Source organism: Pagrus pagrus (genome assembly GCF_965226575.1).
Source record: "Pagrus pagrus genome assembly, chromosome: 10".
Taxonomy (NCBI): Eukaryota; Metazoa; Chordata; class Actinopteri; order Spariformes; family Sparidae; genus Pagrus; species Pagrus pagrus.
Window position 1 is genome coordinate 22,085,973 of NC_140194.1, and position 115,878 is coordinate 22,201,850.

The 115,878-nt window shown below is 39.3% G+C and overlaps 8 protein-coding genes and 1 long non-coding RNA gene across 15 annotated transcripts; 7 read left to right on the top strand and 2 right to left on the bottom strand.

The window, feature by feature from the left end:
* The first annotated feature begins 11,291 nt into the window (after positions 1 to 11,291).
* On the top strand, positions 11,292 to 20,227 carry LOC311263459 (acyl-coenzyme A thioesterase 5-like). Of its 3 annotated transcripts, none has more exons than XM_084363530.1 (11): positions 11,292 to 11,359; positions 13,048 to 13,249; positions 13,370 to 13,469; positions 13,563 to 13,753; positions 13,990 to 14,159; positions 14,831 to 14,950; positions 15,910 to 15,992; positions 16,083 to 16,176; positions 17,021 to 17,101; positions 18,561 to 18,702; positions 18,788 to 20,227. In XM_084363530.1, exons 2-11 carry the CDS (start codon positions 13,054 to 13,056, stop codon positions 18,922 to 18,924), a joined length of 1,314 nt encoding a protein of 437 aa, XP_084219656.1. In that variant the 5' UTR covers positions 11,292 to 11,359; positions 13,048 to 13,053; the 3' UTR covers positions 18,925 to 20,227. The 3 variants fall into 3 exon arrangements, with proteins under 3 accessions (XP_084219656.1, XP_084219658.1, XP_084219657.1); XM_084363531.1 differs by having other exon boundaries at positions 11,348 to 11,459; XM_084363532.1 differs by lacking the exon at positions 18,788 to 20,227 and having other exon boundaries at positions 18,533 to 18,696.
* A 1,798-nt stretch (positions 20,228 to 22,025) lies between these two features.
* Positions 22,026 to 25,714, top strand: LOC311263229 (acyl-coenzyme A thioesterase 5-like; the record flags this gene model as incomplete). The annotated part of the gene is made up of 7 exons (XM_084363152.1): positions 22,026 to 22,221; positions 22,342 to 22,441; positions 22,535 to 22,725; positions 23,043 to 23,212; positions 24,058 to 24,177; positions 25,413 to 25,495; positions 25,582 to 25,714. The coding sequence occupies 7 exons, from the start codon at positions 22,026 to 22,028 to the stop codon at positions 25,712 to 25,714; spliced, it is 993 nt and encodes a 330-aa protein (XP_084219278.1).
* A 398-nt stretch (positions 25,715 to 26,112) lies between these two features.
* LOC311263230 (uncharacterized protein) lies at positions 26,113 to 48,563 on the top strand (the record flags this gene model as incomplete). The annotated part of the gene is made up of 21 exons (XM_084363153.1): positions 26,113 to 26,161; positions 33,606 to 33,807; positions 33,933 to 34,032; positions 34,126 to 34,316; positions 34,740 to 34,909; positions 36,018 to 36,137; positions 37,959 to 38,041; positions 38,129 to 38,222; positions 38,599 to 38,679; positions 40,291 to 40,432; positions 40,519 to 40,638; positions 43,041 to 43,241; positions 43,360 to 43,459; positions 43,553 to 43,743; positions 44,245 to 44,414; positions 45,488 to 45,607; positions 46,240 to 46,322; positions 46,410 to 46,503; positions 46,867 to 46,947; positions 48,200 to 48,341; positions 48,427 to 48,563. The coding sequence occupies exons 1-21, from the start codon at positions 26,156 to 26,158 to the stop codon at positions 48,561 to 48,563; spliced, it is 2,628 nt and encodes an 875-aa protein (XP_084219279.1). The 5' UTR covers positions 26,113 to 26,155.
* Positions 48,564 to 50,540: 1,977 nt separating this feature from the next.
* On the top strand, positions 50,541 to 61,768 carry LOC311263300 (acyl-coenzyme A thioesterase 5-like). Its single transcript, XM_084363262.1, has 11 exons — positions 50,541 to 50,700; positions 53,322 to 53,522; positions 53,650 to 53,749; positions 53,843 to 54,033; positions 54,531 to 54,700; positions 56,496 to 56,615; positions 57,637 to 57,719; positions 57,806 to 57,899; positions 58,120 to 58,200; positions 60,050 to 60,191; positions 60,278 to 61,768. The coding sequence occupies exons 2-11, from the start codon at positions 53,327 to 53,329 to the stop codon at positions 60,412 to 60,414; spliced, it is 1,314 nt and encodes a 437-aa protein (XP_084219388.1). The 5' UTR covers positions 50,541 to 50,700; positions 53,322 to 53,326; the 3' UTR covers positions 60,415 to 61,768.
* Positions 61,769 to 74,185: 12,417 nt separating this feature from the next.
* On the top strand, positions 74,186 to 78,970 carry LOC311263231 (peroxisomal succinyl-coenzyme A thioesterase-like; the record flags this gene model as incomplete). Its single annotated transcript, XM_084363154.1, has 10 exons — positions 74,186 to 74,381; positions 74,471 to 74,570; positions 74,660 to 74,850; positions 75,105 to 75,274; positions 77,058 to 77,177; positions 77,829 to 77,911; positions 78,083 to 78,176; positions 78,295 to 78,375; positions 78,575 to 78,716; positions 78,852 to 78,970. The coding sequence occupies 10 exons, from the start codon at positions 74,186 to 74,188 to the stop codon at positions 78,968 to 78,970; spliced, it is 1,296 nt and encodes a 431-aa protein (XP_084219280.1).
* Positions 78,971 to 81,070: 2,100 nt separating this feature from the next.
* Positions 81,071 to 88,576, top strand: LOC311263576 (acyl-coenzyme A thioesterase 1-like). Its single transcript, XM_084363760.1, has 11 exons — positions 81,071 to 81,149; positions 82,717 to 82,918; positions 83,048 to 83,147; positions 83,232 to 83,422; positions 83,975 to 84,144; positions 84,868 to 84,987; positions 85,708 to 85,790; positions 85,912 to 86,005; positions 87,097 to 87,177; positions 87,347 to 87,488; positions 87,617 to 88,576. The coding sequence occupies exons 2-11, from the start codon at positions 82,723 to 82,725 to the stop codon at positions 87,739 to 87,741; spliced, it is 1,302 nt and encodes a 433-aa protein (XP_084219886.1). The 5' UTR covers positions 81,071 to 81,149; positions 82,717 to 82,722; the 3' UTR covers positions 87,742 to 88,576.
* A 1,969-nt stretch (positions 88,577 to 90,545) lies between these two features.
* LOC311263321 (protein pop-1-like) lies at positions 90,546 to 95,844 on the bottom strand. Of its 5 annotated transcripts, XM_084363294.1 has the most exons (11): positions 95,564 to 95,844; positions 95,345 to 95,439; positions 93,990 to 94,256; positions 93,649 to 93,735; positions 93,162 to 93,229; positions 92,844 to 92,933; positions 92,410 to 92,566; positions 92,126 to 92,233; positions 91,963 to 92,002; positions 91,432 to 91,564; positions 90,546 to 91,334 (listed from the first exon to the last, which is right to left on the bottom strand). In XM_084363294.1, the coding sequence occupies exons 3-10, from the start codon at positions 94,221 to 94,223 to the stop codon at positions 91,440 to 91,442; spliced, it is 909 nt and encodes a 302-aa protein (XP_084219420.1). In that variant the 5' UTR covers positions 94,224 to 94,256; positions 95,345 to 95,439; positions 95,564 to 95,844; the 3' UTR covers positions 90,546 to 91,334; positions 91,432 to 91,439. The 5 variants fall into 5 exon arrangements, 4 of the variants coding, with proteins under 4 accessions (XP_084219420.1, XP_084219419.1, XP_084219418.1 ...); XM_084363293.1 differs by lacking the exon at positions 95,345 to 95,439 and having other exon boundaries at positions 95,564 to 95,843; XM_084363292.1 differs by lacking the exons at positions 95,345 to 95,439; positions 95,564 to 95,844 and having other exon boundaries at positions 91,432 to 91,561; positions 93,990 to 95,337.
* Positions 95,845 to 99,039: 3,195 nt separating this feature from the next.
* On the bottom strand, positions 99,040 to 99,882 carry LOC311263613. Its single transcript, XR_014623371.1, has 2 exons — positions 99,630 to 99,882; positions 99,040 to 99,097 (listed from the first exon to the last, which is right to left on the bottom strand). It is a non-coding gene; the product is annotated as an uncharacterized lncRNA (long non-coding RNA).
* A 1,572-nt stretch (positions 99,883 to 101,454) lies between these two features.
* On the top strand, positions 101,455 to 113,281 carry dkk3b (dickkopf WNT signaling pathway inhibitor 3b). Its single transcript, XM_084363541.1, has 7 exons — positions 101,455 to 101,743; positions 104,160 to 104,285; positions 104,969 to 105,049; positions 109,609 to 109,701; positions 111,050 to 111,194; positions 112,733 to 112,883; positions 113,046 to 113,281. Exons 1-7 carry the CDS (start codon positions 101,549 to 101,551, stop codon positions 113,068 to 113,070), a joined length of 816 nt encoding a protein of 271 aa, XP_084219667.1. The 5' UTR covers positions 101,455 to 101,548; the 3' UTR covers positions 113,071 to 113,281.
* The last annotated feature ends 2,597 nt before the right edge of the window (positions 113,282 to 115,878 follow it).

Genomic DNA, 115,878 nt, shown 5'->3' on the forward strand with positions numbered 1-115,878 from the left:
TGATTTTGGACATTGTTTGTTCAGACAATCTGGTGCGAAAATATTTCCAAAGAGATTCTGAAAACATGAGGTGATCCTGAGTTCAACAACATTCAGATTTTTCTGAAAGAGTAGAAAGATGTAGAAGGAGTGGGGGTTAAACTAGCGTGCAGTGCTGCTGGGTGTAACTGTGTGTTATGTGTCTTATCTTGTTTGTCTTGTTTGTTTACTGATCTTATGTCACTGTTTGTTTAAATTGTGACCTGCCAAGTGACTGTGGATAAAAATGAGCTTCATGATAACTCTCATTTAATGATAACATGTATGTTTAATATTGTACGTACAGTCTTAGTTAATTACAAATGAAATTAAAAAAAATAATAATTGTAACTTAACCTCAACAACGTTATGTTTGCCGTCTGTCCTGCTAGCTGATGTTGGATCGCTGATAGCTCAGTGTCTGTCTACTGTCAGCTTCAGTTGTTAGCAACACTGCTAGTCTTTAGTCACCCTACAGATTTATGGAAAATCAGCCTTCGCTTTAGATTCTTGTTTTCGTAATAATTTTATTGGAAACAAACAGTGGAAAGCCCAATTTTTTATTAGTTGAATTATGTTGTCAGTATTTAGTTGTATTTCCTGTATTTGATTGTATTTCCTGTATTTAGTTGTATTTTCTATATTTGATCGTTGACACATGTTGCAACTCATTTGAATGTCAGTAATGGTGACATTGCCACGAGTTTGTTTTAAACTTCTATGGATCTTTTGACGGACTGGGCTGTCAAATTCCTCCAACTCAGAATTCTACATGAACATCCACTGATTGTTATTTTTCCGATATGACATGAGCAGAGCGTGAGTCTTGATAATACTATGAAGTGACCATAAATCATGTAAGTTTACAGCCTCAAAACAGGAAGTGTGAGCTTAATGTCTGGCTTTTCCTTTACTATTTCAGACTTTCCAAGCTGACAAACATCAGAGATGAGAACTGTCCGATGGGCTGGCAAAAGGCGAGCATACAGTATATTTGTTTGAACTGCAAGTCGAGGTCAGGGAGGTGACGCTCGCTTTATGATCTCTGTGTTTACATGTGGTGTGTTTCATCCAACCAGCACTGCAGAGGAACTAGGTCAGTCTAAATACAGCCTACTAACACACACACACACACACACACACACAGTGTATAATTGACTGCAATGTTTTGGGAGAATTTAAGTTTTTAACGAGTGAAGCAAATTTACATGCTCAAACTGTCTTAACAGCTCTTCTGTTCAGGTGATTCTAATATGTCTTGGGTTAAACAAACCCCTTTTACAAAACTCCAAAGAATCAAAGCAAACTAGAGCCTCCAATCTGCCACACACACACACACACACACACACACACACACACACACAGACTGGTGGTCTGAAGTGGTGATGATGTGTTGTTGCCGTGGTTCCACTGACCCCGGGGCGGCCCTTGATTGTTACCCTGACATCTCAGGCATTCAGTCAAACTTGACCTCTCTCTGCTCTTACTATGAAACAAGAACCATTTAAAATATCATCAATCATTCCTTCAACTAACTCTGAAAATACCAGAAATCCCCTAGTTTGTTTGTTGTTAAGTTATTTTTAAAAGACAAACACCAGACCCTTTAAAAAAATCATCTTCATTTGAAAAGTTCTTTATTTACAAATTAAGTGAATACAAAATATATCGACTTTCCTTTTAATTCACCCACTAATTTAAAAAGTGACAACTCAAATTATAACTGTTTTATGTCTTTTAGATGTGAACATAGAGGCTCCCAAAAACCAAAAAGCCCTTAAAATAATGTAATACCCCGGGCCCTTACTGTAATAACCAGTAGATTTTAAGGGCTACGCGACATTTCCCTTAATGCACATATTAAATGGAGAACTCTGTTCTGTGTTTTGTCTATATAAAATAGATTTATATATTCAGTTTCTTGTTGCAGATTATCCAAGTGATTGAAGAGGTTGAAGGTTAAAATAACCTTAAAAATGACCAAAGAGCATGAAAGCCATCCCTGAATATTCAGATTTTTTTTTCTCCATAAAATGTGCAGACAGTCTATAAATGTATTCATGAATTACCATCCAAAAATCCCATTAAAGATACTTAATTATTACTCTTATCATCATCATTAGACAATTTTGAGTTAGAAGACAGAACATTAAAGGATTCAGTTTCAAGGAAATACAATGAAATGTATTTAAACAAAATAATTACCTCTGCTGTGGTAGTGTGTTTAATTGGGGTTAATAGTGCTAACATGTTAGCAGGAAGTCATCCAGTAAGGCGGCTGCTGACCTTTGACCTCTACAGAGCTGCTTTTAGAAAAACAGAACTCTCTTTAACCCTTTTTAACACTGAGAGGCTGCAACGTTCCTGTTTGATTTTCCCCAAGTCAAATTTTTAGTTTCTTTTATTTGTTCTTAAAAGTTAATTAAATAAGTTGATATCTGCAGACAAGCTGCCATCTCCAGCTCTCTCCTTAGAACCTTTAAGTTTTATATAACGATAGCTGATTTTCTCTGTACATACATGAATTAGACTAAAAGGGGTTCATCCATCAGGAGATACAACCCAACCCCCACCAACGTCTCCTCTTTACTGCCTTCAACACAAAGACGAGTGCTGTCTCCTGATCACCAGCATGCAGAGTTCAGACCTTCAGTTCGTAAAAGGCCGACTCTCTCAGTGGGGAAAAAGAGCCTTTTTATAGACTGCTGAGTGAGGCAACATGAAGTTGGTCTTCTTTAAACAAATGTGGCATTAAGGAGGTTTCAGTGGTGTGTGCGTGTGTGTACGTGTGTGTGTTGAGAATGATCATCGCTTACAGCAGTAAAAGTCTGTTGCTCTGTTTTGCTGTTGGTGCTGGTGTTGGTGTAGGAGAGGTGGTAAAACATTACAGTTTTACATTTTTCTTCTGGACTTTTTAAATGTTATCGGATTGGATGAATCAAACTCTGATTGAGAAGTCATTTTGCAGAGTTTGTTATCCACCATTTCACAGCCACTTCTGTCACATTGTAAGATTATAGAAAAACTTTTTATGGGGGGCTAGCGTGTGGCCACTATGTCAGCTTGGCCTACTACTAAGATATTTGAAGTTGAGTGGATGCCAAGACACAGCCAGCACATTAATTAATGTGCAGTTACTCGAGAAGTTTTGCTGCCACTGCATATCCATTTTTGCCGGTTATAGAAAAAAATTGATGAAAACTTGGCCTCAGTAAAAAAAAAAAAATAAAACAATAATTTTCTCATGGTAAGTCATGATTATGTGTCATAATTATGTGATAAACAGTCATAAATAAGAGATAAAATGTGGAAATAATGAAGAAAAAAGTTCATACATTCACAACATGAGAAGAAAGTCAATTATGGGATTAAAGTTGAAATTATGAGATAAAAGCTAGAATTATGAAATACAAAGTCATAATTATACGATAGAAAATCATAATTCTGAGATAAGGCAAAAACTCATAATAATAAGTTTTAAAAAGTCAAAATTATTAGATAAATGTTGAGTTTTTAATCTTCTAATTATGTTTATTATCTCATTATTATGATTTACCATGGGAATATAGAGTCCCTCATTAATCCCTCACTCTCTCCTATTCTTTCTTTCTTTCTTTCTTTCTTTCTCTATTCTCTGTTTTTCCCTTTTTTATTTTTATTTTCTCTCTCATAGAATTGTTATTTCAGCTACAGCAATTCAACCACTCAGGACCTCCTCTGTGCCGGCTGCTGTGTGTGTGTGTGTGTGTGTGTGTGTGTCTGTGTGTGTGTGTCTGTGTGTATTTGGACTCTGTCCTTGGTCCACCTTTATGCTGCTTCAGCGTCATCGAGCGCTCCCATTGGTCTTAAAGAGAAACACGCACACACGGTTTACAGACATTAAAATACATCAGTGCAAAAATCACATATGTTCTCTCCCCCCCTCTGTTATTTGTCCTTCTTCTGACATAATAATGTATCTATGATGCTAATATGGTTACATTTTTGTATATTTACAAACCAAACTATTTAAATCTCAGTGGTTGGAGTGCCTACATTTCTTAAATCTTAAACCAAGTGAAGTGAATAAAAAGAGGTGAAAAGAGAGAGCGAGAAGGAAGGAGAGACAAAAGCTGGAGTCCTCAGAGCCAGACGAACCTGCTGACCTCTCCACTGAAGCAAAAAGACACGGCCCTCCTTCTGCCCCTGGCTGACAGGACAGGAAGTGCATGTGATGACTGCAGCATCTTAATGATGTTAGATGGATACGGAAGTGAGAGTCTCCACCCTCCACTACAGCATCTTCATCACCAAGAAGATTATTTTGGCCCAACTCTCCTTAACATTGTGAGTGTTAGGGATGGTTCAATCAGATTAAGTTGAGTTCAACTAAAATTTCAACAAGACATCACAGATAATTACATTGAGAGGATCACTTAAAGGGATTCATTTGGGTCATCTCACCAATGGTTTCTGTCACCTATTGTTGGCACGAGTTTTTGTATGTTCCCCTATGAAAGAGCCATTTTAAAATGCTATAAAAATAAAGATTATTATATGGCTTTAATGTTTATGTTTATGTTGCTTTTCCTTCTGCAAGTTGATTTAAATAGAAATAAAAAGAAATCAATGACTATCTACCTACATTTTGTGCAGGAATGACTTGGGATAAAACAGGCAAAAGTTCTAATGAAATAGATGTTTACATTTTACAATTTCATGCTTTATTCAAATTCCAGTCAAAACACACGGACAGCCTCTGTCCTGACGGTAACAGGTGTCCCCCTCCTTTGTGTCTCTTTGTCGTGAATGGGACCCCCCGCCCCTCCCCTAACCTCCACATCACCCCGCCCTCCCTCTGTCAGAATAAGCAGACAATGATGTGTGACTCCCATGAATATTAAATGTCTGAATATATTTTGAACCAGCTGAAGATTTCAGTCTGCTTCCCTTAACCAGTCTCGGTAGTCAGTGATTTATGTGTGTGTGTGTGTGTGTGTGTGTGTGTGTGTGTGTGTGTGTGTGTGTGTGGACAGCCGGAGGAGGCGTGGCTCGACACATTTCTCACCATGCCGGAGACAGCTGATCTTTGACCTCTTAACTCGTCTCAATATGTTTTTTCACATTGAGTTGTTATTAGCAGGATTAGCGTCGTGGCTTCCGGGGTGCTGCTGGGCGCTGAGGTTCATTCATCATCAGAGCGTGTTGTGTTTAAAGACAGATTGCAGAAATAAAGCAGGATGATCCCAATTAGGCACGGCACATTTATCTCTGTTATTGTGGCACGTCTGGTTAGTAGGAATGAAGAGTAAAAACACGGTTTGAGTTTCTTCTTTCTCTCAGCTGTTTGTTTTCTTTCTCTCAGCTGTTTGTTGTATGTATCTTTCAAAACAGTAAATTCTCCCGTTGCAGGAAATGTTGCAGCAGGGCTCAGGGTTAGAAGCTGAAATGTTGTACTGCTGTGTTCAGGCTGCAGGTCCAATACATGTAGGGAATTTGACAAATTGTTTTCATTTGACTGCTTTCTGGATAATTTAGCAAATGAAAAGACAAAGGATGGTGAAAATTTGGTGGGACATCGGGCTGTAGTTCAATATATAACATCATATTTGAAAACTCATTAGCTTCTGTTAGCATTCAACAACTTCCTAGCTGTAAAGTTACGTTACTGTTTGATTACATCTAGTGTGTTTTATTTCCTATCGAATCATGTAACAGTACCAAACTGTGACGTTAGCTAGGAAGTGTTTGAATGCTAACGTAACTGTTGTTGTACCACTTCTTGGCTAACGTTACTGTAGGAAAGGCATAAATTAACTTGCTTGATGTTGCTGGCAAAGCAACACAATAGAGTGGTGCAGTGATGACGTATTTTTGTAGGCTAACCCAGATGTGAGCATCCCCCTGGTTCCCTCGACAAAAAGCCTTTGAGATTTTTGAATTGGATTTTTGAATATTGCCAAAAATAATCTCACTTGTTAGCAACCATCGTTTTTAAGGCACGTTAAATTGTAGGACATTTAATTATATATTTTATGTCCTAGAACAAAGCCTGTAAATCTCTTAAGCCTGTAGTAACCACAGACCTTATTTAAGGTATATAACTTAAAATAAGTTCAAAAAGCTCATAAACTTTGAGAGGAGTGACCTGGATGTGTACAAATGCTAAGAGATTTCAGGGTTTTAGGACTACAGACTACACCACACTATTGAATGGAACTTAATAATGAATAATAAAAAAAAAACCATAATAATTGACAGCCTGGATCTTCATCATCTTTAGTATAAAAATTCACTTGATTAAAAAAAATGCACACAACACAAGAATTTGCGTTTGTCTTAATAACTGTCCAAGTACATGTCATCCCAAGTCTGATGTTTTCACATAACAAAGCTTGTTTATAGTGTCAATAATGATGTCTGACACTGCAGTCTGGAAGTGTGTGATATATATATTTTTTGGAACCAGATATCTACATGATTTTTCTTTTTTAAGTTATATCAAGTGTTCCTGTTAAGAAACTGAGAAGCTGAGGTGCCACAAGACTGAAGAATCAGAAGAACCAGAGGAACCTGAATGCATGTTATGTGTATATGTTTTGGCCCTAAGTCAGAGGGCCCCCAGGGGACAGATGGATGTTTTGGTGCTGATTGACAACCAGACGACGACACTTTGTTGTTGTGTGCTCAGTTGGGCAAAAACCACCCCTCCCCAACGCCACCATTCTATTCAGAGGTCAAAGGTCAGAGGGTGTGTGTGTTGACTCAAACAATTCAGAAATATATAATCTGTACAGATGTATTATTCCATTCATTTATTTCCTGTTATTTATGTCACTAAACATTATTTGTATTCATTTCTGGTGTCTAATGGATTTATTACTCACTCTTTTATTGCAAGATTATTCAATCAGTCACCAGTAAGAGGAGTTGTTACCCTGATAATAACTAATATATAAGTAATATATGAAATATGAGTGATATAAGATCTAATTAACTGTGACTAACTATAAGACACATTATTAATAAATAATAAATCTGTTTAGTTAGTGTTTTTAATTAGTTGAGGTGTCTGTATGAAGATCATTATAAGAAGTCTCCTGGTGCCAGTGTTTGGCAGCTATATCATTTTTGTAAATAAAATGTTGTACCTTGTACAATGTACCTTTTATACATAATGAAATACTGTACTCAGCTGAAAACCAGGTTCAGCTTTCTGGACCAGGACAATACACTTCTCATCCACAAGCCCTCTGGACAGCTGGACCAACAGCTTCACAATACACTGCTTCATGTCCATCCTGAACTGAACACACATAAAATGCGCACACTCTACTCTGAAGAGCTCCTGAAGTCAGTTTGAGTTTAGCTACAGCAGCCTGAACAGCTGACTGAGTTGTAGAAAGATGGTCGGTACCAAACCAGAATCTGGCCAAAGATGAGCTGCTGCAACATTGTGGAGGATCAAAGAAAAAGGAAGAGGCAATTTAGCTGTGAGACGAGAAAACACTGACTGCCAAACAGTCCAATGTAATAACAAACTCCCTTAAAAAATCACTGAATTCTGTGAGTTGGTGAGTTTGGGGAAACGTGATGAACTGAAATGAGATCTATGACATACTCTAAGTACTGTATCTGTCTCCTCTTGTAAATACGGCAAATGTAAGAAAGGAATTGTCTAATTAATATCAGATAATTCCTTTCTTTGTGTCATTTTGTCCCAGCATGTTGCAGTACTCATGTGTAGACAGATAGACAGATAAATAATGTACCTTGCTAACTGCTACTGAGCCACACAGATGACTGGCCTCAATTTTATTAATTTAAAAAAAAAGTTTATTATTGAGTTTCATTCCCAACTCATCAAGTACTGATGCATTAGGATCGTCGCCGACCCATCTCACAATCCCAGAGTAGTTGACGAGTTGGGAATGAGACTCAAAAATCAACTTTTCCTAGTAATAGGACCTAACATATAGTGTCTTATCAAACGAACTTGTTGGCACAAGTTCACCTGCTGAACATCAAATCCTCTCAATTTAAAAAGAAACTTTAAAAAACGTTAACAGGACATTATTCAGCAGAGTTGTATTCATTATGTTTACCTGTTCATATATAAATGTATCAAGTTGTTCAGAATAATAAAGTTATGTTTACAACTGTCCTTCCTCTGCTGTGTCCTTACAGGAAATCAGTTTCTGCTTTAACTGAGCACATTCTGAACAACATAACCAGAAAGGAGTAAGTGAACTTACCATGGTACAATTATTAAACGAATCCAGTTGGCTTCAAAATGATCCAAAGGGAGAGTGAAGACGACAAGTACTGGTGTTAAGAGACACTATTATGTTTAAAAGTGGAAGGATGTCTTCAAACACACAAGAAATATCAGAGATATCTTGAGCTAATCTGAAGTGAGGAGTGGTTTTTGGTCCTCAAGGTGACTAATGGTCACTTTGAGAGCACCAATTCAACAAGCTCAATCAGGTGTGCAAGATATGGGGAAAAAACTGATATTGCAATTATTTTGACAGATATTATAATTGCAATATGACTCACAATTAGTGGTAATGAACATTTTTGCATCACAGTTTTCTTTTTCACAGGAAAAACTATTAAAGTCCTGGTGATGTAGCATTAGCTGCGGTCTGTACATGCGCAGACTGCCCAAAGTTTATCTCACAAACTAGGACAAACTAAGATAAACATGTTGAATCTGATGGTACATCAAACAGACATCTGTGTTTGTGTTCGTAGGGGAATGTTTGATTGGTGTGCCATGAAGACAAACATACCTAAAACCAACTAAAACATATATTAATCTTCTCAGAAGGCCTGAATATCAACTCAACGTGCTTAAAATATCTTAATTTCATGCCCCAATTTCCCTTAAATGTATTCAAAATTTTAATCTTAACATTTAAATCATGTTTTGTTAAAAATACATAGATAATATCAATGATAATCTCAATCTCAATTATACATATAAGGGCTGTCCCACAATCCCAAACCACACACACACATATATCTGTGTGCATCTCTGTTTAAAGTGTCATCTGCACAAAATTACCAAGAAATAAGATAAACCAACACTGGTGGAAAAAATATCATATCAAAGTACTGAGTCTACCTGTACAAGGTAAAAATGAAGGTAAATACAAGTTCATTTGAGTTAAACAAGTACTTGAAATCATTCTGTGTGAATTATTCCAGTCTAATGGTGCATTAAACTTAATAGCATTTATTCATACCTTTAATTATGCTTAAACACTTACTGTACAAGCTGACTGGGAACAGCTTCAGACCTCACAGCTGTCTCCTTCAGGTTTGGTGAACTGACACTTTCATAGTTTATTATTCTCACTTCACTGGGTGGAGTTTCAGTCTCCTCACAAGGCACCATCATCACTCTGTCATAGAGTAACTGAGAATCCAGATTTACTCTGATGTGTTTAAAGAAGCAGCTCCTCACTGGATCCTGTATGGACGATAAGTATTGGTGCACTGACCTCTCCAGGGTGGAAGGTGTGAGTATGTTGATCTTCTGAACACACCTCACATCACAGCTGAATGTGCTCAGGTGCAGTCAGTTGAACTTGTAAAGTGAGTGTAGGATTTTTAAACTGCGTGAAGTCTAAAACACATTTAGCCAAGACTCACTTGGTGAATCTGCTTCTTATCTGAAAAGAATCTCCTCATCAATTTAAAATCCTTTATATTGTTTTACTGTTAATTTAACCCTCAAAGAGTAAGACAATCGTCTGAGGCTAAAAATAGCTCTCGATTTGAAATGTTTTATACGTTTTGAACCTCTAATCCTATCCACATACTTTACAAACTCATGTAAAGTGGAGTTTCTCAACTTGTCAGTCGTATCACGCATGTTTTGTTTGGACATTCAGGGGCTCTGTAGTTAACGTGATTACTAGGGATGTAACGATACTATAAACTCACGATACTATAAACTCATGATAAATAGTCCACCATACGTTAACAAGATTTTTTATTATTACCTCATTAATATTGTAAATATTATAATTCTGAGTTTGAATTTCTTCTCCAAAACAATATAGTGCCCTTTTAAATAGCTGTTGCATAAAAATTACAATAATCAAAATTAAGAATACATTTTTTTTTTACCCAAATGAAGAACTGAACAAAACTGAATATCTTTACTTGTTTTCACTTTGTTGCAACCAGATTTTGATTCTGTGTCTTATTAGTTTGATCACATTTAGAAGTTAGTTTGTCCCGCGTAAATACTGGAGTACTGCAAATCTGTTTAAATACAGCTTCAGAGCTAAAAAAAGAGGGACTGTTTCAGTTTTCTTGAAACTTTTTATGAAGAAGTTATAAGTCAAAGACTTTACATTATGTTCAGTGGTTTTATGTCTTAGGTACATCTGTGTGATGCCTAAAGAGACTGTTTGACATTGGGTTCAGAGAACAGCTGGTAATGGCTTGGTTTGTTGCAGACTGGACGACTTCATCTTGTTCTCTCTGTCTGCACAAAGTTTTAATTTTAAAAATTAATGAGACTTTCACTTCCTGAACCTCTAATTCTCCATAATTGTTATTTGTTGCTTTGGTTACAGATGGGACAGTGAAGTTGCACCATGGTTTTTGCCGCCTTCCCAGTTTGAAGGTGAACCGACTTCTCTCATGTGACCAGCGTTCGAATACAACAGCACAGTTAGCAGGTGACTATTCCCCATCCGCTCCATCATTTCTTTCATCTGGAAACAGTAAGGAAAAATATTGATTTCATAATTGTAGGGACTCACTTAAATAAATAAATAAATAAATAATGACATAATCAGTCTTAAAAAGCTCATGAACTATTTCACAAATTGTTGGTTGATTTAGACTAACACCTGCCTCATGTTTAAGATCTTACATGTGTAGAATTGTCAGCATTGAACCTCTACAACATTAAGAGTCTCATGATGGACAGTTAAAAGAGAAAAGTATTAATATCGGTGTAGTATTACTGGAGATATTTTCTATTTTATTTCATGCATTTTTCCTCTCTTTGACTTGATGCCTACATTACCCATGATGCCACTCGGCGGCTGATGGGTGTGTAATGTAGCTCAGGAGAGTTATGAGCAGGCAACAGACGAAACAAAAGCGTATTTCTTTCTAACTACACACACAGATATTTGTATTTTCAAACGTGTAGCCTCCATTCAAAACAGAGCAATGCAAAATAAAAAAAAATGTCCCAAGTTGTTTTGTTTCAGTTGGAACGACGGACACAGTTTTGAGCATCTGTGACTCGGCGGCGCCATCTTGTGTCCAGTCCCGTTGATGTTGCAGTGGGAGGAGACTGAAGCTCTGTCCGGAAAGGTTGAACGGTGAAGTAAGGATCAGCTGTCGATCATTGTGCCCTGTCAAAGTGTGATTCACTCTTTGTTTTCAGACTCTGGGCAGACTACGAACCTAAGGACAACACCTCTGAGGTCTGTTCTCACCCTCGCATACAAGTATAGCTGAGAAATGGTGTCAGCTAGATCGTTTAACAACTGCTGTGCAACTTGGTGCGAATGAATGAAACGTGTTTGTGCACTTTGAGCTCATTCACAGCTGAGTGGTATGTAACCAAGTACATTCACTCAAGTAGGCTATTGTAGCCTACATAAGTACAGTTTTGAGGTACTATTTGAGGTAGTATTTTCATTTTACGCTGGGCTACTTCACTCAGAGACAAAGATTGTACTTTTACTTCTTACTACTTGCAGATTATATATCAATTTCCTATCAATGCATGGCACTCAGTAGATAGCATACCTCAGTCAAGGTCCAAGAGTCCCCTTAACCTAATCTAATACAAACTTAAAAAGCCCTGTATCACTCTAAATTTTAAACCACCCATAACTAGATCCAAGATCCACATCAACTTGTACTCACCCATAGAAACCAGCCACCTAAACATGCCTGTTTTTTCATCAAGATCCATGCATTATTCTCTGAGATATTCACAAAAATGTCAGAAAACATATTTCGCAGTGTTAAAGAGAGTGAGAAAAACTTCCTGTATATATATATAATTGACTCCTTGGTGGTGCCAATTATAATACATAAGTGATGGAATGTAACCAACTACAATTTACTCACACTTTAGGTACTTTGCTTCAGTATTATTAATAATTATTAATATTGCTTAATACTTTCACTCCACCCCCTTTATTTAACTTTACCTACAGTTACTTTGCAAATTCAGATTATTCAGCGCTGACTGCTTATTACACATGACATCAGATAGTGTTGTGGACACTGAGAACACTGAGTGGTGACCACTAAGGATGCTGCATCAGAGCCAAAGTACTGCATTTTAAAATGTATTTACTTCATCTGCAGTCAGACACAACAAACACCGATATCGGTCATTGGACCGATGATGAATGAAGAATATTATCCCAGATAATCAGTCAGAATTAAGAACAGTTGGTCTGCCAGACCGATTATCAGTCTACCCCTAATCGATATACACATTTAATTGTGCCACTTTGTCCAAATAGTACATGTTGTTATTTCTTACTTTTGCTGAAGTCAGAATCTCAATGCAGGACCTTTACTTGTGATGCACTATTTTTACAGAGTTGTATTGCTGTTTTATTGGAATAAATTGGAAATCCTTCCTCCACCAATGTATAAAAGCCAGTGACAGCTTCACACTCCACAAAACCACACTTCTTGCAGCTGCAGTGGGATAGTTTAGGTCTTTTGATGTTGGTTGTATGAGGTACTTATCCCTCGTCAGTGTTTTACCTGCAGTCGATGACTGTCAGCTCTCCCTCTGTGTGGAAAGGCAGTGTGAAGCATCGGCAGTAAGCAGGGCATTGTACTGCTGTAAACTGAACCAGCGGCAAGATGAATTTTAGCCACCTAAAGTGCCATCTAAAAAAAATATATCCGTTTAAGTGTACGCTATGTTTTGAACATTTTTGGGGCTTTTCATTGCCTTCAAACAGCCTTTTTCATCAGGAAATAGATGAGGTTGGTGTTCACACACAGATAATAAAATAAATATTTTATCTGTCTGCTCAGTTTACGATGGACAGGAAGCAGTGTATTGTGAAGCTGTTGGTCCAGCCGTCCAGGGGGCTCGTGGATGAGAAGTTTATCATCCTGGTCCAGAATGCCCCACCTGGTTTCCAGCTGACCGTCCACGCCCTCCACAAGTGTGAAGATGGACACAGCTGGGAGGCTTTTGGTCACTACATCAGCAACACCATTGGGACTGTGAACGGTACACGGTTGAAAGCCCAGACTTGGAAAATTCAGTAATATTGATGTAGAATTGTTTGCAGGTATTGAAATATGAGGAACAATGAACATCAACTAAGGAATAATTTTCATGCCTTTGCAGTTTCAGAGGATCCCAGTCTGGGTGGGACATATTCTGGGGTTGAACAGATGGGTCTACTGTGGAGCCTCAGACCAGTTCCAGGCAGCAAACCTGGGCTCAGGTAGGCCAACAAGGATGGAGCAATTCAGACCATGACAATCAATACAGAATCAGTTATTGGTATCAGAGCTGACTCTTTCCCATCATCCCTAAGGTTAAGGAAGACGAATGTCCAGACTCCCATGGAGGTCACAATCTCAGTGTACCAGGGTCACCAGACTGAGGGCTTCATGGATCAGATGCCACTGGCCGGTGTGGTGGTGGAGCGCTGGTATATGGCGCCCGGTGTCAGAAGGATCCCAATCACAGAGGACGGACTCAGTGCGACCCTCTTTCTGCCCCCAGGTAGGACCACAGGAGAGTCTGGAGTATATCTGTGCAATATATCAATATTATCTCAATATCTTTATGGACGTTATTTTTTTATTTAACAGACTGTTCTACTTGCTAGCCTGAAGATGTTAGTATATTATTTTAAGGCTGAATTGCCCAGCCCTAGTCTGGAGGAAGGAGGAACCTCAGAAATATAAGTTTAGGTAATAAAAGTTGTGTAAACTGTGAACTATGTTTGTTGTCTGAAGGACCGGGACCTTTCCCCGGCCTCTTGGATCTGTGGGGTGGTGGAGGGCAGTTGGTGGAGTACCGTGCGTCTCTGCTGGCCTCTCACGGCGTCGCCTCCCTGGCCCTCGACTACCTGACAGCTAAAAACACCAAGGAGACTGGGAAGATGGTGGACCTCCAGTACTTTGAGGTAAACTATATCAGCATCTACAGAAAATTACAAATAAATCTAATCCTAATTTAGGATACCCCAACATAACTCAAGGATTTTGTAAAAACCTTGATATTATGGCCACGAGGAGTAGCAGAACTCCACAACAAACTGACACCAAACTTATCACCTTACTAAGGAGTTGAGCTAACTTCCTACTTGCAACCGCAGGAGAGATAAAATTGGGCGATGTTGGTTTTGATTCAATTTCAGCGTTGGATTAAACCAGTTGATATATAGCATGTTGTATGTGATCAAACCATATCATGGTGTGTGTGTTAGTCTCTGTTGCCCATTGTCTAATAAAGTAGTGTTTGTGTTTTTTTCTGCTCATTTGGAAGATAAGTAACACAGAGGTCACACACTCAGGGTCACAGCTCCACTCAGCCGTAACTCATTCATAGAGTGGAGGAACAGTTGTGTAGGCAGCTGGGGTGATAAGTTGAGCCATTAATATGAAATCATCCTTCTGGTGTCAAACTCTGTACAAACATCATTCTACACAGTGAAGCGCTAACATTCATTTGAAGAAACAAGCAGAAAAACATATTTTTGACTGGATTTTTTTTTTTTTTCTTATATCAAAAAATGTTCAAAGCCTGTCCTCTGTGTTACAGCTGTTTGTTGTCTGACATGTCTTTGTGATGCAGAAGGCCTATAAAGTCCTGGAGCAGCATCCTCAGGTCCACGGCAGCAGGATTGGCATGTTGGGTCTGTCCTTCGGCACCAGTATAACCTTCAACATGGCTGTTTACTCCCAAGTTATGAAAGTAAGACAACTATTGCTTAAAGTTACTTTCATCAATCAATCTCTTATCTGCTTCTCTAGGTCTGTTTGATAGCTAGTTTTTATGTCTATTTTGCAAGTGTTTGATGTGTGTCTTTCCCCAAAAGCCTAACCAGGGACAAGGACTACAAATTACAAATCTACTACAAATCTAAACATGTACCCAAGGAGGAGAAAAACACACAGTGATCATTTTTTTCCCTGGGACATACACTGTTTTTCGAGCAGAAATGTGACGAAGAGTCGGTAGGACAGACAGGACGACAGACAGGATGACAGACACTTCTCCACGTATAACTGCGTTATTTTTGTCCTCGTGTGTTGCCAAAGACACTACCAGTTACTACGTTACTGTTTGGTCAGGTAACGTTGCTTTGTGGCACATTACTTTTTATTTTGTTGAGTGAAGGATCTGTTTAGTTATCAGACTGTGAACACCATCAGCTCCGCACCTCCTGCTTATCCATTCACACAGACGCCGACTCACCTCTGCAGCGTCTCTGATACTACCTCTGCATCAGAGCCACAGTGAAATTTCACCCCTCTCCGCATCTGAAACTTTCACACAGAGGAGGATGCAGAGAAGCTGTGCATGATCCCTGCACTCAAAGGGCAGGGTGAATGGGGCTACTGACTCTGTTATGATGTTTCCCTCTGACAAAGCTCAGGCTAGACAGACGTGGTCAGAGCAAGCATCTCGTCCATTTTCTTGGTTACCAATGTGACCTGTGAAGATTTCTTCCTCATCAAAAATAGGATTGGTTGCCTGAAGAACAGTGATGACAGCAGCGCTTTTCTTCAGTTCAGATAGTTGAGATGTTTTCAACTAAAAGAGACATACATTTTATAAATGTATTCCTTCTTTGTCATTTTGGTTCACTCACTTACAACCTGTAATTTAAGTGTGTGTGTGTGTGTGTGTGTGTGTGTGTGGTCTCTCAGCTCAGGTGTGCGGTGTGCATTAGTGGGAGTCATGTGCAGCCAGTCAATGGATCTGTGGAGGAAATGCTGAAGAACTTATACAGGTAAGTTGACAAGCCGTTTGTTACTTGTTACTGATTTTCCTGTTGCCCAGAGGGAAGATGGAGATTGAAAAAATTCCTTTGTCCAATCAGAAACCCTGACAGAGCTCGTGTCAGTGAGGAGAACGAGATCATCAGTCGAGATATGCTGCTGCCGATCCCCACCGAACTCACACACAAAGTGGATGTGAGTACCATGTCGGCTCCCGGTGACAGTTTATAATACCAAACATGGCAGGTGAAGAAAAAAAGAGGCGAAGAGAGCTACCTCATTTAAAGAAAGGAGTCGTGCAAATGTGGTGGATGTAGAGAGGAGGGAGGGCACACTTCAAATTTTTTTTAAATGCAAGATCAAAATAATTTATTAAACACTTTATAGAACAATAAATCTGTGTTTAAAGTAACATTCTGTAACTTTTTCACCTTAGAATAACAACTTATGTTGGCCCAACATAACAGAATAATGACATGGTACTGTGTCTTGTAATAGGGTAAATGTGTCTGTGTCACTTGTTTCTGCACCATGTAACATGTGAGTGAGAGGGTAGGAAGCACGTCTTCAACACATAACGTAATGAGTTTTGTTTGTAGTTAGCACCTACATTACATCTGACAAACTGTTACAGGCCTAGGATTTGTATTTACGACAGTGGTGTTGCACTCAGAAACTGTGAGGGGTGCCACAAAATGCCGATTTCTACATAAATCGGCATTTTGTAGAAACATTTCTACATAACATACTTTAATGTTCTTTGAATCAGAACCGTTTTCTGTCAGTCATCTTAGTTAAAAGGTTTGCATTCTGTGGATTTATTCAATTAGAGACTAAAAAGCAATGTGGATGAATTAATGTTCTTTCATTTGCTGCTAAATCTACAATTTTTTTTTTATTTGTGGACAGATTTCCCTCTGCAGCTATGTGATATATCTCAAAAATCCACAGATAAATTATTCCACAGGTGATGCATAAATATTTGAAGCTGCAGCTGGTGATAAAAGTTGAAATGTCTCTGCTGTTTGTCTCTGAGCAGATGGGACGACTCAAGTGTCCTCTGTTGGTGGTTGTAGGTGAGGACGATCAGAGCTGGCCCGTCACTGAGTCTGCAATGGATGTGAGTTTACTGACGTGACAGTATCATATGTGGATCACAAGTTTTGTACAAAGGTGTAAATTGCAGGATTAAACTTGAGAAAAAACAAATAGATAGTAATAAAAACAAGCTAATTATATGAATAAAAAGATGACTATACAGCATGTAAATGAACAAAACGTTTCTTGAACTAACCCTTTTTTGCTGTAAACACTGTTCAGAGATCAACAGAGGATTCAGCGTCGAAACGTTTGAAAAATAGGCGTATCGGATATCCTTTTATAGCTTTGAAAATATGCCTGGACTGATACAATTACTTTACTAGGGACTACTGTTTCTGACTGGGGAATGAATAAGTAGATAATGCATTACTATGCCTGCCATTTGCAATAGAGGTTGACCAATATGCTTTTTTCAGGGCCGATACCGATAGAAATCAAGGAGACTGAAAACTGATATTAGGGACCCATATTCAAATTGTGTCACAATTTCAAACAACCAGTGATGAAATAAACCTAAAGTACAATTTACTCAAGTACTGTTCTTAAGTATAATTTTCAGGTTCTTTGCTTGAGTATTTCCATTATCTGCTACTTTATACCTCCTCCCCACTACATCTATTTGATAAATTTCTTGTTTTGAGGTATCCAATCATGTTCAGTCATCATCAACACTTCAAGTCACGTGCACAAGATGTCTTTTGGTGGAAATTGAGAATAAATGTAATAAACCTGGCGAAACTAGTGGTGGAAGAAGTATTCAGATCACCACACTGTGAAAATAAACAAGTAAAAGTCCAACTTTGAAACCCTTAGTAAAAGTATGCAAGTAAGCTATTATCAGCCATATGTACGTAAAGTAACAAAAGTAAAAGTACTCCTCAAAAAGAAGGTTGAAGGAGAAGAATGTTCCCTGTCAGTGTTTTACAAATATATCTGATGTTTTAAGATGAATATTACTGCTGCATTAATATGTGTGTTGCATTTTACTGGTGTAGATGTTTAAGGTTGAGCTCATTTTAACTACTTTATCCACTGTTGGTTTGTTCCATTACCATGTTTCAAAAAGTAAACTCATGAAGTGTAAATAGATTTTCTCGAGATCTTATATATTTCATTGGTGGCCTACATTTTTAATCCATAGCAAAGTTGTTTTAAATTAGTTAGCTCATTAGCTTCTAGAGCTTCAAGAGGTTAAGAGTCATGTATTTTTCTCACATCTCTGACTTCTGACTGTCAGACTCAGAGGATGTTCTCCAGATTAAGGACAGGTTTGAAAGGTGTCTTTGAATATCTCAGAGTAATTTAAGTCTTGGGTCTTGAAATTTAGTGTCTGCTGAAAGACTTCTTACAGTTCAGAGATGACAACAACAGTACCAAAGACACATGTACATTTACAGGTCATATCCAAGGAGTGCAAATAAAAAAACTGAAACCTTCCTACAAATATTAGATTAGGTTTTTTTCCTTTCTTTTTCCAGATGAAGGAAATGATGGAGCGGGCAGGGAATAGCCACCTGCTGACCGTCGTGTCATATCCGGACGCCGGTCACCTGATTGAACCTCCGTACACGCCGCACGCCAGAGCCAGTTCATTCAGAAATTTGGCGACACAAGAGAAGCGTAGGTTCAACTTGAGACTAGAAACCAAAATCAGGACTTCAGACTTGGGTTTGACGGCTGTTTCTGATTCCTGTTTTCTTTGCAGTGATGGTTCTGTGGGGCGGAGAGACAGTGGCACACTCTCGCGCTCAGGAAGACGCTTGGAGGAAATTGCTGGTCTTTCTTAAGGAGAATCTATACAGTGGCAGAAACCCTGGTGTAACTTTATTTTCCCACCTATAACCAAAGCAACAACTAATGGAGAGAGTATCAGAGGTTCAGGAAAAATGGGCAAAGAGGTGGAGAGTGCTGGAGCTGAAGCAAGTTTAGTCAGTTAAACAGGCCTACCTAGGTGGAAGCTACCAAACTAGCTAAGGCTAACACCTCAGGTAATTTGTGTAAGTTTAACCATAGGATAATTTGTGTTTATTGAAGCTGCTTTTATGAATTTGACCGCAGGTGTATTTGATCAAAACGGGTTAGATGAAGATAGAAGATAGCTAGCAACAACCAGCATGAAGGGTGTGTGTATCTGTGTTTGTGTTCAGTTTGTTCTCTGACCAAAGTCAGCATTCACCAGATAACCTGCTTCTTTCTGTTATCCTGCAGGCTGACACACCCTGAACGCACTAGTGCCTTGTGCCATACAGTACACCATAGACCATTCAAATAGGGCCATTATACTCATTATCGACAGTTTAAAAACAAATGACCAAAATCAATACAGCAGAACCAGAGATTTCACCTTTTTATACCATGTATTCTTCTTCCTTTTTAAAATCAGGTGCCTTCATTTCCCAAAATGCAACATAGCCACTGAGTGACATCACTAGAGGCAATTTATCAGATTACAAGCAGCTTCCTTGGGCGCCACAAAAGGCGTTATTCTACTTTTTTCACCGGTAAACACACTTTAATGTGTTAAGTTGGTGGAGTTACCCTTTAAACAGTCCAGCATCAGATCTTATAGACCCAATCACAATGTTTGTTCACAATAACTTCCGGGTAGAAAAGCCCTGCATCAAGCATTAACTTACATACAATTTAACAGTCTTCCTTCATCCAAGTCTATACATCTAATTAGTCTAAAAGGCTTGTTTGATGATTTCATCTCTCATTATTAACAAAACACTATCAAAAATGTTTGGTTGGAGACCAGATTTACCTGTTGGGCCACAGACTAAAGAAAATGACTAAAACTAGCAGTTAGTCCAAGTTGTCTCTCGCAAAGCAACACAATGCATGAAATAATGAAAGCAGAAACGTCAGATAAGTTGGACCACCGTGTTTTACTATATATCTTTACACGTTACAGTTATGGCTGAAAATGACAACAGAAAAAAACAAGTTTGCTGATTTCACATGAAGTATCTCTGTAATGCAAATGAACTGACAGTTTTCTACTCAGAGGGTGTGTGTGGTCGTCTAGAGACGTGACACGTTGCTGTAATTTAGGCAATATCAGAATCATATAATCTGTACAGATTTATTATTCCACTGATTGGTTTCCTGTTATTTATGTCATTAAACAATGTTTGTGTTCATTCCTGGTGTCTGATTGATTTATTACTCACTCTTTTATTGCAAGATTTTTCAATCAGTTAGCAGTAAGATGTGTTGTTACCCTGATAATAACTAAAACATAATATTATAAGATCCAATTAACTAAATAAATCATCATAAATTATCATCATCATAAATAATAAATCTTTTAATGATAGGAAGACAAGGTTTCTATCAGAAAAATGTTTTCATATTTTTCAAATGAGCAAAATTTCAAAATGCCTTTTGACTACAGCTGACTATATAAATGCAATGATTGTCCACTGCTTAGGGTAAATTTATGTAGTTTTGAAGGACGTTACTTTTTTGTAGTTACATGAAGCAACACGTACAACACTTAAACCCATTCTCTCTGTGTAACAGCAGACTCTCAATGTGTTTGACAGAAAATCTGATACTTAACATCACTGCAGCATTCTTGACAAATTCAACATCTTTAGTTGGGAAAATCCACAAATTACACCAACACCTGCCTCATGTTTCAGATCCTACATGTCTAGAATCCTCCACATTGAACCTCTACAACATTTAGGGTCTCACGGTGGACTGTTAAAAGAGAAAAGTATTAAAATCAGTGCACTATGTCATCTATTTTATTTCCATGTCTTCGTCTTCACTGTCATAACCTGACACCTACATTACCCATGATGCAACTCGGCTGCTGAACGTTCGATGGGCGGGTAAAAGTAGCTTCGTTCTACAAGGAGACACGAGCAGACAACAGACGACACGAAAGCGTTTCTTTCTTACTAAACACCCAGATAATTTTATTTTTAACTTGTAGTCTTCAGTCACATCAGTGCAGATCTGCGTGGCTCTTAAAGAGCTAAAAAAAATAAAAAATAATATCTGTGACTCGGCGGCGCCATCTTGTGTCCAGTCCCGTTGATGTTGCAGTGGGAGGAGCTCTGTCAGGAAAGGCTGAACTTGAAGCTGTCGGTCAGTGTGCACTGTCTCACAGGTCGATTCACAACTTTACACCTGGGCATACAGTAAGTATAGCTGAGGAATGGCTCTAAGCTAGATACTTTAACAACTGTTGTATAGTTTGAGCTCATTGAGATTGAGAATGTTTTTGAAACCTCAACCAATAGTTAGACCAGTGGTATAATTAAAACTATAAACTATGGTATCAAAGAAACTGGATTCATGTCACTTAGTTTCAGTGCAACAACATGTGATAGTATCCTGGTTTGATTGGGACTAACTGCTGGTGGCAGAATAAAGTTTTATTAGTACTCACTTTCTTTCCAGCAGCATGAAGGCTGCAACCTTCAACTTCAGTAACTTATAAAAACAGATAATCCAGCAATAATCACTTTACTCAGCAGATAGCCAGTTAGGTGGAGTAGGTAGGGTTTGAACTTTGCATTCACGCATGGGTTAGTGTGTATAAAATGTAAATATGTTATACAAGAGGGGTTAGGATTAAATAAATGTATACTTCTTCCAACTCCTTTTTGGACATGTCAGTGCTTGTTAGTGCAATATTACTTTGTAACATGCTTTTCATTTTATTCTCCTTATTTGTTGAACTAATTTCACTTTTTGTTTTGTTTTGTTTTCACATGTCTGAAATAAATTTGCATTCATTCAATCAAATCCTGGATTACAGTAAATGACATGTTAGGGAAATTATTGGTACAACTGAACTCAGTAATGTAACCCAGTGGTTCTCATTGTTTTCTGAGTTGCGACCCCCCAGAAAAATCAGGTTGATGTTCACAGACAAACACATTTGATGCTGTCATGAAATATTTTATCTGTCTGCTCAGTTTACGATGGACAAGAAACAGTGTATTGTGAAGCTGTTGGTCCAGCCGTCCAGGGGGCTCGTGGATGAGAAGTTTATCATCCTGGTCCAGAATGCCCCACCTGGTTTCCAGCTGACCGTCCATGCCCTCCACAAGTGTGAAGATGGACACAGCTGGGAGGCTTTTGGTCACTACATCAGCAACACCATTGGGACTGTGAACGGTACACTGTTGAAAGCCCAGACTTGGAAAATTCAGGAATATTAATGTGGAATTTTTGCAGGTATTGAAACACTGAGGAACAGTGAACATCAACTAAGGAATAATTTTCATGCCTTTGCAGTTTCAGAGGATCCCAGTCTGGGTGGGACATATTCTGGGGTTGAACAGATGGGTCTACTGTGGAGCCTCAGACCAGTTCCAGGCAGCAAACCTGGGCTCAGGTAGGCCAACAAGGATGGAGCAATTCAGACCATGACAATCAATACACAATCAGTTATTGGTATTAGAGCTGACTCTTTCCCATCATCCCTAAGGTTAAGAAAGACGAATGTCCAGATTCCCATGGAGGTCACAATCTCAGTGTACCAGGGTCACCAGACTGAGGGCTTCATGGATCAGGTGTCGCTGGCTGGTGTGGTGGTGGAGCGCTGGTACATGGCGCCCGGTGTCAGAAGGATCCCAATCACAGAGGACGGACTCAGTGCGACCCTCTTCCTGCCCCCAGGTAGGACCACAGGAGAGTCTGGAGTATATCTGTGCAATATATCAATATTATCTCAATATCTTTATGGACGTTATTTTTTTGTGTTAGATTCTAGGTATCTTGATATCATGTGTTGTGTTGTCTTTTCCTGGTTTTAAAGGCTGCATTACAGTAAAGGGATTTCATTTTCTGCAATTAACAGACTGTTCTGTTAGCCTGAAGATGTTAGTATATTATTTTAAGCCCGAATTGCCCAGCCCTAGTCTGGAGGAAGGAGGAACCTCAGAAATATAAGTTAAGGTAATAAAAGTTGTGTGAACTGTGTTTGTTGTCTGAAGGACCGGGACCTTTCCCTGGCCTCTTGGATCTGTGGGGTGGTGGAGGGCAGTTGGTGGAGTACCGTGCGTCTCTGCTGGCCTCTCACGGCATCGCCTCCCTGGCCCTCGACTACCTGACAGCTAAAATCACCAAGGAGACTGGGAAGATGGTGGACCTCCAGTACTTTGAGGTAAACTATATCAGCACCTACAGAAAATTACAAATAAATCGAATCCTAATTTAGGATACCCCAACATAACTCAAGGATTTTGTAAAAACCTTGATATTATGACCACGAGGAGTAGCAGAACTCCACAACAAACTGACACCAAACTTATCACCTTACTAAGTAGTTGAGCTAACTGTTCCTTCTCTTCCTACTTGCAACCGCAGGAGAGATAAAATTGGGCGATGTTGGTTTTGATTCAATTTCAGTGTTGGATTAAACCAGTTGATATATAGCATGTTGTATGTGATCAAACCATATCATGGTGTGTGTGTTAGTCTCTGTTGCCCATTGTCTAATAAAGTAGTGTTTGTGTTTTTTCTGCTCATTTGGAAGATAAGTAACACAGAGGTCACACACTCAGGGTCACAGCTCCACTCAGCCGTAACTCATTCATAGAGTGGAGGAACAGTTGTGTAGGCAGCTGGGGTGATAAGGTGAGCCATTAATATGAAATCATCCTTCTGGTACTAAGTAGTTACTAAGTTACTAAGTAGTTGAGCTAACTGTTCCTTCTCTTCCTACTTGCAACCACAGTCATTTCTGATTCTGATTTCAGATTTTCACTAAGCTCAGAGAAAATTTACACTTCAGCAATAAATATGAAATCATCCTTCTGGTGTCAGACTCTGTACAAACATCATTCTACACAGTGAAGCGCTAACATTCAATTGAAGGAACAAGCAGAAAAACATATTTTTGACTGGAGAGGGGATTTAAAAATTGTATTTTTTCTTATATCAAAAAATGTTCAAAGCCTGGCCTCTGTGTTACAGCTGTTTGTTGTCTGACATGTCTTTGTGATGCAGAAGGCCTATAAAGTCCTGAAGCAGCATCCTCAGGTCCACGGCAGCAGGATCGGCATGTTGGGTCTGTCCTTCGGCACCAGTATAACCCTCAAAATGGCTGTTTACTCCCAAGTTATGAAAGTAAGACAACTATTGCTGAAAGTTACTTTCATCATCTTTAAGTCGCTAAACATAGCTCTACTTCTTTATAAGGCTAGTTGAAGCTAACAGGCCCTGGTCCAACCAGAAAAGTGACTCAACAAAATTCACTTTCACATCCTCAGTTGATAGTTGGTGCTAGAAGCTTGTTGACCGTAATTACCTGTAGGTTTGTGCAGTGGCTACTGTACAACTACGCAAATATATTCATACATATACATACATACACCAATACATACATATATGTACATATCCTACATATACCTACATATTTATATATATATATATGTATATATACACACATACTGTATACACCTGTACACATTCAACCTTAAACCACTATTAATCTTACTATTCTTAATTTAGTGTATCTACTTTGGCATGTAAACAAAGCATTCAATAATACACACATGGAGTAAGGGCATTCAGAGACTCACTACTATGTAACCAATAACCACGTGCTAGCTAGCAGGTACAAAGTCTGGCAAAGCACGCTAACTAGTCAACCACTACAACAGTATTAAATTAACTGATAACATAAATGATAGGACTTACAGGTCTCACGGATGCATGCACACGATTGTAATGTCTAATGTAGTCTCTGGATGGAAAACATCTGTCTCTTTTCTCTTTACTCTCCGCTCTCTTCTGTCATTCTGCACTCATGTGCGGGCCCGCTTCCTGTGTCCAGTGCACACCCACTCCAGGTGTCCAGCGCGCCCGCTCTAAATCTCCACAGCACACCTTCAGTAAAACATCGCTGATGTCCAGCCTTTTGTACACTGACTGTGTTACTCATTTTTGTCCACAGGGGGTGGCTCTGTTATTATGTTTCTGTCTGATAAAGCTCAGGTTAGAAAGAGATGGTCAGAACAAGCTTCTCATCCATTTTCTTGGTTACCAAAGTGACTTGTGAAGATTCCTGCCCCATCAAATAGTTATGACACATTTAGTTCAGATAGTTCAGACATTTTCAACTTAAAAGGCTTGGTGCAGTCCAATAGGTGAATATATATATATATATATATATATACATATGTGTGTACAGCATGTGTGTGTTTTCACTTATTGGATCTTGTTTGTACATTCAAAAGAATTCTGATCAGGTTTCTGCCTCAGATGATTCTGTGTAAAACTGTAAAACTTTTACATATTTTAAGTGTACGTGTGTGTGTGTGTGTGTGTGTGTGTGTGTGTGTGTGTGTTTGTGATATCAGCTCAGGTGTGCAGTGTGCATTAGTGGGAGTCATGTGCAGCCAGTTGATGGATCTGTGGAGGAAATGCTGAAGAACTTTAACCTGTAAGTTCACAAGCTGTTTGATTCTTGTGAGTGATTTTCCTGTTGCCCAAAGGGAAGATGCAGAAAAATAACTTTTGTCCAATCAGAAACGCTGACAAGACTCGTATCAGTGAGGAGAACGAGTTCATCTGGCGAGATGTGCCGCTGCCGATCCCCACCGACGTCGCTTTCAAAGTGGACGTGAGTATCGCCAGCCAGAATGTGTCCTCCTTGAGTTAGTTTTTCAGTTCTGTAAATGCATTTTTGGTCTGAAAAGCTGTCATATATATAAATCTTTATATTGAAGGGGGCACTAAATTGCACAAAATGCCAATTTCTTCATAATGTTGCTTTATTGTTGTAATGTTGTCAGTTGTCCTAGTTAACAGGTTGTTTGCATTCTGTGAAATTATTCAATTAGAGACTCAACAGCGATGTGGATGATTTTATATTGTAAAAAATGTATTTGTGTATATATTGTCCTCTGTAGCAATGTTACACATCATTTACCAAGATAAATGATTGCACAGTCGATGTCTGGTGATGCATAAATATTTAAAGCTGCAGCTGGTGATATAAACTGAAATACTTCTTGTCTCTGAGCATATGGGACAACTCAAGTGTCCTCTGTTGGTGGTTGTAGGTGAGGACGATCAGAACTGGCCCGCCTCCGAGTCTGCAATGGATGTGAGTTTCCTGACGTGACAGTATCACATGTAGATAACAGGCTTTGTCCAAAGCTGTAAATTGCAGGATTAAACTTTATTGAAACTAGCAGAAAACTGAATAGTTACTAAAAAATAAGTCAATAAAAAATAAGATAATTATATAAATAGAGAGCACTACACAGTATGTAAATGAACCAAAACTCATTTTTGTAGTTACATTTACCTAGAAATTCATCAAAAATGTGCACAAGCACAGCAAACAAAGGGATTTGTGATAGTGAAGAGAACAAACTGGTGTTGCAACCGTTTCTGTACAATGTCAACCAAATTACGGCAGGCCTGTTTAAATTCAAAAAAAGTTATCTTAATATATTTCTATTTCTTTTAAACTCTCGGTGGCAAGAATATGGCTGTATAATATGTTTGTATACAGCTAGAAGCACCCAATATTTGGTATTGATAAACTAGTCCTATTATTTGTTTACATTGTGGCTCAGCAATGATTCATTTGGAGTCATTTTGCAATCACTGATGGAACAGTAAGCCTACTATGCTGTATACACTGTTTGGAGATCACCAGAGGATTGAGCATTGAACAGTTTGAAAGAAATGCGTATTGGATATCCTTTATGGCTTCGACAAGTTGCTTCAACTTAGATACAATTACATTACAAGATGCAGTTTCCGACTGAGGAATGAGTGAGTAGATCATGCTTTCTTCTTCTATTTGGACCTTTCAGGTTAAAGTAAAAATTTACATTTAGAAACAATTAAATTTTGCATTCCTATCATTCTGAAACTGGTCTTGATATGAGCCCCAGCTGTCATCCATCTGTCCTGTAGCGAACAGCTTGCTGATGGTACAGTATATTAAATGAGGACCCAAGTGCAGACACACAGCATCGATCCCCGAGTGCGGCGTAACATGAAGGAGAAAGCTCCATGTTACATCGGGGATCGGGGATCGACGCATCTCGACTGGCAGGACGGCTAAGCTAACGCGAGTTGTTCAAAAACCTTCTTTTTAGCAAACTTTGTGTACACAAACGATGTTCTTAATGCTCGTGTTCATGTGTAGAGACCCTGGTGATGCTACGAGCAAAGTTTCATGTTGTGTCGAGTCTTCTTAGTGTTTTAAAAATAGCGATTTTGATGCTACAGAAAAGTTCCCCCTGCACCTCCATTGTAAATGAGTTTGACCTGGAAACGAAACTGCGGTGAATCTTAAAAGTGGCTTTTTCGTCTTAATTATGCTTTTACACAAAGGTTTGACTCGTGTTCATTCACAAAATAAGCCGAGGTTGCATTTTGGCAACAGTTACACATGAACATACCGGTAGCCTACCTACACACACACAGCCAAACAAGACAAAAACAACTTTTTTTCTTTTTTAAACACCGAATATACCGACATGAGCAAAATGACGTTGGTTATCGTCGTAAATTTCGGTATCGGTAAATTTTCGGTTTACCGCCCAGGCCTAACCAGAAACCAAAACTAGGAACATACCAAAACGTGAGACACGAGGAGTCACTGGAGGAGACACTGGGGAAGAGGCCAGGAGGCAACAGGGGGAAAGACAGACCAAGACAGAGGATGACGGGCAAAGACGGACACAGGCTAACACAGGCTAGGTCGGGCGCAGTAGGTAGGGCACGGAACCAGGAACGGGAAATCAAAGGACAAAGACGGAGTAACACAGATTACGGACCAAGACGGCGGGAAACGAAAACGATCTGACAAAGACATGAGGGAGAACAAAGGGTATATACACAGACACACTAATGACGGGACGAGGAACAGGTGGAGTGAGGAGGGACACGGACAGGTGAGGGAATGAATTGCTATTTTGCTCATTTTGAGGTATCTAATCATGTTCAGTTGTCATCAACACCTCAAGTCAGGTGCAGAAGCTTTAATGTCTTTTGGTGGAAATCAAGAATAAATGTAATAAACCTGGTGAAACTGGAGGTAGAAGAAGTTTTCAGATCACCACACTGAAAATACTCCACTACAAGTAAAAGTCCAACATTGAAACCCTTCATAAAAGTATACAGGTAGGCTGTTATCAGCAAAATGTACTTAAAGTATCAAAAGTAAAAGTTGTCATCGGACAGAAAAATGCTCTCTGTCAGTGTTTTACTGATATATCTCATGATTGGACTGATATTACTGCTGCATTAATATGTGTGTCGCATTTTACTGGTGTAGATGTTTAAGGTCGAGCTCATTTTAACTACTTTATTCACTGTTGGTTTGTTCCATTACCATGTTTCAAAAAGTATACTCATGTATTTCATTGGTGGCCTACATTTTGAATGCATATGTAGCGGCATTGTACTCTCTCTCATTGCGTTGTGTATTTTCACAGAAGAAAAAGACCGTCACAGTTGGCAATCTTGCCGTTTATTGCCGACATACAGTGCTCCTGGCAGAAGAATTGACAGTACAGTCAGTTTCGGTTTCCTCACACACACACATACACTTCTGAAAAATGTGAAATGAAAAGAAAGTGCAGGTTAGCTAACAATGTGTAGCACTAGCCATTTTATAAACAAAAATAAGAGAAAACACCGTCAACTTTTTTATGAAGAAGGACGTGCTCAACTGTTCCGGAGCTATATGTTTAAAAATACAACTTAAACCATCCCTTAGTATACTAATTAAAGTAATTAGTATGAGACAATGGCGGGGCTCATTATTCGTGCACCTACCAGGACGACAGCAAGGTCCGACTGCTGCTACCCCCCCAGAATGCACGACCATAATCCACCGGGGTGCTGCTTACTATAGGACAATTAAGTCTCAGTGTTGCGTGATGAGTTTTGTTTTATGGCAAGTGGAATCACACTAATTCCTAACTCCGTTACACATAGCGACGTTTTTTTTAAAAAATTAGTTAGCTTCTAGAGTTTCAAGAGGTTAAGAGTCATGTATTTTTCTCACATCTCTGACTTCTGACTGTCAGACTCAGAGGACGTTCTCCAGATTAAGGACAGGTTTGGAAGATGTCTTTGAACATCTCAGAGTAATTTAAGTCTTGGGTCTTGAAATTTAGTGTCTGCTGAAAGATTTCTTACAGTTCAGAGATGTTTTGACAACTACAAAAACAGTACCAAAGATACATATACATTTACAGGTAATATCCAAGAAGTGAAATAAAAAAACTGCTTTTTTTTCAAAGAGGCATGAAAAGTCTTAACAACAATGTTGCCAAAGCATCTGTCCAAACACTCGGACAGAAGACAACATAAAACAACATGAAAACCAACACAACAACAAGATTGATTTACATAAATTATATATACAGTATATCCTGTGTGTGTGCGTCGGTCACTCACTGTCCCTCAGGTTGTGGCATGTTGATATTGGGCAGCAAGATATGCCCTGTTTCCTTCTCCCAGCAGTATTTTTAATTTTGAGAGGTCATTCAGCTCTTTGAAATCTGAGATTACAGATGTGAACTTGCTAAAATAAATGTTCCTCATTTCATTGAATGTTTTACATTGTAGGAGAAAGTGCATCTCTGTCTCAACCTCACCTGTTGAACAGTGACCACATGTTCTGTTTTCTTTTGGTTGCCATGATTTTTTGTGTCTTCCTGTTTCAATTGTCAGTTTGTGGTCACTGAGCCTGTACTTGGTGAGGATCTGTCTTTGCTTTCTATCTCTGACAGTAGAGAGATATTGTGCTAATTTATAATCTTTTTAGGGCGAGATAACATTCTGATCTACTTTGGCTTTTAGTTTCTTCTTTCCAATGTTCCAGATAGGTTTCTTTACATTGTGTTATAATTTGCTTTACTCTGATTGGTGTTTGGAGAGCAGTGTTGTTGTGAGGTTGGTCAGACTGTGTCTGAGAGGGGGCAGTTAGCCTCAGTACCAACTGACATATGATGACTGACAACTGACTGACAACTGACTGAAACATTTTTACTTTCTTTTCTCCAGATGAAGGAAATGATGGAGCGGGCAGGGAATAGCCACCTACTGACCGTCCTGTCATATCCAAACGCCGGTCACCTGATTGAACCTCCGTACACTCCGCACGCCAGAGCCAGTTTATTCAGAAGCGTGACGACACGAGAAAAGAGTAGGTTCAACTTGAGACTAGAAATCAAAATCAGGACTTCAGACTTGGGTTTGACGGCTGTTTCTGATTTCTGATCTCTTTGCAGTGATGGTTCTGTGGGGCGGAGAGACAGTGGCACATTCTTGCGCTCAGGAAGACGCCTGGAGGAAATTGCTGGTCTTTCTTAAGGAGAATCTGTACAGTGGCAGAAACCCTGGTGCAACTTTATTGTCCCACCTTTAACCAAAGCAACAACTAATGGAGAGAGTATCAGAGGTTCGTTTGATCCTCGCCCAATTACAACAGAAGTAAGATTATCTCAGCCACTGAGACATCACTAGAAACAATTTATCAGACTACAAGCAGCTTCCTTGGGCGCCACAAAAGGCGTTATTCTACTTTTTTCACCGGTAAACACACTTTAATGTGTTAAGTTGGTGGAGTTACCCTTTAAACAGTCCAGCATCAGATCTTATAGACCGAATCACAATGGCTGTGTCCAAATTCAGGGGCTGCAGCCTTCAAGGACGCAGCCTTCAAGGACCTTGAACCTTGAAGGCCGCGTCCACCATTGTTAAATGGGATGGTCTAGCCTTCGGAGTATTTCCTGGTTGCGTCACCAGATGTTCATGCATTAAAGTCTGTTTTGGTTCAAATCTATCAAATGTGTACATTCATTTGCGTGTCAAATCTAAATTGAATTATCAACATTACGAAATAAACATTAACCCATTGGTGAATAACAATTATATTTACCATAGCATTACCAGCGTCACGTATTTTAACTGAAAGTTGAAATTTGGAGGTTTTATAGTCCCTTGAACTTTAACATATCTGGCGTTGGATGTTTAAATGACTAAAAACCGAGTGTAAACCCATTACTTAAATTTGAATGTCATGTCTGCGCCACCTGATGTCGCCATTTTCTCTTGCTTTCTCTTCTGTTTCGGGACTGAGCAGCGGTGCGCAAAGAATCTTGGGATATGGGAGGCCGCAAAGGATAGTAGCGGTGCGTCCTCCGAAAAGAGGGAGGGCCAGGCTGCATTTGTGGGCTACATTTGAAGGAGCCTTCGAATTTGGACAGCCTTCACGCAGCGTTGTGATGTAATTGGACTTCAAATGCGCCCTTCGAGGGCTGCAGCCCCTGAATTTGGACACAGCCAATGTTTGTTCACAATAACTTCAGGGTAGAAAAGTCCTGCATCAAGCATTAACTTACATACAATTTAACAGTCTTCCTTCATCCAAGTCTATACATCTAATTCATCTAAAATGCTTGTTTGATGATTTCATATCTCATTATTAACAAAACACTATCAAAAATGTTTGGTTGGAGACCAGATTTACCTGTTGGGCCACAGACTAAAGAAAATGACTAAAACTAGCAGTTAGTCCAAGTTGTCTCTCGCAAAGCGACACAATGAAAGCACAAATAATGAAAGCAGAAACGTCAGATAAGTTGGACCACCGTGTTTTACTATATATCTTTACACGTTACAGTTATGGCTGAAAATGACAACAGAAAAAAACAAGTTTGCTGATTTCACATGAATGTAATGTAATACAAATGAACTGCCAGTTTTCTACTCAGAGGGTGTGTGTGGTCGTCTAGAGACGTGACACGTTGCTGTAATTTAGGCAATATCAGAATCATATAATCTGTACAGATTTATTATTCCACTGATTGGTTTCCTGTTATTTACGTCATTAAACATTGTTGGTATTCATTCCTGGTGTCTGATTGATTTATTACTCACTCTTTTATTGCAAGATTTTTCAGTCAGTTACCAGTAAGATGAGTTGTTACCCTGATAATAACTAAAACATAATATTATAAGATCCAATTAACTGTGAACAACTAGTAAGACGCAGTCATAAATAATAAGTCTTTGAATGATAGGAAGACGAGGCTTCTATCAGAAAAATGTTTTCATATTTTTCAAATGAGTGAAATTTTCTTGGACTTAGCAGGATTGTCAACCCATTATGCTTTTAGAAAAGGCAGGTGTGGATTTGGTGCAATAAACAAACAACAAAGTTCATATTTTAGAAATTAGAAACACTTGTGACACCCAGAGTCCTTCATCACATCGCCATCATCAAAAAACCCACTAATCTTCATAGAGGGGGCAAATAGTCATGATCCACACACAGATTCACATTAGAAGTTATTATGTAAATTAGTCGAGGTGTGTGTGTGAAGATCATGGAGGATCAAGTCTCCTGGGATTGAGCAAATATTGTGAGTTAAATACGTAACTTATTCTTGATGTTAAGAAAGCTTAATGCAAAAGATTTACAAAGACACTCTGCATCTGAGGCCAAAGTCTGTGTCTGGAGAGATCATCCATCCGTTTTAGGTAAAAAAATATATATTAAAAGATATTTTAACTTTAACTTTAACTTGTAGTCTTCAGTCACATCAGTGCAGATCTGCCTGGATCCTAAAGAGCTAAAAAATAAATGAATAAATAAAAAAAATAGTATCTGTAACTTGGCGGTGCAATCTTGTGTCCAGTCCCGTTGATGTTGCAGTGGGAGGAGACTAAAGCTGTGTCCAAAGAGGCTGAACTTAAAAATGAAGTAAAGATCAGCTGTCGGTCAGTGTGCACTGTCAAAGTTTGACTCACACTGGTCGATTCACAGCTGAACACCTGGGCATACAGTAAGTATAGCTGAGGAATGGCTCTAAGCTAGATACTGAAACAACTGTTGTGCAGTTTGAGCTCATTGAGATTGAGAATGACTTTGAAACCTCAACCAATAGTTAGACCAGTTGTATCATTAAAACTATAAACTATGGTATCAAAGAAACTGGATTCATGTCACTTAGTTTCAGTGCAACAACATGTGATAGTATCCTGGTTTGATTGGGACTAACTGCTGGTGGCAGAATAAAGTTTTAGTAGTACTTAATTTTCTTTCGACAGCATAAAGGCTGCAACCTTCAACTTCAGTAACTTATAAAAATAGATACTCCAGCAATAATCACTTTACTCAGCAGATAGCCAGTTAGGTGGAGTAGGTGGGGTTTGAACTTTGCATTCTCCCATGCATTCATTATAGATGTGTGCAATGGTTAGTGTGTATAAAATGTAAATATGTTATACAAGAAGGGTTTGGATTATATAAATGTATACTTCTTCCTACTCCTTTTCGGGCATGTCAGTGCTTGTTAATGCAATATATACTTTGTAACATGCTTTTCATTTTTTTCTGCTTATTTGTTGAACGAATTTCACTTTTTGTTTTGTTTTGTTTTCACATGTCTGAAATAAATTTGCATTCATTCATTCAAACCCTGGATTACAGTAAATGATTGATGATGAGGTTGATGTTCACAGACAAACACATTTGATGCTGTCATGAAATATTTTATCTGTCTGCTCAGTTTACAATGGACAGGAAGCAGTGTATTGTGAAGCTGTTGGTCCAGCCGTCCAGGGGGCTCGTGGATGAGAAGTTTATCATCCTGGTCCAGAATGCCCCACCTGGTTTCCAGCTGACAGTTCACGCCCTCCACAAGTGTGAAGATGGACACAGCTGGGAGGCTTTTGGTCACTACATCAGCAACACCATTGGGACTGTGAACGGTACACGGTTGAAAGCCCAGACTTGGAAAATTCAGAATATTAATGTAGAATTGTTTGCAGGTATTGGAATGTTTGTGAATTGCAGAAAAAACTTTTGAATAATTTTCATGCCTTTAACTTTGCAGTTTCAGAGGATCCCAGTCTGGGTGGGACATATTCTGGGGTTGAACAGATGGGTCTACTGTGGAGCCTCAGACCAGTTCCAGGCAGCAAACCTGGGCTCAGGTAGGCCAACAAGGATGGAGCAATTCAGACCATGACAATCAATACAGAATCAGTTATTGGTATCAGAGCTGACTCTTTCCCATCATCCCTAAGGTTCAGGAAGATGAATGTCCAGATTCCCATGGAGGTCACAATCTCAGTGTACCAGGGTCACCAGACTGAGGGCTTCATGGATCAGGTGTCGCTGGCCGGTGTGGTGGTGGAGCGCTGGTACATGGCACCCGGTGTCAGAAGGATCCCAATCACAGAGGACGGACTCACTGCGACCCTCTTCCTACCCCCAGGTAGGACCACAGGAGAGTCTGGAGTATATCTGTGCAATATATCAATATTATCTCAATATGTTTATACACGTTATTTTTTTGTGTTAGATTCTAGGCATCTTGATTTCATTTCGTGTTGTGTTGTCTTTTCCTGATTTTAAAGGCTGCATTACAGTAAAGGGATGTCATTTTCTGAGATTATCAGACTGTTCTATGTGTCATTATATCCACATTAATGGATGGAGGTATTTGGTCAAAAAAAAATTTGCCAGCATTTATGAAGTGCTTTTGAGAAGATTTCAAAGTACTGAGATACATGTTGTGTATCTGGTAAAGCCTAAGAATATTGCAATATTGTTTTAAGGCCCTCGTCTGGAGGAACGAGGAACCTCAACAATATACAATAAAGTTGTGTAAACTGTGAACTGTGTTTGTTGTCTGAAGGACCGGGACCTTTCCCCGGCCTCTTGGATCTGTGGGGTGGTGGAGGGAAGTTGGCGGAGTACCGTGCGTCTCTGCTGGCCTCTCACGGCATCGCCTCCCTGGTCCTCGACTACCTGACACCTAAAATCACCATGGAAACTGGGAAGATGGTGGACCTCCAGTACTTTGAGGTAAACTTTATCAGCGCCTAAATTACTAAACAAAATCCAATTTTTATCCCAAATTCCCCAACATAACTAAAGGATCTTTTAAAAACCTTGATATTATGGCCACAAGGAGTAGCAGAACTCCACAACAAACTGACATATTATCACCTTACAAAGTAGTTGACCTGATGTAAAACCAATTATTTTACTATAATTGCTCTTACAATTTTACTTTTTAATAAAATCAGACTGTTATAGAAATGTAGCAGAGGGCCTGATTCACCAAGGATTTGATTTTAATCAATAAAATCTTGAAATCAAAGATTAAACTCCATGGTGTAGAACAGTCATATGTGTTAAGTAGGTTTACAAGCCTGGCAGCAGCAGAAGTTTTGATAGGGTGCTGCAGGAATGAGTCCTACAACCCGGAAATTAGTTTGCAAGTAAAAAAAGACATAAAATTTGTCCATAAATACGTTTGATTTTAGAAGTTTCTTTGTTTCTTAAAAAGGTGTTAGCTAACAAGTAGCTCAGTGAGACTACGGAGGTTGTCATGGAAAATAAACGTCATCACCACGAACTTTGGCTGCACAATTAATCAAAATATGGCTGTTAGTGTTATATCCCAATCACAAGAAACTGCAAAAGTTACTTGTGCAACTTGATTTTTGCAGAAAAAAAAGGTAAATTAACCTCATTAAAATCCTTACAAATGCCTCCTACACCTTGTCCCTCATTAAAAATTCCAGAAATATAAATATATTTTTCTAACTGCAGACACATGATGTCTCCTACGTCACTGTAATGTCCATTCTCAGTGTTTGTGCACTGGAGACTTCAAGTTTTCACAACACACTTGTGTTTGCTAAATATTGGACAAAGATTGGCTTCCAAACTATTTGTGATGTCACAAATCATGCTCGTAGACTCCACCTCTTAAGATCAGATTTTCAATGAGCTCAGAGGAAATTTACACTTTGAGAACTTTTTTTGGTGTCAAACTCTGCAACAAGAAGAAAAACATATTTTTGACTGGAGGGGGAATTTGAATTTTTTCCCTCTATCACAAAATGTTCAAAGCCTGGCCTCTGTGTTACAGCTGTTTGTTGTCTGACATGTCTTTGTGATGCAGAAGGCCTATAAAGTCCTGAAGCAGCATCCTCAGGTCCACGGCAGCAGGATCGGCATGTTGGGTCTGTCCTTCGGCACCAGTATAACCCTCAAAATGGCTGTTTACTCCCAAGTTATGAAAGTAAGACAACTATTGCTGAAAGTTACTTTCATCATCTTGACGTCGCTAAATATAGCTCTACTTCTTTATAAAGTCTAGTTAAAGCTAACAGTCCCTGGTCCAACCAGAAAAGTGACTCAACAAAATTCACTTGCATATCCTCATTTGATAGTTGGTGCTAGAAGCTTGTTGACCGTAACTACCTGTAGGTTTGTGCAGTGGCTACTGTAAAACTACACAAATATATCCATACACATGCACATACATACATACATACACCAATACGTACATATATGTACCTATCCTACATATACCTACATATTTATATATTTTATTTATTTATTTATTTTATTTAGACGGGTCAATGCATATTAATGAACATAACATGTGAAATGCAACGTAAATATACCGGATTTAGCAAAGATGCTAATTTCTATCCGTAGTCCCCAGACATTAAACAGCACTGACATAACAAACACAGGAGAACAACATACATTACATTACATTACATTACATTATTACAACTTGTGCATAAAGTGCAATGTTGCTTTCAAGGATATGCAGGGGTTAAAGTACTATAAGTTTTTAAAGTGCAATATGTCTTTCAAGTGTTACAGGGTTCAAGTAATACATGATTCAAGTAATACAGGACTCACATAGATAATACAGGAATGACTTTGAGAGAAGAACAAATTTATGCATGGTCGCAGGTTTGGTTGTCGAGTAAGCATTTCTTTAGATTGTGCTTAAAGGAAGAAAATGACAGACAATATCTTATTGTCAGAGGTAGGTTATTCCAGATAGAACAGCCTTGGACTGAAAGAATGTTTTTGCTGAAGGCGGTTTTTCGGAATGGCACTTCGCAGTCTCCTCTAGCGGTTGACCTAGTGTTGATTCCTCTATCAGACTTCCTGTGTATGAATTCCGCTAATGGAGGTGGGCACAGACCGTGTAAGGTCTTGTATATAAAACTAACCTGTTTAAAAACCTTAAAATTAGCAAAACTCAGAAAGCTGTATCTCCTGAGGATGTTACAGTGGTGATAAGAGCGAGGTTTCCTATCGTACACCTTGAGCGCACTCTTATATAGCTGTTCTATGGGTTTATATATATACACACATATACACCTGTACACATTCAACCTTAAACCACTATTAATCTTCTTACTATTCTTAATTTAGTGTATCTACTTTGGCATGTAAACAAAGCATTCAATAATACACACATGGAGAAAGGGCATTCAGAGACTCACTACTATGTAACCAATAAAAACGTGCTAGCTAGCAGGTACAAAGTCTGGCAAAGCACGCTAACTAGTCAACCACTACAACAGTATTAAATTAACTGATAACATTAATGATAGGACTTACAGGTCTCAAGGACGCATGCACACGATGGTAATGTCTAATGTAGTCTCTGGATGGAAAACACCTGTCTCTTTTCTCTTTACTCTCCGCTCTCTTCTGTCATTCTGCACTCATGTGCGGTCCCGCTTCCTGTGTCCAGTGCACACCCACTCCAGGTGTCCAGCGCGCCCGCTCTAAATCTCCACAGCACACCCTCAGTAAAACATCGCTGATAGCTGGCCTTTTGTACACTGACTGTGTTACTCATTTTTGTCCACAGGGGGTGGCTCTGTTATTATGTTTCTGTCTGATAAAGATCAGGTTAGAAAGAGATGGTCAGAACAAGCTTCTCATCCATTTTCTTGGTTACCAAAGTGACTAGATGACCCTGTGTAAAACGTAAACATATTTTAAGTCTACGTGTGTGTGTGTGTGTGTGTGTGTGTGTGTGTGTGTGTGTGTGTGTGTGTGTGTGTGTGTGTGTGTGTGATATCAGCTCAGGTGTGCAGTGTGCATTAGTGGGAGTCACGTGCAGCCAGTTGATGGATCTGTGGAGGAAATACTGAATAACTTTAACCTGTAAGTTCACACGCTGTTTGATTCTTGTGAGTGATTTTCCTGTTGCCCAAAGGGAAGATGCAGACAAAAAATCTTTTGTCCAATCAGAAACGGTGACAAGACTCGTATCAGTGAGGAGAACGAGTTCATCTGGCGAGATCTGCTGCTGCCCATCCCCACCGACGTCGCTTTCAAAGTGGACGTGAGTATCACCAGCCAGAATGTGTCCTCCTTGAGTTAGTTTTTCAGTTTTGTAAATACATTTTTGGTCTAAAAAGCTGTCATACATATACATCTATATATTGTGGGGGGCACTAAATTGCACAAAATGCCAATTTCTTCTCATTGTTGTAATGTTGTCAGTTGTCCTAGTTAACAGGTTGTTTGCATTCTGTGAAATTATTCAATTAGAGACTCAACAGCGATGTGGATGATTTTATATTCTCTCATTTTCTGCTAAATCTACAAAATGTATTTGTGGATACATTTTCCTCTGCGTCCACAGTTGATGTCTAGTGATGCATAAATATTTAAAGCTGCAGCTGGTGATATAAACTGAAATACCAACGGTTTTGCAGATGGGACGACTGAAGTGTCCTCTGTTGGTGGTTGTAGGTGAGGACGATCAGAACTGGCCCGCCTCCGAGTCTGCAATGGATGTGAGTTTCCTGACGTGACAGTATCACATGTAGATAACAGGCTTTGTCCAAAGCTGTAAATTGCAGGATTAAACTTTTTTGAAACTAGTAGAAAACTGAATGGTAACTAAAAAATAAGACAATAAAAAACAGGATAATCATATGAATAAAGAGATATACAGTATGTGATAGTGAAGAGAACAAACTGGTGTTGCAACCGTTTCTGTTCAATGTCAACCAAATTACAGCAGGCCGGTTTAAATTCAAAAATAGTTATCTTAATATATTTCTATTTCTTTTAAACTCTCGGGTAGCAAGAATATGGCTGTATATGTTTGTATACAGCTAGAAGCACCCAATATTTGGTATTGATAAACTAGATCTATTGTTTTGTTTACATTGTGGCTCAGCAATGATTCATTTGGAGTCATTTTGCAATCACTGATGGAACAGTAGGCCTGCTATGCTGTATACACTGTTTGGAGATCAACGGAGGATTGAGCATTGAACAGTTTGAAAGAAAGGCATATTGGATATCCTTTATGGCTTTGACAATTGGCTTCAGCTTAGAAACAATTATGTTACAAAATGCATTTTCCGACTGAGGAATGAGTGAGTAGATTTACATTTGGAAACAATTAGATTTGGCGTTCCTATTTTTCCGAAACCGGTCGTGATTTGAGCCGCAGCTGTCCTCCATCTGTCCTCCATCTGTCCTATTTTAGCATCTTAAACCACCAAAGTATCTCTCGTATCTTCCATTTCTGTTTTGTCTGGGCCAGAATTAGCTATTTTGCTCGTTTTGAGGTATCTAATCATGTTCAGTCGTCATCAACACTTAAAGTCAAGTGCACAAGATGTTATGTCTTTTGGTGGAAATCCATAATAAATGTAATAAACCTGGTGAAACTGGTGGTAGAAGAAGTTTTCAGATCAACACACTAAAAATACTCCACTACAAGTAAAAGTCCAACATTGAAACCTTTCATAAAAGTATACAGGTAGGCTGTTATCAGCAAAATGTACTTAAAGTATCGAAAGTAAAAGTTGTCATCGAACAGAAAAATGTTCTCTGTCAGTGTTTTACTGATATATCTCATGATTGGACTGATATTACTGCTGCATTAATATGTGTGTTGCATTTTACTGGTGTAGATGTTTAAGGTCGAGCTCATTTTAACTACTTTATCCACTGTTGGTTTGTTCCAATACCATGTTTCAAAAAGTAAACTCATGAAGTGTAAATAGATTTTCTCGAGATCTTATATATTTCATTGGTAGCCTACATTTTGAATCCATAGCAAAGTTGTTTTAAATTAGTTAGCTCATTAGCTTCTAGAGCTTCAAGAGGTTAAGAGTCATGTATTTTTCTCACATCTGTAGCTTCTGACTTTCAGACTCAGAGGATGTTCTCCAGATTAAGGACAGGTTTGAAAGGTGTCTTTGAATATCTCAGAGTATTTTAAATTTAGTGTCTGCTCTACAAAGATTTCTTACACTTCAGAGATGACAACAACAAAAACAGTACCAAAGATACATATACATTTACAGGTCATATCCAAGGAGTGCAAATAAAAAAACTGAAACCTTCCTACAAATATAAGATTAGGCTTTTTACTTTCTTTTCTCCAGATGAAGGAAATGATGGAGCGGGCAGGGAATAGCCACCTACTGACCGTCGTGTCATATCCGAACGCCGGTCACCTGATTGAACCTCCGTACTCGCCGCACGCCAGAGCCAGTTTATTCAGAAGCATGGCGACACGAGAGAAGAGTAGGTTCAACTTAAGACAAGAAATCAAAATCAAGACTTCAGACTTGGGTTTTGACGGCTGTTTCTGATTCCTGTTTTCTTTGCAGTGATGGTTCTGTGGGGCGGAGAGACAGTGGCACATTCTCATGCTCAGGAAGACGCTTGGAGGAAATTGCTGGTCTTTCTTAAGGAGAATCTATACAGTGGCTCAAACCCTGGTCCAACTTAATTGATCCACCTGTAACCAATGCAACAACTAATGGAGAGAGTATCAGAGGTTCAGGAAGTAAGATTATCTCAGAGTTATTTAATGTCAAAACGGGTTAGATGAAGATTAACACACTTTAATGTGTTAAGTTGGTGGAGTTACCCTTTAAACAGTCCAGCATCAGATCTTATAGACCCAATCACAATGTTTGTTCACAATAACTTCAGGGTAGAAAAGCTCTGCATCAAGCATTAACTTACATACAATTTAACAGTCTTCCTTCATCCAAGTCTATACATGTAATTAGTCTATGATGCTTGTTTGATGATTTCATATCTCATTATTAACAAAACACTAAAAAACAAAAATGTTTGGTTGGAGACCAGATTTACCTGTTGGGCCACAGACTAAAGAAAATGACTAAAACTAGCAGTTAGTCCAAGTTGTCTCTCGCAAAGCGACACAATGCATGAAATAATGAAAGCAGAAACGTCAGATAAGTTGGACCACCGTGTTTTACTATATATCTTTACACGTTACAGTTATGGCTGAAAATGACAACAGAAAAAAACAAGTTTGCTGATTTCACATGAAGTATCTCTGTAATGCAAATGAACTGCCAGTTTTCTACTCAGAGGGTGTGTGTGGTCGTCTAGAGACGTGACACGTTGCTGTAATTCAAGCAATATCAGAATCATATAATCTGTACAGATTTATTATTCCACTGATTGGTTTCCTGTTATTTATGTCATTAAACATTGTTTGTATTCATTCCTGGTGTCTGATTGATTTATTACTCACTCTTTTATTGCAAGATTTTTCAATCAGTTAGCAGTAAGATGAGTTGTTACCCTGATAATAACTAAAACATAATATTATAAGATCCAATTAACTGTGAACAACTAGTAAGACGCAGTCATAAATAATAAGTCTTTGAATGATAGGAAGACGAGGCTTCTATCAGAAAAATGTTTTCATATTTTTCAAATGAGTGAAATTTTCTTGGACTTAGCAGGATTGTCAACCCATTATGCTTTTAGAAAAGGCAGGTGTGGATTTGGTGCAATAAACAAACAACAAAGTTCATATTTTAGAAATTAGAAACACTTGTGACACCCAGAGTCCTTCATCACATCGCCATCATCAAAAAACCCACTAATCTTCATAGAGGGGGCAAATAGTCATGATCCACACACAGATTCACATTAGAAGTTATTATGTAAATTAGTCGAGGTGTGTGTGTGAAGATCATGGAGGATCAAGTCTCCTGGGATTGAGCAAATATTGTGAGTTAAATACGTAACTTATTCTTGATGTTAAGAAAGCTTAATGCAAAAGATTTACAAAGACACTCTGCATCTGAGGCCAAAGTCTGTGTCTGGAGAGATCATCCATCCGTTTTAGGTAAAAAAAAAATATATTAAAATATATTTTATTATTAACTTGTAGTCTTCAGTCACATCAGTGCAGATCTGCCTGGATCCTAAAGAGCTAAAAAATAAATTAATTAATTAAAAAAATAGTATCTGTAACTCAGCGGTGCAATCTTGTGTCCAGTCCCGTTGATGTTGCAGTGGGAGGAGACTAAAGCTGTGTCCAAAGAGGCTGAACTTAAAAATGAAGTAAAGATCAGCTGTCGGTCAGTGTGCACTGTCAAAGTTTGACTCACACTGGTCGATTCACAGCTGAACACCTGGGCATACAGTAAGTATAGCTGAGGAATGGCTCATCTGAAACAACTGTTGTGCAGTTTGAGCTCATTGAGATTGAGAATGACTTTGAAACCTCAACCAATAGTTAGACCAGTTGTATCATTAAAACTATAAACTATGGTATCAAAGAAACTGGATTCATGTCACTTAGTTTCAGTGCAACAACATGTGATAGTATCCTGGTTTGATTGGGACTAACTGCTGGTGGCAGAATAAAGTTTTATTAGTACTTAATTTTCTTTCGACAGCATAAAGGCTGCAACCTTCAACTTCAGTAACTTATAAAAATAGATACTCCAGCAATAATCACTTTACTCAGCAGATAGCCAGTTAGGTGGAGTAGGTGGGGTTTGAACTTTGCATTCTCCCATGCATTCATCATAGATGTGTGCAATGGTTAGTGTGTATAAAATGTAAATATGTTATACAAGAAGGGTTTGGATTATATAAATGTATACTTCTTCCTACTCCTTTTCGGGCATGTCAGTGCTTGTTAATGCAATATATACTTTGTAACATGCTTTTCATTTTATTCTCCTTATTTGTTGAACGAATTTCACTTTTTGTTTTGTTTTGTTTTCACATGTCTGAAATAAATTTGCATTCATTCATTCAAACCCTGGATTACAGTAAATGATTGATGATGAGGTTGATGTTCACAGACAAACACATTTGATGCTGTCATGAAATGTTTTATCTGTCTGCTCAGTTACGATGGACAGGAAGCAGTGTATTGTGAAGCTGTTGGTCCAGCCGTCCAGGGGGCTCGTGGATGAGAAGTTTATCATCCTGGTCCAGAATGCCCCACCTGGTTTCCAGCTGACCGTCCACGCCCTCCACAAGTGTGAAGATGGACACAGCTGGGAGGCTTTTGGTCACTACATCAGCAACACCATTGGGACTGTGAACGGTACACAGTTGAAAGCCCAGACTTGGAAAATTCAGGAATATTAATGTAGAATTTTTGCAGGTATTGAAACAGAGGAACAATGAACATCAACTAAGGAATAATTTTCATGCCTTTGCAGTTTCAGAGGATCCCAGTCTGGGTGGGACATATTCTGGGGTTGAACAGATGGGTCTACTGTGGAGCCTCAGACCAGTTCCAGGCAGCAAACCTGGGCTCAGGTAGGCCAACAAGGATGGAGCAATTCAGACCATGACAATCAATACAGAATCAGTTATCGGTATCAGAGCTGACTCTTTCCCATCATCCCTAAGGTTCAGGAAGACGAATGTCCAGATTCCCATGGAGGTCACAATCTCAGTGTACCAGGGTCACCAGACTGAGGGCTTCATGGATCAGGTGTCGCTGGCAGGTGTGGTGGTGGAGCGCTGGTACATGGCACCCAGTGTCAGAAGGATCCCAATCACAGAGGACGGACTCACTGCGACCCTCTTCCTGCCCCCAGGTAGGACCACAGGAGAGTCTGGAGTATATCTGTGCAATATATCAATATTATCTCAATATGTTTATAGACGTTATTTTTTTGTGTTAGATTCTAGGCATCTTGATTTCATGTGTTGTGTTGTCTTTTGAGATCATCGGACTGTTGTACGTGTTATAATACATGCCTTTACCTACTTAGTCATTATATCCACATTACAGATGATTATTTATCAAAAATCTCATTGTGTTGATATTTTGTGAAGGTACCGATAGTCATACCTAGAATATTGTTGAAATATTGATATGGAGGTATTTGGTCAAAAATATTTTGCCAGCATTTATGAAGTGCTTTTGAGAAGATTTCAAAGTATTGAGATACATGTTGTGTATCTGGTAAAGCCTAAGAATATTGCAATATTGTTTTAAGGCTGAATCGTCCAATCGCCCTCGTATGGAGGAATGAGGAACCTCAGAAATATACAATAAAGTTGTGTAAACTGTGAACTGTGTTTGTTGTCTGAAGGACCGGGACCTTTCCCCGGCCTCTTGGATCTGTGGGGTGCTGGAGGGAAGTTGGTGGAGTACCGTGCGTCTCTGCTGGCCTCTCACGGCATCGCCTCCCTGGTCCTCGACTACCTGACACCTAAAATCACCATGGAAACTGGGAAGATGGTGGACCTCCAGTACTTTGAGGTAAACTTTATCAATTACTAAACAAAATCCAATCTTTATCCCAAATTCCCCAACATAACTAAAGGATCTTTTAAAAACCTTGATATTATGGCCACAAGGAGTAGCAGAACTCCACAACAAACGGACACATTATCATCTAACAGAGTAGTTGACCTGATGTAAAACCAATTATGTTACTATTATCGCTCTTACAATTTTACTTTTTAATAAAATCAGACTGTTATAGAAAGGGCCTGATTCACCAAGGATTTGATTTTAATCAATAAAATCTTGAAATCAAAGATTAAACTCCATGGTGTAGAACAGTCATATGTGTTAAGTAGGTTTACAAGCCTGGCAGCAGCAGAAGTTTTGATAGGGTGCTGCAGGAATGAGTCCTACAACCCGGAAATTAGTTTGCAAGTAAAAAAAGACATAAAATTTGTCCATAAATACGTTTGATTTTAGAAGTTTCTTTGTTTCTTAAAAAGGTGTTAGCTAACAAGTAGCTCAGTGAGACTACGGAGGTTGTCATGGAAAATAAACATCATCACCATGAACTTTGGCTGCACAATTATTTAAAATATGGCTGTAAGTGCTATATCCCAATTGCAAGAAGTTGCAAAAGTTACTTGTGCAACTTGATTTTTGCAGAAAAAAAGGTAAAGTAACCTCATTAAAATCCTTACAAATGGCCCCTACACCTTGTCCCTCATTAAAAATTCTAGAAATATAAATATATTTTTCTAACTGCAGACACATGATGTCTCCTACGTCACTGTAATGTCCATTCTCAGTGTTTGTGCACTGGAGGCTTCAAGTTTTCACAACACACTTGTGTTTGCTAAATATTGGACCAAGATTTTACACAAATCATGCTCGTAGACTCCACCTCTTAAGATCAGATTTTCAGTGAGCTCAGAGGAAATGTACACTTTGAGAACTTTTTTTGGTGTCAAACTCTGCAACAAGAAGAAAAACATATTTTTGACTGGAGGGGGATTTTAAAAATTATTTTTTTTCCCTCTATCACAAAATGTTCAAAGTCTGTCCTCTGTGAGCTGTTTGTTGTCTGACATGTCTTTGTGATGCAGAAGGCCTATAAAGTCCTGGAGCAGCATCCTCAGGTCCACGGCAGCAGGATCGGCATGTTGGGTCTGTCCTTCGGCACCAGTATAACCCTCAAAATGGCTGTTTACTCCCAAGTTATGAAAGTAAGACGACTATTGCTGAAAGTTACTTCCTTTTTTTTCCAATTTTTTCTTTATTATTATCCTCACAGAATACATTACACAGCTGGTATTGATTTCTTGGTTCACAGTTATTGTCAAGAAAAAAAAGAGGAAAACATCAGCATATCCAAACTGTTACTGTATTTTAATTGTGTAATGTTAAAAGAAATTACTGAGAATAAAACCTGCATATATTTGTATATTTCTAAGAAAAAACAAAACTAATTAAAGACAGACTGAATGTGGGATAACAAAAAAACAATGATGAAACAAAATGGGATGTATGGGCTTATTACAACGACTGCATTCACTTGTAGGGAGACCAAATAACAATATTGTCTGAGTTTTAATATATGTGTGTAAGACGTATAAGACCAGGCAATCCCTCAAACCAACAGAGAGATGGACAAAGAAAGAAAGTGGGCAGAGACAAGTGATTTAGGGCCGGATCTACTAAGTTGTTTATATTTGGGATATATATATATATATATATAGATAGATAGATATTTCTGTCTCAGATGATCCTGTGTATAACTTTAACGTATTTTAAGTGTGTCTGTGTGTGTGTGTGTGTGTGTGTGTGTGTGTGTGTGTGTGTGTGTGTGTGATATCAGCTCAGGTGTGCAGTGTGCATTAGTGGGAGTCACGTGCAGCCAGTTGATGGATCTGTGGAGGAAATGCTGAAGAACTTAAACCTGTAAGTTCAGACGCTGTTTGTTTCTTGTGAGTGATTTTCCTGTTGCCCAAAGGGAAGATGCAGAAAAAAAATCTTTTGTCCAATCAGAAACGCTGACAAGACTCGTATCAGTGAGGAGAACGAGTTCATCTGGCGAGATCTGCCGCTGCCCATCCCCACCGACCTCGCTTTCAAAGTGGACGTGAGTATCACCAGCCAGAATGTGTCCTCCTTGAGTTAGTTTTTCAGTTTTGTAAATACATTTTTGGTCTGAAAAGCTGTCATATTTACACAAAATGCCAATTTCTTCATAATGTTGCTTTATTGTTGTAATGTTGTCAGTTGTCCTAGTTAACAGGTTGTTTGCATTCTGTGAAATTATTCAATTAGAGACTCAACAGCGATGTGGATGATTTTATATTCTCTCATTTTCTGCTAAATCTACAAAATGTATTTGTGGATATATTTTCCTCTGTGTCCACAGCTGATGTCTGGTGATGCATAAATATTTAAAGCTGCAGCTGGTGATATAAACTGGAATGCCTCCGGTTTTGTCTCTGAGCAGATGGGACGACTGAAGTGTCCTCTGTTGGTGGTTGTAGGTGAGGACGATCAGAGCTGGCCCGCCTCCGAGTCTGCAATGGATGTGAGTTTACTGTCGTGACAGTATCACATGTAGAAAACAGTCTTTGTCCAAAGCTGTAAATTGCAGAATTAAACTTTGTTGAAACTAGTAGAAAACTGAATAGTTACTAAAAAATAAGACAATAAAAAACAAGATAATCATATGAACAGAGAGCACTATACAGTATGTAAATGAACCAAAACTTTGTAGAATAATTTGTACGCTCATTAACAGTCAACCGTTTCATTATTTTCATTTTTGTAGTTACATTTACCTAGAAATTTATCAAAAATGTGCACAAGCACAGCAAACAAAGGGATTTGTGATAGTGAAGAGAACAAACTGGTGTTGCAACCATTTCTGTTCAATGTCAACCAAATTAAGGCAGGCCTGTTTAAATTCAAAAATAGTTATCTTAATATATTTCTATTTCTTTTAAACTCTCGGGTAGCAAGAATATGGCTGTATAATATGTTTGAATACAGCTAGCAGCACCCAATATTTGGTATTGATAAACTAAATCTATTGTTTTGTTTACAATGTGGCTCAGCAATGATTCATTGTGGCTCAGCAATGATTCATTTTGGCTCAGCAATGATTCATTTTGGCACAGAAATGATTCATTTGGAGTCATTTTGCAATTACTGATGGGATAGTAGGCCTAATATGCTGTATACGCTGTTTGGAGATCAGCGGAGGATTGAGCATTGAACAGTTTGAAAGAAAGACGTATTCAAGTAAGTAAAGTATCAAAAGTAAAAGTTGTCATCGGACAGAAAAATCTTCTCTGTCAGTGTTTTACTGATATATCTCATGATTGGACTGATATTACTGCTGCAAATATGTGTGTTGCATTTTACTGGTGTAGATGTTTAAGGTCGAGCTCATTTTAACTACTTTATCCACTGTTGGTTTGTTCCATTACCATGTTTCAAAAAGTAAACTCATGAAGTGTAAATAGATTTTCTCGAGATCTTATATATTTCATTGGTGGCCTACATTTTGAATCCATAGCAAAGTTTTTTTAAATTAGTTAGCTCATTAGCTTCTAGAGCTTCAAGAGGTTAAGAGTCATGTATTTTTCTCACACCTCTGACTTCTGACTGTCAGACTCAAAAGATGTTCTTCAGATTAAGGACAGGTTTGAAAGATGTCTTTGAATATCTCAGAATATCTCAGAGTAATTTAAGTCTTGGGTCTTGAAATTTAGTGTCTGCTCTACAAAGATAAGGTAAGGTATATAAGATTAGGTTTTTGACTTTCTTTTCTACAGATGAAGGAAATGATGGAGTGGGCGGGGAATAGCCACCTGCTGACCGTCCTGTCATATCCGAATGCCGGTCACCTGATTGAACCTCCATACATGCCGCACGCCAGAGCCAGTTTATTCAGAAGCATTGTGACACGAGAAAAGAGTAGGTTCAACTTGAGACTAGAAATCAAAATCAGGACTTAAGACTTGGGTTTGACGGCTGTTTCTGATTCCTGTTTTCTTTGCAGTGATGGTTCTGTGGGGCGGAGAGACAGTGGCACACTCTCGCGCTCAGGAAGACGCCTGGAGGAAATTGCTGGTCTTTCTTAAGGAGAATCTATACAGTGGCAGAAACCCTGGTCCAACTTTATTGTCCCACCTATAACCAAAGCAACAACTAATGGAGAGAGTATCAGAGGTTCAGGAAGTAAGATTGTCTCAGTTATTTAATGCCAAAACGGGTAAGATGAAGATTAACACACTTTAATGTGTTAAGTTGGTGGAGTTACCCTTTAAACAGTCCAGCATCAGATCTTATAGACCCAATCACAATGTTTGTTCACAATAACTTCAGGGTAGAAAAGCCCTGCATCAAGCATTAACTTACATACAATTTAACAGTCTTCCTTCATCCAAGTCTATACATCTAATTAGTCTAAAAGGCTTGTTTGATGATTTCATCTCTCATTATTAACAAAACACTAAAAAACAAAAATGTTTGGTTGGAGACCAGATTTACCTGTTGGGCCACAGACTAAAGAAAATGACTAAAACTAGCAGTTAGTCCAAGTTGTCGTTCGCAAAGCAACACAATGCATGAAATAATGAAAGCAGAAACGTCAGATAAGTTGGACCACCGTGTTTTACTATATATCTTTACACGTTACAGTTATGGCTGAAAATGACAACAGAAAAAAACAAGTTTGCTGATTTCACATGAAGTATCTCTGTAATGCAAATGAACTGCCAGTTTTCTACTCAGAGGGTGTGTGTGGTCGTCTAGAGACGTGACACGTTGCTGTAATTCATGCAATATCAGAATCATATAATCTGTACAGATTTATTATTCCACTGATTGGTTTCCTGTTATTTACGTCATTAAACATTGTTTGTATTCATTCCTGGTGTCTGATTGATTTATTACTCACTCTTTTATTGCAAGATTTTTCAGTCAGTTACCACATCGCCATCATCTAAAAACCCACTAATCTTCATAGAGGGGGCAAATAGTCATGATCCACACACAGATTCACATTAGAAGTTATTATGTAAATTAGTCGAGGTGTCCGTGCGAAGATCATGGAGGATCAAGTCTCCTGAGATTGAGCAAATATTGTGAGTTAAATACGTAACTTATTCTTGTTGTTAAGAAAGCTTAACGCAAAAGATTTACAAAGACACTCTGCATCTGAGGCCAAAGTCTGTGTCTGGAGAGATCATCCATCCGTTTTAGGTAACCGATATAAAAAATGCCTTTTGACTACAGCTGCAAAACTATATAAATGCAATGATTGTCCACTGCTTAGAGGTGCACTATGTAGTTTTGGGGAAGACATTTTTTTGTGTAATATTTTTTTATGCATTAACAAACTAAATTAACAGACTCTGTTTCCATGACTGAATAAACTGAACAAAAAAATGACCTTGAAGGACTACACTGTTTCATACTGAATAACTACCGATTACATTTGGTGGACCCTGCCACCTTTCTAGCTTCAAACAGAGTTCTGGTGACTTTATTTTCCTCTGAGAACAGCTTAAGCCCTAAAGGGCCATGCATTCATACATTTTATTTCTCAACTCATTATCACGGGAAAACGGAGGAAATAAAATGTATGAATGCATGGCCCTTTAGGGCTTCCGTACTTACCTCATTAATATTGTAACTATTAAAATTCTTAGTTTGAATTTATTCCACAAAACTACATAGTGCCCCTTTAATATATTCTATGGCAACGTGGACTCAATTAACACGTACAACACTTAAACCCATTCTCTCTGTGTAACAGCAGACTCTCAATGTGTTTGACAGAAAACCTGATACTTAACCTGACTGCAACATTCTTGACAAATTTGACATCTTTAGTTGGGAAAATCCACGAATTACACCAACACCTGCCTCATGCTTCAGATCCTACATGTCTAGAATCCTCCACATTGAACCTCTACAACATTTAGGGTCTCACGGTGGACTGTTAAAAGAGAAAAGTATTAAAATCAGTGCACTATGTCATCTATTTTATTTCCATGTCTTCTTCTTCACTGTCATAACCTGACACCTACATTACCCATGATGCAACTCGGCTGCTGAACGTTCGATGGGCGGTAAAAGCAAAGTATCTGTGACTCGGCGGCGCCATCTTGTGTCCAGTCCCGTTGATGTTGCAGTGGGAGGAGACTGAAGCTGTCTGTGTCCAGAGGCTGAACTTAAGACTGTGAAGTAAAGCTCAGCTGTCGGTCGGTGTGCCCTGTCAGAGTTTGACTCACACAGGTCGATTCACAGCTTAACACCTGCGCATACAGTAAGTATAGTTGAGAAATGGCGTTAGCTAGATACTTTAACAACTGTTGTGCAGTTTGGTGCGAATGGATTTCGTGGACTTTGAGTGGTAGCCAACACACACAGTTAGCCATTATACGTGTATACCCTCAGTAGAAGTAACGTCTTTGTAAATGACAGACCATTTTGTGGTTGTGTTGAGGTCGGCTTACTAACGTTAATATCATTGGTGGAATGTAACTGAGTACATTTACTCAAGAATTGTACCTAAATGCAGTTTTGAGGTACTTTGAGTATTTTCATTTTACGCTGAGACAAATACTGTACTTTTACTTCTTACTACTTGCAGATTATATATCAGTCTCCTATCAATGAATGACACTCAGTAAATAGCATACCTCAGTCAAGGTACAAGAGTCCCCTTAACTACTCACCCATACTGTAGATACCAGCCACCTAAACCAGCGGCTTTTTCAACAAGATCCATGCAGGACAAATCCTTTTTTGCAATGTTAAAGAGAGAGACAAACTTCCTGTACCCGTCTCTTTATCCGGATCCACATCAGAAGTTAACTGGGTCTGCTCTGGGCCAGAAAACTGATTCCCCATCCACGTTTCATGAAAATCTGTTCAGTAGTTTCTGTGTAATCCTTCTGACAAGCCAACCAACAAACAAAAGGACAGAGGGTGAAAAACATAATCTCCTTGGCTGAGGGAATTCTGTTACATTTCAGCAATCAATATGAACCTTTAACTGTGCCAAATAGTACATTTTGTAGTAAATTCTTACTTTTACTGAAGACACAGTCTCAATGCAGGACTTTTACTTTTAATGCAGTATTGTTACAGTGTGTATTTATTATAAATACTTCCTCCACCGATGTATAAAAGCCAGTGATAGATTATCACTGTGCAAAAACATGCTTTTTGCAGCTGTAGTTAAAAGTGTTTAAGAACTGTTACAACCACAATTTACAGAGTGGTGGCTTGCTGTTAAAGCTACTAGGGACTTTAGTTTTTCTGTTGATTCTGGCAGCCTCTGTGAGACTCAATTCATCCTCAGTAGTCTGCCATAGATGAAAAAAAATAATTCTAACCCGGAAAAGTCAGAATCCGAGCAGCTGACAGTCTTTAAGAATAACTATTTTAATTATTCAGAGAAAACCTTCTCGCAGATGGTTGTGTTTGCTTATGTAGGTCTAATAGCGGCATCAGTATTAAACTGGGACAGTTTCTGAAGCAGTTAAAAGTTCCTTGTAGTATGTTAAAATGGCTGTAGCATAATTCTTAACAAAAGACACTTTTGAGTAATGTAATGTTGTTTCCTCTGCCCTCAGAGGAATCAGTGCAGAGTTAATGTTTGAAGTCTTTACTGTAAGCAATTAACTGTAAAAACAGTACAAGTATTCATCTTTTTCATTTGATTTGATTATGAAACCTCAACCAATAGTTAGACCAGTGGTATCATTAAAACTATAAACTATGGTATCAAAGAAACTGGATTCATGTCACTTAGTTACAGTGCAACAACATGTGATAGTATCCTGGTTTGATTGGGACTAACTGCTGGTGGCAGAATAGAAGTTTTATTATAAAAGTTTTATTGGTACTTACTTTTCTTTCCAGCAGCATAAAGGCTGCAATCTTTAACTTCAGTAACTTGTAAAAACAGATGATCCAGCAACCATGCTCACTTTACTCATCAGAAAGCCAGTTAGGTGGAGTAGGTGGGGTTTGAACTTTACTCTCAAATTCTTTTTCTCACATTACAATCCTGCTGCTTCGGGATCCGGCAGGTAACTTTTAATTTTTATATTCCCGTGCTTAAACGGTCATTGACCTGGTGGAATATCAAACAGGAAACATACTACTACCAGGCAATATTCAGAAACTTTTTTTTTTATAGAGAGAGGGTTTATAATTTAAGGGAGAAGTGTAATTTCAAGATGCTAGCCGTTCACACGTCTATAAAAAGAAAGTGCATTTTATTCGGCGGTGTGAATCTGTGGAATGGTATGAGCAGGGAGTTAAAGCAATGTCCAACCATGAACCAGTTAAAAAAAGAGGTACAAAGAGATGATTTTCAAAAGGTACAGGGGTGAAAGAGGACTTTAAAAATTGCTAGGTGTTTTCATAGATGTACATAGATGTATATGTATGTGTGTTCAGCACATATATATATGCATGTATGTGTGTATGTCAATATATTTATATATAATATGTAATATATTAATTGTACATATAGTATATTGAATTGTATGTAGTTAGATGGGAGCATACGAAGGTATACAGGTTCAGGAATGGGAGTAAACTGATTATGATTAATTACTTTGTGTTGTGGAGAAGGGTTAGGATCAAGGCAATATACTTTGTAACATGCTTTTCATTTTATTCTCCTTATTTGTTGAACTAATTTCACTTTTTCTTCTGTTTAGTTTTCACATTTCTGAAATAAATTTGCATTCATTCAATCAAATCCTGGATTACAGTAAATGACATGTTAAGGAAATTATTGGTACAACTCAGTAATATAACCCAGTGGTTCTCATTCTTTTTGAGTTGCGACCCCCCAGAAAAATCAGGTTGATGTTCACAGACAAACACATTTGATGCTGTCATGAAATATATTATCTGTCTGCTCAGTTACGATGGACAGGAAGCAGTGTATTGTGAAGCTGTTGGTCCAGCCGTCCAGAGGGCTCGTGGATGAGAAGTTTATCATCCTGGTCCAGAATGCCCCACCTGGTTTCCAGCTGACCGTCCACGCCCTCCACAAGTGTGAAGATGGACACAGCTGGGAGGCTTTTGGTCACTACATCAGCAACACCATTGGGACTGTGAACGGTACACGTTTGAAAGCCCAGACTTGGAAAATTCAGGAATATTAATGTAGAATTGTTTGCAGGTATTGGAATGTTTGTGAATTGCAGAAAAAAACTTTTGAATCATTTTCATGCCTTTAACTTTGCAGTTTCAGAGGATCCCAGTCTGGGTGGGACATATTCTGGGGTTGAACAGATGGGTCTACTGTGGAGCCTCAGACCAGTTCCAGGCAGCAAACCTGGGCTCAGGTAGGCCAACAAGGATGGAGCAATCCAGACCATGACAGTCAATACAGAATCAGTTATTAGTATCAGAGCTGACTCTTTCCCATCATCCCTAAGGTTAAGGAAGACAAATGTCCAGATTCCCATGGAGGTCACAATCTCAGTGTACCAGGGTCACCAGACTGAGGGCTTCATGGATCAGGTGTCGTTGGCCAGTGTGGTGGTGGAGCGCTGGTACATGGCGCCCGGTGTCAGAAGGATCCCAATCACAGAGGACGGACTCACTGCGACCCTCTTCCTGCCCCCAGGTAGGACCACAGGAGAGTCTGGAGTATATCTGTGCAATATATCAATATTATCTCAATATGTTGATAGACGTTATTTTTTCATGTTATATTCTAGGTATCTTTATATCATGTTGTGTTGTCTTTTCCTGGTTTTAAAGGCTGTATTACAGAAAAGGGATATCATTATCTGAGATTATCAGACTGTTCTATGTGTCATTATATCCACATTAATGATGATTATTTATTAAAAATCTCATTGTGTTGATATTTTATGAAGGTACCAATAGTCATACCTAGAATATTGTTGAAATATTGAGATGGAGGTATTTGGTCAAAAATATTTTGCCAGCATTTATGAAGTGCTTTTGAGAAGATTTCAAAGTACTGAGATACATGTTGTGTATCTGGTAAAGCCTAAGAATATTGCCGAATCGTCCAGCCCTTGTATGGAGGAACGAGGAACCTCAACAATATACAATAAAGTTGTGTAAACTGTGAACTGTGTTTGTTGTCTGAAGGACCGGGACCTTTCCCCGGCCTCTTGGATCTGTGGGGTGGTGGAGGGAAGTTAGTGGAGTACCGTGCGTCTCTGCTGGCCTCTCACGGCATCGCCTCCCTGGCCCTCGACTACCTGACACCTAAAATCACCATGGAAACTGGGAAGATGGTGGACCTCCAGTACTTTGAGGTAAACTTTATCAGCGCCTAAATTACTAAACAAAATCCAATCTTTATCCCAAACTCCCCAACATAACTAAAGGATTTTGTAAAAACCTTGATATTATGGCCACAAGGAGTAGCAGAACTCCACAACAAACTGATATATTATCAACTAACAAAATAGTTGAGCTAACCATTAGCTGATGATGATCATTTATTTTGGCTGTGAGATAGACAGAGTCACCTGGTTTGGGGCTATGTAGGTTGTGCTGTGTGTTGTGTGTTATCTCTGTGCATTTATTTTATGCACCTATAAAACTGGTTCAAGGGGTCATTCACCTTCACTCAGACCAGAGACTGCTCAAGAATTTAAATGAAATATTACTGGAGGAAGTTAGAGAGATTTTGTTACTGTGACCTGATGTAAAACCAATTCTTTTACCATTATTGCTCTTACAGTTTTACTTTTTAATAATATCAGACTGTTATAGAAATGTAGCATCAAAATATGGCTGTAAGTGCTATAACCCAATCGCAAGAAGCTGCAGAAGTCAAATGTGTGACAACACAGCATTATAATGAAGTCCCATAGTGCTGCAGAGATGACCTGATCCAGAAATGTTGTTCTCCAGATGTAAGAAAACATTTATGTTTGGTACAGACCCCAACAAAGTTTTTTCAGTGAAGATTAAAATTGTGATGCAAAAATGATCATTTCCACTTATCTTAAATCACATCAAAATCATATGTTTCTTTGACCATATCGTTCAGCCCTACCATGAACACATTATAGTTTGTGTGTAGTAGTAGTGTAGTAGGAAGCTTTGTCGTGGTTATGTGTCATTCATTTAAAGCCTAATGTTAGCTTTCTGGCTGGAGGTTTACAGAGTAGGATAAAAAGTTCTGAGACATTCAAAATCAAGAGCCAGGCAAGGGTCAAAACCAGGAGATCAGTTAGAGAAGGCAAACTTAACCAAGATCAGAGGAGGGAGGTCAGGTGGGTGTAAATGTTGATAAGGGGATTAACGCAGGACAAGAGGGAGTGGCTGCAGCTGGACCTGAAAGAAATAGATCAGTAAGAGGAGGGATTCTTCTTCCAGGACAGATGAGTGAATTATTTTTTCAAGATTTAAATAAGACAAAGACAACTAACTGATGAGTCAGCGGCATAAATTCATATTGGGCTTAAGATTCAATACTATACTGAGAGTTATAATATTTTTGGCTGTGGTAGAAGTACAAGATGGTACTTTAAAGATCCCTTTCACACATTTATTAAGACATACAAATAATCTTGAATGTGTGTATTGAATGTGTACCTAATTAAAAAATCCTTACAAATGGCCCCTACAACTTGTCCCTCATTAAAAAATTCCAGAAGTATAAATATATTTTTCATTTCACAGGTCTAACTGCAGACACATGATGTCTCCTACGTTACTGTAATTTCCATTCTCAGTGTTTGTGCACTGGAGGCTTCAAGTTTTCACATCACACTTGTGTTTGCTAAATATTGGACAAAGATTGGCTTCCAAAATATTTGTGATGTCACAAATCATGCTCGTAGACTCCACCTCTTAAGATCAGATTTTCAATGCGCTCAGAGAAAATGTACACTTTGAGAACTTTTTTTGGTGTCAAACTCTGCACATACATCATTCTACACAGTGAAGTTGAACATTCAATTGAAGAAACAAGAAGAAAAACATACTGATTGACTGGAGGGGGAATTTGATATTCATTTTTGTCCTCTATCACAAAATGTTCAAAGCCTGTCCTCTGTGTTACAGCTGTTTGTTATCTGACATGTCTTTGTGATGCAGAAGGCCTATAAAGTCCTGGAGCAGCATCCTCAGGTCCACGGCAGCAGGATCGGCATGTTGGGTCTGTCCTTTGGCACCAGTATAACCCTCAAAATGGCTGTTTACTCCCAAGTTATGAAAGTAAGACAACTATTGCTGAAAGTTACTTTCATCATCTTGACGTCGCTAAACATAGCTCTACTTCTTTATAAAGTCTAGCTGAAGCTAACAGTCCCTGGTCCAACCAGAAAAGTGACTCAACAAAATTCACTTTCACATCCTCATTTGATAGTTGGTGCTAGAAGCTTGTTGACCGTAACTACCTGTAGCTTTGTGCAGTGGCTACTGTACAACTACACAAATATATACATACACATATACATACATACATACATACATAGATACATACACATTTACATACATACACCAGTACATACATATATGTATATATACACACACATATATACACATATACACCTGTACACATTCAACCTTAAACCACTATTAATCTTCTTACTATTCTTAATTTAGTGTATCTACTTTGGCATGTAAACAAAGCATTCAATAATACACACATGGAGAAACGGCATTTCATCACTACTATGTAATCAATAACCACATGCTAGCTAGCAGGTACAGAGTCTGGCAAAGCACGCTAACTAGTCAACCACTACAACAGTATTAAATTAACTGATAACATAAATGATAGGACTTACAGGTCTCAAGGACGCATGCACACGATGGTAATGTCTAATGTAGTCTCTGGATGGAAAACATCTGTCTCTTTTCTCTTTACTCTCCGCTCTCTTCTGAAGCTGGCCCGCTTCTTGTGTCCAGTGCACACCCACTCCAGGTGTCCAGCGCGCCCGCTCTAAATCTCCACAGCACACCTTCAGTAAAACATCGCTGATAGCTGGCCTTTTGTACACTGACTGTGTTACTCATTTTTGTCCACAGGGGGTCACTGCTAGACTGTCCAGCACTGACTCTGTTATAATGTTTCTGTCTGTCAAAGCTCAGGCTAGAAAGAGACGGTCAGAACAAGCTTCTCCTCCATTTTTCTGATCAGGTTTCTGGCTCAGCTAATCCTGTGTAAAACTTATGTACTTACGTATTTTAAGTGTACGTGTGTGTGTGTGTGTGCGTGTGTTTGTGATATCAGCTCAGGTGTGCGGTGTGCATTAGTGGGAGTCATGTGCAGCCAGTTGATGCATCTGTGGAGGAAATGCTGAGGAACTTTAACCTGTAAGTTCACAAGCTGTTTGTTTCTTGTGAGTGATTTTCCTGTTGCCCAAAGGGAAGATGCAGAAAAAAATCTTTTGTCCAATCAGAAACGCTGACAAGACTCGTATCAGTGAGGAGAACGAGTTCATCTGGCGAGATCTGCTGCTGCCCATCCCCAGCGACCTCGCTTTCAAAGTGGACGTGAGTATCACCAGCCAGAATGTGTCCTCCTTGAGTTAGTTTTTCAGTTTTGTAAATACATTTTTACAAAAAAATACAAAATGCCAGTTAATTCATAATGTTGCTTTATAGATGTGTATGATTGTATATTCTTTCATTTTCTGCTAAATCTACAAAAACATTTATTTGTTGGACAGATTTTCCTCTAAACTGAAATGCCTCCGGTTTTATCTCTGAGCAGATGGGACGACTGAAGTGTCCTCTGTTGGTGGTTGTAGGTGAGGACGATCAGAACTGGCCCGCCTCCGAGTCTGCAATGGATGTGAGTTTACTGACGTGACAGTATCACATGTAGAAAACAGGCTTTGTCCAAAGCTGTAAATTGCAGAATTAAACTTTATTGAAACTAGTAGAAAACTGAATAGTTACTAAAAAATAAGACAGTAAAAAACAAGATAATCATATGAACAGAGAGCACTATACAGTATGTAAATGAACCAAAACTTTGTAGAATAATTTGTATGCTCATTAAAAGTCAACCGTTTCATTATTTTCATTTTGGAAGTTACATTTACCTAGAAATTCATCAAAAATGTGCACAAGCACAGCAAACAAAGGGATTTGTGATAGTGAAGAGAACAAACTGGTGTTGCAACTGTTTCTGTTCAGTGTCAACCAAATTGCAGCATGTACTCATGACTTAAAGGATAACTACCGTTTTTTACAACCTGGACCTTTTTTCTAGCAAAATATATGGTCATTTACTCACCCAGATAACTTTGGTGTCATTTGGCGTCATTCTGATGAAATTAGATCCAGTGTAGCACCGATATATCCATATAATGCGAGTAACGGGGCATCGACACACAGCCTCTATATAACACATTATCTGCCACGAAACTAGTTCATTTCACCAATATTTTGTTACGATATGCTAGCGCTATTCCCCTCTGAGTATATGGATATATCGGCGCTACACTGGATCTAATTTCGTCTGAACGACGCCAAATGACACCAAAGTTATCTGGGTGAGTAAATGACCATATATTTTGCTAGAAAAAAGGTCCAGGTTGTAAAAAACGGTAGTTATCCTTTTAACATTCTGTTTCCTTTAATTTGCTTCAACTAAGATACAATTACATTACAAGATGCAGTTTCCGACTGAGGAATGAGTGAATAGATTTACATTCAGAAACAATTAGATTTGGCGTTCCTATCTTTCCGAAACTGCTCGTGATATGAGCCGCAGCTGTCCTCCATCTGTCCTGTAGTGAGTAGCTTGCTGAGTTACGGTTTTAGCATCTTAAACCACCAAAGTATCTGTCGTAGCTTCCATTTCTGTTTTGTCTGGGCCAGAATTAGCTATTTTGCTCATTTTGAGGTATCCAATCATGTTCAGTCGTCATCAACACCTCAAGTCAAGTGCAGAAGATTTAATGTCTTTTGGTGGAAATCAAGAATAAATGTAATAAACCTGGTGAAACTGGTGGTAGAAGAAGTCTTCAGATCAACACACTAAAAATACTCCACTACAAGTAAAAGTCCAACATTGAAACCCTTCATAAAAGTATACAGGTAGGCTGTTATCAGCAAAATGTTCTCTGTCAGTGTTTTACTGATATATCTCATGATTGGACTGATATTACTGCTGCATTAATATGTGTGTTGCATTTTACGGTGTAGATGTTTAAGGTTGAGCTCATTTTAACTACTTTATTCACTGTTGGTTTGTTCCATTACCATGTTTCAAAAAGTAAACTCATGAAGTGTAAATAGATTTTCTCAAGATCTTATATATTTCATTGGTAGCCTACATTTTGAATCCATAGCAACGTTTTTTTAAATTAGTTAGCTCATTAGCTTCTAGAGCTTCAAGAGGTTAAGAGTCATGTATTTTTCTCACATCTCTGACTTCTGACTGTCAGACTCAGAGGATGTTCTCCAGATTAAGGACAGGTTTGAAAGGTGTCTTTGAATATCTCAGAGTATTTTAAGTTTTGGGTCTTGAAATTTAGTGTCTGCTGAAGATTTCTTACAGTTCAGAGATGACAACAACAAAAACAGTACCAAAGATACATATACATTTACAGGTCATATCCAAGGAGTGCAAATAAAAAAACTGAAACCTTCCTACAAATATAAGATTAGGCTTTTTACTTTCTTTTCTCCAGATGAAGGAAATGATGGAGCGGGCGGGGAATAGCCACCTGCTGACCGTCGTGTCATATCCGAATGCGGGTCACCTGATTGAACCTCCGTACACGCCGCACGCCAGAGCCAGTTTATTCAGAAGCATGGCGACACGAGAGAAGAGTAGGTTCAACTTGAGACTAGAAATCAAAATCAGGAGTTCAGACTTGGGTTTTGACGGCTGTTTCTGATTCCTGTTTTCTTTGCAGTGATGGCTCTGTGGGGCGGAGAGACAGTGGCACATTCTCGTGCTCAGGAAGACGTCTGGAGGAAATTGCTGGACTTTCTTGCGGAGAATCTGTACAGTGGCAGAAACCCTGGTCCGACTTCATTGATCCACCTGTAACCAATGCAACAACTAATGGAGAGAGTATCAGAGGTTCAGGAAGTAAAAGTCAAGTAAATGTCAATAAGTAAAAGACAATCTGAATCAGGTGAATCAGGTTCTAGTTTGGGTAGACGTGTCATTTTCCTGGTTGAATCATCAGTAGAAAAGATGAAAAACTAATCAGAAATGGTAATCTGGTCATCATAAAGATTAGAGTTGTTCTGATTCCGATACCAATATTCGAAATGCCACTGATACTGCCAACAATGCGGGTTTTGGTAAAGGTGAGTACGCAAGTCTATGCACCTATCCGATACCACGTAATTTAGAAACAGGACCCTGATACTTCCCAGTTAGCTCCGTTAGCTCTGCTTAACGTTACACACAATCAGTTCTTCTTTGCTGCTCTAAAAGCCAATACAGGAAGCTGCACTGTGCTGCCCCTGGCAACTACTGTGTTTTGAGTGGGGAAGAAGAAGTTGATTTCATGCGAGTCAGACAGAGCTAGCAACATGTCAGCTATTTGGCAATATTTTATGCTGGATAACACCACCGGTAAAATGCCGACATGTGCAAGGCTGTAATTTCAAGGGTTGGCACGAGTGTTGCCAATTTCAACACCAGCAACCTTATCAAGCCTTTGAAAAGTACGACGACACTGCTCTCCCCAAACTTTATGAGACTGTAGGGAACACATTTCATGTAGGCTGAAAGACGTGCAGGCAATCAGCTTTACTACTGATGAGTTCCGTCAGTGAGTTTTAGGGGCATTACACATTCCTAGATTTCCTTTTTTGTTCTTTTTTGGTTATGACTGATTGTCAAAATAGATAATAGAAGAATGTTGTATGGCAATCATTCTCTGCAAGATTTTACTTGAGCCAGGCCATCCAACAATGATAGCAATCATCAATATCCATACAAAAAAATGTTCTTCTTTTTAAAAAAATTTTAACACGCATTGGTGACGGATCGGATCAAGACCAGATTTACCTGTTGGGCCACAGACTAAAGAAAATGACTAAAACTAGCAGTTAGTCCAAGTTGTTTCTCGCAAAGCAACACAATGCATGAAATAATGAAAGCAGAAACGTCAGATAAGTTGGACCACCGTGTTTTACTGTATATCTTGACACGTTACAGTTATGGCTGAAAATAACAACAGAAAAAAACAAGTTTGCTGATTTCACATGAAGTATCTCTGTAATGCAAATGAACTGCCAGTTTTCTACTCAGAGGGTGTGTGTGGTCGTCTAGAGACGTGACACGTTGCTGTAATTCAGGCAATATCAGAATCATATAATCTGTACAGATTGTTTATTCCACTGATTGGTTTCCTGTTATTTACGTCATTAAACATTGTTTGTATTCATTCCTGGTGTCTGATTGATTTATTACTCACTCTTTTATTGCAAGATTTTTCAGTCAGTTACCAGTAAGATGAGTTGTTAAACCGATAATAACTAAAACATAATATTATAAGATCCAATTAACTGTGAACAACTAGTAAGTATTGGTTCAGTCAGACTTCCTTAATTGTTTTTTTTTTTGTTATGATAAAACCAGAACTTGTGTTGGAGTTTGCATATTGGACTGTGATTTAACTCTCAAAGACGTTGAACACTTTGTGGCGGCTGATTGTCCTGTGTATATTTATTTTGCCGTACATCATTAGGGGAACCTTAAGTTTCAGTCTGGCTCATTTCAAGTCCCAATTTTACATTCACTTCATCTGAGAATGGATATCTACCAGAATTAAAGAAAGAAAATTGCATTTTTTAACTCTTAACTCAGAAAGGATCTTAGGAAGTTTTTTTTATTGTTATTTAAAATGTTTTACCTGGATATTTTAGACTTCCATATTAATTTTTGTCTTCATCTGACCTTTCATAAGCAAGTTACAGCCATTTATTATAACATATTTCTCTGTGTTCTTCAGTGAAAAATCTGATATTTCATTTACTAACCATGTAGATATTTCAGAGAGTAACTAGAAAGGTTATTTTATCATAACAGAAGATTGGCGCAAAAGTGACTGTTTTAAGAGAAATATATTATCAATTGGACATGAACAACAAAAGCAGGTTGGCTACAACCCCATCCCGTTCTGTCTCGTAAAACCACTCCGCACCAGCAAGAGGCTGATTGCCCCCAAAGACAAACAGTATATCTGCCAGCTGTTAGTGTAATGAATGAACAAAGTTAACTCACAAAATATAAAAAGATAAAACACTCATTCTTCTTTTTTGGCGTACTGAACATAAAATACAACCGTACACCTTCTGAATTCAAATGTCTCTCTTCTACCGAACTAAGACGAGCTTAATTACCTGGATAACTAATTGTAAAACAAACTCCACATGAAGTAAATAGAACTCACCAACGCAGTTGGTGAAAGTTTTCCAGCTCTACACGCCGTTCTCTTCTGCTGCGGATGCCCAACACCTTGTCCCTTCTCTCCCGCCCCCACCTGCCATGTCTTCTCATTCTTGAAGTCATAGTCCTGGTCAGAGCTGCTGTAAATCACCTCTGTACTGTTTCCCCTGTTGTCAAACTTCCTCCTTCCTCAGCAGGTCCCCAGCTGACTTCAGTCCCATGTCAGGCAGCTAAATCAAGTTGAGCTGGGTCCCATCGCCTGTTGTGACCTGAGGTCCAGATCCAGACAAACTCAAGTGCTGCTGGCTCCACAGCTAACTGAGCCATGAGCTATTTAGCGGTAGCTAGCTTCAACCAAGGATAGCTAGAAAAGAGCAGCAGCTGTCTGTTACGCTAGCGATATGCTTCCCCGTTTAACATAAATTGTTTGTTTACATTAATTATGTATTTCTATTTATTTTTTTGTTGTTATTGGTTAATCATTTCTTTGTTTCTAACCTGAGTTACATCGTGCTTAACATGCCGGTATTGTCATTGTCAGCATGCTGATGCTAAGTGCTAAGTACAGCCTAACAGAGCTGCTTGCGTGGCTGCAGACTCTTAGTCTTTGTTACATCAGTGTTAATGATAACAATCACCTGAATCTATGGCTGTTACAATAAACTGGGTATTTTTTTAGCTCTTTAATTAGTTTACCATTGACTGCTAATTTATAGTTCATTTGGTGACACTCTTAGCAACAATTAAATATATTCATATATATCATATTAAGCTAATTTTCTTGTTCATACTTTTATTTGGGGGTCCTAGTAGAATAGGTTTACGCCCTTTCATTTTCAAAAAACACATTATTTTCTTCATAAGGAGCTTCGCTGCAGCACCCCTTTTCACACTGTGTCTTGAACGGTCCGTTTTAGTTACGGAGTGAGACATCTCGCCTATGTTCGATCTTTGGCGAGAGTTGCACGTGCACATTACTTAACAGGCAGGATGTAGCCAATCAGAGGCAGGGTAGGGCAATCATGCAGAGGAAGGTAGTGTGATCTGAAATAACACCACTAAAGCAGTAGAAACTGTATATCTGTTGACTGGAGTGTATATATTTTAGAATAAATGTTTAAAAATGTATATTTATAGAACAACTGTCACATCGTGACACACATACGTTACAGGAGTAAAGGCTCGACTCCAAACCAGCTGTTTCAGGCAGTGCGGGAGCAGGACCTTTTATATAATAATAATAATAAAACATTTTATTTAAGGCGCCTTTCAGGGCACTCAAGGTCGCCTTACACAACATATAAACAACGATTTAAAAGAGCAAAGGACACATATAAGTGCAATAAAAAACAAAAATAAAATCAGAAAACTGCAGGGTGGAAGACAAATTAAAGTGAGTATGAGAGTTTGAAGAGGTGGGTTTTTAGACGGGATTTGAAGATGGATAGAGAGTTAATGTTCCTGATGTCGGGGGGGAGGGAGTTCCAGAGGCGGGGGGCAGAGCGGCTGAAGGCTCTGGACCCCATGGTGGGCAGAGGGCACAGTGAGGCTGATGGAGGAGACTGATCTGAGTGCTCGGGAGGGAATGTTGATGTGGAGGAGGTCAGAGAGGTATTGGGGGGCGAGGTTGTGGATGGCCTTGAAAGTGTGAAGCAGGATTTTAAAGTCTATGCAAAATTTGACAGGAAGCCAGTGGAGTTGTTGAAGAACGGGCGTGATATGATTGATGGAAGAAGTTCTGGAGACAATACGAGCAGCTGAATTCTGGACCAGTTGGAGCTTACGGATGGACTTGTGGGGGAGACCGAAGAGGAGGGAGTTACAGTAGTCTAGGCGGGATGTGACTAGAGTGTGGACCAGGATGGCAGCGCTGTTGGAAGTGGGGGAAGGACGGAGGCGGTTGATATTGCGAAGATGGAAGTAGGCTGACCGGGTAACATTTTTAATATGAGTCTGAATGGAGGGGGGAACAGAGGAGTTGTCAATTGGGATGGTGAAACTGGGAGTGTTAGTGAGAGAGGATTTTGAACCAACGAGGAGGACCTCAGTTTTATCGCTGTTGAGTTTGAGAAAGTTGGAGGATAACCAGGATTTGATTTCCTGTAAACAGACACAGAGGGAGGGGGGCGGGAAGGTGGAGGTGGGTTTAGAGGAGAGGTAGAGCTGGGTGTCGTCCGCGTAACAATGGAAATGGATGTTGTATTTTCGGAAAATATGACCAAGAGGAAGGAGATAGATGATAAATAGGATGGGACCAAGGACAGAGCCTTGAGGAACACCAGAGGAGAGGGGAGAAGGTTGGGATGTGAATGACTTTAGCTGAATGAACTGAGTGCGGCCAGAGAGGTAGGAAATGAACCAGTCCAGGGGTCTGTCAGCACAAAAATGTTATATAACACAATAAAGGAAAGGCAAAAACCCAAAAAGCATAATATGACCTCTTTAAAGTCTTGAAAGAAAAAGATCACTATCAAATCACTAAACACAAATGTACATGTATTAAAATCAGAACATATATTGATCGCTCCAATAAATTACAGATTCAAATCAAAATTTGAAGGAGCTACTGCACGCGCCTTCATTTAGGTACACACACAACAATGTATCACTTAATGACAAGCAAAAGTCCTGCATGTGAAACCTTACGATCTCATGACCTTACAATCTGCTGAAAGTACTTGAAGTATCAAAAGTAAATGCACAGGTTCTGCGGTCAAATGGCCTCTGTGTGGTTAAAGCTTTACAACAAAGTTTAAATTCTCAACTTTTATTTTCATTGCATTTTGTTTTTTATTTTTAATGCATTTTGTTTGTTCAGTTTTTTTGGCTGATGGTATTATGGTGGGCCTTGGAGACTCAGATCAGGAACAGACACCCAGCCCAAGCTCTCTAAGAAGACGAGGAAAAACTCCCCATGAAGGTGCACGGGAAGAAACCTCGGGAAAGGCAATTCAGAGAGAGATCCCCTCTCCACGGACTGCTGGGTGTGTACGCACATTTGTTCTTGTATATTTGTGAGGAGCAGGGTCATTTTTTTAATTTATTTTTTTCATTGAAGAATTTCTTCTTCAATTAAAGTTGGCTAACCGGAGCACCCGGAGAAAACCAGTGTGACTAATCCTCAAGTATACAAAAACAAATGCATGCTTTTGAGTCAGTGTCTGTTCCTGAGTCTGGATCTGGGCACTAGATGAGTTTCTATACCACTTCTTCTTCTTTTTCTTCTTCTTGTTGACTTGGCTCTCGAGATCTTCCAGCTTGGACTTCATAGAGCTCTCTTTCTCCTGGCTGATGGTATTACGGTGGGCCTTGCAGACTCAGATCAGGAACAGAGACCCAGCACAAGCTCTCTAAGAAGACGAGGAAAAACTCCCCATGAAGGTGCATGGGAAGAAACCCCGGGAAAGGCAATTCAGAGAGAGATCCCCTCTCCTCGGACGGCTGGGTGTGTACGCACATTTGTTCTTGTATATTTGTGAGGAACAGGGTCATTTTTTTTTTTAATTGAAGAATATCTTCTTCAATTAAAGTTGGCTAACCGGAGCACCCGGAGAAAACCAGTGTGACTAATCCTCAAGTATACAAAAACAAATGCATGTTTTTGAGTCAGTCTCTGTTCCTGAGTCTGGATCTGGGCACTAGAAGAGTTTTCTATACCACTTCTTCTTTTTCTTCTTGTTGACCTGGCTCTCGAGATCTTCCAGCTTGGACTTCATGGAGCTCTCTTTCTCCTCCCACTCCTGCTCCTTTTCCTGGAGAGTCTTTTTGTGGCCGTCAGTGGCCTGAAGGAGGGATGACTTGTCCTCCTGCCACTCGATACGATGGCTCTCCAACTGCTGCTGTGTGTTTTTCAGAGCAGCCAGGAGGGTGTTGTTCTCCTGATCTTGCTTGCCAAGCTGAGCTACGTGAAGAGCTCTGGATTTCTCCGTTTCTTCCAGCAGGGAGGTTCTCTCCTGCTGCCAGCGGAGACGCTCAGTTTCCAGCAGATCCTCTGCATTTTTCAGGGCAGATGAAATCTTCCTGGTCTCTGCGTTGCGTTCCTCCAGCTCAGCACGATGGGAAGCCTGGGTTCTTTCCAGAGTCTTCTCAGCGTCCTTCTTCTTTCTGACAAGAGCGTTGTTGATCTTGCTCAGTTTGTCCTGCAGCCTGTTAACTTGATTCTTCTCAAATACAAGATCCTGCTCCAGCTCTTCGGCTTTTCTGCGAGCCTCAAACGTCTCAGTGTTGCCGTCAGCCACAGCCTGCAGCTGCTTTTCCACACGGACTTCTGATCTCATTGCTTCCACTTCCTTTTGAAGGTCCTTCTTCTCTGCATTCGCCTTCTCCAGTTGGAGTTGAAGGTCCTTGCTACTGGAGGTCTGCTGCTGAAGGCTAGTCTGAGTCTTCCACAGCGTCTCGGAGGGGGTTTTAAGCTGTGATTTCAGATCCTCTATCTCTTTCCGTGAAGAGACATTGGCCTGAGCCTTATCCAGCTGGGCTTTCAGGGAACATATCTTCCCTTGCATCTGCTCTCTCTCACCGCTCCACATGTCGGATGTCTCCTTTTGTTGGAGCTGATCGAGTATAGCAGTCAGGGAGTCCTCTCGGATTTCCAAGTTGACTCTGCCCGCCGTTCTAGTTGGTCTGAGCATCGCCATTCTGTCCATCAGCTGACACCTTATGCATTCCTCAAGGGAACTGAGGCGGACAGCGAAGGTTGAAGGTTTACCCTTGGTGGACTTGTTCTCCATGACTTCAAGAGTTGTCTTCTCCTGGAACTCAGTGTATTTTGTCCTCTGTCTCCTTTGTTTTCTCTGTGTACTTTCCATGGTAACAATGAACTTTGTGTCTGAACTAAACTTGGGTTTGAGCACAAATGGCAGGAAATGGACAGATCCTCTACTTATAACACTTCAACACTCTAAAACTGGCTTTGATCCTGTGGTTGCTATTGGATACCAGCTTATGTTTGAATTTTGAAAGGAAAAGGACTGATCCTCTACCCTTTAACATTTCAACATTCTAGAACTGGCTTTGATCCTGTGGTTGCTATTGGATACCAGTTTAAGTTTGAATTTATGAAGGAAATTATTTCTAAGATGGATGACAATCCCACATTTGTATTAAAATGTTTCATCATCATCAACTATGCCTGAAACTTGGCATAGAAAGTATATTTTGAGGATGATCACCATCAAACATTATTTAAGTGGGCATTTGTGCTGCTGGTTAACATTAGACCACAGTTTGTGTGCACCATATCCCAAAATGTACGGCACAAGCATGGCAACAAACGCACACACTGCACAATAGAGGCTCAGGTTTTACAAAAAATATATATTACAATACACTGTACATCATTTTGGGCCGTTTCAACTTGAAAGTCTAAGTTTAATTGCTGCCTTAAATATTTGAGCTAATTTAGTTTGAATAGTTAGCTTGGGATATTTTGCAGGGATATGAATACAGGTGTGCCTTGAAGGCACACCTGTATTCATATCCCTGCAAAAAAGCTCCTGTAGGATCGCTGGATCACTCTTTAATGGATTGTTTCAGATTCCCTTATGAAAAAGAAGTATACTTCAAGTTTATTTTATCAAGTAAACTTAAGTAAAGTACAAGTATATTTCAAGTGTATTTCCCAAGTATACTGTATCAATTACACTGTATCAATGTACTAATAGTATACTTATAAGTGTACTATTTCAATACTTCTTGGGAGTAAATTGGCCCACTTTTTAGTTTATGAAAGTATACTTTCAAGTATACTTTAAGCGTAAGAGCAGTAAACTTTGAGTAAACAACTAGTTTACAATCTAAGTATTATTTTGTACTGCAACTATACTATAAGTGAACTTATAGGTATACTGTTAGTTTACTAGTTATATACTTCTAGCCCACTTTTTAGTTTATGAAAGTATACTTTGAAGTATACTGTCAGTTAATTACTAGTGTAATAGTTTTTATACTGTTTTCTTTAAGTGAACTTAACATCATACTTATAGTTTACTATTTATATATTATTTTTGCACTTTATAGTATACTACTAGGTTACTATTTAGGTATACTTGAAATATACCTTTAAATGTACTTTAAGTGGACTTGAAGTTAACTCATATGTACACTACCAGTGGACTACTCATATTAAAATTCACAAGACATTGTTACGGACCCTCTAAAAGAAAGGCTCGTAAAGAGGACGCAACACAAAATAAACCAACAAGTTGTAGTTAAAGAAAGATAACTTTATTAAATAAACAGCAAACAAACAAATTAACTGATAGGCCGGCCAAAATAAACAAAAGAAGGGCAGCCATCCAGACCAACCCACCAGGGCCGTCAGATCTGGAGGCTAACCCTCTACCCTATAAAAGGAACAACTAACCCTAATTGAAATAAAACCGCAAAAACTAGACTGCCGTACCCATCAGATAAAACAACAAGCAACTAAACAAAGAAACAAAATACCAACCCTCGTCAGCGTCAGGTTGAATGGAGTAGGAGCATGAGCAAGAGAGCCAGAGCCTAGTGCCCTACCCCCTCTTATAGGATCTCCACCAATCAGCCAAACCGCTATCACCTGGCCAGGCAAGAGGCCAATCAGTGGCAGATCCTGGCCACAGAGAGGGAGCATGTAACACCCCCACACAGAGATACTGAACCTGGTCCTGAGAGAAAGAGAAAAACAAACAAACTGATTATTACAAATATATGGTCATCTCTGGAGACAGCGTTCAGTTAATAGGCAGACTACAAATGTGACAATGCGTCAGCCAGAACATTATCCCTGCCACAGATATGTCTGACAACCACATTAAAAGCCTGCACACGCCAACTCATTAAGTGCCTATTTTATTATGCATTCTATGCGCCAACGCTTCCTTTTCCAATGAACATGATCTGTATACTCCTTGCTCTTAGCGTGCTTATCAAAACACCCTTGTAGTCTTGCCTGCACCGTTTCAAGATTATCCTCAGTCAACTCACATGCATGGCGCAGCTTGAACCCAAAACCACACAGTCCAGCAAGTCTCTCCATCCCTTCACACAAACCACTTCTCACTCAAAAGAGTCAAAGGACCATGTACAGCATGAACAACCACCAACTCTGATGGACTAAACCCCATGGATTCCTGGGCCACCTCCTGTATGGCAAACTGTAGGTGAACCCCCTCAGATTCCACCTCATCTCCAGCTACCACAGTTTCAAACAAGGGAGATGGAGTATCACTATTTTTTTCACTGAACTGGTCACGAGTCAGGGACAAATTCTCAACCCCAGACAAGGTTTCCGCACCCACGTCTTTACCCCCAACAGCCTCTTTAAGAAACGGGGAATGATCCTGATGATCACACAGTTTCCTCACTTGACACAAAGTCAGACTCTACCAAAATTGTATGCGAAGGCACACCTATGTCCCCCATGCCAAACCCCAACACAGGAATGTCAGAACCACCAACAAGATCATTACTGAACGGCAACACTCCCTCCGAAATGAGAGACTGTGGTACCAGCTCATAGGCACCGAGTACAGCCGTTTTTACTCTGTCAAAATCAAGACTAGTCTCAGCTGGAAGAGATGAGTAAACCTCCTGTGCTTTGCCACTCAAAACACGTTATAATAACAAGGTCCACGCCCCATTCGGCCACTTCAATATAGATGCAACCTGCTCAAACAAGATGAAAAAGTTGTCAACATTCTTCTCATTAAAAGGAGGGATCAAGCGGATGTTTTCACTCACGTCAAACTCAGCAGATCTCCTGTCAGAAGTAGTAACACCAAGCTCTAGTTCACGCAAATCAATTCTAGTCTGGTTTTCCAGCCTTATAGTTTCATGGTACTTCATGTAGAGCAACTCCTTTTCTCTCAAAACCAAACGCTGCAACTCAACTTTGAACTCCATAAGTCTTACTGCTTCAGACTGACTTGACTGCTCTGGACTTCTTTGAGTGCTCTGCAACTGGGGAAAAATCCCTCTATCCACTAAGGCATCATACAACTCAGCTTTTATAGCCTGCTTCTTAGCTTGCTTTGAAACAGCTACCTCACAATGATCAGCAATTGACACCAGCAACAGCAAGCTCAGAATCCCAACTTCAGCCCGATGCTATCGCTCAGCTCTCTCCACCTCGGATATGCTTGTCCAGTGTTTACACGCAATTTATTCCGTCTATCGTCAGTCTCCCTCTTAGACTCTCGTTTCTCTACATCGGTCTTCCTTATTTTAGCTTGCTTAGCTGTGTATGCCTTTGTTGATAATGCCGGGATAGTGGCTTTTCCTGCCGGCAGGTCCGCCATTGCATCTTCACCACCGATGGAAGGTGAACGCGCATCGTCTTTAGTCGAGCAACCAATAGGAACGCCCAAAACAGCTTGCTCTGTAAAATGAACTGTGATTGGCTGAACACTGACGTCCCGGCACTGAATTTTTAAAGCCTGAATACAGAGCCAAGAGGAGACACAGAAGTGCAGTGTTCTGTCATAACACTATGAATTACAATATGCTGAAAGGTTATTATTGATTTTTGACCAAATGACACCAGAAATAAGTTACACACTCCAGCTTTAAGAGCCTTCTTAAGTCCTTAAGAACGATCGAATCTGGGAAACGCGGCCACTACCTGTAGGTTTGTGCAGTAGCCACTAGTTGGTCTAGCTGGTTTTAGTTAGTTCGTACCATTCTGCATATTTAGCTCTTGCATCATAAAGATTTACCTCCCCAGCAAGCAAAAGCAATCAGACATCTCAGCTAGATAGAGCCCCAATTTAGTCGACTATCTGCAACCCACTTCTAGCCAAAAACAATATCTTACAGCCTCTGCAGAAGCATAGCATGATCAACAGTATCAAAAGCAGTGACAGCATTCAGCTCTGAAACTAGACTGCGACAACTTGACCGAGCAAATCTAGTTTAGTGGAATTATTTGAGCTGATTATTAACTAATGACGCCAGGACCTTTGGCAGGGCAGGACAGTTTGGAATTTGTCCGTTAGTTAATATCAGTTTTATCACCATCTGTATACCGTGGGACTACATGAGCAGATTTCCACACCTGAGGGAAACTCAAAGTAATTGAGAGACATAATAGGAATGTAACTTTTTTAAGCAATAAATGGGGCACAGAGCTTTAAAAATTATGGGTAACAGTAACATAAGAAGATGGAGGATTTGTTTTTGTAAAAGAGCCAGAGATTAATTCTGTCATAACTGGCTTTTGTTCTTTCTTTTTAGAGGCTGACTTTCTCTTGATAACAACACTAGAGCTTGAGTCTTCCAGTCTAGAACTTGTAACGCAGGCTCGAGGACAGTGGTTAGTGGTCTGTCCTTGTGTTGCCGCAGCACCAAAATGTATCCTGTGGAGATCAATAAATGATTATCTTATGTTATCTGAATTTATGTTGCTGTGGGAGGAGACTGAAACTGAACATCAGATGGTCAAATAAGGTTTCAGTCAATGTTATTTTCCAGATCTTGTGATAGTGTAACAGCAGGAGGTAGAGACTAACGACAAACCTCAAGACGACAGCTCAGAGATCTGTTCTCTTCTCGGCCTGTAGGTTTAGTTCATACATATACTTCAACGAATAATCTTTTTTGTGGACTGTGAGATTATATTCAGAGGTGAGTACAGAGATCCAGATGATAAATACATATTATGCAGCAGTAGAAGAAACCTCTCTGGCTCTATAAATGACAAATTCTTCTGTGGTTGTGTTGAAGGAACTGATACGGAGCCTGGCAGGAAACATGGATATATGTTTTACAAAGCATGTGTTTCACTAAGTCGCATGTGCATTTTTAGTTCATCGTTTAGCGCTGTCAGGTGTTTAACATACAGTAAACTTAATGTAATGGATAAAGCTGATGCCTTTCATGACGATCACCGGTTCAAGGCTCACTGTGATAGAGTGATTAATAATAAAACTGTTCCAAATGAATGTTATTGATCGTCCTGTAAATTTTCTAATTTCTTTTAAAAAAAAAAAAAGGTATTTAAGTTTGAAATGTTTTGGTTTTCGTATAACTCTGATTCATGCCTTTACAAACTAAATAAAGAAACTATCTTTGTTTTCTTGACTGAATAAACAAACTGACCTTAAAGGACAACACAATTTCATACTGTTTTACTTTGTTTATATTTGGCGGACCCTGCCACCTTTCTAGCTTCAAGCAGTGTTCTGGAGACATTATTTTCCTCTGAGAGTTTGCATTTCTTCACCAAAACAACACAGTGCCCCTTTTAAATGTCAATAAAAGAGAATGAAATGATTGCAAATTCTTTTTGACCTCAGTCGAATACAGCACAAGAGACATGATATTTACAGTTAAAACTGATAAACGTAATTATCTTTTTCAATTACACCCTCATTCTGAATTTGATGCCTGCAACATGTTCCACAAATGTTGGCACAGCGCATGTTTACCACTATTAGACATCACCCTTGCTTTAATAAGCATTTGGGAACTCACATGCTAATTGTTGAAGTTTTGCTTGATATGCGACTTCAGTTGTTCAACATCGTACGTTGAAAAATGTTGTTTTGTGACTGTTGTGGTTTTTTGCGGTTCATAATGCATCACACATTTTCATTCTGTTGCGACAAAGCCACGCTGTTGTAACGTGCAGAATGTGTGTGAATGTATTAATGTTTATAAATGTGTACAGTCATGATTCTCTTCTCTTAGTTTGCACCTCTTTTCCTTTTTTATATTGTAGGTCTGTCATATTGGGGTTTTTGTGAAAACACTTAGGGATTGTGAAATCCCTAAATTCCCTGCAATTGTGCATTGAGAAGTGTTTTTAAACTGTTGGACTATTTGCTCATCCAGCTTTTGGGTGGTGAACCTCGCCTCATCCTGGCTACTGAGCCTTTTGAGTATGCTCCTTTCATTTCCAATCATGATACTATCACCTGTTACCAATTCACCTGTTTACCTGGTGGTGTCGTTTGAGCATTTAACAACTTTCACAGTCCTTTGTTGATCCTCTCGAGACATGTTTGAAACATGTTGCTGGCATGAAATTCAGAATAAGCATAGATTTACAAACATCGATTAAAATGATAAGGTAAAACATTAAATATGGTGTCTTTATACTGAGTTTATAAACAGCTTTAAAAATGTCTCCGAACCAGTCTCTACAAATCCCCTGCAAGAGGATTGTAATTTATTCTTCTGTATATAGCTTTAAAGGTGCTAAATAAATAAAGTTTGACTTACTAAAAAACAACTAAAGAACTAAAAAACATTATTCACATGTTGGTGCTACAATGTGGAGAAAAGCCTATTTGACATGTATGACAATATTTTTCTTTGTTTGGGTGGTGTGACAGTATGACACAGAGCCTGAAAGTGGGTGTGTCTGAGAAAAAGTGTGAGAGTTGGCAACCCTGCTTTTAGCCATTTGTACAATCTGTGTGCTCAGTTCAGGATGGATATGAAGCAGTGTATTGTGCAGCTGTTGGTCCAGCCATCTAGAGGACTTGCAGATGAGAAGTTCAGTGTCCTGGTCCAGAAAGCACCACCTGGTTTCCAGCTGACCGTCCACGCCTTCCACAAGTGTGAAATTGGACAAAGCTGGGAGGCGTTTGGTCACTACACTGCTGACGCCACAGGGGCTGTGAATGGTAAAGTTAGGTTTAGTGAAATCCTGAAATTGCAATCTAAAGAATGAACATCAAATAAGGAATAATTCTTCATGCCTTTAACTTTGCAGTTTCAGAGGATCCCAGTCTGGGTGGGACATATTATGGGGTTGAACAGATGGGTCTAATGTGGAGCCTCAGACCAGTTCCAGGCAGCAAACCTGGGCTCAGGTAGGCCAACAAGGACAGAGCTACTGTATGTTAATCAATACAGAATCAGTCATCAGTATCAGAGTTGACTCTTTCCCATCATCCCTAAGGTTAAGGAAGATGAATGTCCAGACTCCCATGGAGGTCACAATCTCAGTGTACCAGGGTCACCAGACTGAAGGCTTCATGGATCAGGTGCCGCTGGCCGGTGTGGTGGTGGAGCGCTGGTACATGGCGCCCGGTGTCAAAAGGATCCCGATCACAGAGGATGGACTCTCTGCGACCCTCTTCCTGCCCCCAGGTAGGACCACAGGAGAGTCTGGAGGACGGTGTGTCAGGTGACATTCTGAGCAACAGTATCCAATAGACCACCATTAAACATGAAAGTTAACTTCAGCAGTTAATTTAGTCACAATTGACTGATACTGTTGGAATAACCAAGTGAAAAATGAGAATAGTGAAACCCTCAAAAAGGTTTTTGATAAAGCTTATCCCAGAGTTGCAGGAACCTCACAGGAAGTTGTGTAAACTGTGAACTGTGTTTGTTGTCTGAAGGACCGGGACCTTTCCCCGGCCTCTTCGATCTGTGGGGGGGATCAGGGAAGTTGGTGGAGTACCGTTCAGCGCTGCTGGCCTCTCACGGCATCGCCTCCCTGGTCCTCGACTACATTACACCTAAAATTACCATGGAAACTGGGAAGATGGTGGACCTCCAGTACTTTGAGGTAAACTGAATGAGCATTTAAATGACACTAAATGAAACTGCAGAGGTTGTCGGGGACATTAAGCGTCATCACACAGAAGACTCATCTACTCACTTGTCTGCCTTCACGGCGAACTTCAGCTGCAAACTGTTATTGATAAGCCTACAAATACGTCATCCCTGCACCACTCTATAAAGTTTTAATATTTTAGCAAACAACTGCCTATTTTCACCTTTCATCTCTAACCGAATCAACGTCTTTGTATTCACTGAAACAATCTCCACCAGCATCCAAACCTTTAGGAGAAAACACGAGCAGCCAATCACAGTTCTTGTTGTCTGAATAGCCTCGACCTTTCATTACAAAGGTAGATATCATCTAACAAATATGATATCTACCTTTAAAAGATCTACTATGGATAACTTTGAATAATGAAATATACATTTTCACTTGCATAATATACAGAAGACATGGGGCGCCCTGAGGTCAGGCTAAAGTTCATGAATTGCAACCTGCTTACCAGTTATTTTCATAAATTTTGGGTGTAAAGTAGAGATAGTGTGTCTGTTATCTGTGTGTATGTTGACATGTTAATAAAACCATAAAAGCTTGTTCAGAGGTTCATTCAACCACACTCAGATCAAAGACTGCTCAAAGTTGAAAGATATGGTGTGACCTGATGTAAAACCACCACTGACTCGCTCGGCTGTCGCTGAAAGGGAGTGTTAGGCCACATTCACTGGATTCCTCTCAGCTGACTGTCCCGGGGCTCTAGGCCCGGCCGTAATGGTGTATTAATGCGTTAAAACACCAAAGTTACAAACAAGCTAACCAATCTAGGCAGTGGTAGATAGTAGCGGTTCCCATGTTCTGCAAGGTAAATGGATATTAATCCCTCATATACAGCAGTCTGTCTGTGCAGGGAGCGGTTGAGGTCACTCATCCCAAGTCAACTTTGTCATACTGTCTAATTTTTGTGTCCTTTGTCACAGAATAGAATAGAATAACTTTATTGTCCAGCCGGAGCAGGAAAAAGCAAACACAAACATGTCTACAGGATTAAAAACAAAAACAAGTCACATCACATCAATGAAACAAAGATCTCTCAACTTTACATCAAGATATCAACCTTGATATGGAAAAAATTATGTCACTTTTTCGCTGTGTGAATATAAAAATAAATCAGTTTGAAAAACAGAAAGCAGAATAAATGTTATGATCTGTGACAGAAGGCAGGACAGGTTGTTTTTTTTTATAAACACAAAGAGCCACTTTCATCCGGCTGTGTCAAGTAAAGTTACTTTTATTCATGAGGCCAAAAAATGACTAATTTAAGAAACCTCAGTTAAAGCATCACAGGTATGATCCTCCTACCAGGACAGATATACAAATTATTTTTCAAGATTTAAACAAGACAAAGATAACTTAACTGACATTCTTAAAACATGACTCCACAACGAAAGTCACCTGACACTGAGAAATGAAAGTCAAAGATCACACAAAGATTACTACAGCCTGCTTTACAACAATAGACCAGCTGCCAAGTGTAATCAGAGCTGGTTTATGGTAGTAACTTCCTGCCGATAGAGACATTTTATGAAAACAGTTCAATTAAAACCAGTTGTCACCGTCACAGGATTTAGACCCACGAGATATGCAGAAAGATGTACAATGCTTTACCCTCTACAATATTGAGGATAATAGTTAATATAAAGATGAAAATCCACACAAGCTTAAACAAAATGTTCAAAGACTGTCATCTGTGTTACAGCTGTTTGTTTTCTGACATGTTTCCCTGTTGCAGAAGGCCTATAAAGTTCTGGAGCAGCACCCTCAGGTCCTCAGCAGCAGGATTGGCATGTTGGGTCTTTCGATGGGTGCCGGCATGACCCTCAAACTGGCTGTTTACTCCCAAGTTATTAAAGTAAGGATTCTGCAGCGGAAAGTTAATTTCATTGTCTTGACAATACCTGACAGATACCTGAATAATCTACTTGAGTCCAGGAACAAATGATTTGTACTTCGTTACTTCCCACTTCTGTATGCAAGTACAAACTCATCAAAAGACGCCTCAGATCTGCAGACAGACAGTTGTGCGTCGTTCAGGTGACACCTGAGAGGACGTCTCATTTCATCAAACGTGTTTTCTTGAGTATTGCGTTATTTCATCGCGTGTTGCTCTTCTGTTGGAGGAACTCAGAGAGAGAAGACAAGGAGACATTTAAGACAAACAGGACGCTGTTTCTAGCTGACAACAACAAAAACATTGGCGACAATTTACTTCAGTTCCGCAAGTGAATCCACTGGATCTCACTGATTCTGTTAAAATTCTTTTTTTCTCCCCGTTTTCCACAATAATTAATATTATTTAACAATTAATTAATTAACATTTTCATTGTTTTCATTGGTATCTCTGCTCAATGTTGTTGACTCTCTTAGCTTATGATCAGATTGTGTTTCCCCACAAAGTTTATTTTTACATATTACTACTCAGTATTTTGTATAGTTTCCTGTCTTGCGTCACTCATTGGATCTTTGTTGTTTACAGTAAAATTCTGTTGGTGTGGTCTCTCAGCTCAGGTGTGCGGTGTCCTTTGGTGGGAGTCACGTGCAGCCGGTTGAGGGATCTGTGGAACAACTGCTGGGTTTCTATTTTAAGTAAGTTAATCTGCTGTTTTCTTATTTTGTCATAAAATACATAAAATACATATATGTGTTTGTTTAAAGTCAAGGACAGAAAGATGAGGAGGTGAACACACTTCATCTGGTTTTGGTCAGAAGTAATTCAAGAAGAAGAAGAAGAATTTAAAAACTTTTTTGTCCGGTCAGAAACACTGACAGGATTCGTTTCAATGAGGAGAACGAGGCGATCTACCGAGATCTGTCTCTGCCGATCCCCTCTGACCCCTCACTCAAAGTGGATGTGAGTCCCACCAACCTTATACAGTTCATTTGCGCAGTTGTCTTTCATATTGTTCTGTTATATTTGCTTTTGACATATCAGAAAAAGCTGAAATGCTTCTGCATTTGTCTCTGAGCAGGTGGGACGACTCAAGTGTCCTCTGTTGGTGGTTCTGGGTGACGACGATCAGAACACTCCCTCCTATGAGTCCGCAATGGACGTGAGTTTACTGACTTGATAAATATCCTGTGTGACTAACATTTCTATAATTCGAAAGATGTCTTGCAGTAGCTTTGCTCAGTAAAAACAATATTAAAGTTAAAATACATTTCCAAATCCATATCTAAAGTGTGCAGTTTAAAAAAAAAGAAAAAAAGCTGACAAATATTAGATTAGCTTTTTACTTTTTGTTTTTCCAGATGAAGGAAATGATGGAGCGGGCGGGGAATAACCACCTGCTCACTATCCTGTCGTATCCGAACGCCGGTCACATGATTGAACCTCCGTACATGCCATATGCGCGAGGCGGTACCTATAGAACGCTTGACACACATGAGAGAGGTCAGTTCACCTTCAAACTGGGAAACTGTAGATGGTGACAGAATCTGAAACTGAATTATTCAAGGTTTAGATGCCAAAATCAGGACTTCAGACTTGGGTTTTGACGGCTGTTTCTGTTTCCTGATGTCTTTGCAGTGAAGGTTCTGTGGGGCGGAGAGATGGTGGCACATTCTCGGGCTCAGGAGGACGCCTGGAGGAAGACGCTGGTCTTTCTGAGGGAGAATCTGTTCGGCAACAACCAAGGCAACAAATAACAATTACAGAGAATTAGAGGTTCAGGAAGTGAAAGTCTCATTCATTTTCATGCTCATAGCTTCAGCTAAAAGCTAAAGATTTCACTTTAGAGGAAACTGACGATACAGTCTGCAGCTCAGATCGATTCACTTTTCAGTTCTGGGTTAATATTGGAGTAATTCAGCAACATTAGGGCGGTGTCCTTACTCCAAACTACAATGATATTCGCTCTGTGCCTCTTCTCCATGCCAACAGTGGCAGAGGCTCATGGGTATTGTAGTATTCAGAGCTGTCTGCTAAACTAATGTAGAAAACATGATTGCTCAGAAACAAAGTTGAATTAAGTAGAACTACTTGCAATAACATACATTTCTTGGTTGGTTACATCATCCGGGAGAGTCCTGTGTTTCTGTGCAAAGTAACATCGAGGATTTCTTTGAAAGAAAAAGAAGAAAAAATGTGTAAATGGGAATGCAGAGCGGACAAAAACACACAATAAAATACTGAATGAATAAGAATGTCTCTGGGAATCCAATTTTTATGCATAGGTTTAATCCTTGACGATTAAAATATAGGTACAGACGTCACCTTTCCTGTGTTGTCATGTTTGACAATGAGAAATTTGTCCAGAATCTTGTCCAGCTTTACACTTGAAAACTTAACACCTCCTGTTTTTCCAAGCAGCTCAACACTTAACGATGGACCACATGCATCACTACAACAGACACATTGTACAACAAGTTGTTGTTTAGGTACATTTCCCATAGCTCAAGGATCATTCCCTGGATCCTTGACACTCAACGCAAATAATCTCACACCATGTTATTGTGTCTAACCTCACATGGGGGAAAATAAAGGCTCAAAAAAATATCCCCTTCTACAAAGTCGGATCAAAACAGGGTGATACAAAAAATAAATGAAAACCAACAATAAAAAAAAGTGCCCATGTAACAGTGGAGAGTGTAATACAGAACCAGGACTTGGCCTATATAGTGCAATTAGGCTATAGCTTATATCTCCATTTCTTTGTATAAAACAGTTATACTACTATACTGTACCTCTATTTCTTTGCTCTTCTATTGTATTCAGCAGAGGCTGAGCAACCCAGCCTCCTTCCTTCTCATTTATTTTCATGACAAAATGAACATGGAAACACTACAAAGGCAAAACAAGACAAATTAATAGAACTACAACATATAAAACATGGACTGTCCTCATTGCTTCTGTTTCTTTGCACTGAGCCAGTTGCTCAAACAGAGAAGCCTGTTTACATTTTCGGATGAGCCCTGCCTGGATTTTCTTATTTTCTGACTTTGTTGCTGCTCGGGACACTTTGCCAACCCAAAATGTGACTATTTGACATCCTGGGAATGAGACTCAACAATCAACTGTCTTTGTGGTGTGTTTAGGAACAGCTGGGACAAAATCTACCGATTCTACCTTTTACTTTAATAGTCTTTAAGTTATATTAATATGACGTGAGCTTCATTTAGCTTTGCACAGTAATGGTCAGTAGAAAAGTCTGTACTTTTACTTTTACTTGAGTAAAGAAGTTTTATCAGAGTCTCAGAACCAAAGTATCTGAACTTCTACTGGAGGAAAGAAGTGTGGACTTTTGCCACCTCTGCTAAATGTAGCTTAACATATGCTGAACTTGGTTAGTATTTGTGGTAAATTGCGGTTCATTAGTTATTGTTGCTCTGAATGTCACACCCACAACACACCTCCCTCCACACTTTCATCATTTACTATTCTCACTTCACTGGGTCGAGCCTCAGTCTCCTCTCAAGGCAACATCACCACTCAGTCTGGACACAAGATGGCGCCACAGAGTAACCAAGACTCCAGATTTACTCTGATGTGTTTAAAGAGCAGCTCCACACTGGATCCTGTATGGACGATTCCTGTTTGTATTAACTTAAAACGACACAGAATCAAAATTTGGTTGCAATAAGTGAAAACAAGTCAAGATATTCATTTTGGGTAAAGCAAATGTTTATTCTTTATATAGGATCCAGTGTGGAGCTGCTCTTTAAACATAGTAAACCAGTAAACCTGGATTCTTGGTTACTCTATGACAGAGTGATGACGTTAACTTGAGAGGAGACAGAGGCTCGACCCAGCGAACTGAAGTGTCAGTTCACCAAACCTGAAGGAGACAGCTGTGAGGTCTGAAGCTGTTCCCAGTCAGCTTGTACAGTAAGTGTTTAAACATAATTAAAGGTATAAATAAGTACTTTAAAGTTTCATGCACCATTAGACTGGAATGATTCACATAGAATGACTTCAAGACTTCTTAACTTGTTTAACTCAAATGGTAAATGGACTTGCATTTCTATAGCACTTTCCCAGTCTACTGACTGCTCAAAGCGCTTTACAACACTGCTGGCTGTCATGCAATGTGTCAGCTGCTCATCAGGAGCAATTTGAGGTTCAGTATCTTGCTCAAGGACACTTCGACATGCAGCTGTACCCGCTCTACCTCCTGAGCTACAGCCACCCACAAATGAACTTGTATTTACCTTCATTTTGACCTTGTACAGGTAGACTCAGTACTTTGATATGATATTTTTTCCAGCAGTGTTGGTTTAGTTTATTTCTTGTTAATTTTGTAAAGATGACACTTTAAACAGAGATGCACACAGATGTATTGGTGTGTGAGTGTGTGTGTGTGTGTGTGTGTGTGTGTGTGTGTGTGTGTGTGTGTGTGTTTGTGTGGTGTGGGACTGTGGGACAGCCCTTTCATGTATAAGCTTGCCAATGTAAGAAAGGGACATGCTTCCAGTACATGTCCTCTTCACTTGGGCCTCGTCCCTAATTGCACCATGGTAAGTTAATTGTTTGAATACATTAAGATGCCAACATGGTGATGTTTCCTGTTGGAGAATGTTTAGTCAGTGTACCATGGTAAGTTCACTTACTCCTTTCTGGTTATGTTGTTCAGAATGTGCTCAGTTAAAGCAGAAACTGTTGATTTCTTGTAAGGACACAGCAGAGGAAGGACAGTTGTCAACAGAACTTTATTATTCTGAACAACTTGATACATTTATATATGAACAGGTAAACATAATGAATACGACTCTGCTGAATAATGTGCTGTTAAAGTTTGACGTTCAGCAGTTGAACTTGCGCCAACAAGTAAGTTTGTATTTTATTTTTATATTCACCCTGGGGCAAGATAGTTGACACCTCCATCCAAACCTTTCATTACCTGCACATTTAACCTTTCAACGGTATCAGAAAGCAGAAGGCTTGTCTTGTCTTGGCTAACACTGGGTGTAAATCATCTGTGTAGCTAATTAGCAGTTAGCGAGGCACATGATTTATCTGTCTGTCTACACATGATCTGCAACATGCTGGGACAAAATGACACAAAGAAAGGAATTATCTGATATTAATTAGGTAATTCCTTTCTTACATTTGCCTTATTTACAAGAGGAGACAGATACAGTACTTAGAGTATGTCATAGATCTCATTTCAGTTCATCAAGTTTCCCCAAACTCACCAACTCACAGAATTCAGTGATTTTTTAAGGGAGTTTGTTATTACATTGGACTGTTTGGCAGTCAGTGTTTTCTCGTCTCACAGCTAAATCGCCTCTTCCTTTTTCTTTGATCCTCCACAATGTTGCAGCAGCTCATCTTTGGCCAGATTCTGGTTTGGTACCGACCGTATTTCTACAACTTCAGCTGGCGTCTGTAGCTAAACTCAAACTGACTTCAGGAGCTATTCTGAGTAGAGTGTGCGCATTTTATGTGTGTTCAGTTCAGGATGGACATGAAGCAGTGTATTGTGAAGCTGTTGGTCCAGCCGTCCAGAGGGCTTGTGGATGAGAAGTTTATTGTCCTGGTCCAGAAAGCTGCACCTGGTTTTCAGCTGACAGTTCACGCCCACCACAAGTGTGAAGATGGACACAGCTGGGAGGCTTTTGGTCACTACATCAGCAACACCACTGGAACTGTAAACGGTAACTGGTTCAACGCCTCAGTCTAGAAAATCCAGGAAATGTAATTAAGAAATGTTTGCACGTAGAGAAGCGTTTGTGAATCATTATGATCATCAAATAATGATCATTTTCATGCCATTGACTTTCCAGTTTCAGAGGATCCCAGTCTGGGTGGGACATATTCTGGGGTTGAACAGATGGGTCTACTGTGGAGCCTCAGACCAGTTCCAGGCAGCAAACCTGGGCTCAGGTAGGTCAGGAAGGACAGAGCTATGTTAATCAATACAGAATCAGTCATCAGAATCAGAGTTGACTCTTTCCCATCAACCCTAAGGTTAAGGAAGACGAATGTCCAGACTCCCATGGAAGTCACAATCTCAGTGTACCAGGGTCACCAGACTGAGGGCTTCATGGATCTGGTGCCGCTGGCCAGTGTGGTGGTGGAGCGCTGGTACATGGCACCCGGCGTCCGCAGGATCCCGATCACAGAGGATGGACTCACTGCGACCCTCTTCCTGCCCCCAGGTAGGACCACAGGAGAGTCTGGAGGGAGGTGTGTTGTGGGTGTGACATTCAACAATAACTAATGAACTGGATTTACCATGAATGCTACCCAAGTTCAGCATAGGTTAAGTGACATTTAGCAGAGGTGGCAAAAGTCCACACTTCTTTCCTCCAGTAGAAATTCAGATACTGTGGTTCTGAAACTCTGGTAAAAGTAGAAGTACTGATTCAACATCTTTACTCAAGATTGAGTTGTTATCTTGTGTTTCTGCCCTTTACAGTAAAGGTATTTACAATTTGTTGATTGTTGAGTCTCATTCCCAGGATGTCAAATACTCACATTTTGGGTTGGTAAAGTGTCCCGAGCAGCAACAAAGTGAGAAAATAATAAGAAAATCCAGGCAGAGAGCAGCAGGGTCTCTGCAGATATTAGACAGTAACACACCTTTTCTCCCCACTGCAGTCTCTCTCTCAAAAATTCAAGATTAATGAGCCTTTTGTGTGCACAGAAAGAGTCTCTATAGTTGTGGAGCTAAACTGTGAACTGTTTCTGCTGTTTTGACTTGTGTGAAGGACCAGGACCTTTCCCTGGCCTCTTGGATCTGTGGGGGGGTGAAGGGAAGTTGTTGGAGTATCGTGCGTCTCTGCTGGCCTCCTATGGCATTGCGTCCTTAGGCCTCGACTACCTGACACCTAAAATCACCAAGGAAACTGGGAAGTTGATGGACACACAGTACTTTGAGGTAAATTATAAAAATCTTTTCAGATATCATTGATACACAAGAAAGACAACAACGTCACAGACTGGTCTTCATTCAGTCCACTCTTATTACTCCCACAATGTTTCTAACTGCATACCGATTAAGTTAAGTTAATAATTCTCTTCAGCTGTTTTTCCAAGAGTCCTGAAGACTGTAGTCTCAGTAATTAATAGCTGCAGGCCCATTTCAAACCCACCTTTTACAGGAAAGTAAAATCAGTGATAAGGTCCATTTAAAGACCTCTGATCTTGGTGCAAAAAATGATTTCTAACTTTAACAGTTTTTCAGTCTGGATGTAGACCACACCACAAAACTGAGATTGCACTCATTTAAGTTTGAATGACATTTGTCTGAGCAGTGATGCTTGATGAGCAGCATCAAAAAATTTGGTTTGAATGTCGTTTCCCACCAGTGCCTGTCCCACCCGGTCCCAGTCCCAAAGGATTTTGTTGGTCAAATGTATATATGTATATTTATATATCTTAGAAATCTGTCCTTGGTGAGAAAAGGCTTTAAGACTGGATTTAAAGGGCATGTAATACAGAAAGAGCAATACTTTGTCCTCTGTGCTAGCTTTGCCAGCTTGGTTTATGCAGATTAATATAAAGCATGAAAATCCACACGAGCTAAAAGTTCTATTTTGTTTAATTCCTTTGCAGCCTGTAGCTGAAACACTTTGTTTTCTGACATGTTTTCCTGCTGCAGACAGCCTACAGAGTCCTGGAGCAGCATCCTCAGGTCCTCAGCAGCAGGATCGGCATGTTGGGGCTTTCGCTGGGCGCCAGTATGACTCTTAAAATGGCTGTTTACTCCCAAGTTATAAAGGTAAGACTGCTATAGCTGAAAGCTACTGTCATCATCTTGGCGTAGCTCCACTTCCCTAATGAATGTTAGTGGTATGTAAGAGTTTGAAACTGAGCTTCAGGCACTGTTGCTGGAATTGGTACAACAGTGAGACCTATGGGGCCCTACTTCAAGTGTTATGGTAATTAAAAATGGGAACGACTAAGTCAGCACAGTATTCAGACAGTAAATCACATTATATGTGCAGGTTCAAACTCGTCAAATGTGCCTCAGAGCTTTTTCTGCCTGTTAACTGACAGATGATTCGTCAGAAACACGTCTCTTCAGATGACACCTGAGACCAAATTAAGTCTCATTTCACCAAAAACATATTTTCTTGAGTTCTGCATTTTCCTTTACGTGGGAGGGACTCAACACATAACATTTTTATACATTTCTACTTTGTCATATTGTGTAGTGTGCAGTGTGTCCTGCGTCACTTATTGGATCTTCCACACAAGGTTTGCAAAAATGGTGAGGACCCAAAAACAGACACAGAGACAGGAAGACATAACAAAAATCAATCTTCAATAATAAGCGGATATAAGGTCCAAAATCCACGCAACAAAAGACAGACAAGCAGAAGCCAGTGACTTAAAGGCAACAAGGAGAAGAAGTAATTGTGTGTGTGTGTGTGTGTGTGTGTGTGTGTGTGTGTGTGTGTGTGTGTGTGTGTGCGTGTGTGTGTGTGTGTGGTCCCAGCTCAGGTGTGCAGTGTGTATTAGTGGGAGTCATGTGCAGCCGGTTGACGGATCTTTGCAGCAATTCCTGGATTTCTGCCGCAAGTAAGTTTTTCTTTTATTATTCACTTGATTATTTTTGCTCAATAACTCAACCACTGATCCTCCTCCTGCTCCCCAGAGAGTCAAACCTGACTAATGACGTATATGTATGTATAAATTACAGAAACGCAGGGAAGAGACGCATCAATAAGGACAATGAGATGATCATTCGAGGTCTGCTGCTGCCCATCCCCACCGACCCCACACTCAAAGTGGATGTGAGTACCACCAGCCACCACGCGTCTTTTCATTATGCAGTTAGTTTTTCAGTTTAGTAATCCTGATTTTGATCTCAAAATGTTTTAATTGCATTTTTGTTTTTATTTAATTGTAAAATCTCTCCCAAAGAATTCAACTGGGAATATTGTGGCTGAGTGGTATGCGTCTTAACCACAAAGCCCCTATTATTTATTTCTAGTTTAAAACCATTTCTGAGGTCTACAGATACATGCAGCTGGTTCTATAGGTGACGGTCAGTGACACTTAAAGCATCACCACCTCCTGCAATAAGGATTTTGATCAGGCTAGTCTAGACCAATCCCCCTGGAAGAGCGCCAGGCTTTGAAGCCAACTTTCATTGTGGCCAAACCGTGTAATTACAACTTCTCGTGATGCACTGGGGCCCAAAAAGGCTGTAAAGAAGCGACTGTGAAATGGTGGATAACTTTTTGAGAGCATCACAACATCACAGCCCATTATAATTTCAGCCATTCGGTCAGATAACATTTGGAAAGTCTAGAAGAGCCTCAAGATTAAATCATTTCGTTCCCATTCAATGTTAGCCGGGCACTAAACCGGAAGTTATCCAGCGGACGTCTCATGGCACACACTCTCTGAGCCACACAAATACAGAAGATCAGTGTAATTTTATACACAGGAAGCTGAGCCTTCTCAGCTCCAGGAAATTTTTCTTACTTTAACATAGCGAGAAAATGTGTTCTTCAAATAATGCATGTATGTTGATGAAATGTATGTTGATCTGGTGTATTTAGGTGTCTGGTACCTGAGTGAGAACAACTTGATGTGGAGGGAGCTTAATTATAGTTCAGCAGTTATGGGTGGTTTATAATTTAGAGTGATACGGGGCTAGTTCGATGTTAGATTAGGCTTGATTGAATTAAAGGGGGCTGTTGAGAGGTTTGTGCTCGACTGTGAGCGATTCTAGTTAATACTATTTTGAAACACAGCTGTTTGCAGGATACATCGTGATGAGGTTAATGTATCTATTTGTGACTCTTTGATTAATAACTGTAATATGACGACTGTGATCAAAGTAAACTTTGTTTTATTGCTGTTTGTCTCTGAGCAGGTGGGACAACTCAAGTGTCCTCTGTTGCTGGTTGTGGGTGACGATGATCAGAACTGGCCCGCCCAGGAGTCCGCACTGGACGTGAGTTTACTGACATGACAACATCCTGTGTGACTAACACATTTTGTCCAAAGGTTTGAAGTTGCAGGATTAAACTTAACTGAAGCTGAGAGGAAACTGAATGTTTATATAGGTTTTTTTAGGGAGTCCTGACAAATATGACATTAATATTTTCACTTCCTGTTTTTAGATGAAGCAAATGATGGAGCGGGCGGGGAATATCCACCTGCTGACCGTCCTGTTGTATCCAAACGCTGGTCACCTGATTGAACCTCCGTACACGCCGCACCTCCGAGCCAGCTCCTTTAACTCAGTCCAAGCAGATGAGGAGGGTAGGTTTATCTTCACACGGGAACCTGCAGACAGTGACTGGAACTGAATGACTGGAGGTTTACATACAAAAATCAGGACTTCAGACTTTAGTTATGACGGCTGTTTCTGTTTCCTGTTGTCTTGGCAGTGATGGCCCTGTGGGGCGGAGAGATGGTGGCACATTCTCGCGCTCAGGAAGACGCCTGGAGGAAGACGCTGGATTTTCTGAGGGAGAATCTGTTCAGTGCCACAAACCCTGGTGCGACTTCATAGAGTTGTGTAGTGATGACATTTTTTTGTTAGCATCGCCCTGGTTCCCTCGTCAAAAAGCCTGTGAGATTTTTGAATTGGATTTTGGAATATCAACCAAAATAATAAGTTTATGATACTGACACATTTTGTTCAGCCAGATAATCTTCACAGATGAAAACCCCCTTTGTGATTTCTGAAGCGTAAATTAAATTTTTAGAGGTAAAAAGCTAATGTTAGGCTTTAAACAGACTACATCACGGTCACATGACTTAAACGTCACCAGCACTAAGCGTCTTACTACACAATTATTATACATGTTTTCTATAAACCGATCAGTATAAAAGTTTTGAAGTTAGAGCTAAAATAGTTTGTAGCTAAAGTCGGCCTGTAAAGACGGACTAGTGAGTAGATGAGTCGAAAACCTCTGTAGTCTCATTTAGTCACCTGTTGGCAATCTCCGTTTTTAAGACCCGTAAAAACTTTATAATTAAACTGTGGGACGTTTAATGATGTATTTTACATTGCAGAACGAAACTTGTGAATATCTTAAAACTGTAGTAACCACAGACCTTATTTCAGGCATTTAACCAAAAATCAATTAAAAAATCATAGTCTTTGAGACGAGGGAACTGGATGTGCAAAAATGCTAACGGAGTTTTGGATTTAGTCAATTATCAAAATGTACACATTCATAGCCTGCATTTTCTGTGGATTGATTCATAAAGACAAAGATCTGTTCAGGAAACTGTCATCCATCGTTATTTTACTCTGAATTCTGACATCTGTCATACAGTAATGTCAATAATGTCATTACATAATGTCATTACATGAATAAAATACAAAATTAACAAATTAACATTTCTCTGGGAGTCAGATTTCTATGTATACATTTACTGCAGTACAACAGTCATAAACAACATAACATAACATCCTGTGTTTGTCTGCTGCCAGCTGTCTACTGACTGAAGATCAGTTTCTGTGCTCCATCTGTCTGAATGTGTTCACTGATCCAGTAGGCACACCGTGTGGACACAACTTCTGTAAAACCTGCATCACTCAGCATTGGGATAAAAATCTTAAATGTCAGTGTCCCAACTGTAGAGAGGTTTTCAACATTAGACCTGAGCTGCTGGTCAATACTTTCATCTCTGAGATGGCTGCTCAGTTCAGACAGTCAGCTCAACAGAAAGCCAGCAACAGACTGCAGACTTGTCTGCACTAGAACCAAACTGAAGGTCCTGCCTGGTGTGTCTGGCCTCCTACTGTGAGACTCGCCTGGAGCCTCATCTGACTATCAGCTAAACAGCTGAAAAGACATGATTGACCCTGTGGAGAACCTGGAAGGCTTGATGTGTACGAAGCACGATAAACTGCTGGAGCTGTTCTGTGAGAACAACCAGATGTGCGTCTGTGTGCTCTGCACCTATTCAGACCACAAGACACGTGATGTTGTTCCTCTGAAAGAATCTGAAGGAAGGAATGCCGAGCTGGGGACAGATGAGATAGAAGAGATGACTGAAGATTCAGATTCATACAAGCCCTCACATGAACAAACTACACCTTTGCCAATCCATGTCATGTATTTTGCAATCTAAACCTCAGTGAACCTCACTGAAAGGAGGAGCAACACTGAAAGAGAAAAAACTTCATTGTCATATTTCCTCGAATTAAATTTATAGTCTGAGTGACAGCAGAGCTGCAGTCCAGACAAGTCTCTCTGTTTCCCTCTGAAGAAAAACTGTCCTGAATCCATCAGGTTATTCTCAACAAAACAGCACAATCTGTGGTCTGAATCACAGGTGAGTACACAGCCATTTTCAACATGTACATTTTGCCAGAACTACAAAACCGGTCAAAATTAAACCACAGTGACTGAACTAGTTTTAGCTGAAGCTAATTTACCTAATTTGACTGATCTGTCTCCTCAAACATAAATTTTGATACCTTATAGTAATTGAGTTTGTCATACCAAATACCTTTACTGTAAAGGGCAGAAACACAAGATAAACTACACCTGCTACACTAAGCTAAAGCCAAGCTCAGAGCACAGTGTCAAAAATCTGCTCCAAGTCTGATTTCAACTCATTCAATTATTTGACTTACTCACTTTGTTGTATTTTTCTGTTTTCTTCAGAGATGTGAAAAAAGTTTCCAGCAGTTTCCTTGATGTCAAGTCGTCCCCCTGAGGCTCCCAGAGTGGTCGTGGACCAGCCAATCATCCCAGGACGTCCTCGCCCCACAGCAGTAAAAAAAACCAGATAAAGTCAGTCAGTGATTTTACTTGCAATAGATAGAAATGGTTGAATTAAGATAGTGTGTGAGTACACTTGCATGAGAAAAGCAACAGACTGGCTGCAAATAATATAGTCTGTATAACTTGTAGTGTAGTTGTGTGATGAAGTCTTCACTTTACACACCGTATGGATAGACAACAACTATCTGACTTTATTGTTGAATGGCGACATTTAATCTCATCTTGCTTTATTTTGTGAATGCAGATTCTACAGGTCACAGATCATGAAGCTCTCATCCACGGATCTTTTGAGCCGGCCACAGTGGGGATACGTGTATTCAAAGACAACGATACCAGTGTATAAACCAGCGGATATTGGAACTGTCTTCAAGGACAAGATTGCAGAGAACTGCATTTGCGGCTGCCATTTTGTTTCTTTATGTATTCTGTAGTTACCGATTAGTAAAACTGAAAAAAACAAGATAATTTTGAAAAAAATAAAAAATACGTCAGTGTGATGCAACAAGGGTTTTGGTGTATTTACCATGTGATTGCAGAAAATGAATCATATTGAGCTGATTACAGTTTAAAACACTTTTACTGAAATGAGGGCAACAAACATACAGTATATCTTAACATCTATCTATACACATATCTTAACATCTATCTAAACATATATCTAAACACTATCTAAACATATGTATATACACATATCTAAACATCTATCTATACATATATCTAAACACATATATATACACATATCTAAACATCTATCTTTACATATATCTATACATGTATCTAAACATATATCTATACACATATCTAAGCATCTATCTTTACATATATCTTAACATATATCTATACACATATCTTAACATCTATCTAAACATATATCTTAACATATATCTATACATGTATCTAAACATATATCTATACACATATCTAAACAACTATCTAAGCATCTATCTTTACATCTATCTATACATATATCTATACATGTATCTAAACATATATCTTAACAAATATCTATACACATATCTAAACATCTATCTTTACATATATCTAAACACTATCTAAACATCTATCTATAAATATATCTATACATATATATATACACATATCTAAACATCTATCTATACATATATCTAAACATATATCTATACAGATATCTAAACATCTATCTTTACATATATCTATACATGTATCTAAACATATATCTTAACAAATATCTATACACATATCATACATGACATCACAGAAGTCCACAGTGAGGAGAGGAGGGCAGCTGATGCTCTGCACTGGATGGACTTGGTGGAGGATCAAACTGCTCCATCACTGGGTGATGCTCCACATCCGCTGATTGGCTGGACTCCTGTGAATCCTGCAGAGGAGGACAGAGGTGTGACTGTTTCTAGAACATGCAGCCAGGAGACGGGGCTTACATTGTACTCCTGTGGCAGGTGATATATGTCACTCACATGGACGGTCATTGGAGTGGCTCCACAACATCTGTCTGCGACGGGACCAGGACTGTCTGCGTGGGACGTGCCTCCATCACAGCCGACTGTGAGGTGGATGCCAGTGGTGACACACACGGCCTCTTAGACGCTGCTAAACCAACAAACAAAAACACAGATCAGTCTTTTAAAACTTTAAAAACACTTTGAAAATAAGATACCTCTTCTTACATCCGCAGTAAACTACATCTGAATACTTATATTGAATCAAATTACATTGATTTGAGAAAGTCCAAACTTTCTCAAATCAAGTCTTCAGTTAAAGGGCCACTACGTAGTAGAAATTAATGAGGTAATAACACAAACTCAGAAATATATATTTTTTCCATAACTGAATAAACAAGCTGTTCTCAGAGGAAAATAACGTCTCCAAAATGTTGAACTTTTTGTACTAAATACATTGAAATCTACATTTTCTTGTCTGTAAAATCAATGTAGTTTAACAATCAAATTTCTTCTAGTTTTCATCACATTTCACATGACAGTCCTCACGTTTAGGAGCTTTTCTGCTGTCCCTCTTCCTCTTTTTGCCCTACACAAAAACAAACACGTCTTTACACTTTCCATCTGACATCAGCCAATGAAAACTGTTTGCAGTGACTCTTGTCCAGTGATGTAAACATGTATGAGTTGTGTGTGAGCAGTGTGTACTTACATAGTTTTGGCTGACAGACCAGCCGGGGTGTCTCTGGGCATGGAGCAGTTTTTCTCTTTCGGCCTGTTGATAGTAAATGGCCTGCTCCTCCGCTGACAGTGACTTCCACTGTGGACAGACGGACAACATACTGTTCGTTAGCGCACACACACGCACACACACACACACACACACACACACACACACACACACACACACACACACACACACACACACACACACTATACATACTGACAACAGACTCAAGCATTGATCAAGTTTGTAACACTGACTGTCACACTTACTCTCTGTCCCAGGACTGTGTTCACAGCCCCATTCCCCATCCTCTTAACACCCTCCTCAACATGGGGCCTGTGCTCCTTCATATACAGCATGAAGGCATTTGGTGGCCTTTTGATGTACGGCTGGTTGTCCTCCTGCTGACTTTCAAGGTTTCTCTTGCTACAGCACAAAAACAGGGTGAGAGCTCATGTTAACGCTGCGGAAACGTTATGATAAGCAGACAAATACAAACCATGTGTAAAATGTAACCTCGTCTGTGCTGTGCTGTACATTTTAACCCGTTAAAAGACACTGATTACCAGAAATGTACAGATAAATAATAGTCACCTGTAATCAAACAACAGCTGATGGAAAACAATTTAACCAAACTGTTTATGAGAAAGTCACAGAAAGGAGAAAAGTACATTTTAATAAAAAGTTTCCACAGCAAACTTACTTTGAGTTGGAGGTGCTCGGCTGAGGAGCAGCAGGGACAGCAGGAGGAGGGAAAACTCCTGCTGTAACAGCGTACAAGGGCTCTTCATTCCTACACAGGTAAAAAGTCAGATACACACATGGTTAGACAGTAGAAAGAGAGAGAGTGTCTGTGTGTGTGTGTGTGTGTGTGTGTGTGTGTGTGTGTGTGTGTGTGTGTGTGTGTGCGCGCGTGTGTGTGTGTGTGTGTGTGTGTGTGTGTGTGTGTAATGATGCAAGCTGAAGCTGTATAGCTGTGTGCACTGGAGTGTTTGTTTGCATCAGTGTGTGTGTTACTTACATCATTCCAACATACTGCATGTTGTGGTCGAAGCCTCCAGGGAGCCTCCCCACTGGTACGCTGTTATACTGGAGGAACAAACACACACAGAACAGGTGGTAAGACGAGCTGCGATGGTGCCATGTGTCCACCAGGTGTCAGGAAAACACGTCTACAGCAGAGTACAGAGTCTACAGCATTCAGCCATGATATGTCTGCATGTTTGTGCTGAGGGACTGCGGAGGATTGAAAGTGCCAAAATGTCTTTTCCCTTTGCGTCGCTCCCTAACTTGACCAGTACTAACTTGATTAAAAGTGTGCTTCACCTCTGACTAGCTATACAAAATGACACGACAGGACAAAGTCAGATCTTAGATTCGGTGTTTTTGTCCTGTAAAGCTGTTACCGTTCCTGCACTGATATCCTTCTTCTACAGCACTAAACCTGCTGTCTGCTGCAACCAAACAGTGGAGATGTTCAGAGTGTGTGTGGTGAACCAGGGTCTTACTGTGTGTGGAGGAGGAGCAGCAGGGTGACTGACGGCTGCTTCTGCGGGCATCGGGATGCCGTACACGGGCCACTGATACGGCAGGAACTGTGGAGACAGAGCGAGAGACATTTAATAAACCCATAAAACCCTTCCTCCATACGTGAAACCACACTCAGTGCTCAGATACTTTACATGTGTTGTGCATCATTACATTCAGGAGAACAAAGTCATCTTACATTAAAATTAAAATTTTTCCTGCCTTCTTTTGCCACAAAGCACCCATCATTGACAAATATCTGTATCAATACAGACATTGATCTACTTCTAATGACATCTTTGCCTAACCTATAGTATCTCACCTGTGCCTGGATGTAAGTGTCCGGCAGAACTCCAGAACATCCTCCGACCTGACTGTGTGCAGGCACAGGCTCAGGCTGGGTGATCAGTTGCAGCACAGCAGGTTCAGGAGGAGGAGGTGAAGGGATGGGTTGATTGTCCAGTAACTCAATAATGGCATCCTGGAGAATGGAGGAGATCTCCTCCCAACCCATGTATGACAAAATACAGTCAGCGTCTGTGATATTCTGCTCCATCTTGGCAGCAGGGATGATTGTCGGTTGGTGTTTCTGGTCACACATATTGAAAAGAAGCTGCTTTTGAGACACTTGTACCAGGACTAACATATATTATATTCACTTAGGGATAGAGTGTACTTCACTGCATTTATATGACAGCAAATATGGACAAAATATATGACTGGTTAAGAAAAAAGTGACGATTTGTTACAGATTCAGCTACTTAACATACATAAAGTTGTTATAATTGTCTTCACATGGACCAAATAAAATATTAAAATTCTGCTTACACTGTAATACATCAATAATAATACTCCAATATGACATTTTTATACTAATAAGACACTTTGAAAGGAGCCCTACTTTTACTTAGAACTATATATCTGTATTGTAAGTCTTTCACTAATATAATAAAGTATTTGACACAAAGGAGTTAGTTTCCTTGAGTCTTTCCATTTTATGCTGCTTTATATTTTGATTCCAGCACATTTCAGAGGCACAATTTGCACTTTTTCTCCTACAACTCTGTACAAGTTACATTACAGATGAGGATTTTACATCCAAAACCTGTGATTAGCTAATAAAATATGATGCATTGTAGGCCTAACAGATTTGAATACCAGATGATTCATTTATTATAACAGTCTATGATGTAAAGTAAGTAGGCCTATTCTCCAAGAACACAACAATTTCCCCATTGTCCTATTTATACACTGTATATCCGCCAAAACGTTTGTTGTAGAACAGCGCGCGACATTACGCATGCTAAACTGTGTTACCTTGATTAAAAAGCGCGCAGTTAACAACAGGACTTGTCAAAAAAAAATGTAACTCTCTCGGACAATATATCCGGTTACACTCTCAGTTCAGTTTCAACAATTATAGCATCAGTCTCAGCTGCACAGAGAGACGGCCCTGGTGTGTTTACACCTGCACGTGCTCATCTCCTAAAGTTCCGTCGTCTCCATGGCGCACGAGACAAAACTCTTGTTGTTTTTTGGTATCTTTTTAAAAAAAGGCCCAGTCGCCATCCTTTCCCCTAAAATTTCGAGATTAAATATGTAAACATTGATTCCCTCATACAAAATAACTGTAGCCTATCTAAAATCTAAAACTACAACCATGATCACATTCCTCACCTGTCGCGGGACTTTCAGCACATTCTTATCATCTCAAAATCACTTTACACCGAGAAAACGTCCAGTGTCACCCAAAACTGACTTTTCCTGAAAAACTAGCAAAAATGCTATCAATATCCTATTCATAAATCCAACAATTTACCAAGAGTACATACACATCTTCTACACGTTTAAGAAGATGAATAAATACATTTGGTGTGATAATAAAAGATGTCCTACCTGCAGCAGGTGCCTCGCCACAGGGGGTCCACCAGAGGTGTTACAGGTGGTCTACTTCTTGTAGTTGTCCAAGTAATCCAAAAGGTTTGTTTGAAGAATCTTCCAGGTGATCAGGTATTATCCAAAAGGTTTGACAAACTTTCCAACAACAGATCCGCAGTAGGTCACCTTGTCAAAGTTTAATGTGCGAACAGAGAAATGAACGAGGGGCTGCAGCTTTTATATCTTTGGTCAACGTTCTGTTTCCATGGCCTTCAGTGACGCGTGTGCGTGATCGAGTGACAGATTCTGTGCAGCAAATTGATTTATTTAGTTTTCTTGTGTAAAATGTCGTCATTCAATAATATGTCATTTAAATGTGTCAATAATGTAACTTCATTCATGCCAATAAAGTTTATTTGAATTGATAGATATAAACTGTGGGATTTATTTTTTTCTCACAATTTTAGCTTTTTATCTCATAACTCGGCCTTCCTGTGAACACAAACATATTTTCATAAGGATGAATTTCCATTAACATTTTGTCTTTAAGTGGCAGAAAAGGGCTTCTATACCATCCTCATCCTCTGTACTGCTCAGTGTGTGGTGGTCAAGTTTGGTTCTTTAGGAAAACATGTGTCTCAGTTTATTTGTATCATTAACATCTATAAAACTCATTACATTAAAAAATGCAGTATTAAGATAATGGTTGTTGGTGACGTATTAATGAACCCCCCACTGATGTTATTTAACTGCTTTCATGGGAGCTCAGGTCTCTTCTTATGAGAGCTGAGCTCCCTCTGGCTCCCACATAACTCCAACCCTGTTTCTATACATAAGTGATGTGTTTGAGCTTTCATCGGATCAACAGACTGACAGATGCTTCTGATGTGTCGCTGTAATGATGAACAGTTCACACTATCTCCACCCAGAGCACAATCACAAGGTTAAACCCTGAATGAACCATGTCAGCATAGTTTTACTGCATCAAGATCTGCTCTCTGAAGGAACTTTCTTAGATACAAGATAATGAATAGAACCGTCTGCAGACAATACATGTGAATCAAAGCATGTTTTAATAAACTATGACGATATTTAATCTCAGGGGACATGACAAGATTGAATCATTAATTAAGGAGCAATGTATACTGTATATCTGCTTCTGGCCTATTGGATGGAGAATGATTACATTTTTTTCATGATGCATTTTGATTAATCAAATACAAGCACCGAGAGTTTGAATTTCTTTTCCTCAGATTAATCTATTGAAACCTGTCTGCGTTCTTTATTTTCAGACTTTCCGGTGGAGTGGAGGCATGGAACGCTGGGTGGCTTTGTCCACAGCAGAGGAGGAGGCAGGTACCACAATGTCAACATGTGAAAATTAGTTGCCTCTCTTTCTTTCTTTTTTTTTTCTTTTTTGTTTTTTATCCCTTTGCCAGCCTCTCCACTGAACCCCATGGGATTTGTGCCATATTTTATCTTCTTAATCACGTTTCTGATGTTTAAACTCAGGTTTTTATGCTTAAGTTTAAAACATGCACAAAAACAGTTGGAACAGTCTTGATGCTTTCAGTGCCCAATGACAGGAAGTTTTATATATTTCAAACAATGAACCACTTGAAAAGATGATTTCACATCAAGTGCGTACATGATGGTACAATCTCTTCCTGCTTTTTTTTTAACCTGGTGTGTTGCATTTGGTCAGTTTTTGACGGCCATTTGCATTTTTAGAATTTTTTTTTAAATCTGCAAGCACACCACTAGATACCAGTAATCCTACTCACTGGACCTTTAACCTCCCAGGAAAAATAGATTGGGCACACCGTTATAGATTATTATACGGTTGATCACTCCATCTACTGTTTTCTCCCACAACAGCCAGTTTCCATTAAAATCTTGCACAAACTGTAATGTGCATTTGAAATGTTGGCAAACTGAGACTAAACAGGTGAACACTGGGAGCAGTCTGTCAAGACCTGAGTTATGGATAAGGTGTTACCTAGATAGTATAAACCTTTTGGGGTTTTCTAACAACATGTCCATACCTGTGGCAACAGCCTGATTGCAGTATTGTGCCTTTAATAATTACAAATAAGTAATGCTTAATTATGACAATTAAGAGTTTAATGTGGGTCGGGCAACATTTTGATCGTAAGTTGATAGAAACTTCATCAGAGATTTTGCCAGACGGTTTATCCATGGGAAACAGTGGAAGAAGGCTGCCCAAACACGGGACACTGATGATTTACAGAAAAAAGGAGGGAGATGTTGTCTGCAAAAAGTGACCATGGATACAAAAAAGTAATGGGATGCTGAAACTATTGATAAAGAGTGTTATTTATGTGTTAGAGGAAGGACGCCAGGCTTGAAACATGTGACGTTGCAATTCAGCGTAGCTGACAATCCAAAGTCTTTACTGTGTTTTTCACGTGGGTCTGATCATACCATTTACATCATGGTGGCCTGTGTTTGATTTGTTTTGTTTTTATTTGATTTTGTGTTTTGTTAAATATATCTATGTCACAACTGTGTGATTTGTCACATGTGTGGTGATTTTTTAACATCCGCACAAGTCTGTTTACAAACCTCACTATAACCAGAGGTTTGACTCGGGAGCTTTAGCAAAAAGATGAAGTGCTGCTGACAAAAAAAGAAAAGGTGTATATACATATTTAATAAAAATCATTCAAAAGGATAATGTCATGGTTGTAAACCACATTCTTGAACCATCTACTTTATTTATTTATTTTACTATTCATTATGTATCACAATGAGCTAATGTTTAAAGTTAAACTGGCAGATTTGGGTCATTTAAGGTCTCCAGAGATAATGTAGGCATCTCAGTCGTATCTTTGCATGTTTGTATTGGGGAGAGCACTTATATCTGCTCCAGCAAACTGTGAGAAGTCCGTCACTGCAGTATGGCGGCTGAAGAAATCAGGAGGGCACAATTATGAAACATGCTTTCATTTTGTAATGATGACTTGTGTGGATGACCTGACCAAGCAGTACCAGAGGACAACGTCCAAGACTGAGCATAAAGATTTCCAGTCAAACTCTGAAGGCTGTAGCTTGTTTTAAAAAACATTTAAAAAACCCACACATCAAGTGGTAATCCGAGTCTTCGGAAGTCCAGGGATCCCTCACCCTGAACACGTGTTCGAGCTCATCCAGCCATTTTAGACGAGGGGCAAGCTAACTCTTTTAGCTTAGCATTTACAGTGAAGATTTCTGCATCGTCTTTTCAGATCAGTTTGGGATCATTTGGCTTCTGGAGACTTGGATTATGCCATATGGACTGTATCTTATCTTATTATTATGTTGTTTATGTTTTAAAAATCCCCTTCAGTTGTTTAGAAGAATGTTGCATTGCTGTTTTGCTGTGAAGCCCAAGTCCTCAAACTTGGTAAAATGAGGCCATCTGTTGGTATTCAGTTGTAACTGATAAGGAGTAGTGTAGCATCCCCGGCTAAATGATGGTCGAACTCTCAAACTGATGGTTTACACTCATTTATTCCTTGGACCGTAGTCAATATAAACACACCGTAAGAGCTATGAAAGAAGAAAATAAAATACAGTTACCTTTAATTGAAATTACTTTTAACTTCTTTTATCCCATAAACAATCATGTAAGTTGACTCTCCTTTTATCTATTTTAATAAACTCATTGTAGACTCACAGGTTTTACTCCATGAATTTAAATATATATTTTAACTGCTACGATTGATGTTACAATCATGAAGGAAAATTCACATTTTAACTGAAGGACAACCTCCCATAGAGTGCAATATAAAACAATATTTAACATGAAATTAGCATTTTTTAACCGTTCGTTTTTAACTCAATAAACAGTTTTTAACCTTAGCAGACCTCACATAAAACAGACAAAATACATCTTGTTGCATTAATAAAACAACCTACGAGTTAGCTTATAGCTTCATCTCATTTCCAATACAGACCGGCAGCTTGGCCGTTGCTAATAGTAGTTACCGTTAACCACAACACGTTCTATACATAAAAAATATCTACAGCAACCAAACTCAAGCCGGACATAAATATGGCATGAAAAGGTAACAAAACAAACCTTGTGCCCCTTATTAGCCAGGTGCTAGGGCGTTTCATGTAAGTTAGGCACACTTTAGCATTGAAGACACTTTTCCTATTGCCGTTAAAGTCCGAAGCACCGGACGTGTACGAGTTCTAGGCGAGACGCTTTCAAAATAAAAGCACTGAATGTAACGTCTGCTTAATATATATAAAAAATAAAAGCCTGGCTTTAAAGAATGTTAATAAGAAAACATAAAAACACATAGAAATACTACACTCATATTAAAGGTCATTTACAAGTAGTTTGTGTTTATGTTCTTAAATAATGTCATTGTTTATCATAGTTTAAGAGAGCTAGGCACCACATAACGACAGTGATAGGATGAAGTTGGTTAAATATGCATTAAATCAATCAATCAATCAATCAATCAATCAATGTCTTTAATACAGCTACACAAAACTGCCTAAAAAACAAGTTCATTCAAGTGTTTATTGTATAATAAGTATAATTCTTTTAAACTAGATCCGTGGTTCAAACTATTTACTGTATACAAAAAAGTCTAATTATAAAGTACAATTTTGTATTCTTGTCTTATAAGTTTAACCCTAAATGCAGGCATCCAATGCATAATTGGTTTGAAAGGAAAACAAATAAAGTTCTTAATCCTGATTATGTCTTCTGGATTTGTTTATGTGTACTCCACTGGTACTGTATATATGAGTTAACTACAGGTGTATTAAAAGTACAGTTGAAGGTTAATTTCATGCATCAAAAAATAATACCTAAATAGTTACCAAGTAGCCTTGTATACTTTAAAGTATAAAAAACACAACAGTAGACTCTAAGTATGATGTTAAGTTCACTTAAAGAAACCTTAAAAGTAGCTTTTAATTTCATAAACTAAAAACTTGACTAGTATTACATAACTAGTATACTTACAGTATATAGCCCATATAAGTTTACTTGCAGTATGGTACATTTCGTGTATTATTGCAGTTCAAGATCAAACCTAGATGTAAACGCAATTTACGCAATCTGACACTTAAAGGAGCACTCTGTAGTTTTAGGGAAGAAACTTTAATCAGAAGAGAAAGATCTTGACTGATTTTTGTTTATGCCTCAACAAACTAAAAAAACAAACTCTTTGTTTTCATGACTGAATAAACTGAATAAACAAACTCACCTACAATACTTTAAAGTATACTCAGAAGTGCATGTCTATAAACCAAAAAGTTGGCCCATTCAGTCCCGGTACACCTGCAGGTGTAACACGTGTACACTGCTATTACTAAACTTACTACATAAATACATGCAGTACATTCAGAAACATATTTGTATGATCTTATCTCTGATCTGATCTCTTACATAAACAAACTATCTTTGTTTTCATGACTGAATAAACTGAATAAACAAACTGACCTTAAAGGGCAACACAGTTCCATACTGTTTTACTTTGTTTATATGTGGCGGACCCTGCCACCTTTCTAGCTTCAAACAGTGATCAGGGGACTTCATTTTCATCTGAGAACAGCTTGTAAATATTTCTGAGTTTGTATTATTACCTCAATAATACTGAGGGTTTTTTCCTCCAAAACTACATAGTGCCCCTTTAACTCTTCGTCTCAGCTCCACTGATTGAATCTGTATTCATGAAGCCCTTGCCGGTCACATCTGGCAACCCCTGTCTGCAGCTTTTGTTCTTTACATGTGCAGTCTAATTAAAACCTCACCATAACGAACCCTTTGATTTTGTCATGTACTTCAGGAAATGCAATTTGAACCTTTCCCTCGCCATTAAACCTGATTCGTTCTCGTTTAGCCAATAACTCGTCCACCGCCACTCAGACTTTCCAAATAAAACGGATCCAGCTGTGTGCGGCTGTGCGCCCTCGGTGCGTCACACTTCTCTGCTGCGCGGTAGACAGCAGCGGCTGAGAGGAGGAAGAGGAGGAAAGATGTCCGGTATCATGCTGCTGTCGGTGTATTTGAGTTTGTGCCTGTTGTGGGCGACCGGCGGCTCGGCTCGGAGTGGGGCAGTGATCCTGCGGGACGCCCTGGAGCGAAGCCCGGTCAGTCTGAACGACATGTTCCGAGAGGTGGAGGAGCTGATGGAGGACACCCAGCACATACTGGAGGAGGCTGCGGACCAGGTCTGCGTCACATTTTATCCATTCATACAAGGGCTGTGTTGTGTTCTCTTTACCTGTGGAGAGAGCTCCAATGACTTGCCATTTATGTAGTATTTGAATCATAGATCTCATTTATTGTGATTGTGGAAAGAATCAGAGTCAGTGTGGGTCTCATCACGTTTAGTTGTCAGCTTAATTCTGACTGGCAGTCTTAGGTATGTGTTCCAACACTACACATACTTTCCATGTCTGCTTTGTGTCTGACCCACACCGTGTCTGAATACTTTTAATAGTCCTCTTCATCACAGTAGCTGTGAGAAGTACACAAATGTCATACTTGAGTAAAAGTAAAGTTGGAACACTTTTTGTCTCAGCACCTATAACTCGCCCAATACTTGTGATTGAGGTCTCAGATTTTGACACAAGGCACCCTTACTTGTCTACTAAAAGTAGAAGTGATTCAGACTACTCCAACTCTATAACAAAATTCACTATTTGATGTCAAATATGAGGATATTGTTACATTCCTGGGGTAAATGGTAACACAAACTTGGGTAGGCTGCAACAGTAAGAATGAAGAATTAAACATCGAGACCGCATCACAAAATCTGGATCTGAGGATGTTTATTCCCTTTTTCATGAAGCCTGAGAACCTAACAGGAACTGCCCGACATGTTCTCACTCCCATGTGGTCAAAAAGGAAAGCTTTGTCAGTGGCCTTAAAGGATAAGTTTACCCAAAAATGGCCAAAATCAGCTACTCACCCTCAGTTTCATTGTCCACAAAACAAATCTGGAGCTTCACAGCAAAACAGCATTGTAGCTTTCTCCTAAACAACTGAAGTAGATGGGGACTTGTTTGAGAGCTGAAAAATTAAAACCGAAAAAAAACCATAATGGCTCCGTACAGCTCGGCCTAGATCCAAGTCTACATAAACCTGAGATCCCAAATTGATTTTTAAAAGAAGTTATTCACACCCTCAATGTGCGGTTGAGCTTGTGCACCCATTTCAGTCGGGGTGCGTGCTAACACTTTTGGCTTAGCAGCTACAGTGAAGAAAAAAGTGTGTAAATAACATCTTTTTTAATAAATTTGGGATCTCTGGGCCTCTAGAGACTTGGATCATGACGCCCAAGCTGTACAGAGTCACTTTGTTTGTTTGGTTTTTTTGGGGTTTTTTTTTTTTCAGTTTTCAAAGTTTGAGTAAAAGTCTTAAAGTATCTCATATGTAATGTACTTTAATATCAAAAATAGAAGCAAAGGTAAATTATACATGTATGTATTTACATGTATTTATATACTGTGTACTATGGGTACATCAAGTATTTTTCTGTTTATCGGAATAATTCTTTATCTATCCAACTGACGTTTAAACTAGATGAATAAAAGAATACATAAATTACATTTGTTTTATTTTTGCTTTGATGCAGCATGAAATCTGCAAAGTAACTAGTAACTAAACTTACGAAATAAATGTAGTCAAGTAAAGTAAAATATTTTCCCTCAGAAAATAGTGGGGTAGAAGTATAAAGTAAAAAGTAGCAGAAAATGGAAATCCTCATGTAAAGTACAAGTTGTACTTAAAGTGATAGTTTGGGTCCCTTGATGTGGGTTGTATGAGGTACTTATGCCTAGTCAGTGTATAACCTGCAGTAGATGACCGTCAGCTCTTCCCCTGTGTGGAGAAACAGTAAGTAGCATTGACAGGGAAGCAGAGTACTGCGTTGTACTCTGCTGTACTCTTGCTGAACAGCATCAACAGCAAGACGTATTTTAGCCACATAACAGAAGGCACACCTAAAAACATCTATATCCGTTTCAGTGTACGCTTTATTTTGAACATTTTTGGTGCTTTTACTGCTTCTCCACATAGGGGGAGAGCTGTCGGTCATCTACTGCAGGTAATACACTGACTAGGGATAAGTACCTCATACGACGTCACATTAAAAGAGCCAAACTATCACCTTAGTACAATACTTGAGTAAATGTACTTGGGGACATTCCATATCCCCCAAGTATTGCACAGTCAGTCCAATAAAAGAAAAGGTTAACACTGAGTAACTTTAATCCAATGTGTTACTTTACATACCCATCTTATTTTTGGCCCCAGCTGTAAGTTCTGTTTCTTTTTCCCTGGAATTTGAATCCAGCAGGTCTAATAAGTCTGCTGAGGTTTCAGTATTCTGTGTCTGGTTTTGATCATTTGTAACAACTGTTAAGTTTTCCCCTCATGTCATCCAAGAAGTGGAGATTAATACCGGTCAGTGGATGCTGCGTATCAACAAACTGTCTACAGTTATAGCCACCGTGGGATTTATACTCCCCCTCGCTCTCATATGGAAATCTGATGTAAGGAAGTAATGGAAATGCCATGTGCTTTAATTTATATAAGCTTTATGAATGAATTCCATGTGTATCTTAACATTCAATCCAACAGATTGCTACTGAGAGCGCTAAATCATCTTTAACAGCGCTGGATCTGCGTCCTACCTACCACAACAAGACTAGGATGATGATAAAGGATGGGGACAGAACCGTTCAGGTCCTAGATAGAGCTGACAAGGTAGAGGTTAATTTACATTATTACATTACATTCATGCCCTGTACATTTTGACTGGATTTAGAAAAGGGTTACTGTTTAAAGGGTAACTCCACCAATTTTTAAGATTAAAGTGTGTTTAGTAAATAGTGAGTACTACTGCATATGTGGGGAAAAAAAGTAGTATAAAGTCTTTTGTGGCTCATTGCCTCCTGTGATGTCACTCAGTGGCTAAGTTGCACTGTGGGTAATGTAGGCGCCAGGTTTTTGAAAAGGAAGACAAAAGTATTGATTGCAAAGCGTGATATCTCTGGTTCTGCTGAATCAATTTTGACCATTTGCTTGTATAACAAAGCTAGACCAGTGGACCGCTTTTCAAAACCTGGTGGCTACATTACCCACAATGCATCTTATCCATGGAACGACAACACGTAATTTATTACATCGATTTAAATTACAATTATATGCAACTTTCTCTGGAGCCACTAAAGGCTTTATGTTACTTCTTTTACATATGTGGCAGTACTCTCCAAGACCTGTAAACACTTTAATGTGTAAAATATGTGGAGTTACCCTTTAAGAGATTGTAGTTATAAGGTGTTTTCTCCCCATATTCCTTTTTACATGAATAAAACACATTAATATCAGTATAATTGCTTCTGTGTTTGAGCTCTGACACAATATGTAACTCTTTTTGCTATTTGTAGGAAACTAATAACAAAACAGGAGAGGTTGGTCTTTCCCACATCCACATGGAGATCTCTGGCCAGTGGAACAGTGTGGATCACGTGAGTCATTTGCCTTCCGTCTGTGTGGTCTGCATGTGAATAATTAGAGGACTGTGGGCTTAAAGCTTTCTCGTCCTTGCTGTTTCCTGGAAATTTGGTTTCCATCCTGATGCTGATGTGATTAAAAATACGCAAAATATCTGATGGAGATGCAGTTCTCTTTTTGAGCGAGCGTATAGCAGCGTAACTTGTTGGGTCTGCTTGTCCAGCTGAGAGGCTGCTGACTCAGGATTCCGGAAATGTGTGTTTGGTTTTCAGGCAGAACCACAAAATCCAGCTGCTGCAGTTTTAGATCAAATGTTTCTCTGGTGATGATGCTAACTGTATAGGCAGCCCTTCGTACGCACAGATAAAAGCTTGAGTCTAGTTTTATCATGTTTTCTCACATTCCACTGAGCGTCAGTCATGTGTTATTTGTACTTAAGGATTTGTTAAGGGATTAGGGTTTTACATTCTGTAGTCAGTAAGAAAGAGACAGAGAGGAGGGCTTTCTAAAACTGTGGCCGTATTGTCTCTGCTTGTTTTATAAAGAATGAGATCATCCAGCAGACAGGCCTACCATATACTTTTCATAGTTTTAGCTGAAAGGAGGCCAGCTTGGATTGAGGTCATTACTGCTGCTTGCTGCCTGTTTTGCCATTTTCCTTTACAACAGTGGTTTTGATCTTTTCCTTTCCTGGCAGCTGTACAGAAAGTGGTTGTTAATAGAGCTTGCTGCTGGAAAAAAATGCCAGGGAGCAAAAAAGCCTGAAGGCCAGGCAGGGTAAGGTCTACTCTTCTGAACTGACTGACTTTAGATACTTCACCCTCTACATGGAGTTGCACTTGAAAAAACAGTTAAAGGTGCATTATGAAGCTTTGGGGAAGAAATTTTAATCAGAAGAGAAAGAGCGTCACTGGCTGATTTTTTATGCCTAAACAAACTGAATATACAAACTCTCTTTGTTTCCATGACTGAATAAACTGAATAAGCAAACTGACCTTAAAGGACAACACAATTTCTTACCTTTTTACTTTGTTTATATGTGGCGGACCCTGTCACCTTTCTAGCTTCAAACAGTGTTCTCAGGGACTTTATTTTCCTCTGAGAACAGCTTGTTTATTCAGTCATAGAATAAATAAATATGTCTGAGTTTGTAATATTAACTCATTAATAATGTAAATTTAAAGTCCCTCTCCAAAACTACATAGTGTCCCTTTAAGGAAGTCACAGTAAAGTTGGTTGAGCACTTCATCTAGAAAAGTGTGTTTTGAGGATTACACTGGGATATGTGGTTGAAAAGTTATGCTCATCGGATGTCTGTAACTATTAACGATTAGTAGCTGGATAGTTTTATGTGACGCTGTACTAAATGTTCCTACTCTGAGACTCTGAATGTGTAGATGACACGCTGCTGCAGCCTCGCTTGACACGAGTGAGCTGCGCTGCTCACGCTGGCTGTGCGTGTGTGTGTGTGTGTGTGTGGGCTCCAACCCGTTTACATAGACACTGAAATGAAAAGCAAGACGTTCCACCACACACACACTGCTCACACAGGCAATGTGTTCAGCCCGTAACTATAAAAATGAAACTACGATACCATTCAAAAGTTTGGGGGAATCCAAAAAATGTCATGTGCTCCATAAAAACTCTATGATTCTAGTTTTGTTTGTTTGTTTTTTTGTGTCTTTTTTCTTATTGCATGACAGTATCAGCTCAAACATCACCTTCAACAACCAGGCAAATGTCATCTTCATATAATCAGATGCATGCTCGACAAGTGGCATAACTCCTCCAGCATCTTTTCATCTGTCCTGTGTCTCATCTTGACAGACAAGATGGAGGATACATTTAATTCAGTTGTCTCTCTGTTACCAGCTCTTACTTATACTTTGGCTTTCCTTTCAAATTATTTGCAAAATAATCTTCCTGTCTAAGGCTTGAATCTTCAGTTACAGTGATCCCTAAATACTTGTTTCCTTTGGATGTTGTATGACGTATGTCCATGAATAGACATTATATTACAGGGAATTACAACTCTTCCTCTGCACTGAGAGGTGATTGATATAAAGCATTGTATAGCAGAGCGTACAGAAATGTTTGGTCTGTGGCAGTCTTCAGGCAGCACTCAGTGACTTCTTGTTTCTTCCAAAAATATTTTTCCCTTGCTGGAACGGATGCAATGGATAAGATGTTGAGCATAAAAGCCTCTGTGTGCACTTATAGGTCAAATGCCATATGCAGAGGCCCATGCCACAATGTATCCCAGCATAAAAACAGCTTTAGGTGCATAAATTGTAAAGTCTAATGTTTATTTAGTAGACTTTAGTTACTGGTCTTTCTCCATTTTCTGCCAGGTAAACTGTGGAAAATATTTTAACAGAGAGGTAGAAGTGGCTACTACGCCTGTCAGACTAATAAGAGCTGTAGTCATCTGGGATTTATTAAGGTAATTGCGGGTTATTGAAGGTAGTTTGTAGTTTCCAGTGTGTCTCTGCCGCAATAATATCTCATCTCATGGCAAATGCAGAATGAAAAAAACACTGTATTGCTGCAAATATGTGCATATTGACAAAAAAAAGCAGACATCAGTTAAAATGATTCTTTTTCCCATCATATTTCCAATGACAGCCTAATGAAATTAAATGTCCCAGGTGGAGGAGGGTGTGTTAAACAGGGGAGACACACGGCTACACAGTGAGCATGCATATATTTTGAGGACAGATTCACCAGAGAGCACATCAGCACCTCACAAAGATGCAGCAGTTATGCTCTAGAGACTGTCATTCTGAGGAACCCTGTTTAATAACAAACAGATTCTGATCCAGTCTCTGACTGTGACACAGCCCAGTTAGCCTCAATACTGCATTCTGTTTGAGGGAGTTGGCTTCGTTTCTATGCTGATTTTCCCAGAGGCAGAACACACAAGATAAAGACCCATAAAAAAACAAAAAACTCCAAAATGATGACTTCACGGCAGGCCGGTGCTGGTTTTGGCACACGCTGTTTCCTCTGACTACTGGAAAAGAGTCAAACTAAATCACAAATATCTGATTAGCATTCCAAAGTGTGACAAGAAAAGCCCGACTAAACCTGTCCATTTATTCTACAGGAAAAGTCTAATTCTTTAAAAGAGCTCAATCAATGTTGTCGAAGCACCCAAAAGTCATACTTGAGTAAAAGTAAAGATAACATGTTCAAATATTACTTTGGTTAAAGTGAAAGTCACCCACACAAATAGTACTTGAGTAAAAATCTTAAAGGTGCATTATGTAGTTTTGTGGAAGAGATTTTATTCAGTTACTGATTTTTTATGCCTAAACAATCTAAATAAACAAACCGTCATAGTTTTCATGACTGAATAAACACTTTGTTACTTTGTTTATATGTATATTTTATATTTATATATGCGGCAGTGTCCTGGGGACATTGTTATCCTCAGAGAACAGCTTGTTTATTCAGTTATGTTTATTCAGTTTGTATTATTACCTCATTCATATTGTAAATATAAAAAGTATGTGTTTCTTCTCCAAAACTACATAATGCCCCTTTAAACATCATATATTGCTAAATGAACTTGAGTTTTAAAGTAATTTTCTGGCAAAAAAATGTACTTGAGTATCAAAAGTTCAAATAAAAATAAATCATACATATATTTACATGTGTATGTATTGTGTACTTTGGGTTGTCTGATTATTGGCCCGGTTGATTATCAGATGTGGTATTCTGCATTTCTCTGATTATAGGAAAAAGGGTTTGTTTTTTCTATCTGGTTGCTGATAAAATAAATGTATTTTTAAAACGTGCTACTTTGGCTCTGATGCAGCATCTGCAAAGTAACTAGTGACTAAAGTTGTCAAATAAATGTTTGCAAGTTGAAAGTACAATAATTTCTTCAAAATATAGTGGAGAGGAAATATAAAGTATCAGAAAATGGAAATACTCAAGTAAAGTACCTCAGAATTGTACTGAAGTACAGATACACTCCATCACTGACTGTGGTGGCATTTGTTTCTTTACTCTTGTTAGCTGTAAGAGAATACAGTCACAGCACCGGTCTCACTTCACTTTAGTCTTTCTCTGCCTTTTACTTCTGACCTTTGTTTTGTTTTGTTTTGTTTTGTTTTGAGATCATCCAGCAGTACAAACTCTTGAGATTTAGCCCATCTGCATGATTCAGATTTCACTGATGTTGTCTGTCAGACAGTTTCCATGGAGATGGACTGTGGCTGGCAGAAACACAACTGCAACCATCCACCGCGAGGAACCCATTAATTGAGGTTGCAGTGAACAACAGTGACTACAGGAAAATGTAAACCGTAATTACATTTGGTTGAGTGATTCTTGGTAGTGTGTCCTATTACAGTGTCATCAGATGAGCTAAACTTTAGATGAATGCAGGATACACACAACATAATTCAAATCAAACAATTTGAATGATCTTTTTCAGTACAACATGAGGACAGAGGAAGCTGATTTGAACCAATAACACTGAAATGAACGTGAATCCTGGTGTACATTCTCGTTAGAACCACTCTTTGGTCTATTTATGTAACTCTTGTCAAATCTCTCATCTCAGGAATGCATGGTGGATGAAGACTGTGGTGAGCTGAAATACTGCCTGTATGAGATTGAGAACTCCAAGTGCCTCCCCTGCATACCAACAGATATGGTGAGGATTTTGTTATTGTTGTTAACGTTTTATGTTGTGATTATCTGTTTGATTAAAAAGGCAAAGATGTGGCCAGAATTTTAGGTTAAAACATTCAAAAATTTAACTAACATTATCAACAGAATGCAAAGAAACAACAGTGTTGATTTAAATGTTGACGACGTCTATTTCCTGTGTTGCAGAGGTGTCTACTAAAGTTAGCATGCTTACCAGCTAGCCCCTGCTCGTCCTGTCTCATAATACTACTTTGTCCCGGCAAGAGGTGATAGTCCAATAGCCCCTGCAGTTTCAGCTAGCTTTTACTCATAATCATAACTTAACAAAAGAAACTCAATAAATGAGAAACTCTTACATTAGAAAAATACAACCGTACAAGTCCAGTCCCAGTTTGGTGTCCAGCCATGTTCACTCTTAGGCTGCCAAATCCAGTTGAGATGGGCCCTGTTGAACATGGTTACTTCCCCCTGTGAGCCGAGCTCTCGGCCCAAGCAAACTCTAGGGCAAAAGCTCAATGGCTAACTGAGCCATGAGCTAGTGAGTTAACGGTACCTAGCTGCAGCAAAGGATAGCTAGCAAATAGCCGCAGTTGTCGATTACTCAGGTGATATGCCACCGCCTATGTATAAGCTGCTTTCGAATTCCAGACATATTTTACAAATTACACCTTTAAAGGAGCACTTTGTAGTTTCGGGGAAGAAATTTTAATCGTAAGAGAAAGATCTGATTTTTTGTTTATGCCGGAACAAAGTGAAAAAACAAACTGACCTTAAAGGACAACACAATTTCAAACTGTCTTACTTTGTGTACATGTGGGCGGACCCTGCCACCTTTCTAGCGTCAAACAGTGTTGTGGGGACCTTATTATCCTCTGAGAACAGCTTGTATATTCATTTATTTGTATCATTACCTCATTAAATTGCAAATACTAAAATTCTGAGTTTGACTTGATTCTGCCTTGATTTGTCTTGGTTCACGTGTAGGTTCTTTTATATGCCATAAAGCAAACTCCCTTTGGTCTGTAAAGAAACTCAGCAGCAGGGTTTGTGACCCACTGTACACAATTCAAAAGTGTATGTAAACGTGCATTATCATGATAAAGTATCTCAATAGATTCAAAATAACAAAAACAATGTGTTAATCCTGTACGGGAGAGCAGCATTAATAAATAAAATGTCATAAATATCTCAATATGAAAAAGCTACACATACAGTAGTGCCTTTTACTAGAAATACTAAAATGAATCCAAAGAATGGACGATGGTAGAAAAATACTTTACCCATGAATGCAGCAGCAGACCATGTGTGCTTTACATACATGTTTGCATGTCTGAATGTGTGTCCCCACTCAGCCCTGCACTAAAGATGAGGAGTGTTGCTCAGATCAGATGTGTGTGTGGGGCCAGTGTACAGTCAATGCCACCGCAGGAACGGAGGGAACCATCTGTCAGAGTCAGAGTGACTGCAGGCCGGACCTCTGCTGTGCCTTTCAACGAGGTGAGCTTCAACAGTGACGCATTTCACAGAATGACCTGGAAGTGACACAAAACATTTCAGACAGACCTCCATATCCTCGAGTCAAGTCTGTTGGGCTCAGGTCAAACTAACTTAGTGCATATGTCTTTCCATGTGTCAATCACGGAAGCTTCATTTTTCCTGTTCTGTTCTGTCTAACTTTCTCATATTTCTATCCATTGTGTATATAGTAGTCTATATTACATTTTAACCAGCACAGTTGTGTCATCATATACTGTGTTTGTTTTTTTAAAACTCATTTTTCTGTAGTTTGAACATTTTCCAATTTGAACTGACCCACTTAAATTATAAAAACACACATTTTCTCACAGACCACATCAGATATTTAGCCACAAAGTCTCAAAACAAATTGGTAAGGAAAACATGACTGTCACTAAAGCCAGTCAGAGCAGAAGGATTCTCTCATAGTGTTCTTTCTTTTTAAAGCAGATCTTTGTTGTTTTATATAAACATTTCCAAATTCACTTTCCTACTGATTTATGTACTCTGTCAGTAATTCAGCTTGTAGCCAGTCAAAATACTTCAAACTCTGTTGAAATGAAACTGAAAAGAGACATCCATGGAAAAAGGCTCTTCTCTGAGACTTGTTTTAAAAGGTATTTTTTCGAGCTGTACCCTATCTCCTCATGTTTTTGTGTCAAAGTGACTAATGGGGACAGCATTTTTTTAAATTGGTGCATTATGTAGCTGCTGCAGAGCCGGGAGCCGTGAAATGGGCTGCAATGTAATCCCTGCAGACACCTTCAAAGTACATCCACCTAAAAATACTTGGTTTTGCCACTGACAGGCTCAGAATGTGATGATAAGATCTAATTTGTTTAACCAGGAGCAACTGCTAAAGCCACCAGACTCAATTTGCAGAAACATTAGTTTGATCATCGTGAAAAAAAAATGTAATTCAAACTGAACCCTAATTGTGCAAAAGCCTGCAGGGATTACATTTAGAGCCTGACAGATGCTGGATATTTTGGGCGAATGCCGATACTGGTATTAGCGAGTAAAAAACATCTGATAACGCTATATCGACTGATAAAGTCATAATATATATAAATATATATAAATATATATACTGTATATGCACATAAATACATTTGCAATGATCCTGCAAATGTGGTTGTCAAACTTTTGCGTATTTGACAACATATACGCCAACATATGTATAACCAATACTGGCTAATCATTGGCCAACCCATATATTGGGCTGGCTCTAATTACATTGCTACCCAACCTGCTCATTAGTGGATTGATTTCAAAGATTGATGTCCCCATTAGTCAATGAGTCACAAAACAATGGAAAAAAAGTTTCAGGTGGAGAAATTCTGGAGTTGCTGTCAAACTGGACCTGAGCATCTGATACTGGCTTCATATTTTTAGCTTGTGTGTTACTACAGGTACTGGGCAGTTAATGTAAGTGGTGATACAGTGGCCACTGTGGCTGAACGGGCAAAGTAAAGTCAGTTTTGGACTTCCATTATTTGTCCCTCTGCTGGTTCTTCCAGAGCTGTTGTTTCCAGTGTGTAATCCCAAACCAGAGAAGGGGGAGTCGTGTTGGAACCACCCCAACCTGCTGATGGACATGCTGGCCTGGGATCAGGAGGGTCCCCGTGACCACTGTCCCTGTGCGGACGACCTTCAGTGCATACCTCGTGGGTGAGAGAAAACATTGTATACATTTACACTTCAAATTGCCCAGAAAGGACACCAATTTGGGATAACAACAGATCTAAGTTATATGTGGGGAAATAGAAGTAAGCAAAGCAATGACAACAAATGTTTAAAAATGTCTAATTTCCTTTTTTCTTTCTCTCACAGACGTGGATCTGTTTGCGGGGAGTAGTACTGGAGATGGAGAGAGCATGAGGAAGTTGTCTATAACCCTTTCTTAACAACGGCCCACCTGCTGAGCCACAGGTTTTGTTTTGTTTTTAAATAGGATGTCGCTTCAGGAAAGGACTTGCACTGTTTTATTTATGCCTTACTACCAGTGTATGTATTATATACCATGGAAGAAATAAAAAGACTTGTTTTTAGTTTGGACTGAGAATCAAGATGGGTTTCATTTCTTTTTTGCTGCATGGATGAGAGCTACGGTAAAACACCACTTTGACCACTAGAGGGCAAACTTTTGTGTCTTTTCTGTGTCAGGAAGTGTAACTTGAGAAATAACACACACATGAAGTCATTGAGATACATGAAGGAAATATTCAGGATGAGGATGATGGCCGCACAATCATAGTACAGACTCATACCAAGCTCTGTCTCACTCTTACACACACACACACACACACACATGCAGATACACACAGTTACGGGCACATTCTATAGACTTACATTAGTTTCCTGGAGACTTACCCAAACCATAACTACTACTTGCCTAACCTTTACCTAAATCTAACTTTAGCCTAACTTTAAACCAAGTCTTCGCACTAAAATTTAATGGTTTACGTTATGGGGACATTTTGTCTGTTTGACTGTGCAAACATTCATATGTCCCCACGCATGAGTAATACACACACACACACACACACACACACACACACACAGACACACAAGTTGTACAACTGTAGGAAACAAAAAAGTCTTTCATCCTCTGTGTTTCTCCACACAGAAACTGAATATGTACAGCCTCTGTCCACACTTTCAGGCAAAATTAAAGCCTGTTTTTGTTTTTCCAAGTTTACATTTTTTGTTTCATTTCATAGACTTGTATATCTTGAACAGATACCTTTGTTTTTGCGTTCTAAACCCCCTTTAACGTGCTATAACCTAAATCTATAAGCATTTAAGAGATTGCCTGGTTTGCAGTAGGCGGTACTTGCAGTACTTCTACAACCACTTTACAAGTTCATTCCACAGGTGTCCATATGTGAGAGGAGGCTTTGAGCGGTTTTAATAGAAGCGAAAGGAGCTTCGGCTTTCCCACAGGAAATGTCGTTGAAGATATTTTGCATATTAAGCCTTTTTCCCAACAAAACCCAGTTTCTAGACGTCAGTTTAACCTGAGGCCAGTTTGTCTTATTTACACATTAATACTGTTTTTTTCTGGGTCTCTGTGTAAACCTTTCAGAGGGGATTGGGAATCATCGGCAAATGTCTGCCCTGAGGCCCCCTTACAGGTTAATCTGGCGGTGATTGCCCACGCTGACAACACAAATATATTTATGCTCAGTTAGCAACCTCTATCTGAAGTTTGCTAACATTAGCTAAATTTATAGCCACCACAAGCTACTGCTCACTAGACAAGTAAGGCTAGTAGCAAAGCAAAACCCTTGCCTGCATTGAATTGAGCCAGGGTGTGTAGCTATAGATCCAACATTTCACGCATTTTCATGCATTACTGCTTTCAGGACCTGATCACGTAGCCCACGATAGTGGCCCTTTCTGCAAGGGCCTTTGCACAGCTGCAAAGGATGTGTTCAAGGGATCCTCTTCCAGAGCAGAGGGTGCACAAAGGTGCTTCACTCTCCACACATGGAGACTTGGATGAGGAAATGGACACCGTAGTAGTTTGTCCGCAGGATGTTATCCCAGGTGACCCTTTGTAGATGTGTCAATAATCCTTGCCGTCTCAGTCAAACCATACTGCTTGCTCTTTCTTCCTCCACTCCTGCTTGAACGTCATCCTGGACGAGATGGCATCTCTCTTTGCCCAAAGCTTTGCAGATTTTGGTCCTGGGAAAGTAACCGAGACCGGCTCTGCCGATGGCCACATTCCCCACTAGCTCCCTCTGCATCAGCCAAGACACAGCCACCTGTAGCGCCTCGGCTGCTCTCTGCCCGTCCTGACCTCAATGCCAGCTGCTGCCACTTCGGGATGCCTCAAGACTCTGTACAAGAATGCCTCTCGACACCATAATTTCCTCTTTCAAACCACCGACAGGGAGTTGCAAGATGTTACTGTTGCCATATAGTGCTGTGCTGCTTCGACTCTGGGGAAGACCAAGATCTTCCTCTCCACTGACTCAACCACAAAATAGAGACCTCATACACCATCAGGGGCCACAGAATCTTGGCCAGGATGGCGTGTTGGAAGGCCCTGGCAAGCCTGATTTGTCCACTTTTGTGAGATAATTTAATATCAGGTATTTTAAGACTTTAGAGGTGACTTTCACTTTTACTAAAGTAATGTTTTAACATTACATCTTTGCTTTTACTCTAGTATTACTTTTTACAATACTGGGCCATACTTCTACTCAGCTACATTTCAGAGGGAAATATTGCACTTTTTACTCCATTAGCCAGCATTTATTTGTTAAATTGTGTTACTTTACCAATTCAAATTAAGGCAAAATATTACCAACAAATAAAATATGCTATATCATAATTAGAAATTAAACTTCACAGTCTATAACAGTATATGAAGTATATAAATTAATATGACCCCCCACCTTGACCAGCTCCAACATCAAAATCGTAAATGCGTTAATCTATTAAAGGGGCACTGTGTAGTTTTGGAGAAGAAATTAAAACTCAGAATTTTAATATTTCCAATATTAATGAGGTAGTCCTACAAACTAAGAAATATTTAGTTTCTCCATAACTGAATAAACAAGCTGTTCTTGGAGGAAAATAAGGTCCCAGAACACTGTTTGAAGCGAGAAAGGTGGCAGGGTCCGCCACATATAAACAAAGCAAAAACAGTATG

Excerpts from the sequence above, each read along its gene's own strand:
- LOC311263459 (XM_084363530.1), top strand. The coding sequence starts at position 13,054 with ATGGACAGGAAGCAGTGTATTGTGAAGCTGTTGGTCCAGCCGTCCAGG. Across the intron at positions 17,102-18,560 it reads TCACTGAGTCTGCAATGGAT|ATGAAGGAAATGATGGAGCG; the intron begins GTGAGTTTACTG and ends TTCTTTTTCCAG. Across the intron at positions 18,703-18,787 it reads TTTGGCGACACAAGAGAAGC|TGATGGTTCTGTGGGGCGGA; the intron begins GTAGGTTCAACT and ends TTTTCTTTGCAG.
- LOC311263300 (XM_084363262.1), top strand. The coding sequence starts at position 53,327 with ATGGACAGGAAGCAGTGTATTGTGAAGCTGTTGGTCCAGCCGTCCAGA. Across the intron at positions 57,900-58,119 it reads ACCTCGCTTTCAAAGTGGAC|ATGGGACGACTGAAGTGTCC; the intron begins GTGAGTATCACC and ends ATCTCTGAGCAG. Across the intron at positions 58,201-60,049 it reads CCTCCGAGTCTGCAATGGAT|ATGAAGGAAATGATGGAGCG; the intron begins GTGAGTTTACTG and ends TCTTTTCTCCAG.
- LOC311263576 (XM_084363760.1), top strand. The coding sequence starts at position 82,723 with ATGGACATGAAGCAGTGTATTGTGAAGCTGTTGGTCCAGCCGTCCAGA. Across the intron at positions 83,148-83,231 it reads GGCAGCAAACCTGGGCTCAG|GTTAAGGAAGACGAATGTCC; the intron begins GTAGGTCAGGAA and ends ATCAACCCTAAG. Across the intron at positions 85,791-85,911 it reads TTCCTGGATTTCTGCCGCAA|AAACGCAGGGAAGAGACGCA; the intron begins GTAAGTTTTTCT and ends TATAAATTACAG.
- LOC311263321 (XM_084363291.1), bottom strand. The coding sequence starts at position 94,313 with ATGTTAGTCCTGGTACAAGTGTCTCAAAAGCAGCTTCTTTTCAATATG. Across the intron at positions 92,934-93,161 it reads ATGCAGTATGTTGGAATGAT|GAATGAAGAGCCCTTGTACG; the intron begins GTAAGTAACACA and ends TTACCTGTGTAG. Across the intron at positions 91,565-91,962 it reads CAGCAGAAAAGCTCCTAAAC|CAGCGTCTAAGAGGCCGTGT; the intron begins GTGAGGACTGTC and ends TTGTTGGTTTAG.
- dkk3b (XM_084363541.1), top strand. The coding sequence starts at position 101,549 with ATGTCCGGTATCATGCTGCTGTCGGTGTATTTGAGTTTGTGCCTGTTG. Across the intron at positions 109,702-111,049 it reads CCTGCATACCAACAGATATG|CCCTGCACTAAAGATGAGGA; the intron begins GTGAGGATTTTG and ends GTCCCCACTCAG. Across the intron at positions 112,884-113,045 it reads CTTCAGTGCATACCTCGTGG|ACGTGGATCTGTTTGCGGGG; the intron begins GTGAGAGAAAAC and ends TTTCTCTCACAG.